The sequence below is a fragment of the Polypterus senegalus genome, chromosome 6 (assembly GCF_016835505.1).
Source record: "Polypterus senegalus isolate Bchr_013 chromosome 6, ASM1683550v1, whole genome shotgun sequence".
Taxonomy (NCBI): Eukaryota; Metazoa; Chordata; class Cladistia; order Polypteriformes; family Polypteridae; genus Polypterus; species Polypterus senegalus.
In genome coordinates, this window is record NC_053159.1 from 127,046,707 (window position 1) to 127,181,398 (window position 134,692).

The 134,692-nt window shown below is 38.6% G+C and overlaps 4 protein-coding genes across 10 annotated transcripts; 1 reads left to right on the plus strand and 3 right to left on the minus strand.

Annotated features, from left to right (window-relative positions):
- Window positions 1-2,129: 2,129 nt before the first annotated feature.
- On the minus strand, window positions 2,130-43,899 carry poldip2 (polymerase (DNA-directed), delta interacting protein 2). Of its 4 annotated transcripts, none has more exons than XM_039757111.1 (11): window positions 43,521-43,899; window positions 29,446-29,527; window positions 22,520-22,617; window positions 20,948-21,047; window positions 20,776-20,851; window positions 20,486-20,593; window positions 19,907-20,043; window positions 19,325-19,351; window positions 18,602-18,727; window positions 18,130-18,209; window positions 2,130-2,877 (listed from the first exon to the last, which is right to left on the minus strand). In XM_039757111.1, exons 1-11 carry the CDS (start codon window positions 43,700-43,702, stop codon window positions 2,763-2,765), a joined length of 1,131 nt encoding a protein of 376 aa, XP_039613045.1. In that variant the 5' UTR covers window positions 43,703-43,899; the 3' UTR covers window positions 2,130-2,762. The 4 variants fall into 4 exon arrangements, with proteins under 4 accessions (XP_039613045.1, XP_039613041.1, XP_039613042.1 ...); XM_039757107.1 differs by having other exon boundaries at window positions 19,907-20,064; XM_039757108.1 differs by lacking the exon at window positions 2,130-2,877 and adding an exon at window positions 11,954-13,778.
- Window positions 43,900-44,065: 166 nt separating this feature from the next.
- tmem199 (transmembrane protein 199) lies at window positions 44,066-55,126 on the plus strand. Of its 3 annotated transcripts, none has more exons than XM_039757112.1 (7): window positions 44,066-44,212; window positions 47,069-47,267; window positions 50,916-50,989; window positions 51,775-51,864; window positions 52,029-52,071; window positions 52,574-52,686; window positions 53,894-55,126. In XM_039757112.1, the coding sequence occupies exons 1-7, from the start codon at window positions 44,081-44,083 to the stop codon at window positions 53,987-53,989; spliced, it is 747 nt and encodes a 248-aa protein (XP_039613046.1). In that variant the 5' UTR covers window positions 44,066-44,080; the 3' UTR covers window positions 53,990-55,126. The 3 variants fall into 3 exon arrangements, with proteins under 3 accessions (XP_039613046.1, XP_039613047.1, XP_039613048.1); XM_039757113.1 differs by having other exon boundaries at window positions 44,066-44,164; XM_039757114.1 differs by having other exon boundaries at window positions 44,160-44,244.
- A 31,440-nt stretch (window positions 55,127-86,566) lies between these two features.
- Window positions 86,567-88,974, minus strand: LOC120530662 (homeobox protein SEBOX-like). The gene is made up of 2 exons (XM_039755086.1): window positions 88,792-88,974; window positions 86,567-87,193 (listed from the first exon to the last, which is right to left on the minus strand). The coding sequence occupies exons 1-2, from the start codon at window positions 88,972-88,974 to the stop codon at window positions 86,567-86,569; spliced, it is 810 nt and encodes a 269-aa protein (XP_039611020.1).
- A 12,941-nt stretch (window positions 88,975-101,915) lies between these two features.
- On the minus strand, window positions 101,916-128,974 carry nle1 (notchless homolog 1 (Drosophila)). Of its 2 annotated transcripts, none has more exons than XM_039757115.1 (13): window positions 128,870-128,974; window positions 125,894-126,090; window positions 125,166-125,383; window positions 124,966-125,045; window positions 124,806-124,882; window positions 118,698-118,795; window positions 118,189-118,381; window positions 117,938-118,073; window positions 114,630-114,676; window positions 112,897-113,099; window positions 109,198-109,357; window positions 106,433-106,503; window positions 101,916-106,315 (listed from the first exon to the last, which is right to left on the minus strand). In XM_039757115.1, exons 2-13 carry the CDS (start codon window positions 126,026-126,028, stop codon window positions 106,303-106,305), a joined length of 1,431 nt encoding a protein of 476 aa, XP_039613049.1. In that variant the 5' UTR covers window positions 126,029-126,090; window positions 128,870-128,974; the 3' UTR covers window positions 101,916-106,302. The 2 variants fall into 2 exon arrangements, with proteins under 2 accessions (XP_039613049.1, XP_039613050.1); XM_039757116.1 differs by lacking the exon at window positions 128,870-128,974 and adding an exon at window positions 128,754-128,826.
- Between the last annotated feature and the right edge of the window lie 5,718 nt (window positions 128,975-134,692).

Below are 134,692 nucleotides of genomic sequence, written 5' to 3' on the forward strand. Positions count from 1 at the left end.
AGGAAGAACATACAAAATCTGCACAGACAGTGGGCTGGAATTTGTACCTAGGCTCCTAAAGGAATCTTATTCGGTGTATTGCAGTCATTACTGCTGGGACAACTTAGTATTATAGGATGCAGTATGGAAGAAATGAGCTTTCACTATCATGATAGCAGAATAAGAGGGTTACTAAACACACTTCCTGGTAGCCCTGGTGTTGACTGCTACTGTATAGCTACTTGCACACTGAACATGTAAATTCAGCATCCCAATTTTAACCAATCATCTCAACTCCTAACGATTGACATGTACATTTGATTAGTGTTGACTGACAGTTCTTAACAAGACCAACTGAATGATGGTAAAGGATAAGCAAATGTTCAAAAAGGTGAACACAGGTCTTCCGGCTGTACCATTTTTAACAGCTTCACACCTCTCCCACCACACAAAGTATTTATTAATTGTCTCAAATTTAAAAATCAAAAATTCAATCAGATCATCATCTAATCTTAAGAGTGGACAAAAACACAAATGTGCAGTAAATTAAATAATTAAATAACTAATGTGATAAAAAAGCAGAACTCTTTCGGAGTTTACTACAGTCCTTGCAAGTTTCAATTCTATTTCTTTTGGAAATGCACTCATAGAAGACATGACATCTTATTTACCTTAAAATGACGACTGTTCACTCACTTTTACGCGTTCGGCATTTCACTCTGTAATCTACATAAAATAATTTAAAATAAGATTGGTAACATTTTGCTCTTTAGCAGGAAAACTAATTTATTTTATGTAAAAGTCATGAAAAAAAAAAATCAAACAAGAAAAAAGTTTCAAAACTTAAATATTTATTTTTTGCAATCCTATTTACAAAAAAGCAATCCTCACAACTGCCTTTTTATACTTACTAAAATGTTTTTATTCTACAAAGACAAGGAAATGTGGGAGGCAATAATAAGCAAAATTCAGTTTTGTATTAGCTGGATTCATCCTTTTACAATATTAGTTACAGTACTTAATTTGTACGGTAGATCTGGCAGCATATTTTGTGAAGTATACTGACGCTCGACAGACTGCAGTCTGCAACAACAATTTTAAGAAAATGCCTTGACAAACAGGATGTCACTTGCATTCTTTAACATAATGTATGTTTAATATCTCACTGATTTCCTTTATGTACCATAGTTTACTGTCAGAAGGCAGCAGGTAGAGATTCTGAAAAACCCAAGAGACAATACAGAAATACACAAAACAAATAATATGGTGAAAAATTAAAAAATATGAAAAGGACACCATGGTGACTGTCAAAATCTGCAGGGCTGATCAAGGAAACCAAGCTTAGGAGAACATTAGAGTCACATGGAATCTTACTCTTTTACTTTCAAGAAGATGACGACTAACTGAAAAGAGAATACCAAGGCATTAATTACTTTTCAAAGATAACTTTTGTTTGATTATTATTCAAGATGAATGGCATGGTTACCCAGCTAAACAGTGAAGACAAAAAATGGTTCTTTCTGCCGCTTAGAGGGACAAGCGTCACAGATTCCCCTTCCCGATGTGTCTTTTCAACCCTCACATTATGGCCAATAGTTTAACAAGATAAAAGAAAAAAAAATTCTACTTTTTAGCCAAATAACCCAAGTAATGGAAAACTGTTTCATTTCATGATGGTGATGTTACTGTTATGCAGATGACAGGAAAATAATTCTTCATTCTGGGCCACAGTTAGTTAAGATGAAACTCGCCACTTTTTCATGAATACAGTAAATGACTTGCTGGCCATACTGACATCAGTGCACTGCCCTCTTTTAAAACGTAAGGTTGTTCTCTTTCTATCCAAGTCACAGTGGCTGCTGAAACCAACTGGATGGAGCCACAAACCCTCAGAGTAACTAAAGGTGGCATCTAGAAAGGACTAGAGAGGTCATCTATAAATGCCAAACCCATCTCTCTATATGCAGAATAAAAGGAGAGGCTATGTTCCCAAGAATTGTCATTATTTTTGTCAGTTATGCTAATTTGCATCAGAATTTAGAAAAGGATGAAGCAGAACTTTACAAAATTTAACCCAACAGATGCTGAAACCTGTAAGAATCATAGACCTTCCTAATAATTTTCTCAAAGCAATAAATAAAAAGCCATTAGCTTTAGTGCAAGTGTGCAGAAGACCATTACACCCTGAAATCAAGCTCTTCATTAGCAGGATTCACCCAGCTTTCAAATCACATTCATCACATATGGCTAAGCACAGAATGTCCTGATACACAAGGCACATGGCACAAACTCAGCTGTGCTAACTGAAATTGTGCAATTGCTTGTATGTTTGCTCTGAAGAACCATCTCCAGTTACCTTCCCTTTGTGATCGAATGCTTCCTCCAGGAAACCATGGCAAACAGTACCGCAAACCCACTAAACTCTAAAGCAGCCTGATGATAATACTTACATTAAGTATCACTCTCTTACAGTCATTAACCTGATGCAAGTTCCATTTGGCAACAAAGAAAATATATTTTCAAATGATTTCAGACATAGTTCACCAAACTGTACTCCACATGCATGCTGTGTACAAACAGCATACAAAGCTTCTCTGCTGCAGCCAAAACAAGCTGAACCTATATATACTGCAGTCTGTATACTCAATAAAAGCATGTCTTCCCACCTTCCTGGAGTTCCGTTTCCTTCACAGGTATTTAAAAAAAAAAACAAAACAAAAAAAAAAACACCACATCTGTCCAAGCTTATTTTCTTCAATGCCGCTGCACTTGCCAGTTATCTTCTACCAGCTGTATCCTGCAGGGGGTACCTTGTCATCCTTGTTGCTCTCCAAGGAAAAAGGAGGGATGCGCACGTCAAAATGAGAACCGTCAGTTTTCTCAAATCTGAATGTTCCCCTGTGTTGGTAAAGGGGTGGGGGTGGGGAAGGGAGGATAATGGAGAAGAAAACAAGCAGCAAGAAGATAGTCATTAAGATTCTATATCAGGAAATATTCTTGGGGACATATTGGTTTGACAGCACAAGCATGCAGCAGTTAGCCAAAAAAAAAAAAAAAATCACATTTTTAACTCAACACATATCTCAAGTGTTACATGTGACAAAATGACTCAATTTCTGAAGTGTAGCAGAAAGGTGACCTGTCAGACCAACAAATATACATGAGTGAATACCCAACTTTTTTGACAGCACCTTTTATTTACCAATTGCTCTGTAGGTTCTTCTTACCTTGGACTTTTTCATACCATCTCCTCTGTTATATATATATATATATATATATATATATTTTTTTAACTGAAATCTTTTGTTAATTTAAAATGACATTATATTCTCAAACAAGTGAAGCCAGGTCTAGGTTGCAGGAGCTGGAGTCTTACCTAGCACAGCATGGAGTAGGTTGGTTTCAGAATGTTCTGTGTAATAGGCTAATTATGAGTGCTTGAAGAAAGCACCCGTTTTACATTAATAGCCTTCCTCATCTCATGAGAGGCATTTTCTGAGGTTCTCAATATTTCTATTCCATTTAAAATAATTTTTAAAACATCAGACTAAGTTGTCGCAATAACACTGGAAAAATGCTGAACATGATTTAAAGATACATCATTAGGGGTTGATCTGTAGGTACTATTCTAGCTGCCACAGATTAAACCCCCTTATTTAATCTACAAAGAAATGTTGGTACATACTTTGCCTTAAATTTTATGATATACAGATACATTGTGTGCTTTTCACTTCAAAGTGCCATACAGTCCATGCAGAGATTGTCTATACCAGATTCTGCTTTGCAATTACGATCATGTACCACTTGGCTTCTCACATTCTCCTGCAGTTTCATTAATTTGGGGGCCTTACAAAAACAGACATTGGTTTAACAATTTTGAAAATGAAAGAAAAATATATGGCACAAGTAATTAAGGAAAAAGAAAGTGACAGGATCAGCAATTAAGAGCACAGATAAGAGTTTAAGAGGTGCAAGGTATAAGCAATGTATAAATTTGAACTGAACATACTGATAATTTGGATTTTTTTATGAGGGATGTACAGATGATGTTGAACATGGTTTTCCAGGAGATGGGCAGCAAGGAAGGGATTCACACTGCCAGACAGAGAGCAATGGTAGAGGTCTTCCAGACATTTTGAGTAGCGTTGCATACACTCTAAGTATGCTGTTTTAGTTTAATTTTGCAGAAAATAAAATTTGAATGTTACAAAGCTGGTGGGGGGTATGAGGTGAGGCCTCAATATATTTTAGCAATCTAAGGGTATGATGAAGATTAGAGGATGCATTTCCAAGAAAGAGCAAAATATTGTCTAACATATACAGAAATCAGCTGTGTTGTAAACAGCAGTAGGGATGGATTGAATACAGATTACATAGCAAGGAGTTCAAGTACAATATCAGAAAAGAGGGGTAGTAAAAAGTGATATCATTTTTATATATTTCTCTTAAAAACCCAGAATATAAAAATCTTTCAAAGAAACTTTCAGTTTAAGCAATTAAAAGCCTTCTGGCGTGAAAAAAGCTTTTATATGAGACAAGGTTTTGAGGCTACACTTATGATGCTTAAGAGGTAACAAATGTTATTTGCTGCCTAGCAGGAATGGATAAAACCCACCTTGGAAATAATTTATTTCCAAATAACCAACTGTAAATGAGGTGCATGAAGTTTGCATCAAAGTTCATTAAAGAAACTGACTGATAATATAGTCAGAAGGAAATTAAGTTTGTTTGAAAATAAGAGTAATCATACTTGAATAATTCAGCATCTGCATAAATGGGGGTGTGGATTTCTAAAAGATTTGAAAGAAGCTCAGGAGGTAAGCCATCAAGATAGAGAGATTCCCTCCGATTCAAGGAATCAAGAGCCTTCTTAAGTTTGATGAAGTAACTGGAGAATCCTCCACAGACAGCCTGGTGAGGGACAAGACATTTGAAAAGAAACTTGATTCAAAAGGGAAGCAAACAGGATTTCAGAAAATGATTCAGAATAAAGCTCATAAAACTGGTATTAATGTTTAGAGTTTGTTGAAGAGGTGTCCTGATGTATTGGTAATGGTGGTAACAGATGTGAAGACTTCACAATTCTGTAATCAAAAAAAAAAATTTTTGGAAATTGGAAATTTACTAGGCTTGGCACCAGAGTTATTATAATGTTTCCTTGCATGGTGAATCTAAAATTTTAGTTAATATTACTAAATTCTTCAAGTTTAGTGGCTAGCTTTTCACAAAAGTCAAACAAATAACTCCAATGGGCAGCACGAAGCAATCAAGGGAAAACGAGAAAACAAATTTAAACACTTCCGGTCAGATGTATTAGCCTATTTTCAAGGAATGCATTAGGAAGAAGGAAAGTGAATGATTTTGAAACAGAAATGTAACCAGTAATGGCGTACTGCACGATAACGTGCAGTGAATACACTTGACGTGAGCATTCCTAGTTTTTCATACTCTTTCTCTGTCTCTGTTTAGCATTCGTTTGCTTAGAGGTTGATGCGCTTGCTGCTTCCTGAGCGGCTCTTCTTTTCTCCACCCTAGCGGCCCACTGCTTCTCTTCTTTCCTGGGCATCTTTTCACGTTAAATTTTGTTAATAGATTGTTAATTTTTATGTTGTAATTACTTAGTACATTTTCTTTAAATTTTCACTTAAGCCGGCACTTAAGTCTTCAATCTCCCTCAAGAATGATTAGTGAAGGCGGTAGGGAATGAGAACGGTGCCCATACGCATGCGCCGCATAGCTGCCCTGCTGCCGAGAGTTGATTCTACAATAAAATAAACTAAAAATATAAAGAGTAATAAAAATCATCACCCCGAAAGTGGATAGTAGACGTCGCGTAGTATATGCATACCAAATTTGAAGTCAATAGGTGAAACAGTTTGCGAGCTACAGGTGATTAAAAATCCTGGACAAACTAACAGCCACAGTAGCGTATTATATAAGTAGATCTTGTCTCAAGTGAGAATGGTGCAGTGCAGAATAGAATGCAAACAATTCAGTGGAGGGATTTAATAACCAAAAATAATCAATCATGTAAAAATCAGAACAAAATCCGTGGGTTAAGTAAACATGCTGTGAAAGAAGAACATATATTTTAATTAGCAAACTGTAACCATAATAATAATTCTTTGCATTTATATAGCGCTTTTCTCACTACTCAAAGTGCTCAGAAATATCAGGTTAAGGGCCTTGCTCAAGGACCCAACAGAGCAGAGTCCCTTTTGGCATTTACATGATTCGAACCAGCAACCTTCCGATTGCCAGTGCAGATCCCTAGCCTTAGAGCCACCACTCCACAAATGCATTTGCAATCATATCCACAGTAATACTGTAGCCTTTTACATTTAAGATTTAGCCGGTTATAAAGATAAGAAAGAAAAAAAAAAGATCTGTACAGAGTTGGTGAGTAAATATTGCAGATATCTAAGTTCCACCCACCTGTCTTCATCAGTATGGATCATCATCTGCACTGGTACTATGTATTTTGACTTACAAGTTGCACAACTGTAGCCCATCCCCAAAATCCTCCAAACCCAACCCCCTATTTCTCAAACAAACCACACCCAACCACAGCAGCGAACAAGCATTCCTACCGAATCTTCACTCCCAAATAACTTGGTAAAAATCAATTCCCCAAAGCCCTCCACCCTTCCATCCCACAGTGCCTAAACACAGACACCTGTAAGAGAAAGTCAAAAAAAAAGTTCAAACCAAATCTGCTTCCCACCCCATTTATCAACACAACACCGGACTCTAGGCATTTGTAAAGGGTCCTCTCATGATTCCCTAACAAAACACATGACCTAAAAATGCTTCATCTTCACACCTCCATGATCTCCGAGTCAAAATAACAAAACAGTAAAAGACAATGAGGTCCATAACAAAAGTTCACCTTCCTAAAGTACCAGATGGGGGGGAAAAAGTCTGTGAGGCCAAAACATGTAAGAATAAATCTTTTAAGGGGAAACATGCCAGTAAAACTGAAATGGTCCATGCCCTGAGGCATGCAAGATCTTTAAAACAGCCGGGAATGAAGAAAATGGTTGGAGACTCACCTCTCAAGCTTCTTTTATCATTAGAGCTAGAGTCTTCCTGGCATGAGCAGTAGCCAGACTAAAGTCTGGGATGAAAAATATTTGCTGACCTTCATAGGATAGATCCTTGCAAGCCTCTCAAAGGACAATATTATGATCAATGAAGTTGGTAAACTTTATAGTATTTATGGTCATGGATGGGATGGACAGTGATTAAATGTGTAGATCTTGCGCCCTCTCTCAAACTAAAGCGAGAAATCATATAAAGGTAGGAATAAAACCAGCCAAAGCTCTTTCAACAATTGAATGGTGTTTCCATTATCAGCATTTTCTTTAATTCCTAGGATAAAAATATTATTTCTGTGGTGTCCTTCAGTTCTTTAAATGTAAATGTAATACTCAGTAACACCACCAGCACTCCCAGTACAATGATCTGCTTTTCCATGACTTATCAAATTCTGAAGTTTTTTGTGGTTGGCTTCAAGTTCTTTTATATTACTGTAAACAGTACTGAGCTTAACTGAGAAGGCCTATTGCAGAGATTTGCAAGTGACCAAAAGCTGGTCACAAATAAACTGCTTGAAATTATCAATGAGAGCCTCCATGTTTTCTCCACTAGCATGCTCTGGCATTGCTGTATATGTACAGGGTGGTCCAGATCTAATTATGCAGATCCAGATCGTCTGGATGACTTTGATTTATGCGGGGATGATTCCAGTTCGGCGTGAAGACGATATTCTTCATGTCGTCAGTTTGCACATTTCTCGATGGTCTGGGATTTTTCGGCTGATTTTCTATGTAATAAACTTAAGTTATAGTGTAATGGAAATTGCATAACTAGATCTGTACCACCCTATATACAGAGACATCAAAATGGGTTTTATCTTGATCCATATGCCTTTCATGGATTCCAGATCATAAGTGGGGAACCTATGTACATTTGTAAGGCAACTTAAGAGAAGTGAGCTTCTAAAAATGAGGTAAAAGAAAATTAACCTGGGAAACTACCTCGACTTATGTTCATGAGCCATCAGAAGTTAACTGGAACTCCCATTTTTCATCATCCATTAATATGATTTTTTTCCCCAAACAATTAGGGCTGCCCAGTACCTTAGTAAGATAAAAGAACACCCTTCTCAAGATTTAAAACATTTCTTAAAATATTAATTCATTCATCCACCCACCCATTTGTCCTGGAATTGACTTAATCCAATTTAGTACTGAGTTGTTGCCTATCCTGACTGTGTAAAACAAGAGCCAATCCTGTTTATACTATGTATGGATCCAACTCATTATATCCGTTTCTGCATCATGGATCTGATAAATCATACTTTGGCTGGCAAAAAAAACCCTTCAAAAAACATTCAGAACACACAGGCTCATTTCCCACCATGCAGTATTTAATTTATTAAACTTGAAGATTGTACAACACAGCCGGTTATAGGCTCACGGTATGTAAAGTTCAGCTTAATCATGTTAATTCTTGTGCAGTCTATCAATTGTGCTATTCATCTATATATTTTATTTCTGATTTTCTTTAAGGTGAAATGAAAAAACATTCTGACAACAAAAGAACTTAAAATATTATTCTACATACAGCTTTTTGTCACATTGAGTTAATGTGACTTAAAATGTAGTTTGTAGCATAATCAGATTACCACTAACTCATATAAAGCATTAGTACAGCAACTGTTAGCTTGTCCTTTGATTTATGCATGCACACAGGCAGCACCACATTTGGATTTTGTTGGATTTTGTATGTGAGAGAGATTTCAGTATAGCATTAGGTGGAGAAATGAAGGACACTGGCAGCATACTACTTAAATGCAGGAAACAGGGTTTTTACATAACTGAAATGTTTGTTTTTTAATGATAGAACAAACACTAATTAAATAAATGAAAGTAAATTATTACTTTAGTTACATCAAGTGTGATTCCAACTATTAATTCAAACTATCCCTACAAGTAGATGAAGCAAACACACTGCTGCTATTAAAGAAATTACTGCTAGGACAAATACTTCTTCAGTTAAATGCCTCTCAAGCCTGGGCCTGCGTTATCATCAGCTGCTAATTCTCATTCCAAATCACAGTGTCTGTTGTACTGTATTAGCCATTATACAGTAGACGTAGTGAGAAGTCAAGCAAAATAACATTTTATTGGCGAACTCAAAAAATTACAATATGCAAGCTTTCAAAGCAACTCAGGCCCATTCTTCAGGAAAGATATAATAAGTATTTAATGCTAGCCAATATTAAATATCTCTGGTTAATTATACAAAGAATGATCAAATGTTTTGATCCTGATCAAATAAGAGAAATTACAGGGAAAACCCCAACAAGCTTTGTTTCAAGATACACCACGTGAATACTAATAAACTTATTATGAAGATCACAAAGCTTTTCTCTGACACTCAAAAATGTTTTGCAAATGGCAACCACTTCTCTTTAGGTGACTTGTTATTTTCAACATTAACATTGCGCAACTCACAGGAAAGGTATGCTTTCATATTGGTGAACAGCTTGTAGTCGTGTGGGGCCAGGGTGGGTTTGACATCTCTTTCCGTTCAGTTTTACAGAGGTGCCTTTGCAACCCATGCAGTGTGAGCAGGGGCATTGTCAGGAAGTAGAAGGGGGTTGGTTGACATCTTTTTTCATCACATTTCCCTGATTGACTAAAACAAACAAGGTAAATCAACATAATATTGACTAATAAAATGGGCTATTATCACCTACCTACACACTCAACATGCAAAAAAAAAAAAAAATGTACACGTGATTTTGGACCTTCAGTTTCTTTGTGCTTAAAAATCACCATTTTCCCATTGTTCTCATTGTTGCTTGTGCTCTGTGCCATAGCAATTTATCCATGGGTCATAGAGATTTATCCAAGTTACATTTCCAGTTTTGAAATGCTTCTGAATTCAAATCTTTAGGTGATCCATTAAACATTGGGTGAAGTGATACTACTTTTAAAAGTCAGCATTCTGGGCACCAATTGTACACAGATTTCACTCACATGTACATCTTCACATAGAATGGGTTCAGTTGGCTCATAACTTATCCCTATTGTTTTGGCTTTCTCACTCGGCATTACTCCTCAAGTCTCCAATACTATTTACTCTCTAGTTGTAAAAATTTCTACGGTTGTCAATATCAAAGGTAGCCCAGACCTTGGGACTTCAAGGTATGTACTACTGTAACAATCTTCTACACCCTGTCTCCAGATAAAAGCTTTTGAAGGTTACTGGACATATTATGCATTCATTAAACATAAACATCAGAAAAATACATGATATTAACCTGATTTTGTGTTTTTTCAGCATCCATTTTGACTCAGAAACAAGGAACATACACCATAAACCACAAATGCTATAAACATGCAATTCACACATTTTAGCATGCATGAACTATTCCTTAGCCACTTACAAAATGAGCAGCCATACTTCACTTTCTGCACACTTTAGTATGTTGTAGAATTAATTTTAAATTGATTTATTTGCCATTTTATCAATCAATCTACAATCAATTTCAGGAAGGTGTGCAAATTTATTAAAAATCAAGAACTGAAATATCTCATTCATGTAAGTATTCAGACCCTTAGCTGTGGCAGTCCAAATTGTGGTCAGGTACATCCTGTTTGCTTTAATTATCCACGACGTGCTTATAACTTGATTGGTAGCAAGCTGAATAGCTTGTACATTGTTCAGAAAGTCTTGTGTATGTAACATCTCACAATTTACATTACATGGCAAGACAAAAAACAAAGCCATAAAGTCTTAAACTCTGTTGACCTCTGCAATAAAATTGTATGAGATCTATATCAGGGCAAAATGATAAAATAATTTCTAAAGCTTTCACATTCTACATTCTGATTCAGGTTTAATTATATTCAAATACCCCTCATACATGTCTTTATGTGCACTCTGACCTACAAAGCTCAAATGAAAATATAAATTCCCATTGGGGATTAACAAAGTATATCAAATCAAAAAAAAAAAAAAAAAAAACAAACAAAAAAAAAAAAAGTACAACCTTTTAACTATATTTATATTATCAACTTTTACAGGGAATTTTCAAAAAACATTTTGTACTTGGTATCTGTGTAGGAATACACTCCCCCTTACAACCGATGTTTCCTGAAACAGCATTAGCAGAATGGAGCATGGGGCATTCCAATTTATACTGCAGCTTTCTTTATGGCACAGATGGAGCTTTTTTGTTGCTCAACTGGATAAGCTACAGTTTACAGATTCAAAAGCTGCCAGTTTCCCACCAAGCTCTCCAGGCAAAGATGTGAAATGTGGGATCCTGACCAATTACTCAACATACACGTGTGTATTATTTTTCTGTGCCTTTTTAAAAGATACTGCCTCGTACTTTATTTTAAATGTTATTTAAAGTAACCACTTCAATGACACACAAAGTTGAAAATGGAAGATCAACAGGAGTTTTGTGTACAGTATGCTGCCATTTAGGCTTGTGTCTGCTCAGTACCGGTTGGCTGTTGGAAGTAAAAAGAAATAGAGAACAAGCAGGTCCATAAAGGCATAAGCTGGGGGTTTAATTTAAAAGCTGACTTGTAAAACAATCAGCAACCATAGGGGTTTGCTGAGCACTGAGTTACCAGGCCAGCTACAAAGCAGAATCTGCATCTTCCTGTATGTAAGCTATTTTACACAATAAGTATGTATAGCTTAATGCTAAACTTTCCTCCAAATAATCACACTTAATTTCTGTGCACATTATTACTTGTAATTTAAAATGTCTTCATTTCAAACAATGTAAAACTTTTTATAGGGAATGTGCAACAAAGTTTAAGTTTTAATCCACTAACAAAAGCCTTTATTTCAGAAGCAGATCTAATGATTTAGATCAAAGTTAGATTTAGACTAAATTTTTGGCACTGATTTGTTTAAAATCACATGCAAATGAACACAAATATGGGTTAAAACATTTAATAGTTAAATTTGCAAAGAAAGAAGTTAAACACATTTAATTTCCCATACTCATAATTTAGGATTGCATCATTTAAAATATAATTGTATATGTGGCTCCACTAAAGGATTACAATTATTGCAAAAAAAAACAAAAAAAACGCAAATGCATTATATAAATCAGAAAATACAGTGTACAGCTGCACTTTCCAAATAAACAGCTGCACTTTCCAAATGATAAAATTTTATTCTTTTTAAAGTAATTCACAACTGACCGACTTAATTTTTACATTTGTTACAAATGCAAAAAGCGGATATGTTACATTCACACATATATTACACATAATACATTAAATATACATATAGATATACATATATTACTTTAAGGAAAACAAATATTAAAAACAAACCAAATGATAAAACTATTTCAGTTCACCTGAACTACAACCCTCCCTTTTAAGTGATCTGCTTGGGTTTTCTAGCCAGGTGAATAACAATCACTTATTATTATCCTCCAAATTTTTTTTAAATAAAAATCACCATTTGCAAAATGCAAGGAAGCATTATAGGTTTTAAATGAATCAGCAGGGCTTCTCAAAAATGATCACCAGCTTATCTGGGTAAGAATGGGAAGCTGTGGATGTTGAAAACGTAATCTTCCATGATTTAGACAATTACATTTTCAATGGCTTTCTGCAAGTTCAGACTACAATGGATTGTGTTTTACACTTTATTACTTTTAAAGTACGGTATCTTTGTAAATGGGTTTGGAGTTTCTTTGCACTATTCTTCTTAAGAGAATCAAGTTCTGCTTTTTTCTTTTTAACCCAAAAAATTAAACAAGAGGTAAGCGATTTTGAAATCAAGTGTGCTTTGTTATGTATTGGAGAACCAGGGATTAAGATGCTGTCTAGACCTTCTATAATATGTTTGTTGCATTTATTATTGTTTTTATGATAGCTGGATTTGAAAAAAATGTACAACTTAGGGGATATTACAAACAGGAGAAGAATACATTTTATTTGGATGGGGGTAGTCTCCATAATACTTTCTTTAAAGAAGAAAATAAATGGATATTTCCTTGAGGAGGCATTCTGCCACCAATGTTTAGTAATTGTGATTCCTCTTTTGCAAAATATTCTATAAGTTAGTGTCTATTCTAATGACTTTTGGTTCCTCATAATTTGGATTTTTTAAAACTTCCCTTTAAGCATTTTGCAGAAAATAAAAACAGGAAGGAAAACAGGGATAACTTCTCCTTCTTTTGTAATATTAAATTTTGATTTCTTGCAGTTGGGCTTCTTGTTATTGATTTAGGTCTTTATTCTATCAAATGGTTTTGATGTAGTGCTGTCTCTGAACACATTTATGGTTCTGCTGCTGCAAGAACTTCTGTTATTGTCAAGCCCTTATCTGGTTACCTTGTGCTCTACTGCTTGCTGTTTTGTGTTGTGTTGTTACTTGTTTTGTAAAATGCCTAATAATGGTTCACTGTAAGAGGTGCTATGACATATCAAGAACTCTCCACAAATTCAGCAACAGAGGGAGCTCTCCAAACTCTTGATCCTGTCAAATACAGTGGAATTTATGTATGATCCATACTTTGTGTTCTGTAACAACGCCTTACCCAACAACTTCAATGTGTCAGTTTGAGCACCAAATCTTTCTTGATAATGGCTTTTTGTGTATTGCCAGGCTAGGCTCAAACTAAGGACGCAAAAGGCCCCGGTAGGAAGCCATTAGGAGAATCATCTTTCTTGCTTTCAAGTGAGAATGGAGGGATGCGGACATCAAAGAAGGTACTGTTGGCTCTCTCAAAGCGATACGAACCCCTGTGGGAGTGAGAGAGACACACAATAGGCACCGTAAGAAAAGCTGTCAAAAGAATATTTGTCTATTTTACATAGCAATAGCTCCTTTTTTAGACTGAGCTACATGGCTAATGTATTAAATATGCTTCCCAGTCTCTCTGGATACATCTGATCCTTGTGATGTATTTTTGATTGTATTTGCATTTAATGTCATCTGTTCTATTTTACTGATTAGCTTGAAAATTGCAATCTCGTTACACCATTAAGTGTATCATGATGGTACATGCTCTTAATGGCTACTATATAATATAAAAAGGGATTGACTGGTTGTGATTATATAAACTGCACACAAAAAAAATTCACGTTCTTTATAGGCACAATAATTTGTATTGGGCTGCAATCAAACTAAATATTTACTGCAACTCTTAACTACCTAATCACTGGCTTTCTGCACACCGGTGGACAATATGAGTATTAATTCATGAAGTTTATGAATAATTGTGAGGAGCGGATATATGGTAACAAATAATAAAAACAAACACATCTTATGAAATGTTCATGATGCACTTCTCTTTTCACTACATTCTTTTGAAACGGATTAAACTGCACTTCGTTTTGCTCAGTTTGCTCAAAATACAGGTACACTTTTATAATCTATTTGCATTGCAAACTGTTACTAGTCAAACTGTTTATATATGAGTTAAAGTTGATAGTGTAACAAAGTAAGTATATCATTAACAAACAACATAATCATACAAAATGCGCTTTATACCATAATACTGTTTAAGGCTATATTACATATCCACAGGACAACGCATTTTGGGGAGTACACTTCCACAGCTTTGAATGACACTGAAATCATTTGTTTAAGTTACAATACAGAAAAGCATCCCAAAAATGCAAAAATGCTAATTAAGCATTAACCTAAAAATGTCCTATAATTAGTACTTTTTAGTGGCTAGTTTATTTTTAATTTTCCAATCTTCTTTCTATATGCAACGTAGACAAAAAGGATACCAAATATCAAAAAAATAATGTGAAAAAACAAACTGTTGGCTTAGAACAATTTACAGGTACTTCTTAAGTACAGTAAGACCCTGCTTAATGCAGGGGATGCGTTCTAAGAAATCCCAGTGCTAAACGAAACAGCATTAAAACGAGGTCATCTTAACACGTAAATATTGGGGATAGGTGAAACAGGACAGAGAAAAAAAAAAAATTTTTTTTTTTTTGTTTTATTTTGTAACATGTTTAAATTAAATACTTTATTACATTAATTATTGACATTTTTTATTTTTGATACCGATTTTTATTCATAAATCATTCATGGAAATCAAAAATATTCAAGTAAATCCATAATTTATGTTTATGATGAGGAAGGTTCTTCCTCATTTGACAGTTTGTTTTTTTGTGAAGAAGTCACCTAATGTCATTTGCCTTTTTCTCGGTCATTCAACAAGAAATTGTCAGTAGCAAGACATCGCATTAATGACACTTCGTCTTGCCTTTGAACTAGCAAAATTTGGATTGTTTTGTATAAACTGATCCATGATTTCTGTAATACTGGCTAAACTTTTTTTTTTTTTTTTAGAAAAAAGCAGAAGTGTTAAACAATCTTTTGCAGCTTTAAATCCTGGTTCTCGCTTTTCTTCGCGAGATAAAGTACGTTTTATCATTCTCTTCCAAAAAAGGCCTGTTTCATCAATGTTGAAAACTAATTCAGCAGGATAATTTCCTTATTCAAATGATGGCTCTTAATGCCGCTGGAAATGCAGCAGTTGCTTCTGTATCTCCACTTGCCATTTCTCCAGTAATCTGTATGTTACGAAGATTGCTTCTGGTTTTAAATCAATGGAACCATCCTTGACTAGCTATGAAAAATTTTCACTGATGTCACCTTTTTCATTCTGAATGTGGTTAAAAATTGATTGCTTATTCCATTACGATTGCTTTACTTAATGGCATATTGAATTCAACTTCATCGTCAATCCAGATGGAAAGTCATTTTTCCATTTCCTGAATCACATGGCTTCTGGAATGGGTAATTTTTTGTTGCAGAAGTCATCGTGGTTGTAGTTGTTGATGATACTATTTTCTCTTTATAAATTTGTCCATATGGTTGAAGTTGATAAAATTAATGCAGTGCCGATATCAATTTGGTGTTCACCTGCATCTAAATCATCTGAGCACCTGCATTTTAGTTTCCAACAAAATGCTTTTTCTTGTGACTTTACTTTCTTTTTCTTTGCAACCACTCATTTTAAAACTAAAAAGGGATAATTGTTATTTATTGCAGTAAAATAAAATGTTATGTTTATATCCTTACACAATAACGTTAATGACCAATCAAATGAACAGTGACGCAGCAGGCATATGTAATGTACTGTACTGAACAGATATCAAATGTGCTGCAAGACTACATGAGCGTATCTAATCAAGTAGTGCAATTGTGGCAAAAACCAACATTTTTGCAGAAAACTTTGCTTTTATGTGACTACAAAGTGAATCAATGAAAAATCAGAATTAGAAAAAAACCAAAAAAAAAAAAAAGCGTAATACTGAAACAGCGTTAAATGGACCAATGTTAAGCAGGGTCTTACTGTAATTAGTTTTTTTATTTAACAAGTTATCTTTTCTTTGAATTTTTTATTGCTTATGTCAAGGCTATGCCAAATAGCCTTTGCTACTAAAATACAGAGGTCTACAGTTGTTTAAAGTTTAACATTTTTTCCAACCAGCGACTTTTGAACTCTGCAATGCTACTTAGCATCTATAAGGTTTACCTTACCTATTGTATAGTAACTTTTTCAGAATGTAATTGATAAGCAAAGCATGAATATAAGACATCATTTTACATTGCTTCTCTGAATACAATTTGAAGTACCAATATAGTTTAAATCAGTTTCAAAATATACACACATATATATAAATCACTTTCTAAAAACTCAAGTTGATTTTGTTTAATATCCCATGAAATAAAAATGTTGTTTAAGCAGCCTCTTCGAATGCCAAAGAACAGTTGACATGGTCAATTTATTTATAATGTAACAGATGACAATCCTATAGAAATATGTCTGGAATGGAAGTTTTGTGGCACAACAGTGTAGTTTATATTTAATTAATATTCTAAACAAAATGCTAACATGATCCAAGTATTAGCCAAGGATCGGGGTTGGGAAAGAAATCCAATTCCAAAATTAACAGCAAGATTCAATCCAAGTCTCCCTTGCTGGTCTAAGCTTCATATACTAATTTCAATATTTATCTGAAACCATAACATTCCTTAGTCATCATTTTTGAAAACAGCCAAGTAGACAAGTCCATTACAGATCTGAATTTGATCCAAAATCCTCTGCCCAGTTGGCAAATGGCTGGGCCCCACTTCCACAATCATAACTTCAATTGAAAATAAAATTGTCATAGTAAATGTAACTGTAAGACATCTTTCACTTTCAAACATTTAAGAAACGTCTAAAAATGTACTTGGCTGTGATGATTTTATATGACGGTGTGTTGAGAAATGTCTTACAGTTAGTTGTAAATGGAACAACCACTGTCCAGAGCTTTACTAACTATGGCTTACTCTCTCATGCAATTGCATTTCAAGGACTAAACTTAACCAAAAAATCTGTGTGATATCTTGGATACATATGCACTGTTTGGATTTAGGTCCAGCCATATTCTCTTATTTCTGTTTTATTGTGACTTAAAATTTTGATCTGATTCAATGCATGCAGTATTTTTTTTTTTTTTTAATCTCTACCACTTTCTCACCGCACCTGTTCAGATTTGCTGTCTACATCTCCTAATGGAAGGTCTCTTTCATCTCTTTACTCTAAACTTTACCAAAACAATTTTTAAATAGATACACACCACTATATTATTTTTAACAGTATGAAATCCTGTTCTAAAAATATGGGGGTTATTCTTGACTTAATTTTAATTTGGGCTGTATATTATGTCAAATTACTAAAGGAATAATAACAAAATAAATGACAATTAACAACCAACTGGACATACAATATGCAAACAAATTTACTATAAATGTTTCACATAACTTTTTATTTTGTTTAATTATTGTTGGTACAATTAATAATTAAACCAGGACCAATACATAATTCATCTGCCACAAATATCTCAACCACCCTTCACACTTCGTTCAAATCTTACCCATAAAAAGTGGTTATTTATAATATTCAAAAGTGGTACCTTGGAAAGGTGGTCCAGACATCCAACTATGTTAACAACATGGATCAGACCCACACTACAACTCACATTCTACTCGCAGCTACAAGCAAATTGGAGGTCGGTGGTTGGCAATTCAAAGTGAAATTCTAAGAGTATATAAAGCATAAAACAAGCAGGTTCTCACCACATGTGGCCACTGGGTGCTTGCAGAGAAACATGACTACTGTACTGAAATGCTGGCTGTTCTTTGGACAGCACTGGCTCCTGAAGTGAGAAAAGAAAGGCACAGATTGAATAATTATATATATATATATATATATATATATATATATATATATATATATATATATATATATATATATATTTAAAATCTAACCCCCTTTTATTCTTACACTCAACTATTTCAGATCCAAGATTGAAAAACTCCTAAAAGAAAAGGACAACAATCATAATGAACTGGTTTAAAAACTATCAATAATCATACACATACTGTGTCGCCAAAGAAAACTAAACAGGCTAAAAAATAAAAAATTGATGTATTACCATTCTATTGTGTATGTTTAACAACAACAAAATAAAAAAATGCATATATGCTTTGTAAATTTGAAAAATCAGTATTTTCGGCCGAGTCCCATTTTAAAAACTATGATACTCACCCTTCCAACAACTCCGCGCCCCCTCACTGTTTCAAGAGTACCAGATAAGCTGAATATCCTCCAATGCCGTTCTCTTAGCTGTACCACTTCATTGCCAAGATTTTCCAGCCGGATACAGTATCGCCACTATTGCCATGAAAAACAAAAACCAAAAAAAAATCAAAAGCCCATTTCACTTGAATTTAAATGACCACGTAATATTAATTTGTATTATTCCTAGATTAGACTGTATTACATCATTAAAATAAATTTTGTGAACTCAGTGCATACAATGTCATGGTCTGGTTTACCATAATGGATGACTACATACACAAACATATACATACACACTATTGCAAAGGCAAGGCCTTTGTTTCATATGACTTAATTAATCCATTAAAAGAAATTCTCACCAGAGGAAACTACCTCAAGAAAAACAAATACATGCAAAAGTAAACATTTATGAAAATATGAAGACCAGAATCAAATTTCTATCATAAATGAAAACTACGTCATGCCTCCACCATAAACTGATCAAATAACAAAACATAGAAATATATAATAGAAGAATTTAACCCTTTCTTCATGAACACTTTTTCCCCTACAACACAAAACAATATGATGATGCTCACTTAATACTGGTTGAAAGAACCAGGGGATACAATACAGATGACATTAGTACTGCTATAAAGACTATATAGCACAAAAAACATTTCATAATAAATTTTGAGAGTTAAAACTCACCCAATAAACAGGTGAATTTTGGGCTTCCTGTAAAGAGGAAAACAAAAACACAAACACACAAATTGAACATTACATTTGTATAACAAAATTAACTACATAGATCGATGAATATAAAACTGTTAATGTGACTCTTAAAATATTAAATATCTGAATCATTTTAGAACAAAAATCACTGCATGACCAACAGCACAACTTTAAACTAACTCTGGACTCAAGTTCTGAGTCGCTGTACTTGTATAATGAAAAATCTTAAAACAGCTTAGTTACCTATATAGGTTATAAGACATACTATATACAATGTATTTTTAATGTAGCAAAGCAAATATAACCGTTGGATAATTTAAGGAAATACTGTAATCCATTTAACTAGAGTCCATTGAAATGCAGACTCAGAATGTACTTTTTCACTGTTTATTCACAGTACAAAAGAAACAGAATGCTAAACATGGTTTTATGATGGAGATTTTTTTTAGGCTCAGCAGATAAATGTTTGTAATTTTCCTGGGTTTGCCTACATTATATGCATAGTTTGCTTCTGCTGTATTATTAAGTACAGTAGGGAGACTTTAGGAGCAGGCTTACCCGCATACCCATGTAGAATGGAATTACTGTGACACGGATGCTCTCTGTTGTCTCTCTGTGCACATCAGACAGCTCCAGCCAGGGATGATTTTTTTCTTGCCAAGCACGCAGTGTGTCTCTTGCTACAAATGGGGGGGCTGCAAAAAATTGCCAAAAATCTGATATAAAATTATAAATGCACATAATGGTTTTCATCAGCATATTTTTTCTGGGCACATTACTATACACACAATTCATCCATAATACAAAAAGCACCTTAATAGCTAAAGTGCTGTTGCAAAAATGCAAGCCATATTGTGTCAAGAAAGTAGACATACAGTTGATACTGGTAGCAGTAAGGCCATTCATGTTAGACCGTCTTGCACAAATCATAGAATGTAAAAACTACCATATTTTTAATTTGGTTTGAGCAAGGTAAGCACGCAGGAATTAAAGGTAGCAACCTTGAACTCTGTATCCATTTCCTTATATGAATGTCACTTAACTTTTAAGTCACTCAATGTAGTCTTCTAGAAGTTACTTAGACAGTGCCAATTATTATTATCATTATTAATAGGAAGTTTCATAAATACAATATACCTTTTGAGTGGTCATACATAAGGAAGCGCTCAAACAGTTCATGCTGGATGGGAATCTGATCAGTTGAATTGTAAGGCAGGATGTCCTCGTGGCTTACATAGTCTAAGCCTATAGGTGGGAAAAAGAATAAACAGAATAATAAATGGTACCTAAATAAGAACAGTCTAAAATTATAAGTACAATATTATAATGAAAAAATAAAACTAACTAAAAAAAACAAATACAATAAAAATGTATAATGAAAGAGCATGCAAATTAAAAATGTCCAGCAGCCTTTGTAAGAGAAATACCTGGAATTGCATAGAGAGCCCTGCTGTCATCATGGTTAGCTAAAAATGTCACGGCTTCAGTCTGAGATCTCTGGGACTAAAAAACATTGATAGAAATAAAGGAAACTTTGTTTTTAAAGTTGCATAAATAATCCGTTTTATAAAAAATAAGTTATACCACAAAGTTACTTACTATATGAGGGCAATCTCTTGTATCAATTAGGACTTGATAGTAAGTGTGTGTTTTACCTGTGACCTCCTTTGAGCCATGAGCTCCAGTACTATCTGGTTTACTTGAGGTAGAGCAAAGGAAAAAATACATTCACTGTAATGTTTGCTTTGAATGCATAAATCAAACAAAACACACTAAAATAATTGCCTGTTTTCAAATTTGCATTGTATAGAGTTTACCAAATATAGACTGTGAATCAAGGCTTATCCTACACATTAAAAAATAATAAAGGAAGAAAGTTTTTTGAGGGGCAAAGTTAAAAATTATTAAACTTGCAATACCAAACTATCAGGGACATATTTACAAGACAGGTGAGCAAACAGTTCCCTTTAACTTAAACTAATTTCACCATAATTAAGCTATTTTTACAATGAACAAACTACATTTAAAGCAATGCATTTTTGTCATTTACTTTCTTAAAACTTATATAGCTACCTTAGATTAGATGCAGATTTTCATGTTATTCTCAAGTTTGCTCAGAATTTCCTCTCATCACTCTACTTTTCTCTCCGCATCTTAGAGATACCGGTATTAGGCTAACCACTAACTTAAAATTGACTCTTCTTGACCATATGTTGGAGCTGATACCCATCTAAGGTTTGTTCTTGCCTTGTACTTAATGAAGTGTGGGTAGCCTACAGGAACCCAGGGCTGTGGAGTCGGAGTCGGAGACAATTTTGGGTACCTGGAGTCGGAGTCGGCAAAAAGTTAACCGACTCCGACTCCTACTAAATTTAAATGGGAATTAAAAAAGTAAGTTGAAATGTCCCAATTCACAAACAGTCATAATGAACTACTTCTCTGCTGTAAGAATAAAGCCCAATGCATGCAGTGCATAATGTTACCACAAAACGAACATGTCAAGTAACCATGAAGCATGCTTTTCATTGACTGTATGCGTCACTATATGGGATGTAATGCACAGGTAAGGTGCAGCACCGCTTTCCATTGTGTCGTGTTCCACTGTTACAGGGAACTGTGAACCTAGCCTAAAGCCCCCCATACATTTACAGATGCACTGCCGATTTTTCGGCCGTTCAACGAGTCATCATGTGGTGAAATGACATGTATGTTGCCTTCCTTTCCTTCAATGGATGTAGAAAATACATTAGAATAGTATATACATACAGAGGAGTCGGGGAGTCGGAAGATTTAGAAACTGAGGAGTCGGAGTCGGAGCATTTATCTACCGACTCCACAGCCCTGCAGGAACCTTCAACATGGGATGACGATTTGGATAACTGGTTATAAAATGCGTATGGACGTTTTTATATACATTGTCTTCATAATAAACATAACAACAACAACCTTGGTATGTGAAGGAGTACCAACATAAGTGAAGTAACAAGTGAACGATGTGGTGAAGTAGGAGCACTAAAGTTAGTGAAATTTAAAAATATTATATGAAATTACTGACAATGCAATCTAAATCAGCATTTAACTTCTTAAACTATTTTGCAACTGCTTGATACATTTAAATGTGTATTTATAGATCTTTAAAAGTGTCAAGAAAAAGATAAAATAAAACCATACCTTTCAGAGGGAGGAGGTGTAACATCCCTGTCATACAACCTGGCCTGCCAGGGGAATAAAACTATTCCTCTGTATCCAAACACACTGTGTAGAAACAGCTTAAAAAAAAAAGTAAATAAACTGTCATGTAAAACAAGCACAAGAACAAGGGTCAACATGCCATTCCAGACTTTTATAATACAAATTGACATAAAAAGCTATATTTTGCAACTTATTAGAAACACCTGGAAAATACAAAAAATTAAAAACAAAACATTCTCCAGCTTACTACATTAAAAAATGGAAGATGGCATACTTTAAACAGCATCACCATTCTTGGTAAAGTAAATAATACAAACAAAACCACAAAGCAAACAATTAAAATGGCAAAACAACCAAAAAGATCACAAAACAGTAAAATTAAAAAAAAAAAGAAAAGAAAAACTAAAAATGCAAAAGTATCACAAACAACATTAAGGTATCCAAAGAAAAAAACTGAAAAAAAGAATTGCATAGGAAACTAAAAGAAACAATCCACTGTGCAAGTCACAAATTTCCTAAAACACCTAGCCAGCTTTCTTAAACTTACCTCACTACTACAGAAATGTTGTTTCATAGTTGACTATACCACTGTATTCAAAACTACTGGATAATTTGAGGTGGTGTAGGAAACAAGACCATTCAACTGGACTTTCAGATAAAGTTAGCATTTGATTAAATGTACTCTGTTAGGATGATTGTCTAACTTAATGGAAAAATGTATATAGTGCTACAGTATTTCTTTACTTAGATGATCTAAACATATTCAAGTCAAACCCCTAATTGTGAGGCACATCATTAGGCACCAACTCCACCCAGTCCCATGTTTTGTAAATGTCCCATACTGGGCCTTATTGGTTGACATTTTTGCTTATTTATCGAACAGTCTTGGTTTCACAATAATCCCAAATCCTTTTAACAGCTGTGCTTTAATGAATAATCTATTATGATAACTTATGCTAAACTGTTAGTATGTCACCTTATCTTGCCTAAACTGAAGAATCTCATTAAACCTGCCATAACAGAGTTGGAAAGGGAGGTCTTACTTAAACAGTAGACCCCCGTGAAGTCGCGGTTCAGAGTTCGCGGCCTCAGTCATTCGCGGATTTTTCCTTAGAACTTATCTAATAATTGTTTGTGGAAACCACAAATATCCTCCGCAATTTTTATGTTTTTTTTTCGTGGCAGAACTGTACTGTAGAGAGAACAGGAAGCAACTTTAGAGGAAAACGCAACTTGGGATGATGAAAGTAGCAAATAGAATTTGGAACTGCAACTCCCAGCAGTCCCTGTAGTGGCTCGGATTGGTCTTCTAGTGAGAGGGCTGGGGTTGTTGGGGTCAAAGGATGTCAGCGCGGCTTTTAAAAAGGGGGCCGGTGACCAAAAGCAAAAAAAAAAAGTTTCTGCAATTTGTGTTTCAAATTCCTGTCTGTCTGCCTTCTGTTGGGTTACCTGTACTTATTCGTTTTGTCCTGGATCGTTTCATGGTTGGCGTGTGGATTGTGTGCCGTCTTGACTGTGTACATGAGAACTGTAAGTGGATTCATGTCCATCCTGCAAAGAAAGGAACACTCCTGAACCCGCCTTCACCATTTCAGGAACTAGCGGTAGGACTATCTTTACATTCCCATTCAATGTGCGGATCTCTGGACTATCTATTTTCATCATTACATTTCAACCGTTGCTGTTTTTCATGAACGTTTTCATGATTTACCGTGTGCGTTTTGTTTCTGCTTTGTTATATTTAATGTGTAATCACCGTAAGGGGAACAGGGATGGTATCGTTGTTTTCATTTATTTAATTTATTTTCATTACACATTCTTTATTTGCCGTTTGATTACCGGTTTGCTTTGTTTTTGTCTCTGTTTGCGAGTGCGTGAGGGTCGGGCCAAGGCTGGGTGTGTCCCTGGAATCTTCACCATAAAAATAAATAAATCACCGTCATCTCAACAGTATGAATCTTAACAGCACCGGACTACTACAGTGTTATTGATTTCTCCTTGCTGTTGACTGACTGTGATGCATCTCCAGCTGACTGTTCTTGTGTTTTCCATTTTATTCCTCTTACCCTTAAACCACTACAACTGGCTATAGTTGTTTCCCAGTGCCAGTTGCGAGTACGCAGGAGCTGATCAGTTAGTGCAGACATTCGTTGAGTAGACAGCTCATGACCACTGCCAGCCCCGTGTGAGCAGGGGGACTGAATGTGCCCCTAGAAGACATGGACGCTCCTTAAAAAACACCGATAGACTACTTTCACATTGCTTTACTTACTGCTCTGTCTCGTGATATGCTTCTTGTGCGACGCTATGCATACTTAAAAGCCTGAACAGCACCTGTCCTTTTTAGCTGATCGCTTTGTTTCTCTCCCCTCCCCCAGACATCCTCTGCTCCTGTTGGGGGTCCCGCTCCCGTTGTGCTCCCCTATGATGTTTGTCTATTCTTTAATCAAGAACTAACTGCATACTGAGCTTGTTTTACTTCTGAAAGAGACATGTTTGTTTAAAGTGTTTGAATAAAGTTCCTGTCTCTACAATCTCCTGTGTTTCTGTGCAATTCTGTGGCCCAAGCCTGACACCCTGCATCTTCACTGTCCCTGGAATTGAGTGTCAACGCTTACCTCTGTGTGCTTGAGTGAAGCCAGTTCAAGCACAGTTGGCTCGGTGATTTTCTGAATTTCATCGATGGAGTCAGTTTCACCTTGTACATATTGTTCCACTAGTTTTTAAAATAGTTTTTACAGTGTATTAGCAGTGTGTAAAATGATCAGTGTTGTAGTAACTGTGATGCTCTTTGCATGTGTTCCATTAAAATTTCAGTTTTTCCTTGTGAATTATGACATTTACTTAAAGTGAAGCAAAAAAGTATTTGAGATCCAGGGATGCATTAACCTCCAAGTATGTGGCAGTTTAAGGGTTAAAGTCCCAAGATGCCGCCGAAACGCTCTGCATCTTCTAAGGCTTCTGGCAATGAAAACGAACTTGCATGAATTACAGTACTTAGCATTAACACCGGTATTTTACATTCTAGCACTGCGGGAGCAGTACAGTATACGGGTTTACTTTTTCATTTTTTTTAGGTAATATTTTAAGCTGAGCTTGAAATTAAATGAAAGTGTTTTGGGGGCATTTTTGGGGTTTAAACTATAAAAATAGGCATTATTTTAACCACAACCAAAATTCACGGTTTTTCACAATTGGAGGGTGCTCTAGGAACATAACCCCCACAAATTCTGGGGGAATACTGTACTAAAAATTAGACAAAAAATTAAATGCACACACACATAGTACAATTTTTGTAATTGGGGATTAAATACAAAATGAACAAAATTAAATGTTTCAGATACAAGTGAAAGCAATCACGATCTATATCCTGTATATTGTAAAACACAAACATTAGAAATGCCTGAAGCATTAAGTATAATGAAAACTTAATAAAACACTGGACCTGAATTTTAATTGTTAAAAGAAAAGAAAGGGATTATTTCTAAACTGTCAGCAATTATATTCCAGCAATCACCCAGAGAGGAGAAAATTGAAAACGTAGCACCAAGTTTAAAAAGTTACAAATTTGATTCTGGTAATTAATAACAAGCAAACTTATCTGTCCAATATAAAAATAACAGAAAATATGTGAAGAAATTAACTTGATGACTACTTATGTGAAAACAATATACACTATAATGATAGCCTGAATGGATATAGGCCAGGGATGATCAAGTAAGGAGGCTATTTCCATAGAAAATTCTTAATTCTTTGAAGTGTTACATTGATGCTATTGTACTTTGAGCAATGCAGTACCTTAATAAAGTGGTTTATTGTTTAGGACATTCCCAAAAAATTGCTGGTAATCTTCAATTGCATTGTGTGTGTATATCCTGCAGCACACCACCAGCAGATTTGTGTTTCGTCCAAGAGTGGGAGAAGAACACAATTTATGCTATGGGTGAGAGAAGGCGAGACCATAGATTGTTCTATGCAGGAATAAAGCCTTTTAGGAACCTTGGAGAATGCTATTTCTTAGCAGCCCACTAGATTCTACCAAACAAACCAGTTTGGCTTGTTAGATTTGTATACAAAGAATTTCCCTGCTCAAACAAAAGTAAAATATATGAGACTGTGAATTTAAACTTTCAAAAAGTCTTTAAATAAGTTCTGCACAATTCCACAGCAAACCCATCGATTAGCAGGATATCTTCAGTAGAAATAAAAGTAGAATGTTCCTCTTGCATCTTTGTGCTGAACTGGGACTGGCTTTACAAAGGCAGACTTTGAAGAATTGTGCTCTACTGCTCCTTTGCAAGTTCTGTCTACTCTCAGGTTTTAAGCCACAGGGGCTTTTCAACGTGAATTTGCTGATGACGGGGTATTTCACAATCATTACAAAGTCCAGCCATGCCAGCTGTATATGATGTCATTATCCACTTGTCATCCAAATATAGTAGATTTCCTTACACTGTGGTTGAACTGGCAAACATCAAAGTGCAACTCACAGCAACATCCAGTTTTCCAAATGTAATTGGAGCGGTCAACTGTATGGCGATGAATAAATTACACCAGCCAGGGGTGAATCACCAAAAGTACGAGCTGGCATTACATCATCTATAGCTGAACAACCTATAAAAGCTCCACACAGTCACAAGTGCTTTATCCAACTGGTGTGGCAAAAGACAAGCAGTCCTTTTATGAATAGCGAGCCAACTCAAAAAGCCATGTAAAAAGGAGTGAATCTATCTGTTGTGGTGCTCGGTGTCAACGCTACAATAGAAAGGCACCTTCAGAAAAAGAATTTGTTTATGTAAACAGACAACATTACCACACTATTAATGTGCTGCTCTATAGTCCATGTTGTATTGTGCAAGAATGTAGTGTGCTGCATAATGTGGCACACATTTGTGGTTTGCCCATACCTGAAGAGATGCAGTATGATGAAGCTGACACTGACCCATCAAATGATCAGCCAAACCAGAGAGCATTACAACTTTGTTTCAATGTAATTAGCAGAATGTAAAAAAAAAAGGTAATCAGATGCAGTCAATGTATGCGTGTGTATATGTATGTATGTATGTACCAGCATCACTTCTGAATGGCTGGAGCAATATTCATGAAACTTAGTACACATTGTTTCTCATTGGTCGACTAAAAATAGGGTTAAATCAACCCTAACCCACCCCCTTCTTTGATCTTGCGGTCTTGTATGCATGTTATCATCCAGTTGACACTTGGAACGACCATCAGAGGGCGAACTGGAGGTGACTGCCAGCATTCTTTATGTTTGAGCACCACCACACTCCTGTTGCTTGGGAAATTAAATAGAGTTGGCCAGTTCCAAGCATCAACTGGATGATAACATACATACACGGCCAAAAGACAAGCGCATCAGTGAGTCTTCATTGTTTGTTACTGTATTTTTAAAGTTGTTTTTCTTAATTATATTTTTCTCAAATGATTAAAAAAAATTTCCTCCTATGCAACGCTAGGTATTTCAGCTAGTTTTGTCTAAAACAGAATAAATAGAATAAATAGTGGGCTGTGACTCGCCTTTTCGTGTCCATTTTGATGTCTGACCAATTCTCTTATTTCGGGCACTGTGTGACTTTTTGAACTTCTATTTTCGAATGCCTCCCCCACTCTGTATTACTCTATCAATTTCCTTTTGTTGCTTACACCACTGCTTGAGCCAACAAATAGTATGCTTTTCCTTGCCTTCCCTTTGCTGAAACTCTTCTTTTTTCCATATGCTTTTGCCAGTCTTTTTTTTTTTTTTATATATATATATAAACACTGAATGGAAGGGGCTATTTATATTAATTTTAGGCTGTTGGCACGTGAATGAGCATTAAATTTCACGTTCATTGGGATTTATAAAGGGGAAGTGTGTGCAACTTGGTGTATGCACAGTTTTATGCATCAGGATTTTTGTGCATATGCACATTTCCAATTTTGTCCATACATCATGTGTTAGTGTGAATTCTACACACGGCATTATACATGAGGCCCCAGGTCTTCAAAATACTAAAAAAAACACTGATTAACTAAGAAGACTTGGCAGTGCCCTGTTTAACTCTTGCTCTCCCACTCAAGGACACTCACAGAAATTAAGCAGAAGCACATTAAAGATGGAAGCCTCTTCATAGAAAGGGTGGTGGAAAACTGAAATAAAGCACTATGCCAAGCAGTTAAAACATAGACCCTGAGAAAAAAAATATATGTCTGAATGTGATATTGGGACAGCTTAACCACTGACTAAGCAAAACAAGCCTGATGCTTGAAATGGTTTTCCCCAATTTCTAAACCTGTGAAAATTAAGTTTAAAAAATCTTGATTATATACCTCAGTCCATGATCATCAATTACAATAAGCACGTAATTTCAAATTTCTTAATTCCAATTAATGAATTGTCTTAGATTTGTCACATTTTTAGTCTGAACATTCAGCAGCAATGTTTTACTAAAAACACTTAAAAAATGCTCCTAAAGAACATACCTGGAAACTGTCTTCAGTTTTTATATGAAGCAAAACCTTTCATTTAATTACTCAAAATTTCACAGCACTTAACCTGTTAATCTTGAAGTTAACGTGTAAGGATTTTTTAACATGTCTGCTATCCTTAGACTGTTTAAGGCGTGCATCAATGGAAAAAAATGAATTAAAATCTCTGAATTAGTTATTTTCTCCTAAACTGATGATCTTTATTTTGAACTACTTCTTTGTTATTAATCCATTAACAATGTGATGGCTACAGAAAAATGTATACCTGCATTAACACAATAAGCAAAATGAAATCACAGTAAATAGGTTTCACTTATATACATACAGTATAACAAAATTTATGTTTCAATGCTTCCTTCTGGGGATTACATAGAAAAGGCCTTTTCCTTTTGAAGCATTAAAACCTGAAATCTTACCTGGCCGGTTTCATATTTTCCTTGTTGCTTTGGAGCTTCAAACACCCCCACGGTTTCCAAAACTTTACCTTCAGGCCGATTTCTTTAAAAAAAAAAAAAAATCATCTCTTAAATGACAACCACCAACAAAAAGTATCAACATGCATTTTTGCTATATATAGTCACACATGTGACGTATGGGAGGTAGCTAAAGGGCTTGAATACTGACAATTACATGTCTGACCACGGGGTGGTGAGGTGCCCTGACTTTTTCTCTCAATCCTTTGCAGACCTTTCATGGGAAATTCCACAGGGTTCTGGTGCCCATGATGATGTCACTTCTGTTTTTCCGGCGGCCGTGGTGTCGTCATTTCCTGCCTAAACCTTTAAAGCCGCCATCTTTGCCACATGTCATCATGGACATGGACATTGAACCAGACACAACTCCTCCAAACAATTAACCCTTTTGCAGCTAGGGCATAATACACAGGTGGCTGTCCAAAACCTTTTGTATGTCTCCTGTCCATTCTTGTGACAGTGGCGTGGTCGGTAGGATGAGAAGGTCCCAGAAGAGAAGGGGACAGGACCTGAAAAATGACCAGGTGGTAAAGTGCTGTGGCCGCATTTCAGAGTGGGTGGTTCGGAAAGACCAGGTACAGACTCAACTCCGAAAACACATAACCGGGAAAACTAAGAAACACAGGGAGTTTATGTATGGGAGGGCCTCACAGGATTGGGCTAGTCCCTACGGGGAAGCAAAAGGGGCTTATGATGTTCTCTCAAAGGAGAGAGTTGTTCTTCCCAGTGAGGCTAAGGCCTCAAGTAAATATGGGGCATCCCCAGACCAGCAGGTGACTAAGGTGAAGAACTGGTATTTTGACACACAGAGGTCCACACAAGCACAGGCTTTCAACTTATGGGAAAAAGTAGGACAGTGGCTAAGGCCGTTTCAAAATACTGCCCTGCAAATTGTGCAGCAGGTGGCGTGCTTCATATTGCTCACCAGCCTTCCAAAAAATTTCACAAAGCTGGTCTGGGGAACATTTAAAAATGACAGAGCTAAGAGTTCATTGAAAAAAAAAAGGACAGCCTTACAATCTGGCAGGGAAGAATGACACTTTAGCGGACACCAGAGGGATTATGTCCCAAAATCTCTGCCCTTCCCTTACAAGAGGGATTCTGTTTACGAAGTCCCAGGACTCGTGGGTGCACTGCTTACTCGGGAACTGATAAGTCCTCATACGGGAGTGGTAGTAGTGAATGTTTTTAAAACAGAGGCCCTCTTTGATTCCGGCAGCAACATTTCCATTGTTGATCGCTGATATGTATTACCACAACAATGGATAAAGGGTAAGACCAGTCTAACCTGTATCCACGGAGAAACCCATAGGCATAGGACCGCTGCCTGTTTCATCAGTCACAGAGGATTGCTAAAAAAAAATTAGTCATAGCAGGCCTCCCAAATCCACATTCTCTGGTGATGTGGAGGGACTGGTCTAAAAGTAATTGTGGTTTAGTACTGTCTACTCTTAAAGAAAATTTGGGCCCAATTATACATGGGGACAATACGTCTCAAGCTGCCTCCACGCCGTGTAATCAGCTGGCGGAGAGAGATACAGAAGACCACGAGAGGGATGGGGCGGACCCTGGACGGTTGTAAATGGACACGTCATCCAACAGTGCTATGATGGAACAGGCTGAAACCCCGCCCCTTGAGGTCAGACCAGACCCTCTCTCTGAATTACAATTTCAATTTAAATAAACACCAGCTTCTTTTAAAAGGGAGCAATAGAACGACTCTCCTCTAAAATTTGTAAAAACAAAAAAAAAAAAAAAAATGCAGTTGTGCTTGTCAATGGCCAACGCACTCATCAGCCCATGCCACATGGTCCTCACTTTGTGTTAGAAAACGACATGTTGTATCGGGCAGCAGAGCATGAGGGGGAGGTGCAGGAGCTGCTGCTAATACAATGAACCTACCAACAGCAAGTTGGTGAATTAGCACATGCCCATCTCCTAGGAGGCCATTTAGGGACCGAAAAAACTTTAGAGCGTATCAATCTCCAATTTTAATGGCCGGGAATTAATGACAAGGTTCGCCGCTTTAGCGCATCAATTCCTAGGGGACTGAACTCCTCTCGTTCCCCTTCCCCTAACTGATGTCCCACTCAAAATTATCGGGGTCGATATAGTAGGACTCCTACAGCCCTCAGCCCTCAGACATAAATGTATATCAGTTCTCGTAGATTATGCTACCCAGTATCCAGAAGCTGTTCCATTGCGCTCAGCTACATCAAAGACTACCGCACAGGAATTGGTAGGGGTCTTTTTGCATTGCAGTATCCCTAAAAAAGTCCTTACGGACCAAGGGACACCTTTACCTCTGAGACATTCAGGGAAACGGCCAAGTTACTTAAAATAAAGCACTTAAAGACTGCGGTGTATCATCCTCAAACCGATGGTCTAGTAGAGAGGTTAATCAAACTCTCAAGCAGATGCTTCACAAGATGGTCAGTGGGGTTGGGAGGAACTGGGATCAGCTCCTTCCCCTCATCAATTTTGCTTATAAGGAAGTTCCACAAGCCTTTTGAATTATTATATGGACAACAACCCCAGGGCATATTAGACATTTTGAAAGAAGGCCGAGTAGGAGAGGCTCTTCCCTCCACAAATATATTAGAATATATCGTACAATTACGCAATAGATTTGGAAAAATTCACCCCATTCTTAAAAGTCACATGGAAGAGGCTCAAACACCACAGGCCCAATATTATGATCGTGGTGCATCTCTCCGAGAGTACCAACCGGGAGATTGTGTAATGGTCTTAGTTCCTACCTCCCATTCTAAATTACCAGTCATTAGTAATTTATTGGCAAATTGACTAAATTGGCAAAGTCCATGTGAAGTTAAGGAGTGGAAAGGACTCGTCGACTATTTGGTGAAACAACCCAATTGTCAACCGAGTGAGCAGATATATCACATGAATCGGCTGAAGCCTTGGAAGGAAAATTCATCTTCAAGTACTTTATTGTCATTGTGTAACACAACGAAATTACTTTTTGTGACAGCCCCAAGGTGCATTTAAAGAAAAATCACATAATTCCAAATATGTCGTATACAGTGTTAAGTGATCAAGTAACCGGAGCAAATTATTATTACTTAAAGTACAGCAGCAAAAATTGTTATTGCACCTGTTAATGAATATTACATTACATATTCTATATTGTAATACATTAGTATATTGCACATTACCAATATAGCTTATTGCACATGTTCAATTAAAAATGATCTCAGACTGAGGAGATTCAGAGTTCAGAAAGTTTATGGCAGATGGAAAAAATGCTATTTTTTAGTCTGTTTGTGCATACACAGATTGACCTAAAGCGTCTTCCTGAGGGGAGGAGCTCAAACAAAGAATTTCCAGGATGAGTTTTGTCCTTGAGAATGTTTCTGGCCCTTCGCATAGCGAGTCTTATACAAGAGTTCGAGTGATGGTAGTTCAGTCCCAATAATGGCCTCTGCTGTTTTTACGACCCGCTGCAGGGCTTCTTTAGCAGCCTTGCTGCAGCTGTTATACCAGGCCATCATGCAGTTAGTTAAGATGCTCTCTATAGTGCATCTATAGAAATTAACCAGCAGCTTCTGGGGGAGGTCAGCTCTCCTTAGCTTCCTGAGAAAATAGAGGCATTGTTGTGCTTTGCCTGTTATAGCCAAGTTGTCAGCCCATGACAGGTCCTCTGAGATGGTGACTCCTAGAAACTTAAAGCTGGAAACTCACTCCACAGCATCTGCATTGATTGGTCTTTTTAGTGGTCCTAAATTCCAGAATAACTTTTGGTCTTTAAGATCCCAAACCCTCCTCCCTTCAGCCCACTCGTTCTTAGCTTATAAAAATAGCCTTGACTTTGGTCCTGAATTAAACCCCAAACAGAAATGGGAGCTCGAAGAAATTATCCTGTCTGTTCCAGAGATGGCGAGTGAAAAACCTGGAAGGACCCGTCTGAGCATGACATTTTGACTGAACCCGACCTTATCGACTCCCTAAAGGTTTTGCAATGACGTCCGTTGACTTAAGCTTCCCAATCCAATGCCCAGAGTGGATGACCCCCTCGAGAGGCTAAGACAGGCAAAATACTTGGCAACACTTGACATGACGAAGGGGTACTAAGCAGGTTCCTTTTAACGGACTCTACTAAGGTCACTAGAGGTGCGTTTAGCACCTCTAGTGGCCACTGGCAGTATCGTGTCCTTCCATTCACGTTACATGGGGCTCCCGCAACATTCCAACGTCTGGTGGATAAAGTGCTCCTTCCTTATAATTCGTACAGTGATGCATACCTGGATGACGTAGTCATCTATTCCAGTACATGGACGGAACACGTACAGCAGGTTTGAGTGGTATTGCGGACAGTGGGTGAGGCCGGGCTTCCAATCAATCCAAAGGAATGTTTCTTTGGGTTGAAAGAAGCTAAATAAATATTTAGGCTACCTGATGGTTCGAGGTATTGTGAAACCACAGTGATCCAAGGTAGATGCCATATTGTAATGGCCCTGTCTGAAAACCAAGCGGCAAGTCCAAGCCTTTTTACCATGCACAAAATTCATGTGACAGGTTAGCAACAGAATACCTTTTATTATGTCAACCAAGGCTGGCAAAAACTACACACAATCAAACACCCTTTCTCTTCAAACTGGAGAACAGGCGAAAAAACGTCCAATCAAATAAACATGACGCGCTGTGTCTATTGTACATGCATTAAAAACTTCAATTTCAGACTACAAAAAAATATTATTGGTAAAGCCACTTATGAAGATATTCCTTATTATAACACAATGGTTTTAATCATTAAAAGGCATAACCAATTTGGTCACAATAAAATGCAACACCATGAGAGAGCCTTAACATAATAGTTGAGATTTTGAGAATTATTCTAAACAAATTAGCAATCAGCTATAAAGGCTGGTAGATATTAAGGTTGCTCACTCTTGTAGCAGCACCCCAAATATGAAAATGGCTACAGAATTGAACAGTGCCAACTAGAGTGTTCACCCCTTCCATTCTGTGCTCACAATACAAGAATTGCATAAAAAGATTTTAGGTTACCAAAAGTTGCCTGTTTCCTTTATCAAGAACCAAACCAACCTGAGGCTGCATATACTTTTCCATTACAAATAAAAAAAAATCCAAATGCAGAGTTGCGTGTACACCGATTACATCAAACATAATTGTTCCAGTCTGACATTCGCATGTAGAATCACTGGTGGTCAGTTGCAAATGTTCAGGTTACAAAGACACTTTAAACAAGAGAGAAACCTCTCCTGGTAGCACACAGGAAGAGCCTCGAAGCTGCTTGAAAGCAGGGCATTGCCTGATGACGTTAGTTGGGCTGCCAGTCCTCACTTGTATGCAGTACGAAGGCAGCCAAAATACTACAGGAATCTATATATACAATTCACTAAGGGCACGCAAGACAGAGAGCGCACGCCCGCCAACTCTAAGGCCATGAGATACGCTCGACAGAGCCCCAACTGCCAACTCTAACTAAGGGCAAGCAAGACAGAGAGCCACGCCCGCCAACTCACAAAGCCCCGCCCACCATCTCTAATCCTACTTCCGTGTCCACCGTCGCTCTCGATCAAACAGCAACAATTAGCTAGCAAACAAAGATAACTAACTGGCAGTAACAGTGCAAAATTCACAATTGGTATGCCAGTTTGAAAAGATAAGTTTTGAGGGTAGTTTTAAAATGTGTTATTGAATCGAGCTGATGCATATGAGAGAGAAAAGAATTCCCGTGTTGAGGAGCACTATAAGAGACGCTCGAGCTCCAATAGCACAGAGTTTGATGTGTGGTACAGAAAGTACAGCTGCAGATGAGAATCAGAGTGAGCAAGACGAGTGTCAGTCTGTTGGAGATCAGTGAGGTTGTGGAGAGCTTTAAATGTTAAGAGCGGTATTTAGTATTGTATTCTGTAGTTAACAGGGAGCCAGTGAAGTTGAGAGAGAATAGGTGTAGTATGTTCTGTGGATTTAGAACAGCAGGTTATTATCCTGGCAGCAGAATTTTGAATAAATTGTAAGTGATGGATACGAAAATCTGTTTTATGTAAACGATACTGCTTAAAACTTTATTGTTTTTTCATCAGAAAACCCAGTTTCCACATCTACCTGTATTAGTTTAAATGGCACATTTACCACTCGCAATAGGGCAGACGCGTCGACTTATCGTGTCGACTGGGCAACACAGTGAATGCAGCGTCTATCTATATATGTCCATGTTTTCCGTAGCCTGCTATAGGAAGGTACTCTCGACCATTGGCATTGGTTTCGCTCCTTGCTATTTTCATTATACTGGGACGGTGGTTTCCTAAGCCTTTGTTATACTGAATTCCTTTTTTACCGTTTTCCGTTCCTATTCTTACACCGCCGTATGCTATGGCGGGCTTCTGCTAGTATGTATGTATTATCCACACAGTAAATATGGAAAAAATATTTGGTTCACTGGTGCACATTATTCATTTGGCATCATTTGAATACTTTTTCATGACACTGTTTTGCAGTGTGCCCATTTATGCCAGGTTTTTAGATGTTCAACTATGGCAGTACTTTGTTCCAGATTAAAGTTCCCAAGGTGTGTTAAACACTGTCAGTGCTTGAAGTGTCTGTTCAGTTCATATTTGTTATTCCATTTCAAATAACAGTACTGCACAAAATAAAACAAATTGACCTAATTAAAGTGACCCATTAAAATGGTGGACATAGCAATAAATGTTGGACTGACTGACAATCTTCTGTAGCCCAGCCTGACAGCCAGCAGCACTAGATTTGGGGTTTTAAAACTAAGAACATTTTAGCTGGGTACACAGGAGTACAGGCTTCTGATCTTCATAATGACAGAGGTTAAGGCTATGTCCACACTGTTATATTTAATTTAAAAACACTGAAGTATCTGCTTTCGTCTTTATTCCCCCACACAACTCAGGCATTTTAAACCCCCTAAAAGGAAGACCTTTGAAAATGCTCTTCAGAGCCATATATTTCTGAAAAGGCTGGCTCAGCACTGCAGTGTGGAGGGTGAAAACAGACAGTTGTTCAAACACAGACTCTAATTGTGCACCAATTCGTTCATGTTTATTATATGTGGCCTTGCCAGATTGGATCCTGCTCATTACATTTTCTCAGTCACTTTGCTTACCGTATAGTTGTGCATTACTCTTGATAACAATTCCACCTCACAGTCAATACAAACATTTTTTTTGTTTATTTTTCATATTCTCCATTGCTATTTTCCATATGTAAATGCAACCTACAAAATGAATGCAACTTCCTCATCACTAACATAGGTAAATATCTACGTTATATGTGTTTTCAGTCATTTAATTGGGGGCAGAGATAATTTCGTAAATGAAGTAAAACAAAAGTGAGGACAGAGGGTGCTTTTTTAAAAAAACATTGTTTTTATACCTACTTCCTGAATTATCAATACAAACATTAACAGGAAACCTAAAGCTTTATTGTATTGACATTTTGAACCGAGACAGGACTCTAGACCAACAAACAATGGGGAGAGGACGGTCATCAATTCTAAGTATGACACGTCCCTAGGATGGACTGACAATCTTCTGTAGCCCAGCCTGACAGCCAGCAGCACTAGATTTGGGGTTTTAAAACTAAGAACATTTTAGCTGGGTACACATTGCTGTCTTGAGTTGAATATAGGGCAGGTGCAGCCACTAAATAAAATTCCTTAGGAATAAAATGTTATGGCACCAAACTACTGTAAACTCACTATTGAGATTAACATGTGGCAATTCCCGGAAATGCCCTTGGTAGAACTCTCTAATAAGAAGGTGTGGTGAAGTCTTATAACTTAAAGGACCCTGTGGTCTTCCTCTCTATACAAGGGAAAATGTATGCAGATAGGTTGAACAATGTGGACTTGCATAAAAGACAAAACACACATCTGGCTTTATATATTAGATTAGCTCTCATTCTACCACAGCATTTACAAAACTATTGATTTTTTTTTTCTAAGAGCACAACCAAAATGTTTTCTGGACCACAGCAGAAGGCCATTACCCTTCTCTACTTTTGGATATTTTATGATAGACACAGGTTAGCTGGTCATGTGTTGGCTTGTTCTGTATCTCACTATTGTCTGGCTGTTAAAACATGAAAGAAAAAAAAACAATTAAGGTGCCTGCCAATTAAAAATAAGGCAAAATAAGTTAATAAGCAGCAAAAACTGGTTGTCAATTAAGAAAAGGGTTACAATGAAAACCTGCAGCCATTGTGGCCCTACAGGATTGGAGCTGGACACCACTGTGATGGATTAAAAGATGTACCACATTTACCAATTAAAGGGTATCTAGCTGTAATACAAAGAAACTAATTTCACATGATGGCAGTGGCCCCGAGTGGAAACCAACCAGGCAACTAAATTGTTGCCAAGTACTCCGTCCCTCCGTAAACTGCATGGTTGTTTACGTGACTCTCAACTGCCAACGCTAGTATCTTTTAGCGTGCTTTTGTTTAAAATCAGACATGGGCAGAGCTTTACTTTTAGGTGGGTGAGGGTGGGGTGGGGTCTGGGTTCTAGATATACCATACAAAATAAATGCTACATATTTACATAACATCTCATGTCAAATAAGGTAGTATGTGATATAAATTTACAACATGAAGTGTCACTTACTGTACATATTACAAAAAATTACACAAATACTGTTAACAATATTTAAACAACAGAAATCCTTTCTTTTTGTCTACATACTTTAAAAAAAAACAAGCAATTTCTTATTTTAACAAGAAAGAAAATGTACAGATAACATATCATTCAGGTGCGACTAAGTTAACAGATTTAAACGTTGGAACGTTTTCTGGTATGTATTAGTATCAATAAAGAGAGAGGCATCACATCTTTGTTTTTTGTTTTTTTTGTTTTTTTTTTTTAAATATTTTATCACTGGGGTACATGTAAGGTATGATGGAGATTTGCTCAGACTGCAACACTGCTAATTCCCCATTTACCTGACGAGGTAAGAAGACAGTATCAGGGAAGCCGAGCCGGCACCAAGATAAAAGCCAAGCGGCTTGCAAGAAAGTGGCAATATAAACCTTCAGTGCCTTCAGTGATCCTGGGAAATGTGAACTCACTACCAAATAGGATTGACGAACTAGCCATGCTGGTGAAAAATGTCAGAACCTACAGAGAATGCAGCCTGCTGTGTTTTAGTGAAATCTGGCTAAAAACTACCATCCCAGATGCTAACGTGGAGCAATTACCAGTGGGAAAAAGAAAGGAGGAGGACTCACTCTCTATGTACATACAAGGTGGTGCAACTCAGGACATGTAAACATTAAAATCTCCACTTGCTGCTGGGACATCGAACTGTTGGCCGTAAGTTTGCGCACCTATTACTTGCCCAGAGAATTTGGACACGTCATTGCTGTCACTGTTTACATCCCCCCTCGAGCGAATGCGGAGATAGCAAGCGACATCTTCCATTCCGCAGTTGCTAAGTTACAAACGCAGCACCCCAAGGCGCTTGTGCTAATCGCTGGAGACTTTAACAAAGTGATGCTGGACAAAACATTACCAGCCTTCTCCCAGTCTGATAGATTAGATAGATACTTTATTAATCCCAAGGGGAAATTCACATAATTCAGCAGCAGTATACTGATACAAATAACAATATTAAATAGTAATAAAAATGCATGTAAAAGCAGACAATAACTTTGAGTAATGTTAGCATTTACTCCTCTGGGTGGAATTGAAGAGTCGCATAGTGTGGGGGAGGAATGATCTCCTCAGTCTATCAGTGGAGCAAGACAGTGACAAAAGTCTGTCACTGAAGCTACTCCTCTGCTTGGAAATGATACTGTTCAGTGGATGCAGTGGATTCTTCACGATTGACAGGAGTTTGCTTAATGCCCGTCGCTCTGCCACAGATGTTAAACTGTCCAACTTTACTCCCACAATACAGCCTGCCTTCTTAACAAGTTTGTCTAGGCGTCTTTCATCTTTATGCTGCCACCCCAGCACACCACCGCGTAGAAGAGGGCACTCGCCACAACCGCCTGGTAGAACATCTGCAGCATCTTATTACAGATGTTGAAGGACGCCAACCTTCTAAGAAAGTATTGTCTGTGGACTGTAACAAATGTTAAAGACGCATACAGCGCCACCCCGCTGCCTGCGCTTGGGAAAGCAGATCATAACCTGGTTCTGCTTCAGCCTCACTACAAACCAAGAGTAAAGGCGCTACCTACAACCACACGCTCATTCAGGAAGGTGGTCCCCTGAGGCAGAGCAGGCTCTGAGAGACTGCTTTGGAACCACTGACTGGGATATCCTGCAGGGGTCACATGTTGAGAATACTGAAGAGGCTGTTGACTGCACAACTGATTACATCAACTTCTGTATGGACATTGTGGTTCCAGTAAGAACAGTAGGCTGCTGTGCTAACAACAAGCCATGGATTACAAGTGACATCAAAGGCCTTTTGAACCAGAAGAAAAGGGCTTTTAAAGGTGGTGGTGATCAGCATGAGCTCAAGCACGTGCAGAAAGAACTCCGAGTCCAGCTCAGGGTGGCGAAGGAGCAGTACAGGAGAAAGCTGGAGCAGAAGTTGCAAAATAACAGCATGAAGGAAGTGTGGGATGGGATGAAGATCATCACTGGCTGCAGCACGAAGCGGGGTGCCACCATCGAGAGAGACATGGAGAGAGCAAACCAAATGAACAACTTCTTTAACAGGTTTGACCACCCTAACCCACTCTCACCTCGGAGTACTGCATCCTCCAACCATCCTTCTGCTGATACCAGCATAGTAGAGACATCCCCACCCACAATTACAGCAGTGCAGGTGAGCAGAGAGCTGAGGAGACTTCGTGCCACCAAAGCAGCGGGTCCAGATGGAGTATCACCACGACTGCTGAAGGCCTGTGCGCTGGAATTGGGGAGTCCTCTATAGTGCATCTTCAACCTGAGCCTGGAACAGGGGAGAGTCCCAAGGCTTTGAAAAACATCTTGTATCACCCCAGTCCCAAAAGGTACCACGTCCTAGTGAGCTGAATGACTTCCAGCCTGTTGCTCTGAAGTCAGAAGTGATGAAGACCATGGAGCAGCTGCTGCTTCACCACCTGAGGCCACAGGTCCGCCACGCCCTCGATCCTCTGCAGTTCGCATACCAGGAGAAGGTGGGAACGGAGGATGCCATCATCTATATGCTACACCGATCCCTCTCCCACTTGGACATAGGCAATGGTGCTGTTAGAATTATGTTTTTGGACTTCCCTAGCACCTTCAACACCATCCAAACTCTGCTCCTTAGGAACAAGCTGACAGAGATGGGAGTAGATTTACAGCTGGTGGCATGGATCGTGGACTATCTTACAGACAGACCTCAGTATGTGCGTCTCGGGAACTGCAGGTCTGACATTGTCAGCAACACAGGAGCACCGCAAGGGACTGTACTTTCTCTGGTCCTGTTCAGGCTATATACATTAGACTTCCAATACGACTCAGAGTCCTGACACGTGCAAATGTTCGCTGATGACACTGCTATTGTGGGCTGTGTTAGGAGTGGGGAGGAGGAGGAGTACAGGAAGCTAATCAAAGACTTTGTTAAATGGTGCGACTCAAACCACTTACACCTGAACACCAGCAAGACCAAGGAACTGGTAGTGGATTTTAGGAGGCCCAGGCCCCTCATGGACCCCGTGATCATCAGAGGAGACTGTGTGCAGAGGGTGCAGACCTATAAATACTTGGGAGTGCAGCTGGATGGTAAATTGGAATGGACTGCCAATACTGATGCACTGTACAAGAAAGGTCAGAGCCGACTATACTTTCTTAGAAGGTGGGCGCCCTTCAACATCTGCAATAAGATGCTGCAGATTTTCTACCAGACGGTTGTGGCGAGTGCCCTCTTCTACATGGTGGTGTGTTGGGGAGGCAGCATAAAGATGAAGGACGCCTCACATCTGGACAAACTTGTTAGGAAGGCAGGCTCTATTGTAGGAATGAAGCCGGACAGTTTAACATCTGTGACAGAGCAACGGCTGCTAAGCAAGCTCCTGTCAATCATGGAAAATCCACTGCATCCACTGAACTGTCTCATCTCCAGGCAGAGGAGTAGCTTCAGTGACAGACTGAGGAGATCGTTCCTCCCCAACACCATGCGACTCTTTAGTTCCACCCGGAGGGGTAAACATTAACATTATTCAAAGTTATTGTCTGCTTTTACATACATTTTTATTACTCTTTAATGTAATATTGTTTTTTGTATCAGTATACTGCTACTGGATTATGTGAATTTCCACTTGGGATTAATAAAGTATCTACAGTATCTATCTACTGATAAGCGTAAGTGGATGGGTAAAAGAGAAAAATACTGTAGCCAAAATGTACACGCTAAAGTGATCTCTCTTAACCTTAATATGAAATAATATACTAACCTGGAAAAAAAGGGATGTGAAGGCACACACAGGGCAAGTTATCAAATATTTTTACATCTTTTCTATTAGCCATGCAGCGGATTTTAAATAACTTCACAATAAATACCCAATTAAGTACTCTATTCATGTTTCTAAAATAATGTATTCACTGTGTCATCCTCTCACACAAAAGTTTAATGTGACACACAAAAACGTATTTCACAGAAACTATGCAGGTATTCAATTAAATACACCTGTACTTTATTAAACTTTTTAAGAAAGAAAAGAAATTTGTGTCTCCATGGGGAAGTAGGGCTTTTTACAGAAGCTCATTAAATACACAAATCTATAGATTCATATAGATATATACACACATACATTAAGGTCTGAACAGGCAACAAGAGTGACTAAAAGGGAAGAAAAATTCTTTACTTGGCCGTCACGGCGAAGCATTATGCAGGCGTATTTGCCCGAGTTGCGAATCTTGACACACTTCTGATGAATAATTCGTTAGCGCAAGTCTTTAAATTTCTATTACTTAATATTGGGGGCGGGGACTCAATATCCCGCCCCGGCCGCTGATACGTCTCTCACACACACGGGGACGATCTAGCATTGCCATTTCACCTAATCTGCATGTCTTTGGACAGTGCAAGGAAATCGGAGCAAACTCACGTGGAACCACGTGCATACTAGGGGCGCGACCCCCCTTCTTATTACGACGCAGTAATGCTAACACCATATTTCCATGCGGCATAATAGTGGATTAACACATTTTCATTATTTGCATTAACAGTAGCCTTGAAAAATTGAAGAAAATATACCCTTTATTTAAGTTATTTTAGTAACATAGTGCATCCGTTAGGACCCTTTAAACTCCGTCCATGCAGTCTGACAAAATCAGTACGACCAAGAAATGCTGGTCATGGAAGGAGTCGTGAGGACTTTACGAAAATACCACACACGGTGACAGGGAGACTACAGGCTATTATTCCATTGCAAGTCGTTGTGTGTGAAGCGGATCGAGCTTTAACTGCGCGGTTTGATTACGTAACGCGCTTACGAGTCGCCTAGCAGCTAGTCAACTGTCGCACTTCACTTGTAGCATTACTTTATACATGTGTACACGGCGTGCTCTGTCTGTCTCGATGATCTGTAACGAGGCTTATTTTAAAACATCTCTTGCTATAGTGTTATCAATGCCAGGATATGTAGACTTTAACGTGGGGGAAGTGCGGTGCTATACACGATCGTCTGGGACAGACTCAATCCCTTTCATTGCACACTTGTATAAATTGTTTCATTGTGAATGGCCGAATTACGCTGAAATCCCATCTCTGTGTTGTTAATAAAAAATAGTATTTGATATGAACAACAAATAACTACCCCAACCCCGTGAGTGGTCAACAGTGACCCGCGCTACCCAAGGAGGTAACTACTCCTAAAAATGCAAAGTGAAGCCACGTGCACGACTGCAAAACAGCTAGAAATGTCGGGCAGGTAGTTATGTACAAGCGCTAACCATAACGCCGAAGAATTCGCGGGTTCAAGCTGTTGCAGTGCTGTGGCAAGTCCCGGGTGGTGGTCGTGGACTGAAAGCGCCTGTTCTGCGCCCCTCACACGCCACCCTGCCCTCCATGCGTTGTTCTTACCTGGACGACAGGCAACGCGTCGGCTGCTGCTGCTGAGCGGAGAGACCGCAGGTTGTGCATGGCGATAAGACGAGCCACCTCCGTTCGTACGGCCCGCTTTCCCAGCCGAGAATCCGCGGACTAGACTTGTGATAGCTGCGAATTGCTGACAGGAGACCGCGTCTGATCGCACAGGCAGCCATGTTGAATCCCTCAGCCAGGCTTTCTCCGACACTCCATGCGGGAAAGGGGCAAGTGGCGAACTTAGGTCAAGCAAGGGCAAAAGGACAGGACAGCGAAAGAATGCCCTGCAGCAACTCGTACTACAGATAAGAGTTGGGGAAAATACAACTCGGTGTTTTACTGTCTTATACAAATGAAGCTAGAACGTGCAGCGAAATAAAACCTGTGTAACCATGATGCTTTGCGCGCAACGATTCGCTAGTGCAAAATATTTTTTATTTTTATCTGAAACACTAAATTAGCATCACATTGTATCATCTATGTAAGAATAAACATGAATGAAAATAACAACGTACATGTGTATTCATTTTTTGCGGCTGATGTTACGTCACGAGGTCATGTTTTGGTTTTCTTCAATATGGCGGCCCGCAATAAGGCGACCTTGTAATTTGGGAAGTAATCTTCAGACTTCGCATTTTGAGGTGTGTTATTGCTGCGTTGACCGCAATATCTTTGTCGCCTTTCACGATGTAAGTTTACTTCTAGATTTACTACTGCTCAGGTAAGAGCATGACACTAAAGTATTTTAAGAAGTTCTGTATGATTTGGCTGCGAGGTTCGTCATTCATTTTTCTTCTTGTTTGATTTACATAGCAGAATTCACACATGGCGTTTTCTGGTGTTTATATAATGAATAGAAAATACAAGGTGGAAACGAAGAGGTCATACTTATGTAGCCGCGTGTAAAGTCATGTAACTTAATCCACTAAGCTAAAGGAGAAATCCTCGTTTTGGGGTAATTTTTACTCAAAAGAGAGTGCGCGCGCCTACACCCGGTTTATAATCTTTGTTTAGCGACAGTGGAAATCAAGAGTAAAAATGTTTGTGAATGTTACATAAAAGATTGAAAATGCATAAACCAACTTTTCTGATTGTTAAATAGCAAATGTACTTTATCTTAAAAGAAACTGAATTTGGTTTTTAAAAGATTTTTAGCATGTTATGAATTTTGTGCTAGCGAGAGTGATGTTTCTTGTTGTGGATCGAAAGCTCAACCGAAATTCCGTCAGACAATAAAATCGCTTAGAACTGAGTGATAGGTCTTTGCTTTGTACTAATGTGAAGACAGACATGTTCTTTTGATTGATCACAAAAATATCAGATTCATTCACCGGTTGCCAAAATTAAGTTGGATATTGCAATTAGTGCATGTAGTATTACTTAATGAGCAACCCTTCAAGTTTATTGTGATGTTTACAGTATATATGGTTGAATGAAATTCTTACTTGCATGCATTCTTTACGTTAGTTGCAGTAATACAATACTGTGGATGAATATTTCGAGTAAAAGTAATGTGAAATATGGCAATAAATAAAGAAAAGGGTCATGATAGGTGAGCGTAATTACATAGATATGTGATGGAATATGTTGTTGTTTACGTATGTATGTAATTTATTTTTCGTAGTATTCCTACAAACGTATTATGAAATACGGCTTAAATTTAAAACTGTCACTATCCATGTAAAGTTAAAAGGCGGGCTCTACGAGTGGTGTTTTTGATTGGTGAAGCGTCCGCAGTGTGGAGTACCGGTACGTGTTTTGCTGTACCTGCCAATTCTGTGGCTTATGCACATGCTCACAGTTGTGACTTTTTCCATAAATTATTTATCCACAATTACAAAAATACAAAAAATAAAAATCCAATATTATTTAAAATGACATGCATTTTGATGGCGGATACACAGACATTATGTATAAAATAACACTTTCAAAATCAAATAGTTTATTAACAATGATTTTAAGTAAATAATATATTTTAGCAGCTTTAAGGGACCTTGACATTATATTGACAGACATAAAGAGGGATTCAATATCACAGAAGAACAATCTGACGAGAGTTTTTGATTTTATGGCTCTGGCTTTGTGAATGTATTTCTCCAAGATAAATTAATGTTAAGGTGTTATCAAAATTGAAGTCACTTCTTTAAGTATCTAAAATAAAAATCATACTTTCAGAAATGTGTACAAGTTTATAAAAACATACAAACAATAGGGCAGCAACCTCTGTGCAAAATACTTTTGATTGGGCACAACTATAAAATAAATGATTAATGGTTTCATCTTCCTTTTTACAAAATGAACACAATTTACTTCTTACCATCTGTTATGAGGTTAATAAGAGTAAAGGGTTTTAAAATTAATTTTCTTGACTTTGTCGAGTGCAAGAAATTTATGTGAGACAATCTGGACAATTTGGTGTATAAAACAGCCCATTTAAAATTAAGCTCTTTGCAAGCTATGATCTAAGATTAAAGCTCTTCTGATGAAATATGTTATATTGTCCATAATATTGATACCATTGATTAAATTAGACTAGGTGCCATAACTCAAGTGGGCTTTAAACAGTACTCTGAATCTAGCAGGAATGGTCTTTAACCCTTTTAAATAATCTTTTAAAGAAACACTTGCCCCTGTCAAAACTATAAAATAGTCAAAATTGTAATGATTCCCCGCTGATTAAGAAGGTCAGAAACATAAAGAATGTGCTGGCCAGTCCTCATTTTTATAAATAAAGATTTCCTGCCTAACAGTATGTACCCATTGTTCCTAATTTTGCTAACATACAGCACAAGCAGATATTGTATGAATAAAAAAGTCCATTTTAAAAAATTTTAATGATCACAATTTTGAGTTTGTTTTTTTTTTGTGTGTCTAATTCCAAACAAAAATTAATATTAGGCAGTTGCTTGGAATGCAACATTATCAAAATTGTCTTGCAGTGTGCTGTTGTTAAATTAATACCCAAGGCAGCTAGCTCATGGTCTGTGTTACCAACATTCATGCAAGTTTTCTCTGAACATTCTGCTGTTCTCCCTCAATGTAAAGACATCATATTTGGTAAATGAGTGAATGTGGGTATCTATGTTAGTGTAACCTACCGTGAACTGGTGTCAATTTATTCCTGCCATTTGCCGGATGATTCAGGGATAAGCTGTTGATCTTTGTGATCCTATAAAGTGGCCCTGACAATAGTGTTTGGAAAAAATGGACAGAATGTTTGGTTAAAAAACTGTTGCTGAAGTTACTTGACTGAATGTTTTCTTTCCTTGTAGGATAATTAACTCAATGTTTTGATCATTTATAATGTATACTTCTATGATGAACTGTCACTCTGTTCACAGTTGCATCATTCAGTTGGTTTGGTGTTGCCAGGATAGCTTCAGGTCTCCATGATCTCGAGTTGGATTAAGTGGGTTTGAGAATGTTAAGTTACTGTATATCATTAATACTGTTTAGGTTCACATATATTTATAAACTAAAACAATATGATCTAGATAATTTAATTAACTGATTAGGTATTACAATTCTAACACTTTTTTTTACAGATTGAGACGTTAATAAAAATGGCTTCTGCCTTTGAGGTGGGTGAAAAATTCCTTGATGGTATTGCACATCTTATTAAACAAGAAGAATCATTCCCAGAGGAGCTCAAGTTGGAACTAGAGCCTTACCTGAGTAAAAGAAGAAGGGCAACAGTGTCTTTCCATACATTAAGGAAACTTCAACGATTTCTGGAAGAAAGAGGTGAATTAATAATGATTTTCTGTTTTCTTTTGGTATACTCACATTTGATGATGTACAGTAACAATACAACTTTTTCAATATTTTGAATAAAGTATAATATTCTAATTACAATAAAATAACCTTCTATTGATTGTATTGTACCTTGTATTTCTAGTGCCATCAGTTGCAAATTAATTGGCACAATAACCATGTTCTTCCATTCTGTAGAATTTTCCTCACATTTCTGTAAGGCTGTCTAGGACATTGTAGGGGTGTGTTAGCCAAAAAAAAATGCATGTACTATACCACTAATCTGAACTCCTGCTATTGTTTTCAATCAAATTGTCTGTCACAGTGACAGTGATATACAGTTTCAAGAAAAGGATCATGAACCCGTTTGAATTGCCTGGATTTGTACATTAAAAAATACTTATGCTTAAACTAATTTTGCACATCATTTAAACAGTCATTATTTAAGTTGGAAAAAGTACAGGGTGGGCCATTTATATGGATACACCTTAATAAAATGGGAATGGTTGGTGATATTAACTTCCTGTTTATGGCACATTAGTATATGTGAGGGGGGAAACTTTTCAAGATGGGTGATGACCATGGTGGCCATTTGGAAGTCGGCCATTTTGGATCCAACTTTTGTTTTTTCAATAGGAAGAGGGTCATGTGACACATCAAACTTATTGGGAATTTCACAAGAAAAACAATGGTGTGCTTGGTTTTAACGTAACTTTATTCTTTCATGAGTTATTTACAAGTTTCTCTTAGTTTACAGCCATTGACATGTTGCAGAGGTTAACATGTGAGGATGTCGCAGAGGTTAACATGTGAGGAGCGGATAGAAATTGTGTTGATGTCTGGTGAACGCAGTAATCGGGTCATTGCAGCAGATTTCAATGCAAGACACCCTACAAGACCACCAATCTCCCATGCTACAGTTAGCAAACTGCTTGCTAAGTTTCGTGAAACTGGTTCAGTGTTGGATTTGCCAAAATGTGGACGCATGAAAACTGTCACTAATGAAGAAACATCAGTGGCTGTCCTAGCTTCATTCAGCAAGAGCCCACAGCGTAACACTCGCCGCATGTCACTGGAGAGTGGCATTAGTCGAACATCCCTTCGGCAGATATTAGCTACTCACAAATGGCACCCTTACAAACTCCAGCTACTGCAGCATCTCAACGAGGATGACCCAGATTGGCGCACTGAATTTGCAGAATGGGCAAAACAAAAACTGGAACAGGACCCTCAGTTTATGCAGAAGATTTTGTTCAGTGATGAGGAAAACTTTTATGTGAATGGTGAAGTTAACAAACAAAACCACCGCTATTGGTCTGACACTAACCCACATTGGATAGATCCCTCCAAGACCGTTGGAACAAAAAAATTGATGGTATGGTGTGGTATATGGGGTACAAAGATAGTGGGGCCATTCTTCATTAATGGAAACCTCAAGGCCACTGGATATGCGAAATTGCTACATGATGATGTGTTTCCCTCTTTATGCACTAAAGCTGGCACGTTCTCGGAGTTTTTCCAGCAAGGTGGTGCACCACCACATTATGGGTGTCAGGTCCGAGCATTCCTAAATGAACAGTTTCCTGGAAAGTGGATTGGTCGTTGTGGGCCAGTTGAATGGCCCCCAAGGTCTCCCGATCTGACCCCCTTAGACTTTTATCTTTGGGGTCATCTGAAGGCAATTGTCTATGCTGTGAAGATACGAGATGTGCAGCACCTGAAACTACGGATACTGGAAGCCTGTGCTAGCATTTCTCCTGCGGTGTTGCTATCAGTGTGTGAAGAGTGGGAGAAGAGGGTTGCATTGACAATCCAACACAATGGGCAGCACATTGAACACATTTTATAAGTGGTCAGAAACTTGTAAATCACTCATGAAAGAATAAAGTTACGTTAAAACCAAGCACACCATTGTTTTTCTTGTGAAATTCCCAATAAGTTTGATGTGTCACATGACCCTCTTCCTATTGAAAAAACAAAAGTTGGATCCAAAATGGCCGACTTCCAAATGGCCACCATGGTCATCACCCATCTTGAAAAGTTTCCCCCCTCACATATACTGATGTGCCACAAACAGGAAGTTAATATCACCAACCATTCCCATTTTATTAAGGTGTATCCATATAAATGATAAATGGCCCACCCTGTATATTAACATCCAGTCTAATGATTTTTCCAAAAGCCAGTGTCAGATGTTCCATTCAGTGAGATAAGATTTGAGGTGTGAATTGAATGAGCATTGCTCAGTAAAAAAAGGAACACAAAGTTTGATCTGCTTCTCCCAAGAAACACCTGCTAATGTGAACCATGCTCTCCTCAAAAGAAATATCATAGAACTTTAGATCAAGACTTGTAGTGATACGTAAAAAGCATTTCTAAAATCCACAGTTAGACAGAGTGTCTATAAATGAAGTAAACAGAGTATTGATGTCAACGTCTAAACAAAGTAGCAACCTGTGAGTATCATAGCAGGGGCACAGAGTACAGTGCTGAAGAAGGAGATCAAGAACCAAATCTTTTGCCAAAGTCTTTCCTGATATGTCTACTAAAAAAAAACACAGAACAAGGCCAACTGAAGACATCATTAAGGAAATAACTTTTCACCTAAAGAAACATTGTCACACATCTCCCGCTTTCAAAAGGCCAACTGTAAGTTCCACAGTGCCTGGGGCACTGTTCTGTTTAAAGATGAAAAAGTTTAACCCATTCCCAGAAATGCAAAATGCTTTGTTTGGAGGAACAAAAAATCATTGATCACCAACACCAAAACCTTCACCCATCAAAGAAGAATCATAGAAGGAGTATCTGTCTCAAGACCGGGACACCTTTCTGTCACCATGGGAATGATTAATTGAAGATTGTATCAAGAAATATTGCAGTAGAATGTAAACAGACCAGTCCATCACTTGAAGCGTAATAGAATGTGGTTGATGCAACAAGACAATGATCTTAAATACCAGTGTATATCAACAACTGAATGGGTTAAACGGAACAGCCTCAGCCCAACTGAGATACTGAAGAGAACTGTTTACTACGAGGATTCCAAAAATATTAACAAACAGTTTTGGAAAGAGGAAAATTCCCATAACCATTGTGGAAGTCAGATCAGCAGATACAGGAAAAGTCTGTTGGAGATTATTGCTGCTGATGGAGGTTCTACCAGTTTCTAAATACAGCTTTTCATATACTTTTTCCAGTCTGGACTATGAATCTTTAAACAATGGTTTCAGTATTAATAGCTAAGAATTCAATAGTTTGTGTGTTAATAGTATAAGTAGATTATTTTGTGTTTGAAAACTTTTGTTTAGATGAAGATCTTGATCATAAATATATGGTCTGAAAGGCAGAAATCCGGGTAATTCAAATGGGTTCATAATCTTTCTTGCAACTGTACAGTTCTATCACAGATTTTACTATCTGCTTCTAAAAACCAGGGCAAAAAGTTAAGCAAGATTAAAATGATAAAGTGAAACTTTGCATTCAAGAAGAGCATTAGGTGGAGAATCCAAAGAGTAAGTAGTTGATTTAGGATGAGAAAATCTTATCACCGTATTATTGCATAAAATAGTATGTTCACAACATCCTTGGCATACATGAGTATGAATGTTACCAGTGATCTTGTGTTACTTTGCTTTGCAGGTTTTCCCATCCATCTGCATGAGTTGCTTGATGACAGTGAAATTTACCTTCCAGAAGTTCGAAAACCTTCAAGAGTATGTGTGGAATATTTAAAAGTGTTCAAAATACTAATGCTGCATAGAACTGTTTGTAAGAGCCTGCATCTCTCCTACAACTTCAAAACTTTTAATTGTAGTCAATGGTGGTGGGATCTGAGGTCAGTCTATTTTAAATCACACTTCCCTGTGCACACACATTGTGCCAAATTTGAGTCCCTAATTAACCTAAGAAAAATATATTTGAGTTTGGGGGTATTAAGATGGAGCACTTGGAGAGAGAAAGAACAATAGTACACATAGGCAGTGTCCAAGATGCTGGGGGCAGCTAGGCAACAATATCAATCACGTTTTTTTTCTTTTTCTTCTTTTTCTGGTTATTTACTAAATAATACAACTTATTATTGACATTATTGATATCAATCACAGCTCACAATTGAAGCTCATTATAGCTTTTTAGTGATTTACATACCCATTTATAAATCACTAAATATGTTGCTTTAATTAAAGAACTCAGAACTTTGTTTTGCTGCATCTTGGCTTAAAGACGAGTAAATAAGAATATCAGTTTTACAATTAAAATAATCAATAGACCCAGTGATGTTAGTCAGCCTTAGTGGAGGTTAAACCCATTATGTTCTAGTTGGTTTTATATTTAGAATTTTTTGTAATAATGAAAATATCCTTTTTTTTTCATGTCACATGTCTGTTCCAAGTTCATTGTTCTGTCCATTTCCTTGCATTTGTGCTGCACTCTTTTCTGTTTACTATTATTTCTGATTCTGTTCTTTTATTTAATTACTTTTTTGTTGTTGTTGTTTCAGAACCCGGAACTTGTAGCCCGGTTGGAGAAAATCAAAGCTAAGTTAGCCAATGAGGAATACAAACGAATCACAAAAAATGTCAACTGTCAGGTATGGTCTTGGCATTCCTTGTAAGTGTCCAATAACACTGACAAATGCTTAGTGTTCTTGATAACTTGCATATGACTCTATTTTTATTTAAAGTAATTAAAGTGAATCATATTGTTTCAGAATCTTACTATGATGTAACTTTGTGTTTTATTTTTTTCCCCAAGGAATTAAATCAGTATGGAACCCTGTCTGATTTAGGAAAACAAGGTAATTACAATTTATGTCATTTTTAAAGCCTTTTTTTTTTAATTGACATATTATTCAGCCAGAAGGTTTTGCTTTAGGAGCATGGATTGACAGGTGAGTATGTAAATGAATTTGTTTTATTTGCTCTCTGCAGTTAACAGCTAAATTCCCCAAAAAAGACTTCCCCTTACAGTAGAAAGGATAATGTTTTATGAATTTGGAGTATTATGAGGTCAATATTATATTTGTATGCTTTTTTTTTTATTTTCCTCCTTACATATTTTTTAAATATCTTTCATTCTGTAACGTAAAATTAATAGATATTGAACTGGCTAATAAATATAGAAATATAACTCAAAGAAATGTTTGTTTTTCAATAAAATCACATAATCGCAATACATATTGCAAAAATGATTCACTTGAATTTTTCAAGGCATCATTTCAGACAGAGCATTGTTATATAAAAAGCCCAGACATTTTGACATGTGGTAATTTGTTTTTATTCATTTGGTTTTTTTTGCAGTGAAATCAGTTAAAGCGATGGTGATCACCATCTTTAACTTCCTTGTCACAGTTGTAGCAGCGTTTGCCTGCACATATTTGGGCAGTCAGTACATCTTCACAGAAACTACGGCAGTAAGAAAACTCTATATATTTTAAATTTAATTAATATCTAGATCTCTCTCATCCTTCAACACAGCTTCTGACTGTTGAGTAGAACCAGACAATTTTTATTTAAATGTAAAATATAAATATAGCAATCAATGTGCTATTTTTATATTGGTTATTATTTTTTGGGTGGAAAAATATAAAAATGTTGTTGGTGAAATTTATATAAATTTTTAAATAAACTGCTTGATATCAGGTGACTCAGTAGCTTACCTTAAAGTGTAAATCTTATACAGTATGAGGTATTCAGACAAATTGGCTGTTAGCTTTAAATAGAAATGGCATGTTCTGTGTGATCTCCTGCTCTTTGGAAGATTTCTGAAGTTCTTACTGTACATTCAAAGAAACTGAATAAATGTTCATTTGCATACACAAAACAGTACTAAGGTATCCACCTTAATAAAAGGACAATTGTTTGAATGTGTGTCTGTGTATCTACAGTATATATGTGTCACTGCTAATATTTGTTGATTCACCATCTGTTGGAATGAAAAATGCAATGCATTTTATTACTACATGCATTACAAAATGCATTCCAGTAGATTGTGCACTGCAAGCATTTACTGACATAGGGGACTATTACGAGAATTTTGTTCAGCCACAGGGTTTGACAAAAAAAAATAAGGAATAGTTCAAAGATATACCAGATAACAACAAAAAAAAAAAAATAGTCTGCTTTGAAGAGATTTGTGCTTCAGTGAGTCAATAATCAAATGTATACTGCCAGAGCAACAGTGCAGTGACTTAAAATGAAGAAAACAGATTTACTCAATTGATCCATTTGGAGTCCTAAACTTAATTCTATTAAATTCTGTAGCAGGATTTCAGAAATACAGTCAGTCACCATTATCCAGCCTACCTGACACAGTTAAAGCAGTTTTGCAAATGGAAATGGGCAAATAACTGCCTCATCACAAGGTGCAAAATTAATTAGAACTTATCCAAACAATTACTGTTTTTTAAAGCTGAAAGAGGTGATCAACAATGCAGCATTTGTGGTGAAAAATATATTTTAAAAATCAAGGCATTTTAGGTTTTTTTTTATTATTTTATAATTGCTTTTGTTAAGATACAAAAATTGTAACAAAAAATATATTTTTGAATTGCAGATATTGGCTGTTGTTTCTCAAGTAAAAGACAAAGAAAAAGTGATTTTGCTTTAATTTTATTGCAGAGGGTGCTTTGTGCTGTCATTGCTGCATCAGTGGTGGGCTTGGCTGAATTGTATGTGCTTGTACGAACAATGGAAGGAGAAATGGGTGAGCTATAGCCGGGAAGTCTTTCAGGACCTCATTGCATTGCGACATCTCTTGTCATTACAAGTTCTGCTTTATTAGGAGTAATACAGCAAAATCTTGCTTGGAAAAGGGACATGTTCATTTAAAAAAATCTTGCTGTATTTGTTTTTTTCAATTTGTGGTAATATGGGTAATTTTAAAACAATTTTCAAATTCTTTTGTTGAGTTCATTTTTTTTTTTTTTTGTTTAGGCAGTGAAATACCAAGTGTGGCTATTACATATTGTAATAAAGCAACAATTAAATGTATTTATAATAATATTTATTTTGTTTACAGTGCTTAACTTTAATATTATAGTTCCTGAGGTTTTTTTAAAAAGATTTCATTCAAAAGATTGAGAATTACGTTTGTCCTGATACAGGGCTGCTGATCACTCATTTCTGTTAACTCTGTGCAGGTCATTTAATTTCCAATACTCCGAGATGCTACAAAATTATGATTGGCAACCATTAGTCTGCTTAAAGCTGTATTTACCAGGACTGAAAACTACTACTAATCTTTTGTAAATTGTGTTATTGTTGTCATTCTCAATTTAATGGTATTTTATGTATCATTAGATTACTGCAGAAGCCAGATGTGACTTTAATTTGCTTACCATGCTACAATATTCACAAGTGAGGGGATTATATTTTGGTTACTTTTGAGAGTCTTTTACAATTTACTCAATGTTCAATCAAGGGCTTATCCTCACTTAAGAACATCTGCCCAGTGTCATGGATTTAAATTATTTATTTTTGTTTCAAATCTTTGAATGTTTTTCCCAAGACATTGCTTTCCTCTTAAGGTGGTATTTTAGTGACCTTGACACATTTTGTCAACTAGAAATATACCAATATACATATTAGTATTATTACCTTGTTTACCCAAATAACTTTAATTGTGTCTGAATGTGTTGCTATTGGGACTGTAAATTCATAAATTGTACTATGTATGATTTAGTTTTTCCCAATTTAATTACGAGTATTTCCAGATTTGTACAGTTGTGAAATCCCCTTATGTTACTAACTGAAAGAAAAATGCCTATCTTTACATGTGCATATACAGTATACTGTATATTCTTTTTTTGTTTTGTTATCTCTAAAATCAATAAAACCACCTACTGAAAACCACTTTTCCAATGTCTGTTCTTACTGTTTAGTCAAATTGCTTTTTGATGACTAGACCATATCTATAATCTATTTTCAGATCCACTATTTTTAAAAGTTCAAGTAATCTATTTTTGACATTACCTTAAAAAAACCTTCCCACTCACTTATACCAAAATGTAATTCTTTCTTTTTAAAAATACACACACTGTTCTTTGTCCTTTAAACATTCATGTAAAAATAAATTACCGGTAAGCCAGTATCTTAAAACTGTTATAAATACAAACACCTTGGACTTTTAACTGAGTTTTGTGTAATAAATATCACAGATAAAATTTATTCATATTCATATATGTATTTGTCGCCTGCTTTACATAATAATATAATATTGTTCTATATTTATTTAAACAAAAAAAAAAAAACAACAAAAAATACTAATCTTTACAGACTATTTTACGCAAGATTTTCTCTAATTATCCTTGTCCTATTAGGACAGGGTTGCCAGACGTCCCTATTTAAGCAGGACTGTCTTGAGTTCAACAGACAAATCCTGAGTCCCGCATTCCCGCTGAAAATCCCGAGTGAACAAAAATTGTATGTAGAAAAAAAAAAATCTTGATTAAATTTTTATATTGAATATCTAGTTAATGAATCTCCCTAAATTTTGTAGACCGCCTGGTATACCACCTTTTATAAATAAAATGTGTTACTGTCAACTGAATCTGAGTGTTTGAATCATGTGTGTTCGTGTACGTCGTGTGCTCGTTTCATCATATGTTTGCGGCGAATGATCGTTCAAAGTGTACTGTTGTGACTGTTCTGTGACTATTTTATATATATTCTGTTCTATATATGTACTTATATAGATTGTACATGCTTATATATCTACAATTTAATTAAAATGATCTATTTATTGACTTCCCTTAGTTCTTTAACATCTTTTTTTTTTTGATTGCTCAAAATGGTGGCTGTCCCGATTTCTGATTCTGGAAATCTGGCAGCCCTGTGTTGGGAGCACCTCACATCTACTCTGTAACCTTGCATGTTTACAGGTTTATTTGTATCTATCTTTCTTCCACTTGTCCCTCCTCTGTTGAATTCACTTCTACTAAGCTCCTTTTCATGTTACTTGTCAAACAGTTGTGGTGCATTTGGTTCATTCCCCGTTTCATGTTCGCCTTTTCCTTTGTGTCATTTCTTGTTTGCTATCTTAATTTCAATTCCCCTTTCATTCATTTTTATTCTTTGAGTTTCTTTTTTCTCCTCCTAGTCTTTAAACACCTTTTCCATTTTTGTTCTTACTTCATTTACTTTTTTATCAACTTTTTTTATCCATTTTTTCATTTTTTCTCATTCTTTTCGTTTTCATTACTGCTCCAGTTTTCATTTTGCTGCTCTAAATGCCTTTGTTTTCCCTGTTTGAGTGTTTTGTCACCTTCATCATGGTGTGTGTGTGTGTAGGTGTTTTTAAACTAGCATTAGGTTTGAGATGAAAGAAGGCCTGCCCCTGCAGTATACACCATGCCTCTATTATTGGATTACGTACTGTAGTGGCTGGATTAAAAATATTTAAAAATAAATGTTCATGAAATCCTTCTATTCTTCTGCTTTCTATGCTTTATACAGTATTTTTCAATAAAATTGTGTGTTTTCCATTAATTCATGTATAAATGCTCATTGCTTTTTCTGAAACAAGTGCATAAATTATAAAATAAAGCGTTAAAACACCTAAAAGAAAATTGAATACTGAAGCACGTGTGTCCTGCTAAGATTTACTGTACGTGGTGCTGTAACCACCTGAATATGTTTTTTTTGTTTCCCTAATTTATTTCTCTTTCTGTTCAATGTAGCTAATATATTTTAATAATCTATACAATTTGCGTGTGTTAGTGTGTGTGAGAGAGAGAGAGAGAGAGAGCTTCACTGGCATCCATTCCAGGTTGGATTATACCGAGTGTTCTCAAGCTTGGGCATTAGCTCCCTGTGGCTTTAAACAGCATAAGCCATTTACAAAATGGAGGGATTTATTTATCTATTGATAAAGCAGTGCAATTTTAAATAATCATGTAGCAATAATGGCAGTTGAAGAAAAGTTTGTTAAAGGCTGTAGTGAATAATAATTGTTTTGCTTTTTGAAGAATTTTCTTTGACATGCTATTTAATGTAAAAAAAGAATATAAAATAACAATTACTTTTACATTGCAGCTAATAATTTCAGAAATTATCAGCATTTAGTTTCCATAGACTGTTCAGCCACAACATGTCTGACCTGTTGAGACAAGGCCTCTGAAGGTGTCCGGTACTGGCATCAAGATGTTAGCCGCAGATCCTTTAGGTCCTGTAAGTTGCAAGGTGAAGGCTCCGTGGATCAGACTAGTTTTTCCAGATACCCCACAGATACTCAATCCAATTGAGATCTGGGAAATTTGAAGGCCAAGTCAACACCTTGAACTTTTTTGTCATGTTCCATAAACTATTCTTGAACAATTTTTGCAGTATAGCAAAGTGCCTTATCCTACTGAAAGAGGCCACTGCCACCCGGGAATCCTGTTGCCATGATGGGGTGTACATGGTCAGCAACAATCTTTAGGTAGGTGGTACAAGTCAAAATGTGACCTCTACAGTATATGAATGTCAGGACCCAAAGTTTCCCAGGAGAACATTGCGCAGAGCATCACGCTACCTAAACTGACTTCCCATGCTGCATCCTGCAGCCAACTCTTCCCCATGTAAACGATGTCATGCACCCAGCCATCCACATGACCTTAAAGAAAACATGATTCATCTGGCCAGGCTATCTTCTTCCATTGCTCCATGGTCCGATTTTGATGTCCAAGTGCCCACTGTAGGCACTTTCAGCCGTGGAGAGGGGGTCAGCACGGGAGCTCCAACTAGACTGTGGCTATGCAGCTCCATATAGAGCAAGATACAATACACTGAGTATCTGGACAACATGGTTTTTCAGCAATTTGTGCTACAGAAGCTCTTCTGTGGGATTGGACCACACAGGCCATCCTTCGCTCCCTACATGCATCAGTGAGCCTTGGGCCCCCTTTACCCTCCTGCCGGTTCACTGGTTGTCCTTCCTTGGGCCACTTTTGGTAGGTATTAACCACTGTATACCATGAACACCTCGCAGGACCTGCTATTTTGGAGGTGCTCTCACCCATGTCGTCTGGCCATCACAGTTTGCCCCTAGTCAGAGTCGCTCAGATCCTGATGCTTGCTCAGTTTTCCTGCTTCCAGCACATCACCTTCAAGATCTGACTGCTCACTCGCTGCCTAATCCCCCACGCCTTGACAGGTGCCATGTTAATGACGATAGTCAGTCTCATTCACTTCACCTGCCAGTGGTGTTAATGCTGTGGCTGACTGGGGGATACTGTATTTTCAACACATAAAATACCTTAAGTTAAAAAATAGTTGACAATCTCAAAAAGTGCATTTGCTGTTGAAGAGATTTATAAATGTATCAATAAAAACAAAACAACGCAGTAATGATATCTGAACATTTTCAAATAGTTGTGTGCCGTTACTGTTGTGTGATTTCTAAGGTGTACATTTTAACCATTTTCACAGTGTAACGAGCTCTTACATATACAAGTTAATATTTTTTTGTTGCAAGATTCTAATAAAACATGAGAAAAGCACAATATGTCACAGATTAATACAATTCAGTCTGCATGCCATTATGTGCTTTGAATGATGCCAGTGGTGACACTCTGCACCACTCTGCATACTGGCTGTAGTTGTTTCCTTACGCTGTTATTGTCCATTAAAACACAAAGGTACTTAAAGACAGTGCTGAATATTCACAGTCTGTTCGCATTGATCAGAGTGCCGCCTCCTCTCCAGCTGAGTTCACTTCGAGCATCACTTGTCTGGAAAGTCCACACAAATAGGAGGTGAATATTCAAAGTCTGCACATTCCCAGACCCACAGACTGTGAGGCAACAGCTTTAACCATTTTGCTAACCACTATTCTTGCGTCTTATTCAATTCCAGGTCACCTGGGGGGGGAAGAGTCTGTCCCAGAAGCATTGGCTAACAAGGCGGTAAATGGCCCAGTCTAGCACAGGGTCTCCCAAACACATACATTCCCAATGCCCATCTGGCCTAAGATGTGGATGTGGGAGGAAAAGCGCCAGCTTGGACGTGTCAGTTAACATAACTTGAATGTCTTTGAGGATGTGGGAGGAAAAATGGCAGATGACAGCAGAATAGAGGATGTGGGATCTGTAAAGCAAATGTTGGCCTTATTTAAGATCGACGAACTGGCTGTGCTGGTGAAAAATGTCAGAACCTACAGAGAATGCAGTTTGCTGTGTTTTAGTGAAACGTGGCTAACAACTACCATCCCAGATGCTAACGTGGAGCTACCAGGGTTTAGCACAGTTAGAGCGGACAGAGACGCAAGTACCTGCGGAAAGAAGAAAGGAGGAGGACTCGCTCTCTATGTCAATACAAAGTGGTGCAACTCAGGACATGTAAACGTTAAAATCTCCAGTTGCTGCAGGGACATTGAACTGTTGGCCGTAAGTCTGCGCCCCTATTACTTGCCCAGAGAGTTTGGACACGTGATTGTTGTTATTGTTTACATCCCCCCTCAAGCGAACGCGGAGATGGAGTGTGACATCATCCATTCCACAGTTGCTAAGTTACAAACGCAGCACCCTGAGACACTTGTGCTAATCGCTGGAGACTTTAACCATGTGACACTGGACAAAACATTACCTGCCTTCTCCAGTATGTGGATTGTAACACTTGGGGAAACAGGACTATTGACCTACTGTATGCAAACGTTAAAGACGCATACAGCGCCACCCCGCTGCCTGCGCTTGGGAAAGCAGATCATAACCTGGTTCTGCTTCAGCCTCAATACAAACCAAGAGTGAGGGCGCTACCTACAACTACACACTCATTCAGGAAGTGGTCCCCTGAGGCAGAGCAGGCTCTGAGAGACTGCTTTGGAACTACAGACTGGGATATATTGCTTGGGTCACATAGTGAGAACATTGAAGAGGCTGTTGAATGCACAACTGATTACATCAACTTCTGTATGGACATTGTAGTTCCAGTAAGAACAGTATGCTGCTATGCTAACAACAAGCCATGGATTACAAGTGACATCAAGGGCCTTTTGAACCAGAAGAAAAGGGCTTTTAAAGGTGGTGATCAGCATGAGCTCAAGCGTGCAGAAGGAACTCGAGTCCAGCTCAGGGCGAAAGAGCAGTACAGGAGAAAGCTGGAGCAGAAGTTGCAGAACAACAGCATGAAGGAAGTGTGGGATGGGATGAAGATTATCACTGGCTGCAGCTCGAAGGGGTGCCGCCATCGAGACAGACGTGGAGAGAGCAAACCAAATGAACAACTTCTTTAATAGGTTTGATCACTAACCCACTCTCACCTCGAGTACTGCATCCTCCAACCATCCTTCTGCTGATACCAGCATAGGTGAGACATCCCCACCCACAATTACAGCAGCCCATGTGAGCAGAGAGCTGAAAAGACTTTGTGCCAGCAAAGCAGCGGTCCAGATGGTGTATCGCCACGACTGCTGAAGGCCTGTGCGTTGGAACTGGGGAGTCCTCTACAGCGCATCTTCAACCTGAGCCTGGAACAGGGAGAGTCCCAAGGCTTTGGAAAACATCTTGTATCACCCTGTCCCAAAGGTATCACGTCCTAGTGAGCTGAATGACTTCCGCCTGTTGCTCTGACGTCACATCTGATGAAGACCATGGAGCGGCTGCTGCTTCACCACCTGAGGCCACAGGTCCGCCACGCCCTCGACCCTCTGCAGTTCACATACCAGGAGAAGGTGGGAGCGGAGGATGCCATCATCTATATGCTACACGATCCCTCTCCCACCTGGACAGAGGCAGTGGTGCTGTAAGAATTATGTTTTGGACTTCTCTAGCGCCTTCAACACCATCCAACCTCTGCTCCTTAGAGACAAGCTGACTGAGATGGGAGTAGACTCACACCTGGTGGCATGGATTGTGGACTATCTTACAGACAGACCTCAATATGTGCGTCTTGGGAACTGCAGGTCTGACATTGTGTTCAGCAATACAGGGCGCCGAGGGACTGTACTTTCTCCGGTCCTGTTCAATCTATATACATCAGACTTCCAATATGACTCGAGTCCTGCCACGTGCAAAAGTTCGCTGATGACACTGCTATTGTGGGCTGCATCAGGAGTGGGCAGGAGGAGGAGTACAGAAAGTTAATCAAAGACTTTGTTAAATGGTGCGACTCAAACCACTTACACCTTAACACCAGCAAGACCAAGGAGCTGGTGGTGGATTTTAGGAGGCCCAGGCCCCTCATGGACCCTGTGATCATCAGAGGTGACTGTGTGCAGAGGGTGCAGACCTATAAATATCTGGGAGTGCAGCTGGATGACAAATTGGACTGGACTGCCAATACTGATGCTCTATGTAAGAAAGGTCAGAGCAGACTATACTTTCTGAGAAGGTTGGCATCCTTCAACATCTGCAGTAAGATGGTGCAGATGTTCTACCAGATGGTTGTGGCGAGTGCCCTCTTCTACGGTGGTGTGCTGGGGTGGCAGCATAAAGATGAAAGACGCCTCACGCCTGGACAAACTTGTTAAGAAGGCAGGCTCTATTGTAGGATTAAAGTTGGACAGTTTAACATCTGTGGCAGAGCGACGGGCACTAAGCAAACTCCTGTCAATCATGAAGAATCCACTGCATCCACTGAACAGTGTCATTTCCAGACAGAGGAGTAGCTTCAGTGACAGACTTTTGTCACCGTCCTGCTCCACTGACAGACTGAGGAGATCGTTCCTCCCCCACACTATGCGACTCTTCAATTCCACCCGGGGGAGTAAATGCTAACATTATTCAAAGTTATTGTCTGCTTTTTTATTTTATTTTTTCATTTTATTACTATTTAATTTAATATTGTTTCTTTGTATCAGTATACTGCTGCTGGATTATGTGAATTTCCCCTTGGGATTAATAAAGTATCTATCTATCTATCTATCTATCTATCTATCTATCTATCTATCTATCTTTAATATAAATATCAAGTGATCCACAAAATATTATTCGATAAATGAAAGTATATTTTCTCCTGATTTTCTTGATTTCTCAGAACTCTTGTCATTTATTTGTACAGAATTTGACCACTTTATTATCACGTGATTTTTAATATCCATATTGATAATCTAAATGACACTTTCACTAAAGAATTATTTTAACTGTTTGACACTTTTGATTTGGTACATCATGCGAATGGTCCTACTCGTGTAGGAAGGCACATGTTGGATTTGGTCATTCGTAATGGTCTTTGTATTCCTACTGTTAATATTAAGGATTGGCCCTGTCAGACCACTTCTGTACTTTCTTTGAGATAGCATTTTGTCCTGATATTCAAATCAGATCTGCTTGTGTTAAACAAAGATACATAATGGACAAAACTGCTGCTCTATTCACATACAGCCTTACATAAGACTGATAATCTAAGCACTGGGTCAGAAGACGTCATGCTTGCTCATTTTAGCGTAAAACTTGTAAGGGTTATTGATACAGTAGCACTTGTTAAGATTAAAGCCATCTGTAGCAAGCAGAAAGCACCCTGGAGTGATGCTTTACCAGTCCTTAATCAAAAAAGAAAATGTAGGAAGTATGAACGTAAATGGAAAAAATGCATCCATCCATCCATGGATGGATGGATGGATGGATGGAAAAAATGCAAATAGCAGATCTATCTTGACATCTATAAAAAATCTGGAGCAGTTATGGGGATGGATATTTGAGGAGTAAAGCACAACACAATGGTTATATTTTTATATTATGTACATTAAAGAAAGAATCATCAACAACTAATCAAATGAATAATATATTGAACAATTACTACAAAAGGAAAGTTGAATAAATCAGACTCACAGCTGCATGAATAAAAGGTAAAGTACCAGTTCCAGTTAGCGGAAATAGCTCAAAAGTTGATAGAAATCAATGCTTTGACCTAATACTTGTATGCAAAACTTAGTTGACCTAAGTGAAGGCGTACTCAAGTTATCGTGTTTACACACACACACACAGACAGACACGCAGGCATAATTCCCAAAATGGTATTTTCGGACTCAGGGAGGTCGGAAACATCAAGATTTCATCCAAATCTTGAAATAGAATTTTTGGAGAATTGCAATATTTTCCCTATACTTCATATACGAGAAAGAAACAAGGCTTACATAGTTATAAGTCTGAAGTGGCCAAGGCTAGACAGTTAGTTATATTTCTCTAGGTTCATTAATGGAAACAGCAATCGTATGCATGCACTGTTGGCCATTATTGATAAGTTAACTAACCCTCAGTCTAAATCCGCCTCTGATTATCTTCTAAAGGCTCAAAAGTGTGATGAGTTTGTGTCATTTTTCTGCTACAAAATTGGTAATATATACTAGCCATAAATTCAATTCAGGCAAACATATATCTGTAGCACTGGTTAGGATGAACATGCCCACTTTGTCCGAGTTTGAAGATGTTGACACCAATACTCTTCAGGAGATTGTGCAGTGTTTAAAATCCTCTACCTGCACTCTCGATATTTTGCCTGCAGGCTTTTTAAAAATTGTTTTTGGTAGTATAGCAGCAGACTTCCTGCAAATAGTAAATGCATCAATCAAAACTGGAATATTTCCTAAAGCATTGACGACTGCTCTTATTAAGCCCCTTTTAAAGAAATACAGTACTTAATAACTACAGTCCCACTTCAGATCTTCCTTTTATAGGTAAGATTATTGAAAAAGCTGTCTTCTCACAACTCAACAAACTCCAATAGCTGTCTTGATGATTTACAGTCTGCCTTCCGCCAACATCACATCAACTGAGACAGCACTTACTAAAGTTTTAAATGATGTCCGCGTATCTACAGACTCTGGAAAAATACCAGTTCTGGTACTGCACGACTTTAGTGCTGCCTTTGGAATACTTTTAGAAAGGCTTGAAAACTGGGCAGGATTACCCAGAGCAGCTCTCAGGTGGTGTAAGTCGTATCTAAAAGGCAGGGGTTACTTTGTTGAAACTGGAAATTATCAGTCTAAGCAGACAGAAATAACGTGGAATACCACAAGGATCTATTTTGGGTCCTCTTCTATAGGGTGGTCCAGATCTAATTATGCAATTTTCATTACACTATAACTTATTAAGTTTATTACACAGAAAATCACCCGAAAAAGTGTCTGAACTGATGACGTGAAGAATTGTCTTTGCGCCGAACTGGAATTGTCCCCACATAAATCAAAGTCACCCAGATGATCTGGATCTGCATAATTAGATCTGGACCACCCTGTATTTAACCTCTGTTCCCATTTGGTCGACGAGATTAATTACCACAGCAATGTGGACCATACCCAGATTTATTCGCCTCTTTCTCCAAATAATTTCAGTTCTGTCGATTCATTGTGTGATTGCCTACAGTTAAGTAACATGTGGATGCAGCACAATTCCCTTCAATTAAGCAAAGATAAAACTGAAATTATACTATTGGGCAATAAACAGGAAAGACTTAAACTTGTTTCTTATTCAGAGTCCAAGGCACCAAAGACTTAAAACCAAGTCAAAAATCTTGGGGTACTTCTGGATGCAGATCTTAGTTTCAGTATAAGCAGATTAAAGCAGTAGCTAAATCTTCATTCTATCATCTGAAAAACATTTCTAAAATCAGAGGTTTGATTTCAAAATCAGACTTGCAGAAATTTATCTATGCCTTTATGTTTAGCAGATTAGATTACCACAATGGCCTTTTCTCAGACCTACCGAAAAAAGAGTCTTAAAAAATTGCAGCTTGTTTTTAGAACGCTGCTGACTAAAACACACATTACTCCAGTATTGACATCACTACATTGGCTTCCAGGTAGTTACATTGATTTTAAGATACTGGTCTTAGTATATAAATCACTTTTGTCCTTGTCCGTTACGGGAGATGGATGTCTGAAGCGGAACTCCGTTATCGTTGATTTTTTCTTATTTTTTATTATCCCGTGGTATCCTGTATTTACCCAACTCTAGGAGGTTCTATTACAGTATATGCAAGCATATATAAACATGAGCGGTAAGAAAGGGACTCAGAAAGAAACGGAAAAGAAAACCAAAGCCACACCCAAGCCTAGACAGGCGTCAAGTCCAAGTCCAACCTCAAGGTAGAGCCTTACAGAGACTGACCTGGAACAGACGGGCGAAAGCACAGATCTCCAGGGAACCTGGGCCACTGCATCGTCTCCAGTTGAGAGTGAGAGTGCAAGTGATGCAGGTCACGATAACTCGTCGATTCCAGAAGATTCACTGAAACTGGAAACGGGCCTTGCCTTCCGCGTTTTATCCATTCTTCGCGAGCCGGGAGCATCGGCTGTAACGGGGCTTGTCACTTCACCTGCGGAACGCGAAGGCCGAGACGATCTGTCCGAACTGATGGTGATGATCAGTGCAATGGCCATGACCATGGTCACCACGGCCACCGCTCAAGACATAAAGGAGCTCAAGAAAGATATAAAGATGATATAAAGAAAGACAAACGAGAAGCTGCGGCAGGATATTAAAGACCTTGGAGGTACGCGTAAATAATCGCTTTGAGGCAGCCTTTAAAGTTATGCTAGCACACACTTGGGACAATTTAGGATCGCCAGTGCACCTAACCAGCATGGCTTTGGGAGGAAACCCATGCATACACGGAGAGAACATGCAAACTCCACACAGGGAGGACCCGGGAAGCGAGCCCAGATCTCCTACCTGCGAGGCAGCAGCGCTACCACTGCGCCACTGTGCTGACCTGCCCGCGATTTGTTCTTCCCTTGTGCCCTGTGTTGGCTGGGATTGGCTCCTGCAGACCTCCGTGACCCTGTGTTAGGATATAGCAGGTTAGATAATGGATGGATAGAAAAAATTGCGGAACAAATTCAGTAAAATGCGTTTAAGTTTGAGAAAAAACTGAGAGCACTTGGCGATCAGTTGGAAGACATTACACAAACATTCACGACTCGAATTGAAACAGCCGAACATTTAGCATCAACTGCTGACGGGAAAGAAACGGCTGCAAATTCCGAATGCAAAAAACTCGGAGACAGACTTGCTGCACTGGAAGATGGATGCAGAAGGAATGATATTGGAATCGAAGGTCTCCCAGAGAATCGTGAAAGTCCAAACCCAGTGAAATTCATAGCTGAGCCATTCTCCAAAAGTATATAAAATCACTAAACGGTTTAGGACCAGAATACATCACAGAGATGCTAACTGTTTGTAGACCCAAGCCAACAGACCTCTTAGATCCTTAGGCGCTGGACAGCTGGTTATACCCAGAGTGAGAACTAAACAAAGTGAAATGGCTGTTAGCCAAAACATATTAGAGAAGCCCCAACAGTGTTCAAATCAAAATTAAAAACATTTTTGTCTTCCTGTGCATTTGACTGATTGTGTATGGTGCATTGCTCAAATATAACGCTGCTTTGTCATTATTTTATTCTCTTAATTTTAGGTATTGTTTTAACTTTCTGTCATTTTACTGTCTTTCTAAAGTATCATTTGGTTGTATCTTTTTATTATGTAAAGCACTTTAAATTGCGTAATGGTACAAAATGTGCTGTATAAATAAACTTGCTTTGCTTTGCAATTTTACATGAAGCTTGTGTCTGTTTTTATTGTATATGTTTTTTATTTAATCCTGCTATTATATGGTCTGAATTTATTGTGATTCAATAAAACTGCTGGACCTTAAAACCAATGAAGGTGATTGTCAGGATTATTTAACTTGTAATCAAAATGCGCACAGCTTCTGTTGTTTAAATGTAAAGTCTCGTTCTTTTCCCTTCTCTCTATAGAGATATCATCTTGTACAGAAAAGCTGCTTGTTTGTGTTGCATTTGCAGTGCTGTGAAAAGTATTCAACCAGTCGGACATTTTCATGCTTTATTGATTTCATTTGGCGTTTTTGACACTGATCAAAAGAAAAAGAGTCTTTATTACCAAAGTGAAAATAAATCTCTGTGAGGTGATCTAAATGAATTACAAATATAAATCCCAAAATAATTGTTTGCGTAAGTATAATGTCCATTCATCCATTATCCAACCCACTATATCCTAACTACAGGGTCACAATCCCAGCCAACACAGGAAACAAACCCCAGGCAGGGCATCAGCCCACTGCAGGGCACACCCACACACCAGGGACAATTTAGAATCGCCAGTGCACCTAACCTGCATGTCTTTGGGAGGAAACCCACGCAGACATGGGGAGTACATACAAACTCCATGGATGGAGGACCCAGGAAGTGAACTCAGGTCTCCTAACAGCAGCACTACCCACTGTGCCACCATGCCGCTCTAGTATAATGTGACCCACCCAAATCATCACTGGTGCAGCCTTTTGGTTATACACGTCCCCGTCATTAGCTCAATGGAGATCGCTTATCCGGGGTTTCAGTTGATTTTAGTAGAAATGCTCCATATCAGGAAGGTCCAACTTGTGGTGAGTCAGCATGGTGGTCCGACCTACACAATGAGGAGAAAAGACCAGTCTAAGCAACTCAGTGAAACGTGATTGAAAAGCACAAGTCAGGGGATGGAGACAAGAAAACTTTCAAGTCACGGAATATCCCTTGGGAGTCCAGTCAATCAGTCATTAAGAAATGGATAAAGTAAACCTGAACAGAACAGGCTGTCCACAAGAACTGAGCGATTGTGTAAGAAGACAACTAGTGAGGGAGGCCACCAAGAGAACCATGAGAACTCTAAAGGAGTTTCAAGCTACAGTGACAGAGATTGGACTGACTGTGCAGACAAAAACATGCCTGGGTGCTCACCAGTCACAGCTTTGTGGCTGAGTGACAAGTGAAAGCCACAATTTGTGGGGGGATTGGTGGGAGGTGAGGTCTAGGAACAAGTCATCTCAGGGAGAGTTTTCCAGAAGGCACATCGGGGTATCTCTGAAATCAACTGAAAGAAGGTTCTATGGGCTATCAGACCAAATGCCACATCTGGAGTAAGCCAAACACTGCACATTATTTAAAACGCACCATCCTCACTCACCATGAAGCCTGGTGGTGGCAGCATCACGCTGTAGGGGTCCTTCTCTGCAGCAGCCTGTCGGTGTCTTGTGCGGATGAAGGGGAAAATAAGTGCAACAAAATCCAAGGAAATCCTTGAAGAAAACCTGATGTGGTCTGCAAGAAACCTGCGCCTTGGGAGAATATTTGTTTTCCAGCAAGACAACAACCCCAGAATGGCTTCAAAAGAACTGGAGTGGCTGAGTCAGACCAGATCTCAATCCGATTCAGAATTGGATCTCTGGACTTGACAAAAGTTGTTCACTTATGACTCGCATGATAATGACAGAGCCTGAGCAGTTCTTCCAAGAAGAATGGGAAAAAATGCCAGCGTCAAGATATGCAAAACTGACAGAGACCGGCGCATAGACTCAAGACTGTCATGGCCGCCTCAGGTGAATCTACTAAATACTGACTTGATGAGGGTGAATACTTACATGTATAGAATTCTTTTCTGTCCTATATTTGTGATTCATTTAGATCACTTTGCAGAGACCTGTTTTCACTTTGACATTAAACACTCTTTTTTTGTTGATCAATGTAAAAAGGCCAAATTCAATTCAATGTATAAAAATAAAATGTGAAAACGTCCAAGGGGTGAGTATTTTTTATTCACACTGTGTTTCAGTAGTTTAACTGTAAGAGTAGTACATGGCTGAGAATTTCTGGATACTTTTGTTCACGTGTAATGCACCTCTATAGGCTCGTGTTCTTGTCTTGAAGTTGTTGCCCTCATGTCTGTGTCGGTCAATTCCTGGTTGTCTGTCCATTCCTCCATTTCCTGATTATTCCAGTTCATGTTCAGCTCAGTTCAATAGTCACACTTACCCACACCATGACAGTTTATAGATGGCCGTCAGCCTTACTTGCCTGTGCCTTGAGTGTAGGTAGGGTCTGAGAAAACCCAAAGTGGACAGGGGCATAGTGATCAGGGTGGCATTTGAACCCAGTGTCCTGCTGTAGCGACTGGGCCACATTCTGTTTCAAGTCTCTCAAAAACAGAAATATTTGTCATCTTGTTTGGCGCTGGCCATGTCCTAAAGTACAGAGTTCAGTGAAAGCTTTTCCGACGGCTATGTGATTAAATATCGGATATTTGGTAAGCTGATTCCACAGGCCTATATGAAAGGCCAAATATGTAGAACTTTTGTCTAATAATAAATAAGCATACATTTGTATCAATTTTAGATTAAACAATGGAACCACATCTGGAGTAAAAAAAAGAAAGTATTTCTCCAAGAATTTGGATTTGACACCAGGATTAAGGTATTTTCAAAGATTATTTGGTATTAGAGATGATTATGATATGCAGGGATCGTTGTCCAGCAAGCCTGGTGAGCTGTGAAGGTTACGCCGATATCTTTAATAACAATAACAGATATGTAATACAGCAGTGGAAACCTTTAAATCCCACCGGAATTAAACAGCTGATAAGCTGATAGATCAAGTGCTTACAGTTTAATTTAACTTTTGGGGTTGTTTATTGCGTGTATGTATAGACTACGACTAATATTCCGAATAATTATTTTTCCACCAGTGCGTTTTTCCAAACATGAGACATTTTAATCAGTGACGTTTCAAAGATTATAGTCCCTTATGCTGTTTGAAAACAACAATCATATCTGTTTGCTTTTTTTTTTTTTTTTTTAGGACTTGTTGCCAAACTCAGTGCAACGATTCTTATCCATGGTAGAGCAGGCTTGCTGCCGTTCAATGAAGGAAGTGTAGACAGAAGTTGCTGTAAACCAAGCAGTGGCAATAATTAAGGTAACCCTAAAATATTATTGTCACCTTGTTAATGTCATTTACAACCACATGAACTGGTGGCAGGCAGCAGGGCCCCGGCAGTCCCCTTAGGGTTCAAGTGTTGCTTTGTGTTTTCATGGATTATCTTCAGCCCCTTTTGTTTGGTCTTCATCACAATTCCCAAAGATACACTTGTTAGGTTAAGGGGCGACTCGGAATCGACCTGATGTGTGTGTGTGTGTGCGCCTTACAATGGTCAGGGCTGGATTCTGATTATGTACCCTTGATAGGCACTGGCTCCCTGCAGCCCTGAACAGGTTAGAACATAAATGGACGGATAAGTGAATGACACTGTAAGAAGCATCATGTCCTGTATGTAATCAGTCAGGTGGTAGTTACATTTTTACTATCCCATTATGCACTCATTGGACAGCATGGCAATGCAGTGGTTGATGCTTCTGCCTCATAAATCCAGCATGTGGGCTTTCAGTCCCTACCCCAGTCGTTGTTTGTGTGGAGTCTGCACTTGCTTTCCTGGGTGGGGATCTGTGTCACTTTTCCTCCTTTATCCCCAATTACATGCAGGCTGTGTTAACTGGGAATTGCAAATTAAATCTGTACCTGTGTATTAGCACCCCATCCAGGACTGTTTCCTGCATTGCATCCAGTGCTGCTGGGGGGTTGTGACCCTGAGAACATGAGACCCTGATCTGGATTAGGAGGGATTGAGAATGTTATGTGCTTATTGCTTATTGCTAGAGATCAGAGGTGCTTGCGTACAGAGGGTACAGACCTATAAATACCTGGGAGTGCAGCTGGATGATAAACTGGACTGGACTGCCAATACTGATGCTCTGTGTAAGAGAGGACAGAGCCGACTATACTTCCTTAGAAGACTGGCGTCCTTCAACATCTGCAATAAGATGCTGCAGATGTTCTATCAGACGGTTGTGGCGACTGCCCTCTTCTACGCGGTGGTGTACTGGGGAGGCAGCATAAAGAAGAGGGATACCTCACACCTTGACAAACTGGTGAGGAAGGCAGGCTCTGTTGTAGGCATGGAGCTGGACAGTTTGACATCTGTGGCAGAGTGACGGGCGCTGAGCAGGCTCCTGTCAATAATGGAGAATCCACTGCATCCACTGAACAGTATCATCTCCAGAAAGAGGAGTAGCTTCAGTGACAGACTGCTGTCACTGTCCTGCTCCACTGACAGACTGAGAAGATCGTTCCTCCCCCACATTATGCGACTCTTCAGTTCCACCCAGGGGGTTAAATGTTAATATTATATACAGTTATTGTCTCTTTTACCTGCATTTTTATCACTCTTTAATTTAATATTGTTTATTATTATTAGTATGCTGCTGCTGGAGTATGTGAATTTCCCCTTGGGATTAATAAAGTATCTATCTATCTATCTATCTATCTATCTATCTATCTATCTATCTATCTATCTATCTATTATATAGTGTCTTTCATTATCTATCTATCTATCTATCTATCTATCTATCTATCTATCTATCTATCTAGATTCAATCAAGTTGATTTAAATTGTATAGTTTGTTCAAAGTAAGGATGAGTGAGCATATCTGAAATAAAGAGGGCTTTGTCTACTTATCACTTGACTTGGAGGACATGCAGTGGTCTTTAATCTTTTGTTCCTGCTTCACATTCGGTGTGTGCCCCTCATCTTGCTAAATATATGGTTGATTCAGAAAGTTTTCAGTCCCTTTCACTGTTTCCACATTTTGTTGTGCTGCAGCCTTGTGCTAAAGTCATTTTAAATTAATTTGTCACCACTTCAAGCAATACTCAGTCCCCCAGAATGACAAAGTGAAAACAGGATTTTAGAAATTTTGCAAATGTAATATAAATAAAAAACTTAAATCTGACATTGACCCCTAAGTATTCAGACCCTTTGCTATGGCGCTTGAAATTTGGTTCAGGTGCATCCCATTCTATTGATTATCATTGAGACGTTGTGCACCTTGATTGAATTCCACCTGTGGTCATTTCAGTTGATTGGACATGATTAGGAAAGGCAAACACCCGTCTATAGAAGGTCCTACAGCTGATAATGTTATCAGACCAAAAACCAACCCATGAGGTCAAAGGCACTGCCTGCAGAGCTTAAAGACAGGATTGTGTTGAGGCATCGATCTGAGGAAGGCTACAAACAATTTTTGCAGAATTTAAGTTTCTCAAGTGCACAGTGACCTCCATAATTCTTAAAAGGGAAGAAGTTTGGAAAAGCCACATATCTACCTAGAGCTGATGGCCTGGCCAAACTGAGCAGTTTGGGTAGAAGGGCCTTGGTAAGAGAGGTGACCAAGAACTCAATAGTCACTCTGGCTAAGCTCCAGAGAACCTGTGTGAAGATGGGAGAAACATCCAGAAGGACAACCACCACTGCAACATTCCAATGATCAGGCCATTGTGACAGAGTGGCCAGACAGAATCCTCTCCTCAATAAAAGATGCATGGAAGCCCATCTAGAGTCTGTAAAAATGCACTTAAAGCGCACTCGTACTATGAGAAACAAGATTCTCTGGTCTGATGAAACTAAGACTAGTGTCATGCCTGGGGGAAACCAGACACCACTCATCACCTGTGCAATATCATTCCAACAGTGAAGCTTGGTGGTGACAGCATCATCCTATGGGTTGTTTTTCAGCAGCAGGGTCTGGGAGTGAGTGCTGTGCAAAGAAAAGGCATAACCTCTGCATTATTCCCAGTTGATTCTGGGCTCATCCCTTTGGGGGGGGATTTGCTCCTACTCTGTTCAATGCTTGCATGGACTGCGTGTTGGGCAGGGTCGTGGGGTCCAGCAGCTGTGGAGAATCTGTTGGTGAAAAAAGATTAATTAATTTTGACTTTGCAGAAGATGCTGTGATGTTCATGGAATCAATGAAGTCTCTGATCGGGGCTCTTGAGAGACTAAGTGAGGAGTCTGAATGTCTGGGCCTGTCAGTGTCCTAGATAAAAACCAAGATCCAGGCCTTTAATGATCTCTTGGGCACAGCCATCAGAAATGTGTCTGTTTGCGGAGAGAGTGTCAACCTTGTCGAGAGGTTTACTTACAAAGGCAGTGACATTCATGTCTTTATTCACTCTTCCTATGAAGTCAGTAGACAGATTAAGAGGGCATGGGTGGTCATGAGGTCGCTGGAAAGGGGTGTGTGGCGCTCCCGATTTCTGTGCAAAAGAACGAAGGCTGAAGTCTTTGGAGTCCTGGTGCTTCCTGATCTTGTTATATGGTTGTGAGACAACTGACTATCAACTGACCTGAGACAAAGACTGGACTCCTTTGGTCCTGTATCTCTTCAGAGAATCCTTGGGTACTGTTTGGTTTGACTTCTTTGTCAAAGAAGCGGCTGCTTGTGGCGTCCCAAATTAGGCACATTACCTGCATTGTGAGGGAGCATCAATTATGACACTACAGCCATGTGGTGCAATTTCTAGTTTCTAGTTTGCAGGATCCTCATTTCTGAGGACTCGAGGGGCTGGACCAGACCAAGGGGTCACCCATGTAATACCTGGCTGCAGTATATAGATGGTCATTTCTCCTTAATGGACCCCATGTCTGCCTGGGGGGGTTGCCAACCAAGATCCAGAGTTGTTTCATTGTGTGGTGGGTGCGGCAACATGCTGTATCAGTGCATTCTCACCATTCTGATCTGACTTCATAATAAGCCAACATTGAGAAGCCATTTGAGAAGGACTCGACTCTTAATGCTTCCTTGTCAATTAAAAAGGCAAAAAAGTAAAATCTAATATGCTGTAAAAGATAGCCATGGACACAGACAGACATGAAAACAGATGTCCACAACACACACGGTTTATTTTTGTTTCCTCTTCACAACACAGCACATGCACAGTGCCCAAAGACTCACAGTCCTTTCCTTTCTTCTGCCGCCTCTACTCCACTCCTTGTAAGCTCCGTCCTCTTCCACCCAACTCTGGCCCTCTGAATGGAGTGAGGTGGCCCCTTTTATAATGCACCTGGATGTCCCAGCAGCACTTCCAGGTCCGGCAGAAGTGCTGCATGGGCACCCGGAAGGACTCTGGGTGTACCTGCTTCCTGGTTCGGCAGCACTTCCTGGTGTAGCAGAAGTGCTGCAGTCCAAGGCTCCTTAGTCCTTTAGGCGCCCCCCTGGTGGTTGCCATGGATCCCCACAGGGTTGAGCATTCCAGTTCCGTGGCTCCCACACAATCCAGGATGGCTTCCCTCTTGCGTCCTGGGGAAGGAATTGCCCCTCTCCTGGTCCCCTGCTTCTTCAGGTCTACTGGTGGGGCAAGGTCCCCGGCCATCCATCACAATCCATTTTTATTCCATTGCCTGAATGTTGTAACACAGGGGTGCCCAATGCGTTGATCGCAATCGACCAGTACATCACAAAGGTAGTGCAGGTAGATTATGTTGCAGTCCAAAAAAATTTTTTTTTAAACGTTAGTCTATCATGTATCCTTCCTATGGCATTTGTCACTTGATTGACATACAGGGCGGCCAGTCTAAGATCTCTTTTCTTCTAACACACTGGTCATCCCATACGCATGATGAAACGCGTGAGCTACTGCAAAACTCCAGCTGTGATCTAGTTAGCCTTCCAATTTATATTGACTAAAGAATGGATTTAAAAAAAATTGTTTGGGGAGGGTATGGGCTGGATGTGGAATTGGAAGAGGATTTTTCTCTCACAATGTCACAATCGAAGTGCGTTTGTCTGATCTGTCAATCTATCATTGCTATTCCAAAGAAGGAAAATGTGGAAAGGCACTTTCGAACTGTTCATAAAAACTATGAAACTGACTTCCTTCCGAAAAGCGATCTGAGAAAGAGAAAGGAGAGGGAACTAAAATCACAGTTAATTGGACAGCTGTCATTTTTCAATCGATTGAATTTAAAAGTTCTTGACTGCATTATTCGGCTCTACTTATTTATGCGAGTCAGCCTTTTCCCACATGACGATTATTAAATCCAAATACTGTAGTGACCATAAATGTATTGAATTGTTATTTTGCTGTAAAGGTTATTCAGTTATGCAAGGTACAACAACATATATTTTATGTATAAAGTATACTCAGTATATATATATACATACAGTGCATCCAGAAAGTATTCACAGCGCATCACTTTTTCCACATTTTGTTATGTTACAGCCTGATTCCAAAATGGATTAAATTCATTTTTTTTCCTCAGAATTCTACACACAACACCCCATAATGACAACGTGAAAAAAGTTTACTTGAGGTGTTTGCAAATTTATTAAAAATTTAAAAAACTGAGAAATCACATGCACATAAGTATTCACAGCCTTTGCTCAATACTTTGTCGATGCACCTTTGGCAGCAAATACAGCCTCAAGTCTTTTTGAATATGATGCCACAAGCTTGGCACACCTATCCTTGGCCAGTTTCACCCATTCCTCTTTGCAGCACCTCTCAAGCTCCATCGGTTTGGATGGGAAGCATTGGTGCACAGCCATTTTAAGATCTCTCCAAGATTTTCAATCAGGTTCAAGTCTGGGCTCTGGCTAGGCCACTCAAAGACATTCACAGAGTTGTCCTGAAGCCATTCCTTTGATATCTTGGCTGTGTGCTTAGGGTCGTTGTCCTGCTGAAACATGAACCGTCGCCCCAGGCTGAGGTCAAGAGCGCGCTGGAGCAGGTTTTCATCCAGGATGTCTCTGTACATTGCTGCAGTCATCTTTCCCTTTATCCTGACTAGTCTCCCAGTTCCTGCCGCTGAAAAACATCCCCACAGCATGATGCTGCCACCACCATGCTTCACTGTAGGGATGGTATTGGCCTGGTGATGAGTGGTGCCTGGTTTCCTCCAAACATGGCGCCTGGCATTCACACCAAAGAGTTCAATCTTTGTCTCATCAGACCAGAGAATTTTGTTTCTCATGGTCTAAGAGTCCTTCAGGTGCCTTTTGGCAAACTCCAGGTGGGCTGCCATGTGCCTTTAACTAAGGAGTGTCTTCCTTCTGGCCACTCTACCATACAGGCCTGATTGGCGGATTGCTGCAGAGATGGTTGTCCTTCTGGAAGGTTCTCCTCTCTCCACAGAGGACCTCTGGAGCTCTGACAGAGTGACCATCAGGTTCTTGGCCACCTCCCTGACTAAGGCCCTTCTTCCCCGATCGCTCAGTTTAGATGGCCGGCCAGCTCTAGGAAGAGTCCTGGTGGTTTTGAACTTCTTCCACTTACGGATGATGGAGGCCACTGTGCTCATTGGGACCTTCAAAGCAGCAGAAATTTTTCCGTAACCTTCCCCAGATTTGTGCCTCAAAAACAATCCTGTCTCGGAGGTCAACAGACAATTCCTTTGACTTCATGCTTGGTTTGTGCTCTGACATGACCTGTCAACTGTGGGACCTTATATAGACAGGTGTGTGCCTTTCCAAATCATGTCCTATCAACTGAATTTACAACAGGTGGACTCCAATTATGCTGCAGAAACATCTCAAGGATGATCAGGGGAAACAGGATACACCGGAGCTTAATTTTGAGCTTTATGGCAAAGGCTGTGAATACTCAGTATATATATATATATATATATATATATATATATATATATATATATATATATATATATATATATATATATTCTGCTCAAAAGAATTAAAGGAACACTTTTTAATCAGAGTATAGCATAAAGTCAATGAAGCTTATGGGATATTAATCTGGTCACTTAAGTAGCAGAGGGGGTTGTTAATCAGTTTCAGCTGTTGTGGTGTTAATGAAATTAACAACAGATACACTAGAGGGGCAACACTGAGATGACCCCCAAAACAGGAATGGTTTAACAGGTGGAGGCCACTGACATTTTTCCCTCCTCATCTTTTCTGACTGTTTCTTCACTAGTTTTGCATTTGGCTACAGTCAGTGTCACTACTGGTAGCATGAGGCGATACCTGGACCCTACAGAGGTTGCACAGGTAGTCCAACTTCTCCAGGATGGCACATCAATACGTGTCATTGCCAGAAGGTTTGTTGTGTCTCCTGCACAGTCTCAAGGGCATGGAGGAGATTCTAGGAGACAAGCAGTTACTCTAGGAGAGCTGGAGAGGGCCATAGAAGGTCCATAACCCATCAGCAGGACCAGTATCTGCTCCTTTGGGCAAGGAGGAACAGGATGAGCACTGCCAGAGCCCTACAAAATGACCTCCAGCAGGCCACTGGTGTGAATGTCTCTGACCAAACAATCAGAAACAGACTTCATAAGGGTTGCCTGAGGGCCCAAATGTCTACTGCGCCATTTGCTCACTGCACAGCACCGGGGAGCTCAATTGGCATTTGCCATAGAATACCAGAATTGGCAGGTCCACCACTGGCGTCCTGTGCTTTTCACAGATGAGAGCAGGTTCACCCTGAGTATATGTAAAAGACGTGAAAGGGTCAGGAGAAGCCGTGGAGAATATTATGCTGCCTGTAACATCGTTTAGCATGACTAGTTTGGTGGTGGGTCAGTGATGATCTTGGAGGCATATCCATGGAGCAACTCACAGACCTCTACAGGCTAGACAACGGCATCTTGACTGCCATTAGGTATCAGGATGAAATCCTTGGACCCATTGTCAGACCCTACGCTGGTGCAGTAGGTCCTGGTTTCCTCCTAATGCACGACAATGCCCGGCCTCATGTGGCAAGAGTATGCAGGCAGTACCTGGAGGATGAAGGAATTGAAACAATTGAATGGCCTTCACGATCCCCTGACTTAAACCCAATAGAACATCTGTGGGACATTATGTTTCGGTCCATTAGGCACCGTCAGGTTGCTCCTCAGACTGTACAACAGCTCAGGGATGCCCTCATACAGATCTGGGAGGAAATGCCACAAGACACCATCCGTCGTCTCATTAGGAGCATGCCCCGATGTTGTCAAGCATGCATACAAGCTCGTGGGGGCCACACAAGATACTGAAAAGCATTTTGAGTAGCAGAAATTAAGTTTTTGAAAAAATGGACTAGCCTGCCACATCTTCATTTCACTCTGATTTTAGGATGTCTACACAATTGGTCCCTCTGTTGGCAGAAAACTTTTATTTCCATTAAAAGACTTGGCATCCTTTTGTTCCTAAGACATTGCCCTGTCGTTATTTGTATAGATATCCAACTTCATATTGAGATCTGATGTATCTAATGTGTTTCTTTAAAGTGTTCCTTTAATTTTTGTGAGCAGTGTATATAAATGTACATGTGATTTCTCAGTTTTTTTGTTTTTAATAAATTGCAAAAATTTCTAAAAAAGCTTTTTACACATTGTCATTATGGGGTGTTGTGTGTAGAATTCTGAGGAAAAAAATTAATTTAATCCATTTTGGAATCAGGCTGTAACATAACAAAATGTGGAAAAAGTGATGCGCTGTGAATACTTTCCGGATGCACTGTATATAGCATTTTTAATGTAGGTAGATAATTTCGACTTGGTCATTTTAAAAGTAGCTCTAAAGGCCAAAAAAGTGTAGGAACCCCTGTTGTAACATCCCCCACCCCCCCAGAGAAGCACAGTGCTGACATCATTGGTGCAACAGAATCAAGGTCAGAGTCAGCTACTTCCCACTCATCCGAGTTTGTGGATCAACAAAATAAATTCTCTGTGTGATCATAGGTAGTGTTTAGGTATGCAATTTGGTTAAAAAGATTTGTAGTTTCTGGCTATAGAATTAGATTTTTGGGCAATATGTTGGGTTTGACAAAAAAAATCTACAAATAACTTAGGATTGGCATTTTTTCTTGACATTTCTTCTCCTGGTCACCTCCATCCTTTTCTCTGTGCCTTACCTTGCGCTTGGCATAAAACAACTCAGCTTCCGGATGGACCAATTTTGTTCAAATATGGTATACTTATTCTTTAAGGAGAATTTGTTGTAAAGGTTAAATTTTCATTGAGATATCTCAAATAAAACATACTGTACACAATTTTGCCATTTTAAAATCTTGTATTGTTATGATTCCTGCCACAATAAAGCTCAAAAAGGGTTTAGGCAAAAGCCAGACCTGCTATCATCATTGGTCTGAATTCCCTGGATGGGCCTCACTCCAGGTATCCCTAATCTCAAAAAGCAGACTTACAGCCTACGTACGCCCAAAAATGTGGGAAAGGCATTAAAATATCAAATGTTCTAAAAAGAAGAGAACACAGCTGTAAAATCCTTTAGTCTAAGTACAAAACTAATTTTCTTTATTATTTAAATAGTTATTAAATAAAATTCAAAGCAAGAGCAATAAAAGACTTGCCTATAAAGTTGAAACTAAAATCAAAGAACTCTAAAAATTAGAAAATCAGAAACAGTACCTTAAATTGTGAGCAGGAGATCAAAACCAAAAAATCCACAAAGAATCCACAATTACATTGTGATGGTAACTGAGAAAGAAATATTAATCTCCTGTTTTTATGAAGAAAATGCATAACAAAAAGTCAAATTGAAGATAACTCAGTAGTGACCAACGCTGGGCAATGGCAATCAATATGAAAAACAATATGGAAAAATTAAAAACTATTCTCACATAACTCGGGACACATAATCCACATGTCCATTTTCCATTTGTATACTCAGAATATGCAAAATACGTGCCTTTTTTACTAGAATCTTATGATTACTTATTTCTGGAAAATTTACCATACAGTTCTCATTATATTGTGTGTTTGAATTGACCAGAGGATTGTTGACCAATAAATTAGGGGGAGAGTTGGATCTTCACAATTCCATAATATCTATCTATCTAATAATGTGCTTGTGAAAACAGGAAAGGCAAATTCTCCTTGCATTGGCCCTGTTGAAGTCAATCATTGCCACTGACGAAGTGTTGAGACGTTTTCTGTATTTGAACCTGTAAAAGAATTATTACTGAGTCTCAAAGGGTGTTAGCCGAGGGCTGGTGCGTGGCTCGACCCCTTTTATCCTTGCCTGTCCTGCCCCCATCTGAAACCCCCTTCCCACCATTCATCATCTTACCCCACCCTCACTGCTGGCTCCTCACCACGAGTGGGTACTGCTCAGTTATCCCATGGGAGCTGGAACAATTCTCTCTTATCCTCCAATTTTGGTCACAGGAGCCTGGGTACCTGTCTGCACAGTTTGATAACTTCATTCTTTCAGCTTCTGCCATGTTAACGTTCTCCATATTTTGATAATATTCTATGTGTTCTTGGTGTTTTATACTTATTATAGATAAATGAAATGAATTTCAATAATGGCAGAAAAGCATAGTGTTAATGAAAATTTTTTCCAAGTACTTCTATATGCAAATGTGTTGTGATGGGCTCAGTTGATTTTTGGTTCATGAAATTATGTGTTTATGGTAATGGGTAGCAAAAGTGTATCATGAACAGAATCCACCAGACCAATTTTCCTATAGAATTAATACTTCGGTATCTGTTTCCGCAGGGAGCTCTAGGAATGTAAACTCCACAGATAATGAGAATTGACTGCACATGTAATTTACGTTCTTTTGTCACTTTGTGGTATTCTGGAATTGCAAACTTGGTGAAAATATTCTGAGGTCTCCTAAATGACCCATAAAATCAATCCAGAACCTTTATTGACCTCAGACTCTCACCCAGTCCAGTGCACTCCAACCATTAACAGTAGGCTTTCGGCCTGACTAGGCCCAGCAATGGAGAAACAGGTACTTAAATTTCCAAATATCAAGAAGGAGAAACTGTGAAAAACCCCAGCTTGTAAATAAAAGATAGATCTTTATAAAGAAAGGAAAACAGAACAAACTGCTCAAAAGAGCAAAACAGATGTGCCTAAAAAGGCAAACTGAGGCCAAAAAAGGTCCAACCCGTAAAAGCAAACTCCAAAGAGAGAAACAAAATAAGTCATAAAAACAGAAAATCAGATGAAAACAGCAATACTTACAAAAGCTGCAGAACAATCCAAACAAACTGGCGCTGGAGCTCTCCTGCCATTTATAGTGAGGAGGAGGGTCCGAATAGCAGTGACATCAGGGGGTCCCGCCTCCTGGGGCTCCACTCTCTAAGTACAAAGGACACGGGGACTTTTAAAGGAACAGTAAATAACACATATAAATACATACTGTATAAAGTCAAGGCAAATAATGTTCTATCTGTCTCATAAACACAAATGTGTTATGTCTCTTTGATGAAATAAGCAAAAAGTAAAATGCTCCATCGTTTCTACTTCAAAATATCCCTCACAAGAGAAAGAAACCATGAAAAACTCCAGCTTGTGAAACGTCTTTCATTATTATTTTATTATTACTTGTATCATTCAACCAATACAGAGGGCAGAGTTGTGACTGAATCCTTCTTTAACGTAACCATGTTGTACGTTCATTTCTAACAGCAGGTGTGTAAAACCAAGAGGTAAGTGGCACAGAGCTGTTTAAGATGAGAGGGTGGCACACTGATTAGTGCGGGTGCCTCACAGCAGCAAAATCCCGGGTTCAAACCCTGGCCTGTTTCCTGTCTGTGCAGAGTCTGCAAATTCTGATCTCCTCCCATCCCCAGACATGCAGGGGTTTAATCCCACCAAGTGTTGCTGTGCTTGAGGGGTCCTGCAATGGACAGGAATTCCACAGCGCTGTTTTTCATGATGAATGGCTGTCCCACCTGAAGTGCTGCAGTCTCTTCTGTTTAATGTTTTATGTGTGTGTTTTTTGTCCAGGCTGCCATCTTACATTCAGTGTTGCCCACTGCAATGTATTATTTGTTTGTTTATTTGACAGATTTTTTCATCCAGTGTTACTTGATGAAATCAATTTCACATTCAGTAAATCTGGGTGATTGCAAAGTCAAATGAAATCAAATTTTATTTGTCACATACAAATTATACATACAGTACAATATGTAGTGAAATGCTTAGCTGCTCAATTCCAATGACTGTGCCTTTGAGTTGAATATTTGGGACAATAGCAATAATACATGACTTTATACATGTTAAAAATCATTAACATAATTTAAAGTATGTGATAAATAATAAATAATTACTAAACAAATAACTTCATCATTTAAAACCTTATTGTAAGAGAGATAATGATAAGGTATCATGCATCTCTAGACACTTTCCTCATTCAAGATTCAGATGGATTGTGGACAGAAGCTCCTCCTCAGTTTCTCTGAAGTAGACTTTTGGCAGCAGACCTGTTTACCTGAAAATATCACAGAAAAGAGGCCATCGTTGGGATGGCTGGTACCTCTAATAATTTTTGTTGCCCTTGGTGTAGATGTCCTTCAAATTTAGCAAATGCATACCTAGTAATGCATTCAGTTTACCACACCATTCTCTGTAGAGCCTTGCAGTCCTGCTGTGTGCTGTTCCCTGTGAATGTGTAGATGTTCTTCAGAGATTGAGAGGGCTGTCTGAGGTGTCTGAAGTGGTAAAGGCGTTGTTGTGCCTTCTTCACCAAGGTATCAATGTCTTTGGACCAGGTTAGTTCCTCTGTGTTATGTGAACACTGAAGTATCTGAATCTGCCCACCCTCTCCACCTGAGTGCTGCTCATACTGAGGGGTGGTGGTGTCTCTCCCAAAGTTCACAACCAACTCCTCCAAAGTAAAACATTAAAAAGAAATTGGACAGAAATTTTAAAGCATAAGAAAACATAAGATTTGACAGACGAGAAGAGACCATTCAGTCCAACAAGTCAGTTTGTTTATCTAATAGCTAAGCTGTGCCAATATCTCATCCAGACTCTCTTTAAAGGTTGTTAAGGGTTCTGCTTCAACTACATGTCTCGGTAGTTTGTCCCAGAGTCCCACAGCTCTTTGTGTAAAGAAGTACATCTTGGCTTCACTCTTAAATGCACTTCCTTTGACAGTAGAGAGCACAAAAAGCTTACAACTGTGATGGCTTGATTAAAGCGAAATTTCTTTGCAAGGTAGAGCAAAGCTGGACCATCTCAAGTTGCTTTGTGAGCGGCCCAAAAATCAGGAGCAGTGGGTTGGCTTCAGGACACGAACTCCACAGCGATGGCACTCAGAGCTCAACGGTCTTCCCAAAGGCTCATTGCTCACTTTGACTTTTCTCCCATGACCAGATGTGAAGACATTTTGACAGACTCTTCTTGTTGTCCAGCTTGCCCATCACCACAAGGCCCTATACGTTCTCACGCTGTATGTAGCTAATGATGTTTTTTTGGTGTTCCTTTTAAGATGAGATTTCTACATTTTTTTTGATTTGGAAAAATGCATTTTGTTATCATTCTTGACTTCTCTCTCCATTTTTCTCCATTTCTGATGTCCCACAGAGCAAGGTCATCAAAAATATCTCTCTAAGGTTGATTTCTGGAATAAACCAGCAAAGCGACTCTTTGGGGTCTAGTTAGGGGCCCTCAAGTGATGAAGAGCCACAAGACAAGCATGATATTTAGGGCTTCAAAAGGGTGGAAATGGTCTTGGCTGTATGTAAGAAGAGGAGATCACCTACTGCCTTTGAAGATGAGCCTTCTGGGTATCCTCACACAATACTGGAACAGCTGATTGAAGAAGGTTAACTAAAAATAATACATGCATAAAGCAGTGGGAGCGGGGTGTTCATGTCAGCCTCAGTGTAGCCATCCATGTGCTCAAATAGTGTTGACCATCCATGTGTTGTGTTTTGTTAGAGCTGGCCATAAAACACAACAACAGTTGTTTCCTTTAGGCCAGGTCACATTAGATGACTTTTCCAACACTTTTCAGTTGTAGTCTTCTTTTATGTAGTCTTAGCAAGTTGGAGGCAGAGAGAGTGGCAGTTGGTGGCCTACTCCTTTGAAGGCCTGTCGTCTAGTGCGACACACCCAGCGATTCACTCCAACTAGCCCATGACTCGCTCTGACAAAATTAAACAAGGCTGATCTTGTCTTTAGTTGTAGGGGTGGGCTCTGTGCATTGATCAGAGCTGACAATCAGTGAATTCTCACCTAGGAGTACTGTGGAAAAATAATTTTAGGGTAACATCGCTTTTATCTTAAAGAAATAGCATAAAGGGTTAATACATATCAGGAAAGGAAACCAGATCAAGGTGAAAATGAGATGACTAATAAATCAGTAGATGTCCTGTAAACAAGAATGGACAGTTGTTATATGCACTGAAATTTCAAGGGTGGTGGCTCAACTCAAAGATATAAGAAGAACCAAAATAATATAATAAACTTTTATTTTATATGTCAATTAGGTGTAAACCAATGAACCAACCAAAGTAAATGTTTGCATTGACAGACACTGTATGTAAATTCAACAGTTTATAAAATGAACCTCTATTCTTTGTTTCTCTGACCATTCTGACCAGGCTGTAACAGACTGCTTTTGATGAATGCTCCCTCCAAGGCATTTTGCTGAGGAGTAATTAAAAGATACAATGAACAGCTTTTCTCCTGCCTGATAACTGATTTGTCCTGTTAGAGGATGTTTCTTTCTTTAATAAGATGTTAAATTTCTACCACAGTACAATACGTTAAAGAATAAGAAACGCAGATGTTGTGGACCTCACAAACAGAAGAGAAGCTCATCTGATGTCTCCTGTTTTACATACCACAACACAATGGAGAAAAGAAAAGGCAGAGATTGTGACCGAACTCACCGTACCTGTTAACCCGTCACACAGCACCGGCTTCATCGGGCGACATATTATTGGATGTCAGAAAAAAAGGACGAGCACAACCATGTCATCGTGTAGTCACTAAGTCTGACAAGCGCAGTGATTTTCAGCTTTTTATACTGACATAGTCCCGCGACAAGATCAGCAGTTGGCAAGTCTGACAAACCCAAAGACTAGAAGTTGCGTCCATGTGACATCGACTTTAGCTGCTTATCCATTTCACGGACCTGGAGAGTTGATGTCTGTCTAGATATTTAATCAGAGCTCAGTCGAACCTTCTCTTTCACAAAATGGTTAGCTGAGTTTGAACATTTTAACCACAATTACGAGCCGTGATTGTCTTCACTGAGCATCTCACATCGAGTCCCTGAGTACAAAAACCATAAAGATGCCCACAATGTGATTGTTAATATAAAACAGTTTTAATCTCTTTATTCACCATAATATATATATTAAGCATTTCTATTTCAGCCTTTTTACAAAAGTGAGCATCAAAAATAACAAATAAAAAGTATAAAAGGAAGACCGTCCCCTTGCTCCTCTCAAAAACAGTTCAAGTATGAATTCATTCCTGAGCCTTTCATTGTACATAAACAGAGTGAGTAGAGGCGTTCATCGAGACAGCAACCAGCCAAACAGGAAGATCTGATAACGTGCAGGGCACTTTATAGAAGCGGAGTCATGGGACACGTGCATTGATGTGAGGCGAGCCTCCCGAAACACGTTGGTGAGGGGGGTATCTGGGGGTTTAAACTGGACTTTCAGCTTTGGATGGTTTATATTTCCATGTGTAGAAGATACCCTGGATGAGTGAATATATTTTATAAATGGTGCACAAGCACATGTATGTATGTGCTAATAAGTTAGGTATATCTATTGTATATAAAATACTTGTAGAAGTGGGCTATTTTATGTTGTGTTGTACATTTCAGTGTTATGCTTGTATGCATATTGTATGTGTTTTATGTAATCATTATTATACATCAATTTACATTGCTGTTGTAGACTGTTATTATAGATGAGTTATTATATACAGTATCATTATATGTAGCAGTGTGTGCTTTTGACATGTACACCTCATACTATACAACATGGCAGGATCCTCATTGCTATACTTTGGTCCACAGCAGGACTAAGAGCAAGACGGCCACGTAGGGGATGATCTGTGAAGGCTTCCAAGGACCAACATCTGATCACTTGATATTCTGTAGAGGTAACGTATGCAGCGATCGTCTGCCGCTCAGTACTTACAGTCGTCTGGTGCTGCACACAATAAGCTGGAGTAAGCAGGTTCTGCTGGTGGATTAATGGACGGACCGTCACCGCAGTGCACGAAGAACTAGATAGGGGAACAATGAACTGTGGGAATGAATCCCTTCAGTTTTAAGTCAGACTGAAGCCTATCTGCAACACTATGGACGTATGTTTGATTAATCATTCTTGGTTCCATATTTCAGGAAGCATTGCAGCAAAATATCAAGGACATGGTTTCCGGGTGACTTTCACATGAAAAAAAAATAATTATGCGAACTCTGTGGTCCAACTGAAACACTGAAACACAGGCCAGCTAGAAAAGAAGCTGACACTCTCTGGGCTCCTTGTTACAAGACCACAGCTTCATCCCAGTGAGTCTTGGCCATTTGAAAATGAGTGGCTTCTGTTAAATGGAGTGAGACAGATAAGATTATGGCTGCCGTGCCCAGAGTGTTACATCTCTGTATGTTTTGTCTCTGTGGTGTGACACATAAAGACACCTCATATCTATCTACAACTACACATATTATCTCATATATAAATTAGTAATCATGTTGTTAGATCACTAATATCTAGATCACTTTATACACACTCCCAGAAGATCTCCCAAAATGTAAAATGTTATTTTTAGTGGTAAATCAAAAACAAAAAACAGAATCCCCGCACAAATGAAAGCTGTTCTTTTTGGATGGAGCAAGGGTCATTACTGATGTGCATATCTCAACAAGGAGAATTTTTGGCAGTCGGTTGAATTCGTCCTCCACGCTCAATATTCCCTGACCTGGAGGTTCAACAGCGAAATGTACAATGACGTGTGCAGTCCTGAGGAGCACAGATTTCCATTTCAGAATTCAACTAAATTGGTAACAATGGCAGCATTATAGATGAGGTCAGAGATGTAACCGAGAGAAGTCTGAGGTCCGTTTTCCAGGTTGTCCTGCAGTGGCGGCACTTCCCAGTACAGCGGCTGAGAACTGAGCGCCTGGTCCATGGGGTGCCTGTTATAATAACCATTCCCCATCGCCTGCTTTTGGCCGACTTCTTGGTGAGACCTGAGTCTGCAGCTAGAAGTTGAACAGAAAGAGTTGAAGTCGTCCCACTGTTGGCCCGGGTTCTGTGATGCTGACATCTGGAACTCCTGCTCTTCCCAGAATGCTTCAGGCGGGAGGTCAGAAGACAAGTGAGAAGCAGTCTGTGACCTGGACTGATATGAAAAAGATGGAGCCAGCAAAGACGGGTGTGTAAACTCACTACAGCTTGGCAATGGCTGGTTCTCCACTCTTGACCAGGATAAGCACTGAGTGTTCTTCTGGTTTGAACCTGGCCTGGTGGGTCCTGTCCTCAAGCACTTGGGTGAAGGTGCATCAAGTGGAGAAAACCTGTGGCAGCTCGGATTTTGGAGGCTCCTTTTCAATGGTCTGATTAGCTTACCACTCTTGATACTTCTGGCTCTGCGGTTTTGGAACCAAACCTGTAAGGAGAGGTGAAACAAATGTTAGTGAAGTCAAGCACAAGAGCCAAAGTCTCTTAAACAGACAAGTAAAAGATGGCAGAATAAGAATCTCTCTTTCTCTCTATCTATCAGTTTAAGTCTCCATGTTCACCCGTGTTAACCAGTAGCCCCTAAGTCATAGGGCACTGGGGCAAAATGTTTAATGAGTTGGATTCCCTTTCTGACACCAAATAGAAAGAAGAATGTCCTATTTTTAAATCACATTCAAATTTACAAAACACTTCTACACAAGTGGCAAAGGAGAAATGACATCATGGTGGTGCAGTTATTTACCACATTTCAGATTTTGTAAAGTTGCTTCATGTTCTTGGAAGGGTATAATAGTATGTTGTAGACTTGAAAGTAAGTGGCAAAGAACAAACATTAGAACAGACCTGACTAGAACAGGCCATGCAGCCTAGCAAAGCTCGCTAGTCTTATTCACTTAATTCCTCCAAAAGAACATCAAGTTGAGTTTTTAAAGTCCCTAAAGTCTTACTGTCCACCATGCTACTTAGTAGCTTATTTCGACTCTCTGTGTAAAGAAAAACCTCTTACTGTCTGGTGCGAAATGTACCCTTAAGTTTTCAACTGTGTCACCATGTACTTGATGAACTCATTTTAAAATAACAGTCTCGATCCACTGCACTAATTCCCTTCATAATTTTAAAAACTTCAATCATGTCACCTCTTAATCTTCTTTTGTTTAAACTGTATAGGCTCAGCTCTTTTAATCTTTCCTCATAATTCAACTCCTGTAGTCCTGGAATCAGCCTAGTCGCTCTTCTCTGGACCTTTTCTAGTGCTGCTATGTCCTTTTTGCAGCCTGGAGACCAAAACTGCACACAGAACACAAGATGAGGCCTCACCAGTGTGTTATAAAGCTTGAAATCCATGACATGAACATAAAGAATAAAGACATCCGTCTGATGGCTCTGTGAAGTTTCCTGCCTTGTTTCCAGGGCTACCCTGAGAACCTGAACTGGACAAAATGGGTCTGAGAATGAGACCAGATAAAGTGAGGTGACCCGTGTGAGATGTGTTGTGGCACGCAAAGTCCAAACAAAGGCCTTCTGTAGACCAAAAAACAAACTCAATGAACCTTTCATACTTTTGGGTGACATCTGCAGCAGAGTTTCTTTGGCCAGAACATAGAGAAATGCCAAGCCAAATGACACCTTTTATTGGCTAACTAAAAACCAAATCAAACATGAACAAACTGGGTTTCAATAAATTATCTTAAGAGCACAGATTTAAAATGAGCACGTTATTCGATGTGACTCTTATTGATTCACGCAACATTTTTGTCAGAGTGCTGTCTTTTAGTTCTGTCGTCCAGAATTCTAAAACCTCCTCAATCTTAAGCCAGTGTGCCGGTTTGTTGGATGGCGGCCATCTGTAACTGATGTGACACAATCTCGAATTTAACGACTGTGCCCGGACATCCAAAAACAATACAGATTCACACGTAAACATAACTGGACGACAATTAAATAGAAAGGACGCCCGCCATCACTTCGCTTCATTCATATCGAACGCACCCTCCTACTCCTCCTCCCCTTCCTCCGCTCACCTACCTGAATTTTACTTTCTGGCAGTCCGGTCACAGCGGCCAGCCGCTCGCGGAGGTTGATGTCCGGGTAAGGAGTGACAGCGAAAGCCTTCTCCAGGTCAGTCAGCTGGCTCCGGCTGAAAATGGTCCTCTTTCTCTTCCTCTGTTGTTCGCAAATGCCGCTGAGTGACTTCTCTAAAGTGGGCATCAGCTGGGAAGGATTCGGGACAACATCTGAAATACACACACACAAAATATATATATATATAGATAGATAGATAAAACAGAGAACGACGATCGTGTAAGAGAGCGCAGACAACAACCGGACAGCCCGCCGGCCATCGAGTCCTGAATGAACCCCGCAGCCGTCGAGGGGCTCGGAAAACTTACACGGCTACTCAGACTCGACCGTAGATGATCGTAATGTCATTCGATAGTCGCTCTGCTCTTAATAAAGTGCGCACTCGGACGCTCGGACGAAGATAAGGCATCGAAGGCACGGTATCAGACAGATGTCAAAACCAGCATAAATATACAGAAATATACGGCCAGATACGAAAAGTGCACTATAGATAAATAGATAGATAGATAGATAGATAGATAGATAGATAGATAGATAGATAGATAGATAGATAGATAGATAGATAGATAGATAGCACTATATTATAAAGCCGAGGGTCTTGAATACCCCCATTCCCAGACACTCCACTAGAAGATCTACAACTTTGCACTTGACAAAACAGACAGCAAGACAGACTTCAAAGACGCTTTATGAAAGGCACTATACTGGACAGACTGTGGACAGGCAGCTACTAAACAAATAGATACACAGTTCACTATATTAAACAATAAGGACATGCCACTACAATATTACAAAATAGGCATTTATTTGATAGATTGATTTCTAAGGTGCTATATATGATTGACAGATAGATAGGAAAGGCATCATATACAACAGACAGCCAAGGAAGACAGAAAGACAGACAATCGATTGATATTAAAGGCACTATACTAGGCATAACTAATAGAGGCACATAACTGTAAAACAGATAGATGGATATGCACCGGCTAGACAGATAGATAAGAAAGGCACTATACTAAAAGATAAAGGCATGCACCTTATTAAACAGTTAGATGGACACAGACATGCAACCACAAAACAAATCGCTCGTCTCCTTACTATGTAGCGCCTTGCACATCCTTCTGAGGTCGATAACGAATGATAGATCTCTGTAACTATTTAACAGAGCCATTTTCTTGAAGCTTACGGGACACTCCGATATCCCCCATAGATATTTTTAACGCTGGCAAATTAAACAGGTCCATCCTGCTGATTGTCTACAGAGGATGCGCAGACCGAGGACACAACTCGGGTCCTCCGAAGCTCACCTGAGCAACCCGAAAGCAAACCACAACTTCGCGTATTTAAGGCAGTTAATCGAATCGGCTCTCTCGGTGTGGTGTGTCCGGCTACGTGAGTGGGTCATCTGCTCGTACGTTTTGTAGAACTTTGCACCAGTCATCGCTTTGTAAAGCGCTATAACAAATACTGGGAGAGCCAGCGTGTGTTAAAGAAATTTAGAGCGCGGATTTATTATAATTAGTATTATTATTATTTTCGAATGTTTTACGTCCAATTGTGAAATACATACAAAAATTAAGTACGCATACAAAAACAACAACACGATTTTCTTAGCATATTTCATTTGTGAGTAAATATTGGTGCAATGCTCACCTTTCGATGGCTCCCTTTTCTCCTTGAAAAGTACAAAGAAGCCGAGGTCCCCTTCCTCCGTCAGCTTTGGACTCAACGCGGTGTCCTTAAACAGAGACATTGGCGAAGTTACACAAGTCGAAAGTGAGCGCAGAGCCCCCCGGGCCAGAGCCTTTATAGGACTGTAAGCTGCCGGGTGCTCTCGGAGGTGTTAGAAGCGCAGTCCTGCCTTTGAAGACCCCTCTCCACAGCGTGACGCAACAGCCTGACAGCCCGTAAACGGCCCCCCCTTTTGATCCCATAATTGTTTCCCATTCTACAAGACAGTCTGACAGATAAAACGCGCGCACATCGCCGGCCGTCATTGAACGCGCAGCCCTGCCGGCCCAGGTCGTGAATTGCGAGACAGGCGAGCTGTAACATCCTCGGGAGCGAGACAGGAAGAGGGACATCGATCGGCGTTAAGGGGCGTCTAGGGGGCATCCTTCAAGTGCGCTGAGCGAGACGCGTGGAGGTCTCGGGAGTCCCTTTTTAACAGCGACATTCACGCATATCGACGCTGTCTACATTTCTTTAATATATGAAACACGCACTTCATTATTATTATTATTATTATAGTCAGATGACAGGAGTATGGTTTGAATAGTCTCCCTCTAAATCTTACATAGTTTAACACTTTTATTCACGAAAGGATCAAAACAAACATAAAAATGTGCATATCTCCTGCCATTCACCTTACATGTCTTCGCTCACCTTTTAAAAAATGTCAACGCGAAACATGTCAATTGTTTTAATACTTGATGGTATTTTGACACATTTGGCGGACTGGCTGTTCGTAAATACACACACAGCCTTGTGTTTTTTAAATCCAATTTGAAGGTATTGCCAGACAACACATTTGCTTGGAGTCTGCCTGCCCTTTTCAGCATCAGCTGGCAGTGTTGGCCCCGGCGCCTTTCACATTCTTTCACTCACTCATATTGGGTTCGCGCCCCCGTTACGGGCACACCGGGAGAACGTACAGGAAACACGCGGGCAGTCTGTCATTGTCCAACCCGCTATAGCCTAACACAGGGTCACGGGGTCTGCTGAAGCCAATCCAAAGCCAGCACAGGGCGCAAGGCAGGAACAAACCCCGGGCAGGGCGTTAGCCCACAGCAGCTGTTTGAACCCATGACTTTGAAATTATGCGCCAGCCACTGCGCCACACTTCACTTTGATGTGAAACCCCTATAAATAAAGACTGTTAAGTAAACGAAAAAATAAAACAAAAATTTCTTTGGCTTTCATAGTTGGTGCTGGATCCACAAAGTGCCATAACAGAAAATGTCCGCTTCATGAGTGCTTTGTTTCGGTGTTTGTGCTGGAAAGTGTTATCTGAATACGATGACCGGTATTTATTTACACGACATTGCTCTACACGAACAAATGTGGTTACTGTGGGTGTAATATGGTTACATCGCTCGACGAAGAATCATTTCATTCTGGGATGAGGTCTTGTACGTGAATTTGGTTCTTTGAGCTTTGGAAAAGTGCCTAATATGACGTCAAACAGAAATCTTTAATTATAGTAGGCCACCTAACAGGATTCGAGCAGATCCAGAAAACCTGAACTTGACATGTGTGATATTATACGCCACATGAGTCCTTTTAAAATCAGGAACCCGTTGGGATTTGACTGATGTATTATAATATATTTATGATTACCTATGGAATATGTTACAGATCTAAATAAATAAAGTTTTTATCTGGAACCTTCCTTCAAATGAATGATCCTTATAGGGAATCAAAAATGGTTCCTCAATGGCGTCGCTGTAAAGGACCACTTTGGCACCTTTGCTGTAAAGAGTGCGTGCTAGAGACGTGCAGAAGAGTCCACACATATAAGTGTCATACAAGGAGAGCCATCTTCCATTGGTGCCGATGAGCAGATGTCTCTGTCCCCATGTTCGATCTGTACGTCAGTGTCGCGGCCATCTTACACTCTTGCGCTCTTTTTCTGTTCTTTGCCCAGACGTTCTCCATAGCCAGTATATTATGGTGAATGGCCAGTTGTGTTAACGAATAACCCTGATGAGCGCCAAGTTGAAATATCGACGTCTGTCTGTGTGCGGAATGCTCTGTGAAAACAGACGAGACAGCAGAGAAATAAGGCGAAACTTCGACGCATGACGAGTTGCTTTGGGTATTTAATTAGTTAGGCCGTTGGGGGTCGGAGTTACTGTAGGGAGTTTTCATAAGGCCACAGCCTAGGTGGGCTTCATAATTCAAATCGTTGCCTGTGTGGAGTTTGCACGTTCTTCCCATGTCCAATCACCCCCCCGGACTGGCGCAAGATTTTCATGTCACATTTCCAATGATTGCAGACAGCAAATCGTCCACACAAGTAGCCCCCCAAAGGTTGGCAGCTTTCTGCATTGAGTCTTTAGCGGCCGGCATAGGTTCCGGCCCTCCCTGCGACCCAGAATTGGACCCAGGGCACTGGAGAATGGCCGAGTGCCCGGTGTGGTTCATTTTAGTACAAACACTCGCCTGACTTCATGGACCTCCCTGGCACAAGGGCACCGATTAGTCGAGACTGATGGCCTGGTGAAAGAACCCCGGAGGGCGAGGATTGAGAATCACACCGCATTTAACCCTTTCAGGGAACAACACGCTTCACGCCCTCGGACGACGATGTCCCCGCAGGTACCACATTTAACCATTTATGTGCCAAAAAGCATCATCGTGTTTGTTAAGAATTACTTAGGAAGGTTTTCAGTTTCTTCAGTTTTAACGCAACTGTTCTCATTAATAATGTATTTCCACCTTTGTTATTAACACCCGGAATTAGAGCGGCTATTGTTAATTCAGACTTTTTTTAAAAATTCCAGTCCTCTAGAGAATAAAGTAATGAAAACATTGAGCAAAACTATCAGCAATAAATAAGAAATATTTTGTACGTGGAATTCAATATTAATTCTTACATACGTTACAGCAGAGTATAGAGGAGTGTTTTGAACCGACTTAATGCCCATTTTGTAGACTGTGACAATAAATAAATCATGATAATAAAACGATATGTGACGTAAACTCCGCCGAACAGGAGACTCCACACTAGTTGTTTCTGGTGTACCGCTCGCCTCTGATCTCAAATCCCCTTCCTTAGTGGTCTTTAAAGAACACCCAGCCCCCCCAAAGAACACGCATTGTCACCCTTCGCCCCTCCACTCCACTTCTTAGAGTCTCAAAGCGCCCGTTAGCAGCTGAATCCCAGCAATACACAACCGTTGATCTACGCACCTCAATGTGGGCCATCGGGGGGACCCGTCTTTGGTGCGCTAAGCCCAGGTGTTGAGGGGTCGCTAAGTGGTCTTTTCAGCGTTTGTAATGCGCGATTGCCTTCATCTGTCTTCTCGCTCTGTTTTTTTTCCCTTAATCAATGCGAAAAGACCGCACGTGTGAAGAGGCTTCTCGCTTCTTTGGCAGATTAAGCGCAAGCAGCGCCCAGCTTTGAACCCGTCTTAGTCGGCCGCCCTCCTGCCTACTGATGCGCAGCGATCTTCGCTGACCGGCCGCGGCTACACAGCAGTTGGCACCTCTCCATTAAATCAAACAGTTGAAGAGGGACAGTATGCATGCCCTGCAATGAACTGGTACACACCTTGTGCTCACCGCTAGGCTCCAGTCCGCCATGACCCTGATTATCAGGGTTTTAAAAAATGGCAGGGAAAAAATAAGTTGAAAGAATAATGTGTACTTGACCCATAATGTAGGGGAAAATATCAGAAAGAATCTCCATCTGCAGCGCTCAGTGGGCCTTCTGTGCCAGCATGGACATTTAAAGAGTAGACGATGAAGCTCCCAGTATTGATCACATGCTGTGTAAATGGACAGGCCCACCACACCAGGATACATAGCCTGTCTGCCATAAACCCTAAACCGAATCAAGTGGTTTATGAGAATAAATGGGCTGACAAATTGGACACAGACACCCAAAGAAATTGGCTTATGGGGGACGAGAGATCATCATGTGGTGCCATTAAAGCTTTCACTTTGTCAGTAGAGCTGAAGTGAAATGATGCCCCCATTTGATGAACCCCGTCTCTCCACTCCATTTCATGCTGGAAGCATCCTTGTGAGAATGAATCATGTAACAGCAGTATGCCATCATGGTGTTCGGGTAATGCTGAGGATCCTATCTCTGCATCCCCAGGGATTACAGGGTGCGTAAAAACCACAACTTCAAATCCCAGAAGCCCACTGGGCACTCATTAATGGCAGTCCACATTTGAGCCTGCATTCATCCAGTCAGCACAGTCTACTAAATAAACTATTGTGTTCATAAAGACAAGTTGTGAAATATTTCTGCACCAATTTTTGGTGTCTTGTTTTTTTTTTTTCCCCAAATTGTCTCTAATGAAGTTCATGTGCCCCACTGATATGGTAGGCTACTCACCAGGAAAAGCCACACATTTTTTGACATTTTCTCCAACTAGTTTTACTGGACTCATAGCACATCTCCCTTAGAAAAAAAGTTAACAAATAATAAAAGGCACCATACAATACAGACATAAAACTGACAGAAAGACAGACTTCAAAGACACTTTATAGGACAGATATGAAAGGCACTGTACTAAAAAAGAAAGGACATTTATAAACAAAATGGGTGGATGGAAGACAAGGCACTATATATGATGGACTGATAAGAAAGGCAGACAGACAGACTAGATAGACAGACTTCAAAGGCACATAAATGGAGAGATATGAAAGGCACTATACAGGGTGGTACAGATCTAATTGTGCAGATCCAGATCATCTGGATGACTTTGATTTATGCGATTCCAGTTCAACACGAAGACAATTCTTCATGTCGTCAGTTCAGACACTTCTCGATAGTCCAGGATTTTTCAGGTGATTTTCTATGTAATAAACTTAAGTTATAGCGTAATGAAAATTGCATAATTAGATCTGGACCACCCTATACTAAACAGAATGGCAACAACTAGGCAAGTGGATATGAAAGGCACTAGAGTAGAAAGTAGGGACATGGAACTACAAAACAGATAGGCTGCTACGCAATGGGTCAAGATTAGTTGTAATGAAAATTGGTAGAACAATTCTGACATGTAAAATTTTAACAGGCGACAAGAAAGGTAATTTAGTCCATATTACACAAATAACATTAGACACCAAAGGAGATCTTGACATACCATTCGTATTAAAACGTTTACACTTTGGCCCAAACATTTGTGCTTGGATCAAACTACTGTATACCAATCCTGAAGCTTCAGTTTGTATTAACAACATTAATTCAGACTGCTTTAAACTAGAGTGTGGTACCAGACGAGGATGCCCCTTATCACCACTGCTTTTTGCAATCGCCATTGAGCCACTCGCAATTCATTGTTAAAATGCTATTGAGATAAAGGGGATTATTAGAGAAGGACTGGAACAGAAAGTTTCACTGTTTACAGATGGTATGGTACTGTATATATCAGACCCACAAAATACTGTGCCTGCAGTCCTAACAGCAATAACAGAATTTCAGAAAATCTCTGGTCTCAGAATTAATTTGAATAAAAGTGTGCTCTGTCCAGTAAATTCTCAAGCACACAATATTAGATTGGACACGTTCCCTTTTATCGTCGCAGATCAGTTTAAATACCTCGGGGTAAACATCACAAGTAAATATAAAGCTCTTTATCAACAAAATTTCGCCGTCTGTATGGAAAAAAGTAAGCAAGACTTGCATAGATGGTCAACCCTTCATCTCACACTAGCATGAAAGAATTAACACTGTTAAGATGAATATTCTTCCTAAGCTTCTCTTTTTATTTCAAAACGTTCCAATATACATTAATAAATCATTTTTTAAGCAATTAGATGCAACAATAACCTCATTTATTAGGAACTCAAAACATCCACATATCCAAAGAGCGACCCTACAAAGACCTAAGACAGAAGGCGGTATGGCTCTACCTAACTTCCAGTTTTATTACTGGGCAGCAAACATACAAACTATAAAAACCTGGACACAAATAGATAAATATACACAAGCTTAGTCCGCAATAGAACTAAAATCCTGCAGTACTTCTTTATATTCCCTGCTCTGTGCCCCAATAAATGCAAGTTATTGCCAATATACTAACAGCCCAATTGTGCTTCACTCACTCAGAATATGGAACCAATGTAGAAAGCATTTTAAGATAGAGAACCTTTTATCTGTGGCACCTCTGCACAAGAACCACCTTTTTCAACCCTCGCAAACATATGCAGTTTTTAATATCTGGATAACAGTTGGGATTAAATTGCTTAGAGATCTTTATATATTCAACATCTTTGCATCCTACGAACAATTACATTCCAAATGTAACTTTCCAGCAACACATTTCTTTCACTATCTTCAAATTAGAAACTTTATGAAACAGAACCTGCCTGATTTCCTTTATCTCACACCTTCGTCCATGCTGGAAAAAGTATTGCTCAGTTTGGAGGACTCAGACAGCATTTCTGCAATATATAAAATTATTTTACAGTCCCTCCCTTTCAAAATTCCAAGAGGACAATGGGTATAAGATCTATCACTCAACATATCAGAAAAGGAGTGGAAGGTAGCAAGACAGAGGATTCACTTGAGCTCCATATGTACAAAGCATACAGTTATTCAACTCAAAATTATATATCGAGCACATCTGTCTTGCTTAAAACTGTCCAAAATGTTTCCAGGGCAGGATCCAACCTGCGAACGCTGCAAACTAGTTCCAGCCTCACTGGGTCACATGTTCTGGGCCTGTACCAAATTAACGTCAATTTGGACCGAAATTTTTAAGCGCCTATCAGACAGCCTTGGACTCACAATCCCTCCTAACCCATTAACAGCTGTGTTTGGGGTTCTTCCAGAGGGGCTTAAAGTGGAGAAAGACAAACAAATTGTGATTGCATTCACTACACTGTTGGCACGCAGACTTATCTTGCTAAACTGGACGAATCCTAACTCACCTCTTTTAAGTCAGTGGGAAACTGATGTTTTATATTATTTGAAATTGGAAAATCAATTATATTTTAGAATAAGCTCTTAAAGCACTGAGGAAATAGATTCTCTTCCCATTTTCCTTTTTTAATTAATTAATTTATTTTTATCCGTCTATTAAACTCATCAAGGTATGTATTTTGACCAGCTTTAAGTTTAAATTTCTCTTCGGGTCGGTTGGGTTGATTTGTTTTCAATCCTATTTTTGTAAAAATTGATCTATCTGTATGGAATGATTACAATAAAATCAATTAAATTAAAAATAAAAAAAAAACATTTACAGTTTCCCGGTAGGATAGCTTTTGCTATGACAATTAACAAATCACTGGGACAAACATTAGAAAAAGTCGGTTTATTAATTAGAGAGAAAGAAACAATGTTCACTCAGAGGCAGAATCAAAATTCAATGCAATATTGACGAAAGGTTAATTCAAAAAATATTTTTTACTTAAGTTTTACAGTAAAAGTGTAAGTTTAAAAAGTATTTGCGTTATTTCAAAGCCAAACAGAACGACAACGTATAACACAACAAATACCTCTAACGCAACATTAACCATAATTTTCTTTCAATTTATTATGTTTTACTATTTTTTACTATGGTTAATTACTTGCTGTAATGTAAAATAGTTCATTATGCATATGTAAAAATTCCCATGAAAATAACAATCTGTTTAAATTGTACGTCCACTTCACCGTACGCAAGCAGCAGATTCACAAAGTGGCTGGCGTGTAGCACCCACCTGGAGTTTGGCGAGCAAACCGAGAAGGGGACAGAGCTCCCTAGCCTATTCCAAAAATAAAAGTAAATCACACATATATATAGTAGTATATAGTATAGTATATACACTCACCTAAAGGATTATTAGGAACACCTGTTCAATTTCTCATTAATTCAATTATCTAATCAACCAATCACATGGCAGTTGCTTCAATGCATTTAGGGGTGTGGTCCTGGTCAAGACAATCTCCTGAACTCCAAACTGAATGTCAGAAATGGGAAAGAAAGGTGATTTAAGCAATTTTGAGCGTGGCATGGTTGTTGGTGCCAGACGGGCCAGTCTGAGTATTTCACAATCTGCTCAGTTACTGGGATTTTCACGCACAACCATTTCTAGGGTTTACAAAGAATGGTGTGAAAAGGGAAAAACATCCAGTATGCGGCAGTCCTGTGGGTGAAAATGCCTTGTTGATGCTAGAGGTCAGAGGAAAATGGGCCGACTGATTCAAGCTGATAGAAGAGCAACTTTGACTGAAATAACCACTCGTTACAACCGAGGTATGCAGCAAAGCATTTGTGAAGCGACAACACGCACAACCTTGAGGCGGATGGGCTACAACAGCAGAAGACCCCACCGGGTACCACTCATCTCCACTACAAATAGGAAAAAGAGGCTACAATTTGCACAAGCTCACCAAAATTGGACAGTTGAAGACTGGAAAGATGTTACCTGGTCTGATGAGTCTCGATTTCTTTTGAGACATTCAAATGGTAGAGTCAGAATTTGGCATAAGCAGAATGAGAACATGGATCCATCATGCCTTGTTACCACTGTGCAGGCTGGTGGTGGTGGTGTAATGGTGTGGGGGATGTTTTCTTGGCACACTTTAGGCCCCTTATTGACAATTGGGCATCGTTTAAATGCCACGGGCTACCTGAGCATTGTTTCTGCCATGTCCATCCCTTCATGACCACCATGTACCCATCCACTGATGGATACTTCCAGCAGGATAATGCACCATGTCACAAAGCTTGAATCATTTCAAATTGGTTTCTTGAACATGACAATGAGTTCACTGTACTAAAATGGCCCCCACAGTCACCAGATCTCAACCCAATAGAGCATCTTTGGAATGTGGTGGAACGGGAGCTTCGTGCCCTGGATGTGCATCCCACAAATCTCCATCAACTGCAAGATGCTATCCTATCAATATGGGCCAACATTTCTAAAGAATGCTTTCAGTACCTTGTTATTGAATTAAGGCAGTTCTGAAGGCGAAAGGGGGTCAAACACCGTATTAGTATGGTGTTCCTAATAATCCTTTAGGTGAGTGTATATATATCCTCTTTAATAAAACCCCTGTGTGCGTCCAGGTGTCCGTGTGTGTGTGTCTTCTGGTGAAGTGTGCATGCGCGGGCTGCGCCGCACATCGCACCGTGCCCAGCCCATGCAATCGGCACCGTGGACACACACATTGGAAGCTGGGCACACGGTGAATGGCCTTGCCACGGCTGTGCATGATAAGAAATATAGGACATCATTGCTGGGGAGAGTGCTGATTGGGTAGTCGCGGCCGCGCACATAAAATCCGTTGCTGGGAAAACGCCACACATAAAATAATCAGCTGCACGCCAGCACAGATTAAAATACTTGCTGGGGAGACGCCACGGGCACGATTATCAGGTACACGCCACACATTACATCAGTTGCTGGGGACATTCTGCTGATTGCCCACTATTGTGACAGAAAATTAAAGTCATATTACGGACATCAAAGCCAGTATTACTGTCAGAGAAAATTACAGGCATTTTACGGAAATACAAACCAGTATTACTGCAAGAGAAAATATTATGAACGTATCTACTAACAACATGCCACCCAAAAAAAAGGACATGTCAAGTAGGACAAAAGACACAGACAATCAAATCCCATTTAAGCAACATCTCCTGGAAGAATGGTCAGCTGAACAAGTAAACATCAACAAAAGAAAGGCTGAAAGACAAAGAAAAATACGAGCAAATAGATCGATTTGAAGAAAAAGAAAATGAGCATCAGAAAAACGCTGAAAGAGAGAGACTAGGAAGAGCAAACCTTAGAAAAAGTTGGCATTTACTTGCCAGAACCAGTATTCAGCCACGGTCAGTTATATGTTGCGTTATCAAGTGTTAGAAGTTTTCCAGATGTTGTTGTCAAGGTAGTAGAGATTCATGAACAAGGCAAACTTTTGCCAAACTCGGACAGAATATTTACAAGAAATGTTGTCTATAAAGAAATTGTATAGAAAAATTTCATGAGGTAAAAAAATAGAAAATTTTACCGAAATATCTTCTTCAGATATTGTGTCTTACAGATTGTTACAAAGTTTTACACTAAGGCAATATTAATTATACTTACTTTATTGTCATATACGTTTCTATTTTATTTTTATTATTAGGCTTCTTGCAAAAATATTTTTGACCAAAAAAAATTAAGACAAGAAACAAAATGAGGTCAGGGTCCCTTGGCATTTAATATAGACTGTTCCTACTAATGTTTAGGCACTACTGTTCTAGCACCCGTTATTGTAATGGGCTTAATGTCTAATATATATATATATTACTACAGAAAGAAAGGTAGCCATTTCCTTTTGGCATTGCCATTTACATTACTTGTAATGCAGTGGGATCACTAAGCCAAAGGCATACATGAGAAACTTCTAGTAGCAGCTTCACATTTTGACAAATATAAATAAATCTTTGTGCTGTAGGGAAGGGCCCTCCCTTTGTCTGTTCATTTTTTTCATATATTGCAGTTAGAATTGTACATTATGAAGCTTTCTTATGCAGTGAAGCAGGGGGTGAGATAAAGAATGAAATATTTACAGTATTTTCTCTTTACTTTTAAAATGTACATCATTAGATATCCCAGATAGATAGATAGATAGGATAGATAGAACACGCATTAAATAGAAAGATGGACACAGACATGCAACCACAAAACACATCTCTAGACTACATGCCTGTGTGTGGCAACAGATTATGACAGATACTTCTGTGTGAATTTTTAACTCAGTAATATTCTTGTAGCTGCCTCTAAATGATAGAGATTCCTCCACATATTTTTCTTAAAACACTGACAAATAAATCAATTCTTCTGTGGCCATCTCAAACACATTGATTCATTCTGCTGGTTAGTTAACAGAGGATGCACTAGCAGGATTCAAGTGAATGAATGCACGGGCACTGGAGTCTGAACAACCAGAAAGCAAACCATAGCTTAAAGCATTTTGTGTTTACTAATCAAATCATCTCTCTCAGTGTTGCATGTTTGTCTAGCTGAGTGTGTCGTCTGTGTCATCTGATCACACTGTTGAAAGAACTGGACAAAATCAGTTCTAAGCTCCTTCCAATGAAACTACCACAAAATATCAAAGTCACCCTTCCAGCTGTTTTTTCAGCCCTCTTAAACTACAGAATACCTGTCAACAGAAAACTCGCCTGGCATTTTTGGCCTGAGGCAGAAACTAAGACTGGTTGGAGTGCCAAGGCATGATGATGATAATGATACATTTCATTTATATAGCACAACAGAAAGAACATAAAGGTATATGTAACATTGGATACAAATAATATCTACATAAAACACTAAGAACAACTGTATTATTATTTACAGATAAATATAGGATATACAAAGCATTAAATAGAACATAAGACAATAAACCAGTGTAAAATACTAAATACAATACTGAAAACTGAAAGAAGCATCAGAATGTTAGGTAAGTTAAACCCTTCCTGAACAGATGAATTGAGTCAACTGATCTAATTAACTTTGGGGGTTTAATTCCAAAGTCAAGGCACTATATAGCTGAAAGGCCTGTCCCCTATAGAGTGCAGGTTAGTTTGGGGCATAAGAAGATTGCCACACTCAGAGGACCTTAGTGGCCGAACAGGAGTATAGTGATGGAGAAGGTCACTAATGTAATCTTGTGTGAGGCCATTTAAAACTTTAGAAATTATTAATAGAGTTTTATGTTTAATCCAATAAGACGCAGGAGGCCAGTGAAGGCGAAGCAGGACGGATGTTACACGCTCGTTGTTGCAGAATACACAGACTCACCCCCACTTATAGTGTGCCGGTTTAACTTACACATCAGTGACCATACAAAAAGAAAACATGCAGCCTTGTATATAAGCAGAGACTTTAAAAAATGCCCTGAAGAAACACAAATTACCTTTGATGATCCTTTCCTTTCTATTACTACTTCCACAGCAATAAGCTCATTATATACAGTACCTGAGGAGCAGGTTAAGAGGTTAGACTGTACACAATACGTGTGTACATGTGATGTGTATGTGGACCTGAGCAAGCCATTTAAACTACTAAAGTCTCAGCTGAACACATACTGATAAAAACTGTACTATGCGCATGAAATTTGCAGAAGCTTCAGATAAAAAGCATAAGCAGCCCAGTTTATGTAATGGCTGTCAAACCACACATTGTGTATTTAGATAAAGCTCAAATGACATGGATACAATGAAACTCTTTTAGAAAAATAAGGCAGAGAATCCATTCCATGTCCTCAAACCAAAATTCCCATCATTCAGTGTCCATTATACAGTAAATCATATAAAGCACCTCACATTGTCTCCTCTGCATGTTGATTTTATACCTAAGTGGTAGCCATTAAGTCAAGAGAAAAGTGCTCAGATTTGCATCTGAGAAGGTTGCTCTGGTCAGAAATGGTTATTCAGCCTACAAACTGAAACCTTACTCTTAATAAAAACATCTGGTCTGCAATATCCCGGCTTGCATTGTATATTCTAGAATTTGTTTAAAAATTCCAGTAAAGTGTTAACTTGCTATTTTTTTTTTAATTTACAAAACATGCAAACACATTGTAGAAAGCCCCTTTGTCTGCCCCCTATTCCTGCTCCTTTTCATCAGCTCAGACAAGAGGGGTGCGAGGATGCGTAAGCCGAATTTGCAAACCAGTTCCCTTTGATGATGGGACTTTTTGTTGCTACAGCCATCTCATTATAGCAAGTTGGCAGCTTAGTGTGAAGGGCACATTGTCATTCCAAAATGAAGCAAGTGTGCACAGTGGATCTACACAGCACTACTACATTTATGTCAAGTTTATTTAAAAGACTGGCCCTCTAACGTAACTCCACACCAGCCCTGGATCTCATTACAACACTTTTACTATTGACTTCCTTCAGCTGTGTTCTAAAGACAAATACAATGTATGCAGGCCAAAGAGTTTTGTGTATATTAGTGTTAGGAAATTGCATTTGGTCCTTTTACACAGACAGCTGAAGAAGTTAGAAACACAGGACAATATATTAGCTCTGTACCTGGGAGCTTGAGTGAAATTGCCTCAGTGTTAAATGTGCACGAGTCCTCCTCACACAGACATGCTGTTACACTTGTGTATTTGTGTATTCCTGTAATAGACTTGTGTCCTGCTTGGGATGAGTCACGGGCCTGAATCCACTACAGAGACCTTCAAGAAGAAGTAGGTGGGTAGATTGTGGGATAAATAACCAAAATCAGGACTGGAAAATGAATATAAAGCAAAGCCCAAATATATACATCACTTTCAACAAATACAAAATAAATCAAATCTTCTTTATGTCTGATATATAATTATTATAAATTTCTATTGTTGAGCTCTAATTTAAAGATAGTCGTAACTTTGCCAGAAACAAAAGAAGAAGGTGCAAAATACTATCCATTTGCAAATCAGCCAGACCTGCCAGCTCAGATACACACTAGAAAAGGAAGCTTGGGAACCATTCTTGGCTACACCATAAAAGTCGTTGCGGCTAAAAAGCAACTGGCGGGATTGTAATGTACTCCTGTCATGTGGTAAATCGCAACACTGATGATTTAATCGCAGGTTCTGACAGATACTGTGACTCGGAGGAAGTCACATTACCTGCCTGTGCTCTGCACTACAATGCTTTGGGTAAAAAGTGTTAGCCTGCTCGGAGTCCCTGGTGTTCGTCTGAAAGAAATTAAAGTGATGGGAGATCAGGACACCTTTTACAATAAGGTATATACAACACAATATACAGTACATGCCCTTCATGATGTAAACTCTAATACACCATTATAGTACTGTGCAAAAGTTTTAATACTTACACAAACAGAAGTGTTAATAGTTTATTTTTATCAATTAACAATGCAAAATGAATAAACAGAAATCTAAATCAGTATTTGGTGTGACCACCCTTTGCCATTAAAACAGCATCAGTTCTTCTAGTTAGACTTGCACACAGTTTTTGAAGGAACTTGACAGGTAGGTTGTTCCACAAGTCTTAGAGAACTAACCACAGACCTTCTGTGGATGTAAGTTGCCTCAAATCTTTCTGTCTCTTCATGTAATCTCAGACACACTCGAAGATGTTGGGATCAGGGCCATCACTTCCAGGACTCCTTATTCTTCTTTACGCTGAAGATAGTTCTTAATGACATTAGTTATATGTTTGGGGTCATCATCCTGCTGCAGACTAAATCAGATGATGCTGCATGATGGATAAGTGTCTGCTTGTATTTCTCACCATTAACCCTGACCAAATCCCGAATTCCACTAGCAGAAATGCAGCTCCAAACTTGCAAGGAACCTGCACCATGCACAGGTTTCTGCCATTTCTGAGCTGTTGGCTCTGCTGGACATCTTCTGATTTTGAAGGGAATTAAGCATGATGTTGTCTTTCATCTACTGCACTAAGTTTCCTTGGCTGACCACCGCATCTATGGTCCTCAACACTGCCCATTTATTTGTGTTTCTTCAAAAGAGCACATCTTGAAACCCCAGTCTGCTTCGAAATCTTTGCTGGGAAGAGACTTTGCTGATGTAGTATTAACTGCCTTGTGTCTAGTTACTGTGCTCAGTCTTGCCATGGTGGTAGCAGAGTTTGGCTGTTCCTCATCCAGTTTTAAGCCTCCTACACAGCTGTTTCTGTTTTAGTTAAAGACTGTGTTTCAACCTACACATAAAAATGATGATCATTAGCACTTGCTTGGTATAATTGGTTAATCATTCACCTGACTATAATCCTACAAAATCCCTGACTTTGTGCAAGTGTACCTAATTGATGCTGGTTTGAAAGCAAAGGGTTGTCACACCAAATATTGATTGGATTTAGGTTCTGGTGACTTTAAATTGAACCTGGCATAAGTGGGGTTTCCTTTTTGGTGCCAGGATAGCCTCTGGCAAGACCATAACCCCAAATTGGGTTAACCAGGCAGAAAATGTATGTTTACTATATAATACAATTATTATTATTATTTTTATTACAAAGTACTTTATTGAGATAATATATTTAATGTAGCAATTTGATAACTGATCAACACTGTAATCTACTGGTTGGACAAGAATAAGCATTATTTTTTATTTAAATTTAAACCGATTTCCTTTTGTGCTGTGCAGTTAAACAGGAAAATAAGCAGAAATGGAAGAGGAACGGGGCCATAGACATAGTGCAGGAAAACAAAATTCACAGCTAACGACAAGTGCCTTTCTAAGAGCAACTTCTCACAATATCAAAAGATGTACACTACATTGTAATAAGTAGCTCTGCTTCATTGTTTGATTACTTTCTAGGGGGACTTTTGACTTAATAGAAACAACTGCCAACAACTGTGCACTGTGTACTGTATATCTTCAACCAATTTTGCTAAACACTTGTTTCCAAGAGTCATGATAAGGTTTTGGAGTTTGTATATAGCAAGATAAGATAATTAGGACATCCATTATCTTATTATATTCCATGGGTGTAACTTCACAAATCCTGTGGTAGAATGGACAGACTGGCAGATATTTAGCAGTACACTAAACTTTTACCTCTAACAGTATACTGTAATTTCACAGTCTTTTGTACACTGAACCAGTTATGTATTTATGATGACAGCCATCTTCTGTATCCCCTGTAGTCGTCATCATTTATTGTATCCACTAGCTGGAAGACAGTGCAGTGGAACCAAAAGAAATTGTAGCGGAGTGATCCTGGCTGCAATTTTGCACAATGCACTCCATTTAGGTGACTTGTCATGTGGTAGATTACTCCCACAAGAACAGATACCATGTACATAGTGTCCATTTTTAGATTACCATCTCCATCTGCGAAGAAAAAAAAAATTATAATAAAGCAAAAAATATCTTTATACATATGAATCAGCTAAATCATATTACAGAAATAAGGTATTATGGATTAATTTATTCTTATACAGTACTTACATTCTTAAACATTTGTCCTTTCCACCACTTGCTACTCTCTGGCCATCAGGACTCCAGTCAACTGCAAACACCTTTAAAACAACAAATCTGCGTTAATGTAATTTATTAACAGGTTAAATGTATGCATTACAAAAATAATTTCTCCTTTTTAAAAGGTTTATATTTTTATTTTATATGGATATGGTGCCATACCATGGGGTGGGCATTATTTTTATAATCTGAGATTCTGTTTCGTACATATCAGAACTTTTCAACTCAAAAAACAAATATAAGAATTACTGAACCACCTCCATACTCTTAAAAATATGGATGTAACAATTAAATAATGGGTAGATAGGCCTATAATACTGGAGGAGGTGTAGTCACTGTAAAAACCTAAGTAGATCAAAATGGACTCCAGTCTAATGTGACTTGTACCTTCAGAACCTACATCCATATCAACAAAAAAAGCATAAACTGAACATGTTGCACATATAAAATATAGTCAGGACTGTTAATTTGGTGTACAAAATGCAGTCCAGTTGCTTAAGTGAACCCAACTTTAGATCCCAAACCAAAACACTTACACAAAAGTGAAATCCATATTGATGCAAAGAGAATGCAAGTCCTTCAGTTAATTTCTTACTGATGAGTCATATAATGTATACTTGAACTTGAATATCACCATCCACCCTGTGACTTTTGGCCCTATACAACCAAGCCCATCGTTTAAGAAACTTTGATGTGTGGTAATGACTTTTTTGGTAAAAAAATGCATTCTACATAATCATCTTTCTAATGATCAACTTCAAACAAGTTAGAAAACCTAAACACAAAAAGTGTCTTAGTTTGCAATTTGTAAAACTAGGGGGCTCCACCCCCTGCTCACTTCACTTCCCAACACCCGGGTTTGGTTAACCGGGTATACAATTTAAAGAGATTGTTATTTTCATGGGAATTGTTACAAATTAATTATTTTCACTTTTACTTTAAAACTTCAGTAAATACAATATTTGGAATTAACTTTTCTTCAAGATCGCATTGAATTTTGATTCCGTGCTTGGACTTGCATTGTGACAACGCAATGTTTACCTGCTCGTGAGTGAATATCATTTCTTTCTCTCTAATGAATAAATTGACTTTTTTAAATGATTTTGAGTGATTTCAAGCAACAATTTACGGTTAATTCACTTGACTTCATCATTTCTCGCTGCTAGAATTGCCCATGTACTCATTTCTTCTGTTGATAATCCTTCGAGATAAAAATTCTTAGGTATAAACATCTTTATACGAAATTGCTCCTTTCGATTCACGTAACAACAATTTTAAATGAAACCATTCAATATCTTTTGGTGATACAATTAATTTTTCTTGCATACCACACTCCTTTTTGTTTCTGTCATGTGTAATGTTGAGGAATTTGCACATACGTATATGCTTTTGCATTTACGTCGGTTTTACTAAATTCAAAATAAGCCAATAAAGCATTCACACGACTAAGAGCTGAGAGCACAGGAAGTGTGTCTGACAAAAGCATTCACACGACTGAGAGGTTAGATGACTGTGGTCTTGTTTGAAAATGTTGTTTGTAAGCAGGGTGTGACTTGAAAGAATCTAATGGCAAAAGTCACTGTCTTGCGGGACTTGCTTCTAAAGGTTGCAAGTATGACATGACTTGAAAGAATCCCATGTTAAAAGTCTCCATCTTGCGGGACTTTATTCCAAAAAGTCTCTTCAAAAAGTCGCATCTTGTCCCAAGATTTTTTTATTATAATAAAGAGATATGTTTTATGAAACAAAGACTGGCTGATTGATGATTCTAGTGGGTTAAGATAAAGTGTACACAGGGAAGGACAAGATCAAAACAGAAAAGCAGTCTTTCTACTAAATTCTGCAAATCAAGCAGAACACATGTGACACTTTGGATTTTTCAATAAACACCTCTTCAGCTGCAGCTCAGCAGCAGTGCTTCTTACTTATGCATATGGAAAAGATGCTGGTGTTTCATGAAAGCTGCAAGATGGCAGAAAAGCTATTCACAGCTTGGAATAAATACATTCTCAATTGTATAGTGTTATCCATCATTAAACAAAATTGCCTCACTGCTTGAATCTACCTCTATTGTTTTTACTTTTGTAAGACCACAAATAAAACTGAATATACAAATATATTACAAACGGCTTCAGGATTGCACAGCAGCATCTTTATATCTGTGGAGATGATGGGTCGAGGTTCAAGAGGACATTGAAATAAGTTTGTGTCCAGCAGGTATAACAGTTGGACGCCAGGTGGCAATGGTCCTCGTATGGCAACCCAGTCGAGACACGCTTGGGAAATGGAAGTCTGGAAATGCAGCCCTGTCAGAGTCTCTATGTACAGACAGAGGGCACAGTTCCAGAGAACCTCTCTACTTCCTTTATGGTCCAGATGAGCTTCCCGGAAGACATGGCATGGAACTGAAGCACTACTGGGTCCAGCTTAAAAGGAGCCCACTGCCTCACATTACATCAGGGAGTCAACATTCAGTTGAGGGCAGGAGGAGGAAGATTTGTTGGTTTATCATTTATTTGTGAATTTATTGTGCTTGAACAACTGGTATTGAAGAGGTGCATGTGAAGTTGTGTTCTGGGAAGAATAAAATCCTTCATTTATTTCTAAAAACAGATGATGTATTGTTGTGTCTTAAGTTTGGGGCTCACTGGCACCCCCTAGTGGTTACATTTGCCAAAAATTCCCAGAAATTAACATTTTCATAGATTGATGAAGTTTAGATAAGCAGAGATCACCTCATCGGCATGTCCTGGAAGATCCACCATCAGTTTCTGCATCTTGATATCCCAGACTTTCAGAGTACTATCACTGCTGCCACTGACAAGGAGACGGCTGTCTGCGGACCAGGAAACCTGGTAAACTGCTGAGACATGCCCACGTAGGGAGGCCAGGTACCTAGATGAAAAGGACACAATATCAGAATCAACATTTTATCATCGACAGTTTAAATCACCACTACCAGTGACAAGGATCTGTGTTAAACTTTAAGGAAAGCTGAGGTTACATGGCTGCCTCTCAAAAAAAGATGGTTTCTCTCAAAAGATTTGGTGGTCCCCAAGGTGCTATTCTGCTTACAATAACATGGTAACTTTGTTCACACTTTCAAAGAAAAAACACAGAGATGTTAAGTATGAAAGTTACCCTTTACCATCTTCCATCTTCCATCTGTTGACAATTTCATTTTAAAGTAACACTCTGACATCCACTCAACTAACTGTCTTCCCAGTTTTAAATATTTTGATCATGTAACATATATAAGCAACCTTACTCCCTAATTGCTTTCTGGTACTTCAAGTTTCCCTTTGGTGCTCTAATATGCTTGTAGTTCTTGTGGCATACATTGGAGTTAATACTGTACAAGGCCTTGTAAGTATGCTTTTTTTTATAACTCATTTCTTTTTACCGTCTCTCTTATTGACCATTTAGATGTTACAATTACTAGTGCTTACGATTAAAAATTAAACATATATATTCAATTATAAAATATATGACATATTCAGCTCATAGAATTTGTTCCATTTTATTTTAAAGAATTGTTGTATCTCTTTTAAATTTGTCTTTGTGAAATTAAATTAGAATACATGCTGTGTGAACTAAAGGAATATCAACAAATTGAGGGCAAAGACAACAAAGCCATACATTAGTTACTGGTTTTTACTGTATTTCAATGGTGCAACACATGCTTTGCAAACAACAAAATTTTTTTTTTTTTTTGCATTTGACGTAATGAGTGGCAGAAAAGGAGTCTTGCTTAATGTTCTAAACTATAATTTTATATGTTTGGAGTTACTAGAACCATTTTCTTTATAACGGGAGATGCAAAAACAATGCCTATTGATTGTGAGTGCCTTTGCAGAAGTGTGTGGGACATAATGTTACCACCGCTGGAAAACACAGATGTGCCTATCTCTGTCTTTGCTTTACAAGGCTGCTATTTGTCTTATTGATGAAGATGACTTTCCAACCATTGTCAATTAATAATAATAATAATAACACATTTTATTTATATAGTGCCTTTCCCATGCTCAAGGCGCTCCACATGGTCTCAGAAAGAACAGCAGGGTATATATAACATTGGATACAAATATTTTCTGCACAGAACACTAAAATTGATACAGTCATGTGAAAAATAAAGTACACCCTCTTTCAATTCTGAGGTTTCACGAATTAGGACATAATAAATAAAAAATCGTCTGGTCCTTAGCAGGAAGGATTCAATTTTTATATTATATACATATTTTTCACTAATCATGTTATAATATGGCTATTTCATTTTTTTTTTCATTTTAAATTTCATACCCCAAATATGCATACAGTATTTCCTAACCATTTTAGCTGAATGGCAACACTGTTATCAACGGCTACAGACACATGCTTTACTTTGTGATATTCTACTCCAGCTCTTCTGATTACTTCCTTTATACTGGCTGTTTAAGTGAAAGTTCTACCTAAATCAGTCGCTGAGAGCAGAAAAGCAAGCACAATTCCAACCCTTGGGAAAGATAGTGCCAATAATGTATTGTGGTGGATGGCCAGGACTCCTGTTTAATGGATGGACCAGGAGACAGGACTTGCACAGGTAATTATCTCCCCCAGAGTGCTAGATGGCAGCCCCCCCTGGGTTACCACAGAGCTTCATGGGAGTTGGGGTTCGGCACTGCCCTGTTGGGGTCTGAGGAGTGGAGGCAGGAGAGAGAGAGAGAGAGAGAGAGAGAGAGAGAGAGAGAAAGAAAAGGATTGTGCTATTGTGCTTGGCTGTAATTGTACATTGGTGCTGCTGGAAAACAAGTGAAAAGCTTTTCCCATTAAAATAAAAGCCTTGTTTGTTGCAGAGACTTGTGCCTACGTCAGACTGTGTTGGGTTTTGGGAGCTGCAGTGCACCCTACAGACCATACTACAAGAGAAATTCATGATTTCGAAGTTCATTTTTTTTCATAAAAATTAACTCAAAAATTCAGAGAGCATGTTTCTGAAAATTTGAACTTTTTACTGAAACAAATTAATATTTTTGGTAAGCTTAAAAGCCTGTGTTTCAAGTTTTCTTTGTTGTAAAAAAGACCCTCCATTATAAGTTTTTTGGGAAATGCTTTGAATTATAATGTATAATGATTAAGAAAATGTAACTTTGACTTGCCAAAAGTTCAATACTGAGGTCACTACTTGCATATTCTGTATGTGTACTGGGTACTCCTGGATACAAATAAATGAAAAATCGTTATTCATTAATCATTGTTGCTTAGCAGTTCTTAAACAAGTCTGCCTTTATTCATAAAGTGAATTCTCTGGTGATATTTCAGGCTCTCTTTCTTGTATAACTCAGAGGTTGGTAAATGCACACTAAACCCAAACCCCTCACCCCAAATTTTAAGGTGAGGACTTTTAGTTCTAGGAGTGTTCAGAACTGATTGCATATGTCAACAAAGGACAGGACGCCACACAAGTATATGGAAGGTTTACAGAGCCAATAAGCTATGCTGAGCAAGAAAACCATTACAGTATTAAGAAGGAAATAGCTACAGCCACAAAAATAAAGCATGTGATAATTGCAACAGATATTTATACTGCTTTAGCAATGGAATCTGGTATGACAATCACATTGGTAACTGAAAATCACAAAATTGGTCTTGCCTCAGGAACAGTCAAGTCTTCAATTTATGGACATATTCTGATTTATGTTGACATGCCAACTCCATAAGGTTTCTGAAAACCCACATGTTCCACATCATTTCAAAAGTGATATGGGAATGTTAACTTGGACTCAGGAGTCCTAATGTTGCACGCACATACACACACCACCACCACCAGACTGTACTGTTGAAGCGACCAAGAATATACCCATCGATTCATTACCTGTTTTCACCAAACTTGGAATCTACCTGTGTGCTGCAGAACAAATCAGGAATTATCAGGCCAGACTAATTTTTTTCCAGTCTTCCACTGTCCAGCTCTGGTGATCATGTGTCCACTTCAATATCTGTGGGCTTTCTGTTAGCTTGAATGAGTACGTTCATTCTTTCTTGAATGCTGTCAATAATAAGGTGCTTTCACACAACATATTGGCACTCACATGTTGGTTTTTGCTTTCTGTACCATTCTCCCTAGTCTCTGGAGTCTAAGTGAATAAAAATTCTAGGAGGGCAGCTGTTTAAGAGATGTTAGAACCACCACGTCAGGTGACAAAATCATACCATTGTCAAAGTCCCTTAGACTATCTACCTTTCCCATTGTTTGGTTAAACTACAACTAAACCTCTTGACCATGTCAACATGCTGTATATATGGAGTTTCAGTCAAATGGCTGGCTATATGGTGTAGCATGCTTTTTATGTTAAAAAGCATTACTCAAAGTGTACATTATGACATGTTCACTACTGTGCATGGTTAGAGGCCTATTACTACAAAGTCTACACCACAGGGAAGATCAAAACACTCACTTTCCAGTTTTACCATCCCAGATCTTGATTGACTTGTCAAAAGAGGCACTGGCTATAAGGCGCGTGTCTGGTGAGAAGAGGACCTCATTGATTAGTGCCTGGTGTCCAGTCATGCGATTGACAGGCTTCTTTTCAACAGCTGGCGTCCACAGGAAAAGAGTGAAGTCATCTGAGCCAGACACAAGTCGTTCAGGACCTTGACCCTACACAGAGCATAAGTATCTTAAAATATGTTAAATAATCCATTTGATCTTTGCCAAAAGTCAATTGCATTCTGGTTTAGCAAGTAACAATGAGGGTTATCCCGATTCTTTTGCAGTGGTCAGTCTACTTATTTACAATTATGTGCTGGCATTTAAAATTGTAACTCCTCTCAAAATGGAAGGACACTGCAGTTTAAAATTTAGCAAGAAAATAAAATGGTATGCCATTTTACTTTTTCATCACAAGTGGCAGCATTTGTCTGTTTTTTTTTTTCAGATGATGAATCCAGCAAAAACAATTTAAAATTTGACTGCTTTCCTGAAGAAAATAAAAATTCATCTTTATCTTACTCCTAAATATCAAAAAATCATATATCTTGTAATAGTGATGAAAAACCTAGTTTTTTTTCTTCAATGCTATCATCATTTAACCAAGACTTGCCTTCCAAGAACTTGGAGGTTACTATTTTACTTTAGTGATACTAAAAATAACACAAATATTACACCAATACAAAAAAAGACATGTAATAAAAATTTTTTTTACCAACAGTATTATGTCATTAGTAATTCTTTTAATAATTTAATAAAACTGTTAATATTTTATTTTACATACAGTTGCAGCTCAATAAATTAGAATATCATCAAAAAGTTAATTTCAGTAATTCAATTCAGAAAGTGAAACTCATATTACATAGATTCAATACACACAGAATGATATATTTCAAGTGTTTATTTCTTTTCATTTTGCTGATTATGGCCCAAAATTCAGTATCTTAGAAAATTAGAATATTACATAATACAGAAATGTTGGCCTATTGGAAAATATGTTCATGTACACACTCAATACTTGGTCGGGGCTCCTTTTCCATGAATTACTGCATCAATGTGGCGTGGCAGAAAAAAATGAAAAGAAATAAACACGTGAAATATATCACTCTGTGTGTAATGAATCTATATATGAGTTTCACTTTTTGAATTGAATTACTGAGATAAATTAACTTTTCAATGATATTCTAATTTTTTGAGATGCACCTGTATGTCATGCACTGGCAAAGCTGTCATTAGTACTTTCATTGCATAGAATAATATTTAACTCAATAAAGTTCTCTTATAAGAGGCTTATATTGCCAGGGGGCACAAGTGGGTTCGGCACCCAGCAATACCACAGCAGAGTGAATAGACCTGAATCAGACTTATGAGGGAAAAAAAACTTTCAGACTGACTCAAATAGCACACAGTATAGAACAGTTCAAGTACCTACTATCAGCTCCACTTAATGTATGCATTCTTTGGAGCTCTGAGTTAAAAACAGAGTACAGAATCCCATTAGCATAACTGTATTGTACTACAAGGCTATAACTAACTATAAACTCATTTTCAATTTTGTAACTTCTATTCTATAATAAACATTTACTAAAGATGCATGCCCTCTGTTCAAAGTAATATGTGGTTTCAAATTATCTTTGCTTTCAGTACTCTGATGATGGTCCTGTAAATATCAGAATATCACTCTTATTAAATCCAACTTACCCTGACTTTGTTATATCTCTGTAAAGCCTTTTCTTTAATGTCTTCCACTAAAAAAGGAATCAAAGATTTAGAGAGCATCACTAATTTGTTCACAAAGTGCTAATCACACAGATGAATTAGGATTTCAGGTTATGATGACCAGGTATACATATGAAGGGCATGATGACTTTTTTTAAAACTTTTTTAAAATAAAGAGATGCTACTCTCAATGCAGACCCACGTATCAGCTGTCCTAAACTGCCAGTCGGACAATCTGCAAACTTGAGAGATGTCACAGGGTTAGCATAAAAGGACCTGATGGCTGCCTACATCTATAACATCTGAGAACCTAAGAGACTCTAAAGATTGTAAAGTGGGATATATTAAATATTCCTGTATTCACCTAGTAGCACTGTGATCACAGCTGCCTAAGAAGCTCCGTTACACCCTACCGGAGGAGATGATCATCCAAAGATGGAAAGGACGAAGATCCAGAAGTGAAGATATAGGTAAGGTGGAAAGGATTCAGATCTGTCCCGATACCCTAAAATGAGAAATGCTCAATTGCTTTTATATGTGTTGTGTGAACTGTTGCATTTCATTGTGAGATGTAGGAAGTTCAGGTACTGTGACATTTTGGGTATGGCAAAGAACTGGCTTAAACCTCTTATTATAGATGTTATTTTAATGCTGGATGGGATTTCAGCAGACTAAGTTGAAAAAGCACGGGCATGGACTGGCTGGAGATTTATGTAAGTGAGCAACTGTGAAAAAGGGAGCACAGGACAGTTAAAAATAATTCAGTGGTTCAGACACTGACTCCTGGCTGACTCAGCAACAAAAATGATTTACTCTGTTATCAGTATCTTAACAGTAAATCCTTCTGAATGCTGGTCTCTTCAAACAACAAACAGGCATCTATCTGTATGCTCCATTCATGGATCCTACAAGCTAGACCTTTTTAAAAAGGTTAATGACCTGAAATATAAACCTGTAGTACAATCTGAGCAGGTCTGACATTGTCTTAATCCCACCTACAGCACTCCTACTGACAGCATTATTCAACCCTGAAGTTCTTGTATGTTTAAAGGAGATTACTATATATATATATCTATTATAAAAAAAAATCATGGGAGGGAGACTAGGAAGATGAGACATGATCTTCTCGGAAGACAATTAGATGTCCACGAGAGACAATTTAACGTGACGCGAGACAAGGCAATGAGACAACATTTAAAACAAGTTCACGGACATCTAACCAAGCAGTTGTCGGAATGCTTTTGGCAGGCAGACATCATGTGCTCCCAGCTCTTAAAACATTGACAATCAATAAGCAGAACATGCAGCTTGTCAGCAGCAGCAGGAAACCAGCAAATGATCCGACCACTTCTCCTTAGCATGCATTCAACCCCAGCCCTCCCACCCCGAACAACGTGAGCAGCAGAGATGCGAAGTGGGAAAAGGACAGGTTCTGTACAGGCTTTGAAATGATCAATGCAAAGCGCGACAAGCAGAAAACGCAGCTCGCCAGCAGCAACCACCCAGCAGATGATCTGACTGCAACTCCTGAGCATACATTCAGCCCCCCCTTCACAACGTGAGCGGCAGAGACACAAAGTGGCAAATGACAGCTGTTGTACAGGCTTTTAAATGATCAATGTGCAACGCAACAAAAAACACGCAGCTCGCCAGCAGCAGCAGCAGAAAGACAGCAGATGATCCGGCGGCATCTCCTTAGCGTGCGTTCAGTTGCCCCGCCTTTACAACACGAGCTGCGTTATATGTCCTGCGAGAAAGATTTAAGCATGGATGGGGCAGGAAATAAAGGACAAGTATTGTTTTTACAAAAGTTTTAAAGTAAAAGTGAAAATAATGCATATGTAACAATTCCCATGAAAACAATCTCTTTCAATTGTATTTCTGGTAAACCAAATCCGGGGGTGGGCGAGTGAAGCAAGCAGGGGGTGGAGCCCCCTAGTGTGTAGTATATACAATATATATATATTGTCACACATGTGAGAGGAGGAGGCAGCTAAAGGGTCTGAGTAAGTGTAATAAAACATCCGACCAGGGGACGGCGGAGTGCGCTTACTGTCTTTCTCAGTTCCCTACAGACCTTTCCCGGGAAATCCTACAAGGTTCCGGCACCTCAGAAGACATCACTTCTGGTTTTGACCATTTTGATGACATCAGTTCCTCTCCAGACTTTTAAAGCCTCCATTTTGGGCTACTATAGTCAGTTCTGTTTTGGACTCTGATATCCACGTCGTGCTTCTGATTTAAAACCCTTTTGCAACTGGGAAAAACAATATACGGGTAGCTTCCCCAAACTTTTATGATGTCTTGGACTCTTAATTGTCACTATATATATAGTATCTATATATATATATATATATTATAATAAAAAAATTTTGGGTCGAGACGTGATCATCTCGGGGAGACATTTTTAAGTCCCATGAGACTATTTGCATGTCATGCTCTACTTACAAAACAATTTCTCGGAGACACTTTAATGTCCCAGGAGACAAGGAAGTGAGACAAAAGGACAGCTGCTGTACAGGCTTTTAAATGATTGTCACACAGTGCGACATGCAGATCACGCAGCTCAGTGGCAGCAGCTGCTGCTGCTGTACAGGCTTTTAAGTGATCGTCGCACAGCGCGACATGCAAAACACGCATTGCGGTAGCAGCAGCTGCTGGCAGATGATTCGTCTGCATCTCTTTATCTCTCCTTCACAACGCAAGTGGCAGAGATGCGAAGTGGTGAGCGTGAAGTGCCCCCCAGGGGTGGACGAGCGAAGTGAGTAGGGAGCAAAGCCCCGAAGTATGTATGTGTGTGTATATATATATATATATATATATATATATATATATATATATACACAAACATACATACATACTTACATACATACATACTTACATACATACATACAGTATATACTGTATATATACACACACACACGAACATTTGGTGCTTCTGTAATATTTTAGTTTCCGTTTGTTGTCAAATAAGTGTCTATCTATGATGGAAATCATCTACTGAGTATGGGTTGAAATAGATGATTTTTAGTTAACTAGATTGTGTAAAAGACAGTTTTATACCTTTACTTGGACATATTTGTTTCTGAACAACTGGAGTGCACGTATCCCAGTTTCCTATCTTTTTAAATTAATGGATAAAACTTGAAAGGAAATAGGTATGACAAATAATCATTAATTGTTTAAGGGGCAACACCATGCCTGAATATTTAGAAAAAATAAGATATAGCCTATTTTTTTCTGAATCTATGGTCAAATAAATTAAGTCATTGGAAAGAAAGAGTATTTACAAGAGCCTTTTATCTCCTGTGGGTTGGCAGTAGCTTCTGCAGGCTCAAAAGCTCCAGTTCTCAACACATAATCCGTGTTTAATGCCATGGTGTTTACCCAGTGAGCATGACCTTGAAGTGTACGACACAGCACCCCCTGTAAGACAGTAAAAAAGACATGAATAGTAGTCCATCTAGTTTAAGAAAGACTGAAGCTAGAAGAATACATCAGCTGCTTGGCTAAAACAAACACACATGACTCTCACACTTACATCATGTGCCCTCCACACTTTTATAGTCCGATCCTGAGAAGAGGAATAAAGGAGTCCATCTCCTCCCCACTTTACACAAGTTACTGACTGTGTGTGTCCTGTTAGGATTTTTTCGCATTTTCCCAACACTGTATCCCAAATCCGCACTGTACAGTCCTTTGAAGCACTGGCCAAGTAGCGACATTCAGCATTTCTTTAATATATAAAAAAAAAAAACTTAAATCGATGAAACATAATTTTACCATATTTCTTTACCCATTTCACTGTAAACAGTCCAGAACTAAGCAAACATTTGGGAATTTTGAGAACTTCTCCTTAAGTATATGTGACATTTAAAGGTAAATAATGAGAACAATTTACACTTTTAACAGCACAGGAAACATTAGTTAATTATGACATCTAGAAACCGCATACACTAACAGAATGTTGCACCATTTTTAAAATACATGGTAAAATTCCTTGAGCAGAAGGACATAGTTCAGACATCACTTTAACACTTTTGTACTCACGTGTGAAGTGGCTCCCAACAGAGCCATGTGATCCACTTTGTATGTCCAGATAGTACTCTGCCTACTTGGTTTCCTGTATTTGGGTCCCATAGAAAAATCTGCCAAAATATTGAACATTGAGTCTTTCTAGAACACATTCTTTATGGTTGTTTAAGACTGCTAACCATCTATCATACAAAGTCATTCAAAAGGCAAGTAAAATTCACATATTGAAAAATAATGGAATCATACAGCTAATTTACAAAGTCAACACAAGCACATGAATGTATATGTGAAATAAACTGTTCATTTACACAGACACAGTGGTAATAAATCAAGAGAAAATAAAAATGTGTTTTATTAACAAATCCCACATTACCACAGGAGCAGCAGAAACAAAATATAAAACAACCAATTTTGACAATGTACATCTTTCAAATCTAAAAGCAAAGTATGCAAGTAGCAATAAGCTGCAATCTTTCTAGGCACCGATGAAGCACATACAACCATGATGTATTGAATGTATAAGACAATACTGCTGACTGTATGGAATACCTTTGTTTTGAAGGTATTTCAAAGTCATCTTCAAGTAAACATGGAGAAGAAAAATAAATGCACAAGGCAGGCAAGTAGATTCATTTGTTTTATTCTCGTTTGTATTTCATTGAAAACTTCTATCATGTTGAATTTTAAAAACACAATTACTATTTCCGCTTATGTAGAAATGTGGTTTGACCCAGAAAACTTGCAAATGCTTCCTGTCAGTTGTAAATGAAATGACGGAATGATTCACAATGCCGCCTTAAACCTCCAATGCGAACTCCAATAAGTTCAAAACCTTGCCTGAGCACTGACTGTGTAGAGCATGCGCACTCTTCATTTTCACAAGGGTATCCTCTGGTTTCTAGGTTGATTAGCTGTTGAAGTTGTGAGTGAATGTGGGTCTGAAAGATTGACCAATACCTATCAAGGGCTAGTTTGGGTCTTTACAGCATGGTATACTGAAATATGCAAGTTCAGAAAATGGATAGCTAGAAACATTTTACAGATCAAAATATATGTCCTACTTATATTGACAAAAATATTTAAAATATGCCTTTTGTGTCAGATTCTAATTACAAAAGCTTTACAGTGATTTAGTGGGAAGAACAATACATTATTTATTAGGACTTGGAAGTGAGGCATGGTATAAATCAATACTGCTTTATACAGTCAGTGGATTTTTTCCATGTCAACCTTCATTAACATTTTGACAGCTTGTTAAGCAACCAAAAGGAACACTAAATATAAGCCACAGAGCTGAAGAGAATACCTCAGTATTTATTCAAGCGTAATTAGATAAGATATTTAACTAATCTGCAACTACAACCAAATAAACATAATGGAATTAATGGTATTTTTTAATAGTATTTTCAACCTATTAAGGTTAGCCCCGGGCCAATGTCTCAAACATGAATTAAGATGTTGGCCAAAGTAAATGTTGCCACAATTGTTATGGCCCACAGCTAGTAATTGCTGGGCTAAACACAAGAATGAAAACTCTGCTGGCCCTTATTTATTTTAATCTACACCCAAATTAGGGAAAAACAAAGCAAACACAAATTAATGAAAACACATGCTGCAGATGTCTTTTGAGATTGCACAACCCATCAAACAGCTCTGCAGCAATTTAAAAGGACTCTGTGAATAAAAAAAGTTTAGTTAGCAGTCCAATGTGACATCAAATTTCATCATCTGATAATGTGACCAAAAGTAGTTGTTCATGAAATTTAGTAGTAGCATAATCAAGAAAAAATTAAAAAAGAAGCTGCAAAGAAAAAGACAGCTGTATAAGGCGTATAAGACTAATAACGCCAAAGTGAATCATAAGGCATATGAGAACATGAGGGCAACCAATAAGAAGGATATTAGGAAGGCTAAAAGACAGAGAATAATATAGCATATAAGATGAAAGACAACGCAAAGACATTTTATCAGTATTTTAGTAGCAAAAGAATAGGGGAATTAAAATATATAGACAATGAAATGGTGGATGCTCTAAACTCACATTTTTCTGAGGTTTTTCACAAGTGAGGAAGTAGATAACCTCCCAGCAATAAATGGGACTACTAAGTAGGTACTGTGGGATTTGGAAATTGTAGAGGGAGAAGTACTTCTTAGATTAAATATGCTGGAATCAAATAAATGCCCAAGACCAGATAATAGTTACCCTCGAGTTCTTAAGGAGGTTAGCGAGTACAAATATACACCCTTGATGTACATATATAAACCCATGACACATATTTTTAGGAAGTCACTGCACACTGGGGAAATTCGAAGGATTGGAAAATAGTAATTATTATGCTGTTATATAAAGAGAGTGACTGGGAAGATCCAAGCAATAATAGGCCAGTAAGCTTAACGTCCACCACTGAAAAATGAATGGAAGGAATTATTAAGAATAACACTGAGCAGCATATGGCAAGTACAAGAGTTTATCTGCAGTCAGCATGGGTTCAGAAGCAGGAGGTCATGTTATAGTAACATGCAAGAATTCTATGAGGAAGCAACAAAAAGGTATGATCAAAGTGGAGCATATCATCTTATCTGTTTTGACTTTCAGAAAGCATTTGATAAGATGCCACATGTAAGGCTGAGCAACAAACCAAAAGAAGTGAGAGTTCAGGGCAATGTTTGTAGATTGGTGCAAAATTGGCTGAAACACTGGAAATAGTGGGTTATGGTGCGAAGAACCTTATCAGAATTAGCTGATGTTAGGAGTGGTGCTCCACAGGGGTCAGTGCTAGGGCTGCTGCTATTTTTAATATGTATAAATGATTTGGATAGGAATATAAGTAACAAGCTGGTTAAGCTTACAGATGATACCAAGCTAGGTGGATTGGCAGACAATCTGGAATCCGTTGAATCATTATAGAGGAACTTGGACAGCATACAGGCTTGGGCAGATTTGTAGCAGATGAAATTTAATGTCAGTACATGAAAAGTATTACACGTAGGAAATAAAAAAGTGTTAGGTTTCAATACACAATGGGAGGTCTGAAAATCAAAAGTACACATTATGAGAAGGATTTAGGAGTCGTAATGGTCCCTAAGCTATCAACTCCCAGACAGTGTTCAGAAGCCATTAAGAAGGCTAACAGAATGTTAAGTTATATTGCACAATGTGTACAGTACAAGTTTAAGGAGGTTATAACTAAAAATGTATAACACACTGGAGTGGCCTCATCTGGAGAAATGCATGCAGTTTTGGTCTCCTAACCAGAAAAAGGACATAGTAGCACTAGAAAAAGTCCAGAGAAGAGTGACTAGGATGATTCCATGGCTACAGGGAATAAGTTATGAAAAAAAGATTAAAAGAGCTAAGCCTTTACAGTTTAAGCAAAAGATTGAGAGGAGACATGATTGAAGTGTTTAACATTATGAAGGTATTTTGTACAGTGGATCGAGACTTGCCTTTTAAAATTAGTTCATCAAGAATGTGGGGATACAATTGGAAAATTGTTAAAGGTAAATTTAGGAGAAAAATTAGGATATTTTTCTTTACACAGAGAACAACAGACACACACTGTAAGCTACCAAGTATTGTGGTGGACAGTAGGACTTTTGGGAGTTTCAAAACTAGACTTGATGTATGTTTAGAAGAATTAAGTGGATATGACTGGTAAGATTTGTTGGGCTGAATGGCCTGTTCTTGTCTAGATTGTTCTAATGTTCTAAAAATATTCTTATAAAAATGCAGTTAAAATATAGGGAATGAATAAGTGAATAAGTTTAAAATGAAATAGATCAAACAGAAAAAAGCCAACCCAAAGCATTACTGGTTAAGTGTCATTTTCTGCTCCAAGAGCCAAGTCTGTATTTGTCTTAAGGAGAACAAACAACTGAAATTGTTTGGTTTTCACAAGACCAGTTTCTTGGCCAACTCGATTACAGAGCTGAAAAATCAGGTTTTACTAATTTCACAACCTACATTAAGGCAACTGAGCTGTTACTCTGGTTATCTCAAAATCTCCTGAAATTTTAACAGAAACTTTATCTGGATATAAAAATCCAATTTTAGTTACTTTTTAAAATTTTGATATAAAAAATGGGCATATGCAATTGTAGAAGAATTTTGTAAAAGATCATATCCAATCATAAACAAAGAGTATCAACCTGGTGTGTAAATAAAAGCATAGCATTTCTGAATAATTGAGATGCTTTTTGGCAAAGGTCTGGAGTTTTCAAGAGAGATGGTCTTCATCCTAACTGGTGAGGGTTTTTTTTTGTTTTATTCCAAAATATATCAGCAAAACTGCCTGGCTGACTAATCAGAACACCATCCAGGCTGTAGTCGTGTTATCTTAAATCACAAGCCATTTTTTATCCCACTTGTTACTCTCCTACAGCTGCTACAGCCCTGCTGTATGGCATTTTATAAATTTTGTCCTAAGGCAAACGCTAATAACTTCATAATTAAAGAATAAAACTCAGAATCAGACCAAGAGTCAAAAATCAGATCCTCTACTGGGGTACCTGTAATACTAATTTAATTCAAATTAAAACAAAAAAATACCAGTACAAAAACATCCTTGCAATTTAAAATGCTGCTTACTAAACATTTACACTCTTGGAAGTAATGCTGCCTCTGTAAATGATATTATCCTAAGTGCAAAATTTGATTTGAGTCTTCTCACTAAAATCTGGTTTCGTAAATCTGACACTATTCCCTTAGCCAAGGCATCACCAAACAGTTATACATTCCTTCATAGTAGGAAAGGTCTGCAGGACAGAAACGGTTTCTGACTTTTTGTTTTCCTTTTACAGTTTTAATGAAGTCTGTTGTCAAATGGCCATAGTTCATCAATTCATTAACTGACAGATATTGTTAGCTTCTACTTATATTTATCAGATTCTGTTTTAACAAATCTATACTTTTATATGTTCTAATTCTGTATTTAGTAATTAGTAGAATCAAAGGCTGTATTTTACTTTAGAATTTGTTTGCAACAGTCTGCGCATACACTCAATGAAGAGTGCTACACAAAAATAAGTTTTATTGTACATAATGTTTTATACATCCTTCATAGTGTGAATCACACATTATAATACAGTAAAAAAAGTGCATTCCAGTGCTATTTAGAATCACACAGTTGCACTGCTCATTAAGAATTATGCAGTTTGACTAGATTGTGATATAATGGTAACATTTACTTGCAACACTAACCATTTCTGGCAAGCTGCTTATGTTATAAGATGAACTGTTAGTAGAACAGGAATGTTTGGACTTTATAGTAAAATGTACTACCAGTGAAGGCTAACTGCAGAATTGCTTAATATTTTCAGACATATTGACAGACAACAGTGAGCACTAGTAAAACAAAAGCAAACAGGAGTTGAAAAAGTAAGCAAAATATTATAAGGATGGAAGACATGAAAAAAGATGAAAAGAAAAAAAACACAAAAAAAAAACAAAACACATTACACTCAAACATTTAAAGTATCAAGTGATTGACAACACTAAAGATTAAAGGAAAACCACCACACTTTACTGGATTATAAATGGCGTTTGCACAACACATTTAATCTGTATTAGGCAGAGGGGATAGGTTTTCAATTTTTGGGCACAATAAATATTATTTCTGACTACTTAGCCAGCAGTGTTTCTTCTGGTGCCTGTTGGTCACTACATGCTGTCAACGAAAAGATCTACAGTATATACTGCTTGAGTAAAAGATCACATATACTGTAAAATACATTATGACTTTATCTGTCAGCATAAAGCCGTAACATCAAGATGGAACAAAGATAATGTGTCTTTACTTATACAAAACCAAAGCTATTAAGAGACAAGGAGTGTAAGTCTTTATGGATAACTGACATTGTTTTTTGTTGGGATTTTATATCTTCATCTTAACACATTCTTAAATGGACATTGTGTAGTATTTATGCCACTAGGATACAATGAGTTTTTGTTCTCCTTCTGAAACACATGCATAAAGACTTAGAGCCAACCCAAGTACAAACTGCTGTGAAGAAAGAAGAGCCTAATGGTATTACATGAGGCTAGGCTAATAAATGGGAAAGAGGTGTTTATGTTTTTGGACACACAAAGGTGTTCTTTATACTTAATTTTCTTATGTCACATACCTGGCTATTTTTGCAGCCTGAGGCCAGTTTCTTTCCATCTGGAGACCAGGTGATTGAGAGGACCCAGTGTTTGTGTCCTGCAACAGAAAAAAATAAGTTTAAGCCATTAGCAATCAACATAGACCAGCATGTTAAGTACATTTTCACCATTAATTCTAACCTTTGGCTGTGAAATGTGGAGTTTCTGTGCTCAGATCCCAAAAACGGACGGTTGTGTCTCCAGAGCCACTGGCTAAGTACCTGCAATAACAGAAATCAAATAATGTGGAGGAACCTCACAAACAGTGATCAGTACATTACTTAACTCAAATACTAATATTTTCCCCAGTGCAGTTCATCAAGGATACAGCTCATACTTACTTGCCAGTAGGGCTGAATGCCACTGAAATGACAGCCTCAGTGTGCCCCTCCAGAGAACTGGTACAACGGGACACAGCCCTCACCTTAAATATAGCTTGAGGCTGGTACACAATATCAAGCACCTTCTCGGTCTCTAATTTCTGCTTATCCAGTGTTTGTACCAGGGAACCTACTACCTCCTGCTCATTGACGTAGAACACTAAAGGGAGGGGATCCTCCTGAAATGATAACAGAGGTGAAAAAGAGAGTTTGACTTTTGCAATAATATATGAAATCTTTTAGTATCATCATCAGTGGACAGTACCACCTAAACAATAAGATTATGGATTAAAATAAGGAGAGAATAAAATGGAAGTGCAGACATCATTTGGATGTCTAGTTTAATCAATTAGTCAATTAACCATTTGCAAGCACCATCATAGGGTTCTTTACAAAACTAACAAAAATGCAGCAGCAAGTAAAGGGATACAAGATAAAGGAAGGTGATCAAGGCTGGATGATTCAATGGGATAACAACTGTAGTACTACAGGAGGCTGCTTAGTATTGTGGTAAACAGTATTAGGTATGGACAAGGGCACTGTACTTCAAAATTAAGTATGTTGGATTGTAATCTGAAAGATGAATTTGAGCAAATGCCAAATTAACAGAATTCTACCTCGCTGGAGTTGGTTTCTATTTTCATCAGTACTAACAATTTACAAAAAACTGAACTCAAAGTCGCCATTACCTTCTGAAGCAGGGCATTGCAGACCAACTGTAGCTTGTCTGGAGTGACGTCAATGGGAACATCAAATGGAGAGGCCAGCAGCTCCCCACTCTCATCTTTGAACTGAATCAGCAGTCGCTGCACGTTCTCACTCATGTCTGTGACTGAAAGGTATACAAGTGTCTTGCCAAATTCTTCTTTCTTGTGCAGTATTGCTCCTGGGTTTGCAAAATACAAAAAAGGACCCATTTTTTATTAATTCCATGGCCATATTAGTTTCTCTTTTAAAAATTAAATGGATGACATGGAAGCCATCCAGTCAGTGAACAGGTGCCTTAATAGTGCTTTTGTAAGTATTTTTCTGTTATTTAAAAATTTATAATGTGCAATCTATAAGTACAACATATATTTAAGCTCATTTCACAAGTACAATGCCGATAGAATTTTATGCACAATAATTTATACTTTATTCCTGAAACCCATTGCAGACCATATATACCTGAAAATCCAAAAGGCCACTGGAACTGAAATGTTTTCTTGTATGATAAGTGCACTGATGTTAAGCTGTTCCAGTCATTAAGTAAGCACTGTCCTGTTACTGCTTAAATGCTGTATTGTGTTCTAACACGTGGCCGTGCCTATCAGTAGGAAATGGCTCATTTGTAGTGATGATGTTCAAAACCATAAGTTTACTCACAAAACACTGCAACTAAACTGTGAATACAGACTTTTATATGGAAACCAGGCAGTCAATAAGCTGTGACTCATTGTCTTAAAACATATGGCAACTTTATTTTTGGCGATTGTAAACACTATTCTGTTATAATTATGTAAATGGGTTTATGGAGGAGGCCTCCTGAATTGCTCTTTTATTACTTGTGGCATGCATGTAACTGCACCGTACGTGCAACTCAGTAACCACACTGCCCTGCTTAAATTTGCCATTCACTGCATAGTGCTACCCACTGTGAAACATTTAAAACGCTCATGCTTTAAAATCAGTCAGTCATTGTCCAAACCGCTATACAGTGATCCATCGCTATATCGCGCTTCGACTTTCGCGGCTTCATTTCACTCTATCGCGATTTTTTTCTCACACACGCTTACGTCACTACACATGCGCTTTCTGAGAACTTTTATCTAAGCCCCACAATGGCTCCTAAACGTGCTGCTTTTTCTAAGCCTTCTGACAATAAAACTAAGTGCCGGAGGAAGATGCTTACTATCTAGGAGAAGGTGAAACTCTTGGATATGATCAAAGATGGCAATACCCTACAAAAGCCTCCTCACGCCAGCAACTGTCTATCAAGATGTTCTTCAGCCGCGCACCCAGACACCCACTGCCTACTCCTAGTACGCCTTCAGCGGATGAAGACAACGACGCACCTGCTGAAGATACTGCACCACCTCTGAAGACTCTCCTACTGAGGTCGTGCCTTCATAGGTTAGTGTTTGTGTGCAATTAAATGTACAGTACAATAATCTACTATATAAAAGCGCTCGGGATTGTCCTTCCGTCCCGTGAGTGCAAAGCGTAGCGGTATTCTGCTTATTACAGACTTACTACTTGCGGCTTGCGTTACAAAGCGACGCGATGTGAGCAGGGTTCTGGTGCTCCCATCATCCCCTTGTTTTTATGCGCGATGCGCTGGAAAAATAGACAAAATTATGTCTCTGGAAATCATTTACCGCGTAGTAAATATCAGGGGAGATGGTGCTTGCTTATTCTCATCTATAGCTTATTTAGTGCATGAAACTCCGTCTTTAGCGGTACAGATTCGGGCTGACATTGTACGAGTTTGGACAGGCACTCGAGGGGATAAAAAACGTAGGTTTTCGGGAGATGTTATGAATGGGCACTTTGATGTTCTCATTCCCTACACTTGCATGCCTGATGTACACATGGAGCGCACAAAAATTGAGGATAAAAGTCGGTCGCCTTAAAAGGCGAGTGCGCCTAGTAATATGATATTTGTAACGTCTAATATGTCTTATTTCTCTTATTTTGTCTAATATATTGGGTAATACGAGTGTAATGGTGACTAAAGTGTGTTATTTCATGTCTAGAGGGCTCTTAATACTGTTAAAAAAACGTATTTAGAAGGTCGTAAACAGGTTTTCTATACTCTAACTGCAAAAATATTCGATTTATAAATAAAGAATCCTACTTCGCGAAAATTCATTTATCACGGTAGAGTCTGGAACGGATTAACCGTGATAAACGAGGGTTCACTGTATCCTAACACAGGGTCACGGGGGTCTGATGGAGCCAATCCCAGCAAACACAGAGCGCAAGGCAGAAACAAATCCCGGGCAGGGCACACACTCACTAGGGACAATTTAGGATCGCCTATACACCTAACCTGCATTTCTTTCAATACGGTTAATTTATTTTATCAAAACTACAGTATAGCATAATGTGCACGGGAGTGGTTTGCTGCTGTCCAAAATACTAAGATTGAAGTTAAGGATTTGCTGAGGACAGCAATACCAACGACTCATAAGATATAAAGCAGAATGTGACAGTCCAGCTTCTTCTTCATTCCCTCGCTCGCATACAGTAGAAATGATTCGTACAAGCTCGACCGAGAAAGGACTGAGGGATACACAAATAAAACAAATGGATGTCTGTTCACACAAAAATACAATTCAGCTGAACTAAGTCACACGTACGCCTGCACAGGCTATGTACTTCAAAAATAGTGTTTAGTAAACCTACACCACTATGCCTAACATATCCGAGTGTACTCTCCTTTGAGAGTTTCAATTATATATAGTTATTTTTGTAAACAGAGCATAGCACTTAGATATTCGTATTTGGGATGTCAATACTGGAAATGACATGACATTCCGGTGTTATCAAAATATTAACGTTACTTACAAGGTTATGAAAGGAACTTGTTAATTATGAAAGCCACTATTTCTTTACAAGGCGGCTCACTTAGTACCGTTCTTGCATCATATATACCCCATAACACGCTTGTGTGATCGCCTCACCTTCTCACTTCTTTCTGAAGACTAATAATTCTACCGAATTCATGCGCCAAGCTTCAGCACCACTCCATCACACGTGGATCCAACACAACGTCGCGTTAGAGTGACGTCATGCGTCGCGCATTTACTACGAGCCTGTCGCTGCTCTTTCTTTCTTTTCTTGTTGATCATCGTCCATGTTGGAAGGAAGTGTGTGTACCTGGTATACCCTAAATTAGCTACATACATTCTGTGTACGGGCTATGTTTTAACACTTGGAAATTTTACGAATCCTTCAGCGGCAGTTTGGTGACTGAAATACAACTAACCCATTTTCATATTAGGAAAATTTAAGTTAGATTTATTACTGTTGAGTACGATGAAGACATCAATCGATTACAGCTAGTGCAGAATGCAGCTGCTAGAATCTTAACTAGAAAAGAAAATCCGAGCACATCTCTCCAGTTCTGATGTCACTACATTGGTTACCTGCGTCATTTAGAATTAACTTTAAAATACTGCTTATAGTTTACAAAGCCTTAAATAATCTTGCACTATCCTATATTTCAGAATGTCTTTTTACCTTACACTCCAAATCGTAACATTAGATCCTCAATTGAGGGCCTGCTTAAAATTCCAAGAGCTAAACTTAAAAGAAATGGCGAGGCAGCCTTCTGCTGTTATGCACCTAAAATCTGGAATAGTTTACCAATAGAAATTCGCCAGGCTAATATGGTGGAGCACTTTAAAAAAAGCTAAAAACCCATTATTTTAACATGGCTTTCTCATAGCTTCATTTTAGTTTAATCCTGATATTCTGTATGTGCATTTACTTATCATTATCATTCATGGTGGCTTGGAAATCCGTACTAACCCCTACTGTCTCTACTGTCCTTTTGCAGTTTTCCTGTAATGGCAATCTGCACCACCACCACCCGATCATTGATACATTGATGGATTGAAGGCCAGAGGTCCACATGACCATCATCGTCTGATTCTTTCATGTGAAGCCTGAAAACGGACTGATTGAGATTATTTAGGTTAGGTAGAATGCCTAGAGGGGGCTGGGCGGTCTTGTGGCCATGAACCCCTGCAGATTTTTTTTCTCTGGCCATCAGATCTTACTTTTATTCTATGTTAATTAGTATTACCTAATTTTATTTTTTATATTTTGTCTTTTTTCTTTCTTTATCCTGTAAAGTACTTTGAGCTACACCACTTACATGAAAATGTGCTATATAAATAAATGTTGCTGTTGATGATAAGGACCCCTTTGACCAACCATAAATATTAAAATTTGTATTTGGGCATTTCAGCAAAGAGAATGAGCACCTGCACGTAAATGACCTTACTTTCTGTCACATAAACACCACCTGGACAGCCAAGTGACAATTTGTAAATTGATTATGGATTTGATTTGTATGATATCATTTTTCCACAATACTTAAATGAAGTAAGTAAATTCCAGTATATATTAAAAATGAAGCACAGCATTTTTATATAAAAATAATTCAAATATAATAAAATTTAAACTGTAATAGCCATTTGCTAGTTAGTTAGGTTATGTTAAGTCGATAGAAGTATTTTCTTAGTTAAGTTAAAATGTTTGCCTATATATTAGTGCATAGCTAATGGAAGGTTTTATTATAACTCCAACTTGTATATGGAATATTGTAATTATTTCTTGTCATTCTGACTACAGTCTAGTTCAGTTTATGATCTGCTTTGCAGTTGGTAAGACAGTTTCAAAGCGTACTGAACTTGCGGACTTACTAAAGTGAAACCGCTGCCACCATAGAAAACTAGCACAGCTTTTAAGTATAGAAAATAACTGAAGCTTAACAGGAGAAAGCTAAGACTGTAATGAAACAGAGAAGAAACCTTTTTTCCCTTTTTGCCTTTTATTTAGTGTGTGTAAGAACTTTTTTCAAAGTTTTTGTGATTTGTTCCTTTTTTTCAACTTTCAGAAAATGTTTTTAAAATTAACTTTATTGGGCTGAGAAATTGATTTTGTTACGTGTTGGACTGCTGTGCCAACTCGCTGCTTGACTTTGGGAACCTTAAAAAGACGCAGCTACACAAGCAAATCATCTTTATATATATAAAAAATCCTGTCTGTCTGTCTGTCTCCTTTTCTTAAGAGAACTACTTAACGGTTTTAGATCTTTTTTTTCTATAATTTGCTTGAACATTCCGGTTGATTTTGCGATCTCTCTCATTGCGATAAGTATCATAGTTCTCTTGCTGTACCAATTTATTTGTGTGAATCTGAGAGTGACGGGGTGGGGCCCTCCTCACTCACGCACCAGCCTCGGGGTGTATCTTACATCAGCTTAGCTAGCGAATGAGAGAACTACAATATATTTGCGCTAATCCGAGACAGAGGCTTCCAAGGGAAGTGTGACATCAGGAGTAGGGAGTAGGGAACCGGGCAGGGCCCTCCTTGCTGTCCTGTTTCACTTCTACGAGGGTGAAGCTGCAGGGGATGGCTAGATTAAATTAAAAATTAAGCAACAACACAATTATGTAAAAACAGTGTTGCTGATGGCTGGCCTTGCACCCACGTCTACCTGGTATACACCCTTCACCCTAAGATCAGAAACTCTTACATTATCAACCTCCACCTCCTCTCCCCTCCTATTTTTTGACAGGGTACGCCTGCTGTAATACGAACACACAGCTAACACAGTGCAGTAATGTGAAAGTGAAAATCAGAAGGTACCTGGCTATTTCTGAAGACAGCATCAGCACATTTTTATAGGACTCTGGGATGAGGTGGCCATTCTTCAGTTCAGGCTGCCATATTGATTCTTGGGACTTGAGTTCTTCCACCAGCTGCATGCTAAAACAGTAAAGTTACTGGTCCAGTGTTGTGTGGTGATTTTCAAGAAAATGACTGCATTGTTTCACCCCACAATTCGTTTAATGCTTTCATATGAAAGGGTACATTTCACTATCAAAAAATTGCCAACCATAACTATTCCCATTAAACCAGTCAAGTACTAATATTCTTGTAATTCCCAGTGGTTTGTGAGCAGAGTAAACAGTTAGTCAGTTATCATCAAGCAGCTATCTGTGTGTCATCACTCAAGATTGAATCAAACTTGGTTAAAACTGAGGAAGACCTGAGTAGAAAAGAAGAAAGTGTTAACAGTAAATGACAGTGGGCTTAGTTGTAAGGAAAGATGGATGAAAGACAAAGCCTTGGCACGTGGTGTCACAAATTAAATGAACCCAGTGCTTGTTTCTACACTATGTATTTTAAAAAGGCAAAGTACAGGACAAAAGGAAAAAAAAAGAACCGTTACTGCATGACGTGAGTGGTTCAGATGCATAGAGGAGTTATTGGCGGGACCAGGAGTGACAGCCACCACATCAAATGCTGCATCTGTGCCAGGCCAAACATTTGAAATATGTTAATTGAAAAGTGTTTCTTATTTATGTTATATTGTACATTTTCTGAGGACCATCAGACTAAAGTTTTACACTCAGGAAATTTTCTTACTTTAAGATGTACATAATAAGAGCAGATCTCCAAACTGTGCTGAACGTTAGTCCTAGTCCATGCATAACGCCCCTTGTTATGCCCAAATAACTCAATTTTAGTTTCGTCAGTTCACAGCACCTTATTCCAAAATGAAGCTGGCTTGTCCAACTGTGCTTACCTCAAGCGGCTCTGTTTGTGCTGTGGGCGGAGAAAAGGCTTCCTCTGCATCACTCTCGCATACAGCATCTCCTTGTGTAAAGTGTGCTGAATGGTTGAACGATGCACAGTGACTCCATCTGCTGCAAGATGATGTTGTAGGTCTTTGGTGCTGGTCTGTGGGTTGACTCTGACTGTTCTCACCATTCGTCGCTTCTGTCTATCCGAAATCTTTCTTGGTCTGCCACTTCGAGCCTTAACTTGAACTGAGCCTGCGGTCTTCCATTTCCTCAATATGTTCCTAACTATGGAAACAGACAGCTTAAATCTCTGAGACAGCTTTCTCTATCCTTCCCCTAAACCATGATGGTGAACAATCTTTGTCTTCAGGTCATTTGAGAGTTGTTTTGTGACCCCCATGTTGCTACTCTTCAGAGAAAATTAAAGGAGGAGGGAAACTTACAATTGACCCTCTTAAATACTCTTTAACATTATAGGATTTACCTGTGTATGTAGGTCAGGGGTCACTGAGCTTACCAAGCCAATTTGAGTTCCAATAATTAGTTCTAAAAGTTTTGGAATCAATGAAATGACAACGGTGCCCACATTAATGCACCTGCCTGATTTTGTTTGAACAATTATTGCACACTTTCTGTAAATCCAATAAACTTCATTTCACTTCTCAAATATCACTGTGTGTGTCTCCTATATGATATATTTAACTGACATTTTTTATTGTAACAACCAATGATTTATACAGGAAAATAATGACTATTAACAAGGTTGCCCAAACTTTTGCATCCCACTGTATACAATATCTATACAAAGACACGTGACACTGAATGGGGATGCTCAATTGGCCAAGCGTCAGGTTGTGTGTTTGTGAGTTCTGTCAAAAATCCCAAACCCACACTTTTACTGGGTTAATTTCTAGTTGCCAATTATCCTAACACACATGTTTTCTGATATACACGGTCACTGGGAGAATATCCAGCACTAGACAGACCATGCCAATTCTCATCTGCTCCTGAACTGGACAAGTAGGTTACAAAATGGGTAAAACTTATACTGAATTCTTAATTACAAACAAAGCTGGCATGAAGTAAATAAAGTACAAGATGCACTGTTATAATGATAGCACAAAGAATGTACACATTGCGAAAGTGAGACTGAACTCATGAGCTTATGCATGTTCCTTATAGGTTGGATTGGAAGCTGAAGACTCATCTCTTCTCTGTTTTTCTTCTACTATACTTTTGACAATAAAGGCCAGATGCTTCATGGCTCTCCCCTACCTTTTTTTTGGTAACTATGAGAACATGTAAAGTTGTTTTTTGGAATCTGATCTATACATGAACTATTGTATTTCATTTTGTACAATATTATATAATGACAAACTAATACAAATATTACTAACGTAAGTATTACTTAATAAGGAGTCACACCATTGTCCAAAAACTGCTTACTAGTGGAAAGAACCTGAAATGCACAGAAATAGAAAACAGAAGGACACCTTACAGTCTAGTATTTCAGTGTAACACCACTTTTACTAATTCACATTTTCTTTGACTGTGATACAAGGTGCAGTATCTCAGTTTGGAGATGTGTTTTTTGGTAACAATATTCTTCTCAGGATTGACATGGTTAAGTTCTCAGTTAAGGATGTATGTTAAAAAAATCTCAAAAGAATTAGGAAAACAGACTTCGCATTTATGTCCAGCAAAATTAGAGCGCTTTATATGAGAGCAAAAGAGGTGAAGTGAAACCACTGGTAAGTCTGGTGACATCTAAGTGGGTACATGAAGATGATACAATAAGTAGGAATTACAGTATCTCAAGATAGCTGATGTGCACTATACGGCATGTATTCCACTTTTATATTCAAACAAGAGCTCCTAATCAGTTGTCATGGAAGCAGATTAATACCTGTACTTACATATTTCAGAGACCAACACTGCCCCCGAGTGGACGTTTAACTTAATACATACATTGCTCTTCATCAGGTTTGGAACAAAGACACATTTTTTTCTTGAGTTACCCCTGTGCTGCACAGTTTAAAATTACAAATCAAAACAATTCTGATGCAATTAAAGTGCACATTGCAAACTTTAAGTGAATTTGCATATATTTCAGTTACATCATGTAGAGTTTACAACACTTTTCCTACATGGTCCTTCAATTTTTGGGCACATTAACAGCTGGGA

Bases quoted from the DNA above. Each gene is read 5' to 3' on its own strand.
- poldip2 (XM_039757106.1), bottom strand. From the start codon at position 43,702: ATGGCTGCCTGTGCGATCAGACGCGGTCTCCTGTCAGCAATTCGCAGC. The intron at 29,528-43,520 runs GTAAGAACAACG...TTTTTTTTAAAG, and splicing joins ACGCGTTGCCTGTCGTCCAG to AAATCGGCCTGAAGGTAAAG. The intron at 20,852-20,947 runs GTAAGTAACTTT...AATGTTTTTTAG, and splicing joins CAAGAGATTGCCCTCATATA to TCCCAGAGATCTCAGACTGA.
- tmem199 (XM_039757112.1), top strand. From the start codon at position 44,081: ATGTTTTGGTTTTCTTCAATATGGCGGCCCGCAATAAGGCGACCTTGT. The intron at 47,268-50,915 runs GTGAATTAATAA...TTTGCTTTGCAG, and splicing joins ACGATTTCTGGAAGAAAGAG to GTTTTCCCATCCATCTGCAT. The intron at 52,072-52,573 runs GTAATTACAATT...TTTTTTTTGCAG, and splicing joins GTCTGATTTAGGAAAACAAG to TGAAATCAGTTAAAGCGATG.
- LOC120530662 (XM_039755086.1), bottom strand. From the start codon at position 88,974: ATGCCCACTTTAGAGAAGTCACTCAGCGGCATTTGCGAACAACAGAGG. The intron at 87,194-88,791 runs GTAGGTGAGCGG...CTCTCCTTACAG, and splicing joins TGCCAGAAAGTAAAATTCAG to GTTTGGTTCCAAAACCGCAG.
- nle1 (XM_039757115.1), bottom strand. From the start codon at position 126,028: ATGAGTGAGAACGTGCAGCGACTGCTGATTCAGTTCAAAGATGAGAGT. The intron at 114,677-117,937 runs GTAAATACTCTT...TTCCTTTTTTAG, and splicing joins ACAGGAGATAAAAGGCTCTT to TGGAAGACATTAAAGAAAAG. The intron at 113,100-114,629 runs GTAAGTTGGATT...TGCTCTGTGTAG, and splicing joins AGAGATATAACAAAGTCAGG to GGTCAAGGTCCTGAACGACT.